The sequence below is a fragment of the Hemicordylus capensis genome, chromosome 2, assembly GCF_027244095.1.
Source record: "Hemicordylus capensis ecotype Gifberg chromosome 2, rHemCap1.1.pri, whole genome shotgun sequence".
In the NCBI taxonomy this organism is placed as follows: Eukaryota; Metazoa; Chordata; class Lepidosauria; order Squamata; family Cordylidae; genus Hemicordylus; species Hemicordylus capensis.
The window spans coordinates 207,727,433-207,866,177 of record NC_069658.1 but is presented as its reverse complement, the minus strand read 5'-3'; the positions used below and the strand labels follow the sequence as shown (position 1 = coordinate 207,866,177).

At 53.5% G+C, this 138,745-nt stretch overlaps 4 protein-coding genes and 1 non-coding gene across 23 annotated transcripts in view; 4 read left to right on the top strand and 1 right to left on the bottom strand.

Moving 5' to 3' along the window:
- The window catches only part of LOC128341892 (39S ribosomal protein L54, mitochondrial-like), a 15,385-nt gene extending 892 nt beyond the window's left edge, over positions 1 to 14,493 (top strand). Inside the window, exons 2-3 of one of the 5 annotated variants that reach the window (XR_008314641.1) lie at positions 470 to 626; positions 4,663 to 4,866. Coding sequence is in view for 4 of the 5 variants with exons in the window: in XM_053288530.1 (XP_053144505.1) it covers positions 470 to 626; positions 4,663 to 4,894 (389 nt within the window). In the remaining variant the exon portion in view is untranslated. Of the gene's footprint in view, positions 1 to 469; positions 627 to 4,662; positions 5,301 to 13,239 lie in introns of those variants that run through there. The other 4 variants (XM_053288531.1, XM_053288533.1, XM_053288532.1 and 1 more) reach the window with 4 other exon arrangements.
- Positions 14,494 to 19,769: 5,276 nt separating this feature from the next.
- On the bottom strand, positions 19,770 to 19,959 carry LOC128348340 (U2 spliceosomal RNA). The gene has a single exon (XR_008318089.1). It is a non-coding gene; the product is annotated as a U2 spliceosomal RNA (small nuclear RNA).
- A 7,876-nt stretch (positions 19,960 to 27,835) lies between these two features.
- C2H19orf25 (chromosome 2 C19orf25 homolog) lies at positions 27,836 to 34,920 on the top strand. 5 transcript variants are annotated; one of them, XM_053302649.1, is made up of 3 exons: positions 27,836 to 27,964; positions 31,330 to 31,492; positions 33,433 to 34,920. In XM_053302649.1, exons 2-3 carry the CDS (start codon positions 31,357 to 31,359, stop codon positions 33,627 to 33,629), a joined length of 333 nt encoding a protein of 110 aa, XP_053158624.1. In that variant the 5' UTR covers positions 27,836 to 27,964; positions 31,330 to 31,356; the 3' UTR covers positions 33,630 to 34,920. The 5 variants fall into 5 exon arrangements, with proteins under 5 accessions (XP_053158624.1, XP_053158620.1, XP_053158621.1 ...); XM_053302645.1 differs by having other exon boundaries at positions 27,846 to 27,980; XM_053302646.1 differs by having other exon boundaries at positions 27,948 to 28,064.
- Positions 34,921 to 45,659: 10,739 nt separating this feature from the next.
- On the top strand, positions 45,660 to 106,560 carry PIP5K1C (phosphatidylinositol-4-phosphate 5-kinase type 1 gamma). 11 transcript variants are annotated; one of them, XM_053292666.1, is made up of 20 exons: positions 45,660 to 45,956; positions 64,120 to 64,151; positions 64,831 to 64,923; positions 66,130 to 66,260; positions 66,517 to 66,634; positions 66,810 to 66,962; positions 67,979 to 68,278; positions 70,178 to 70,383; positions 71,600 to 71,683; positions 71,870 to 71,918; positions 74,459 to 74,543; positions 75,503 to 75,664; positions 75,832 to 75,861; positions 78,112 to 78,250; positions 78,908 to 78,940; positions 79,644 to 79,748; positions 80,878 to 81,013; positions 84,488 to 84,601; positions 103,054 to 103,198; positions 106,427 to 106,560. In XM_053292666.1, exons 1-19 carry the CDS (start codon positions 45,848 to 45,850, stop codon positions 103,180 to 103,182), a joined length of 2,208 nt encoding a protein of 735 aa, XP_053148641.1. In that variant the 5' UTR covers positions 45,660 to 45,847; the 3' UTR covers positions 103,183 to 103,198; positions 106,427 to 106,560. The 11 variants fall into 11 exon arrangements, with proteins under 11 accessions (XP_053148641.1, XP_053148640.1, XP_053148643.1 ...); XM_053292665.1 differs by having other exon boundaries at positions 79,644 to 79,772; XM_053292668.1 differs by lacking the exons at positions 103,054 to 103,198; positions 106,427 to 106,560 and adding exons at positions 87,114 to 87,200; positions 88,072 to 92,283 and having other exon boundaries at positions 79,644 to 79,772.
- A 14,108-nt stretch (positions 106,561 to 120,668) lies between these two features.
- FSTL3 (follistatin like 3) overlaps positions 120,669 to 138,745 on the top strand; it is an 18,620-nt gene continuing 543 nt past the window's right edge. Inside the window, exons 1-5 of the mRNA XM_053287916.1 lie at positions 120,669 to 121,074; positions 129,583 to 129,768; positions 136,381 to 136,596; positions 137,534 to 137,761; positions 138,535 to 138,745. The exon at positions 138,535 to 138,745 is cut by the window's right edge and continues 543 nt beyond it. Coding sequence (XP_053143891.1) covers positions 121,014 to 121,074; positions 129,583 to 129,768; positions 136,381 to 136,596; positions 137,534 to 137,761; positions 138,535 to 138,587 — 744 coding nt within the window. The 5' untranslated portion in view covers positions 120,669 to 121,013 and the 3' untranslated portion in view covers positions 138,588 to 138,745. The remainder of the gene's footprint in view (positions 121,075 to 129,582; positions 129,769 to 136,380; positions 136,597 to 137,533; positions 137,762 to 138,534) is intronic.

Below are 138,745 nucleotides of genomic sequence, written 5' to 3'. Positions count from 1 at the left end.
GGGTGGACTGCTCCTCCATGAATCTGGCAACTCTTCTTTCAAGGGTAGTGCAAAGAGCCCTGCAGATCAGACCACCAGCGTCCAGGTTCCTGCAGCAGCCTTCAACCTCTGGGCAGCCCACAAGCAGGATGTGAAGGCGAGAGGCTTTCCTCCTATGTCCTGCCTGTCAGTGTAGGCAGTCCTGAGCTCCCGGGGCTGAGGGTCTGACTCTGACTCGGTAGGAGACAGCTTTGTGGGTTCATCCAGAGCTCAGTAATGGGGGCCCTGCTTTGCACCCACAAAGCCCCAGGTTGATTCTCTGGATAGAGCTGGGAAAGACCTTGGCTTGAGACCCTGGGCGACTGCTGTCTGTCAGAGTAGACAATCCTGAGCTCAGTGGACCACGGTCTGACTCGGTAGGAAGCAGCTCTGCCTGTTCTCACACCTGAGGCTCCGATACGAGGGCTAACCGAGGGTTCTGTTTTTGCAGTGGGGAAGAGCAAAGCGAAAAGTGTGTGGAAAGAGGACCTCAAGGGCCCTGAAGTGTGCAAAGACCCCGTGTTACTCACCACCCACTCCATGGGGACCAACATCTACAAGGAAGGGCCCGAGGTGGCGCTGAAGCCTGACTGGGAGTATCCCGAATGGTAAGCTGCGTCGCGGCTGCAGGGGAGGTGGAGCCGCTCCGGAGGCTTGTTCACATGGCTGGCTGCCAGCCGGGTAGGGGCAGCGCCCTGCCTGGGTGGGAGAGCTGGGCAAGTTCCCGGTTTTCATTCCTGTGCTTGCAGGAACCTAGGAAGCTGCCTTCTATTGAGTCAGACCATCGGTCTACCTGACTCAATATTGACAGCACAGACTGGCAGCAGCTTCTCCAAGGTTGCAGGCAGGAGCCTCTCCCAGCCCTACCTGGAGATGCTGCCAGGGAGGGAACTGGGAACCTTCTGCTCTTCCCAGAGCGGCCCCATCCCCTCAGGGGAATACTTGACAGTGTTCACACGTGTGGTCTCCCATTCAAATGCAAACCAGGGTGGACCCTGCTTAGCAAAAAGGAAAGTCCACGCTTAGGAACAGAGGAATCTGACCAGACCCCTGGTCCCTCCAGCTCAGTATGGTCTACCCAGACTGGCAGCAGCTTCTCCAAGGCTGCAGGTGGGAATCTCTCTCAGCCCGATCTTGGAGATGCTGCCAGGGAGGGGACTGGGAACCTCCTTCTGCTCTTCCCAGAGCGGCTCCACCCCCTAAGGGGAAAATCTTACAGTGCTCACACATCAAATCTCCCTTTCAAATGCAACCAGGACAGACCCTGCTTACCGAAAGGGAGAAGTTGTAAGGCACCATCACACGTGGGGATGGGATTTTTTAGGGGGAGCTGGATAGGGGTACTGCTTTGCATGGGACCCTGGGACCCATGGAATCTCTGGAACCCTGGCTGCCAGTCAGTGCCAGACAATCCTTGACCGGCCTGGGCCGAGGGCCGGACTCAGCCGGAGGCAGCGTTGTAGGTTTATCAGGAACATCCGCAGCTGAATGGAAGCGCATCTGCTGAGCATGTAGCAGTTCCCAGGTTCACTCCCTGGCAGCATCTCCAGGTAGGGCATCCTACCTGGAGAGCAGACAGTTGGATCAGGCCCAAGGAGGCCCATCTCGTCCAGCAGCCTGTTTCGCACAGGGGCCCACCAGATGCCGCTGGGAGCCACAGGCAGGAGCTGAAAGGGGCCGGCCCTCTCTCCTCCTGCTGTGACTCCCCTGCAACTGGTACCCAGAGGCATCTTGCATCTGGGGCTGGCGGTGGTATTGGCCTCTAGCTTGGAGGGCTTTAAAAGGGGCTTAGACAAGTCCACGGAGGGCAGGGCTATCAGTGGCTCCTAGTCAGGCAGCTTCTGAGGTCCCGGCGTTGCTTATCCTGGTTAGCCAAGCTGCAGTTCTGTGTGTCAGCTGAACCCCTTGGTGGTTTGACTACACACAGCACGCTTCCTCCTGGTCTTGTGGTGGCAAGTCTGACTTGTCCCCTTAGCTAAGCAGGGTCTGCCCAGGTTGCATATGAAGGGGGACTAGAAGTGTGAGCACTGGAAGATACTCCCTTGAGGGGAGGGAGCCGCTCTGGGAAGAGATTCTAGGTTCCAAGTTCCCTGGCAGCATCTCCCAGATAGTGGGGCTGAGAGAGACTCCTGCCTGTAACCTTGGAGAAGCCGCTGCCAGTCTGTGAAGACAATACTGAGCTAGATGGACTAAGGGTCTGACTCAGTCTATGGCAGCTTCCTATGTTCCTATTCACAGCACGAGGAAAAATGAAAAAGAAACCGTGCAAAGTGTGGAGACCAAGGGGCCATGAAAAAGATGCCAATAATTGCAGAAACACAAATTGTGCTGCATGTAAAGATCCAGAGATCTTTGTGGAGGAAATAAACCAGACACATATATCCATTTAACAATCCTAAAGATGCTATATTAATAGTCTAGAATAAATAGATAACAATACCAATTAGTAATCTAGAATAGCTAGATAACAGCAATTATCTTGCAGATAGTATCTGCACATGCATATGACCAAAATATTGCATCTCAATGAATAAATCAAAAGTCATAACAGAGGGTAAATATACATTCAAACCCAAACATACAGATATTGCAAAAAACATGAATGTGTGAAAAATATTGTTCTCGGCTGCCGTGTGAGGACAATTCCCTGGGTTATCATCCCATGCTCGCTCCAGGGCAGGACGTATGCTAATTCTAAAGCTATAAAAGTAGCCGGATGGTAACCCCACCCAGTTCTTTTCGTCCTGCTAACGCTCCAGGAAAGGATACTCAGCCTTGCTTCGTTCCTCAGATAAGTTTCGTTTTTAACTTGCTCCTTCCTCTGCTTAAGCCTCTCCCTTCTCCTTGGCTGCCCCCTCCTCTCTCCCTCGTCTTCAAAAAAAAAAAAAAAAGGCATTTCTTTTAAAAAGGGCTCCCTGCCGAGCCTCACTCTCCGCTTCACCCCGTTCTAGTCCATGTGAAGAATGAATCTGTATCAAAATAAATGGGGAAAAAGAGATTTGCAATAGTGAAAAATTCCTCAAATGAGTAGCAATAACACTGATATTGCAGGTAGTGTCTGCACATGTATGTATGAAAAATATAGCATCTCAATGAAAAGGACAGAAACTTCTTCTAATTGTAGAAATGAAGTCTTGCCAGGATGGAAAGAGTCCTTGAAAAGAGTCCTTATAGGCTAGCCCAGGATTCTTAAGCCCATTTCAGATAGCCCTTCATCAGAGAACAGAGACATTCTGTAACAATAAAACAAGCACTAGCAAATCTCCTGACCAACAACTTACATAGATAACCGTAATGATGTGAATAACATCCTCCCCCTTATGCACAGACCAATAAATACCACTTTTCCTCCTCTCTGAGCTCAAACAACAATAAAGGCTCAAGCAACCAGATCTTTATGGAGGCAACCTTTCCTCCTACACCTTGTTGAGGGGGAAAAGGCTTACTAACTACCAAGCCCCAGGGCTTGAAGATATATAGCCCGGCATCAATTAAGATGCTTCTAATCAGGTGAAGCCACCTACAGTTGGGTCTCCAAAAGAAATAATGTGAACATTTAGGCACCAGCTGTACAATATCACCACATTCATTAAGGATGCAGCTTTACCTTGCTTTTCAAATTATTGACATCATATGCTGCTAACGCTGCCGAAGCAGTAAACTCAAAAGCGCAGCTTATTTTACTTTTCAGATTGTTGATATATCATGCTGCTGAAGCTGCATCAACAGTTAATTGTATGGAATACGGAAACCACTATCTGCAATAACAATTCTAAAATGAATTCTTTCAAATGTTATAAATTACATCGGCACATTTAATATAAACACCTTCTTCCTAATTATAGGTCCGAAAGCTCCCATGTACAGATGGTAAATGTCAACCAAATTCCTATCGATAAAGCTGATGTGTACAACTGACCTTCAACAGTTAGTTATATAAATAATATGACAAGATGAAAGAATTACAAAAACACTGATATATCACGTGCCGAATTAAGCCCATATGGGATAATCGTGTTCAATCTATATATAAAAGTGGATTCCATTCTTAACAGTAATTGTTCAGCATCCTCATGCCCAAATTTCTTTGGTTGGTATTTGTAAATTACGCTGAACCTGATGTCTTCAGGGGAATGTTGGAAACTCCTGAAATGTTCAGTAAGAGGTGCTTCCAAAACCATATGTTTAATTCTAGAACGATGTTCAAGGATTCTAGTCCTCACTGCCGGATAGCTTCCTATGTTCCTATTCACAGCACAGCAGTTTGTTGGGTCATCTAAACCAGGCCTCCAAAGGCTGGGACTGTCCTCTCCGGACGGGCAAAGCCAGAACTGTGCGTATATCCTTCCGTTCTGCCTGGTAGTGGGAGCAGAATCCAACCATTCTCCACTCTCCTTTAAAAAAATTTCTGCATGCAAAGCCTATGGTGCTGCTTCCTCCGGAGTTGTCATCTCCCTAACTTGGGCTTGTCTGCTCTGACTGGCAGCAGCTCCCCAGGAGTTTGCACAGCATGCTTTCCAGGGTTTCCATTGAGGGGTCTTGCCACCTACCTGGCGACTCCAAGGATTGAGCCCTGGGCTTTCTGCATGCAAGGAAGACGTGCTGCCTCTGGTTTATACATCTTCCTGTGGTCTTTTTCTACAGCAAATTCTTTGCTGCCGTCTTGGCTCCTGTCCTATGGAGTGTATTTCCATCTAGGGTTGTCTTGTCTCATCCTGGTTTTGGTGGCTTCTCGACCCCCAGGCTTTTCCAGATGGACCTCGGTCCCCCCAAGAAGCTGGAAGAGCTAGACCCAGACACCCTGGGATACTGGCGGCGTCTCCGGAAGTTGGACACCATACAGTGGAACAAGATACGGAAGGAACGGTCGTTCTGATTTCGAACCGGTTTGCTAAAAGCGACTTTTGTCTCTTCTCCCCCCAATGTAAATATTGACCAATAAATCGCCGTCTGTGCTGTGCGGTGGTTCTTACAACTTTTCCCTCCCTTTATGTCACTTTTACATGTCTACACTACAATTCTGAACCATTTTCACATCAACAAACCATTCGTTCTCCCAGCCAAAGAAATCTCCATAGCTTCACAGCAGCTCGCCTTTTATGCAACCCTGTGCAGATGCAAAAAGAAATCAGGCTAGAGGCCAGATCTGGTGTCTTGATAATTTCAGCTTTAATAAACAGGACAAGTTTCTATCCCTCATGGCCATGAAGACAGGATTGAAAGTGAGTGGGAGGTATTCTTAGTGCTCAGGACAAATTCCTGGAAAGTTGCTTTTGTCAGCAAGATGCTTTTTCGTTAGTCTTGACATATGACAATTTCCATATATACAAACTTGAGACTGAAACATGGGGTATTGAAATTGTTGATATCGTTCCCTGTGTCCTAAAGACAAAGTGTGCCATCGAGTCGGTGTCAACTCCTGGCGCCCACAGAGCCCTGCGGTTGTCTTGGGTAGAATTCAGGAGGGGTTGACCATGGCCTCCTCCCGTGCAGTATGAGAGGATGCCTTTCCGCATCTTCCTATATCACTGCAGCCCGATATAGGTGCCAGCGGGGATTCAAACCGGCAACCTCTGGCTTGCTAGTCAAGTCATTTCCCGCTGTGCCATTGGGTGGCTTATTCCCTGTGTCCTAGAGACCTCAAATTTGGCAAGCGTGTGGCTCAAGACACCCCAATTACTAGTGGTGTTATTCATGTATATAATGCTATTATTATTATTTTATTTTATTTTATATTTTATATCCCGCTCTTCCTGCAAGGAGCCCAGAGTGGTGTACTACTTACTTAGGTTTCTCCTCACAACAACCCTGTGAAGTAGGTTAGGCTGGGAGAGAAGTGACTGGCCCAGAGTCACCCAGCTAGTATCATGGCTGAATGGGGATTTGAACTCGGGTCTCCCCGGTCCTAGTCCAGCACTCTAACCACTACACTACGTGGGCTCTTGGTAATTGGACCTGGCACGTGACAGAGTACAAGAGGAAAGGTCCATGCCCCAAGGAGATTACAATCTATAATTCAACTCACAGAGGCAACAACCAAGGAAGGGGAGGGAGGGTGTGTGTGTGTGTGTGTGTGTGTGTGTGTGTATACACACACATACATACACACACACACAAGCTCATATTGCCAGTCAATTGAACAGCCTTCCAGCAGTCTCACAATGCCGCCCACTGAATACTGCTGGTTATTACAAGTCACCCTACCCTTCTTCCAAGTCACGCGGTTGGGGGAATGTACCCTTATTCTGTCATCACAACAACCCTGTGAGATAGGCTATGCAGAGCGAGAATGACTGGCCCAGCGTCATCCAGTGAGTTTCGTGGCTGAGTGGGGATTTGAACCTGGGTCTCCCCACACTTAGCCTGACATTGTGTGTAAGAGAGAGGTTTACGACAGCCCTGCAAGGTATTCTGCTGTTAGTATTGTGAGTTAAAGATGGGCTGAGGCTGGTCTGGCTTCCCAGATCTTTAAAAAAACAAACAAAGCTTCCATCTAAAACTCTGGCCGGTAGCAGCCTGGAGTGTTTAAAACAGGCAGGACGGCTGCCCGCCAGCAATGCTGCAGCTGATTTCTGCCCTGAGACCTCCAGGGTCTCTTCTCGCTCTTCACATTCTGCATTTCTAGACCTCTCGGACCCCCTCATGGTTTGAATCCAGCGCTTGATTGTGTAGAGAAGCTTCTTGTGCTACCGGCTTGTGGTCAGTAAAACTGCTAGGCCCTGCCTGCGCTTTGATTGATGGGTTAAGTGCTGCCAAGTCGGTGTCGACTCTTAGATAGAGAGATCCTCTCCAGGGTGATCTTCTGCCTTCCACTTGGCCTTTCGGGTCTCGCGGTGGTGCCTTCCTAGCTGTCATGATCGAGTCCATCCACCTGGCTGCTGGCCGTCCTCTTCTTCTCTTTCCTTCCACTTTCCCCAGCATTATGGACTTCTCAAGGGAGCCGGGTCTTCGTATCATGTGTCCGAAGTAGGATAGTTCGAGCCTGGTCATTTGTGCCTCCAGTGAACATTCTGGATTGATTTGTTCGTTTGTTTTCCTGGCTGGCCATGGTCTCCTCCAAAGTCTTCTCCAGCACCCAAGTTCAAAAGCGTCCATGCTTTTTCCGTCTTGCTTCTTCAAGGTCCAGCTTTCACATCCATAGAGTGCCGCAGGGAAAACCATGGTCCGAACAATTCTAATCGTTGTAGGTGTAGGCACGTCACGGCATCTCAATCTCCTTTCCTTGCAAGCCTACCAAGTGCTGGTCTGCGCCGGCGTGTTTCTTGACTGCTGGATCCTTGACTGTTGGTGGTCGGTCCGAAAAGGCAGAAGAAGCTGCCCACCTCTTCAGTGCCTTCATTGTCATTTCTGAGGCGGGTTGCTGTGCCCGTTGTCATCAGTTCAGTCTCCTTGACACCTAGTCGTAGTGCCATTTCCCCACCCTGCTCCTGGACTGTCATTACTACAGCCCAGCCACACCTTCATCCTTTTCTACGGGCTGCTGCGGGAGGCGCAGGAGGAAGAGAACCCAACGACACAGTGACGTTTGATTACAGTTGGACACAGTAATAAATTATTATTATTATTTTGATTTCTAGACCGCCCTTCCAAAAATGGCTCAGGGCGGTTTACACAGAGAAATAACAAACAAATAAGACGGATCCCTGTCCCCAAAGGGCTCACAGTCTAAAAATAAACAAGATATACACCGGCAACAGTCACTGGAGGGATGCTGTGCTGGGGACGGATAGGGCCAGTTACTCTCCCCCTGCAAAATAAAGAGAATCACCACGTTAAAAGATGCCTCTTTGCCCAGTTAGCAGGGGTTAACTGAATGAAGAATAAGAAAAAAATAATGAAGCCAGGGCCCAAATTCAACTCGGAAGTGAAGCCCCGAGCATGAGTCTTGAGTTTCTAAGCCTATGGGCAAGTCCTTGCCCAGAAAGAGGAGAGCACCATAGAGTTGGGACCGGGGAGGGGCTAGAGTGGCTGCCAACCCTGCCCCTCGAGGAGCCCTGCCCGGGGCATCTGAGCATGCTCATAAGCATAAGAGCATGCTCAGTACGGTCAAACGAGGCTCCATTTTTTTCATTTGAAGCCAGTGCCCTTACCCTGAAGGTCAATCTAACACAGGCCTGCTCAACTTCGGCCCTCCTGCAGATGTTGGCCTACAATTCCCATAATCCCTGGCTATTGGCTGCTGTGGCTGAGAATTATGGGAGTTGTAGTCCAAAAACAGCTGGGGGGCCTAAGTTGAGCAGGCCTGATCTAACAGAAACTCCTGCATCTTGAGTGCTGGCAAGACTGCTCACTCTCTCTGAAACCTGTCAGGAGCTCTTACGCTTGTTCCGAACTTCAGAACTAGTAAAGAGAGTTGTGTGCGCCCCAGTGTCGAAGAGGTCACCCAAGGCCCGCCCGGGCTGCATTAGGCTGGAGCTGATGATCTGGCTGTAGGGGGGCCGTTTTTCTCTCTTTCTCTGCATTATTGTCCGTACGTTGTAGTATATTCTGTGTTGTGTTTCTGCGGTTTTCATTCCGTAGCTTGAGCTGTTTTAAGCACTGAGGAGATCCGCCCACATGCGCTGAGTTAAGGATCTTCAAGTATGACGACTTCCTGCCTTTTGGAGCCTGTGGGGGGATGTAATCCCCCCCCCAGCAGAACTTATTGGACACATTTTCAGCTATGGGAGGTTTTGTTGTTAACACTGGTAACATTTAGTAATCTGGACATAATCTGAGAACGTTTCGTACTTCAGGAACATGGGCAAACTTAACCAATTGTGCAGCTTTGCTAATGCCCCAATCAGTTTCCAGGGATCATGCTTCCACTCCTAGGCTGAGACCAGCGTATCCCACTCCCCGCATCCCTTAACGTCTCCAATGGGTGCTATTTTCTGGAGGACTGTCTGTGTTCCACCAACCCCACAGGTTGCACTGCCCCCAACAGCTTTTTTGGACACAGGTTCGGCTATTAGAGGTGTAGTTGCAACTACCCCACAGATCTCCACCAGGCAGGCTTTTCTGATGGGTCTGCATCTCTGATGCAGATGGCTGTCAGTCTTCCCTTTCCCTGTCAGATTGCACCAACCGGGCAGGCTATTCCAATGGGTTCACATTTCTGATGCACTAGGCTGTCAGTTATCGTTGTCCCTGTCAGATTGCACTCCTCACGTCCTTGTACATCTCCGATGGCTGTTCTTTTCTGAAGGACTGTCAGTGTCCAGCACACTCTCATAGTCCACCAATACCCCGGATTTCAACAGATTGCACTGACCCCAACACATTTTTTGGACACAGGTTTAGCTATTGAATGTGTAGTTCCAACTACCCCACAGATTTCAACCAGGTGGGCTTTTCTGATGGGTCTGCATTTCTGACGCACTAGGCTGTCACTTTAACCCTAACCCTAACCCTAGAAGTGTGAGCATTGGAAGATATTCCCCTCAGGGGATGGAGCCATTCTGGGAAAAGCATCAGAAGGTTCCAAGTTCCCTCCCTGGCAGCATCTCCAAGATAGGACAAGATTTTTTTATTGAACCAACAAACTACCAAAGCATACAGTACGTTGCCAAAGCACAATTATATACAAAGTGGTTGTTTGTACATGATATATCTACAAAGATTTACACACAAGGATTTGGAAACCCACAAGGTTATGAAGTATATGCAGGTAGTACTGTAACTCAGGGGTGGGGGATTTCAAGGCACATCAGGTAATCGGGGTAGCAAACACGACTTGTCCCCTTAGCTAAGCAGGGTCTACCCTGGTTGCATATGAAAGGGAGACTAGAAGTGTGAGCACTGTAAGAGATTCCCTTTAAGGGATGGAGCCGCTCTGGGAAGAGCAGAAGGTTCCAAGTTCCCTCCCTGGCAGCATCTCCAGATAAGGCTGAGAGAGATTCCTGCCTGCAACCTTGGAGAAGCCGCGGCCAGTCTGTGAAGACAATACTGAGCTAAATAGACCAAGGGTCGGACTCAGTATATGGCAGCTTCCTAGGTTCCTATGACCCTAGTGTTCTGAACAGCAAAACTATTCTGGAAAGTAACAAGGATCAGGGGTCTGAGGAGCCATTAAACCTGCCTGTCAATTTCACGTTTTTGTTCCATTAAACCTATTTCATATCTTTGTCATCCAACCTAAGCAACAAGTCTGCTCAAAATGCAATACGTCCGGGCAGGGGAGCAAGCAGTAATTTTGAAACTGGAATCCATCTGACCATCCTCCTGATGGGGAAGTGTTTAAATGTTCAAAATGGTACTAATCCGGTCAATCAACATGAAACCTGGGAAGCAAGTGTTGGCTGCAAAGGGCAAGGGCTCTCTCAGCTCAGTCCTATGTGTGTTTACTTAGAAGAAAGCCTCAAGGCTTTCTACAGGGCAATCCTAAGCAGCTGTGCATAGGGATTTAGGGACAGATGCCCTAATCACACAATCCTATCCAGGCTACAGTGGATAAAAAGGCCAATGAGCACTTGACTGTTTTTATTTTGACTCATTTGGCACAAACAGGTTTTAAAAGCCTCAAAACCGAAGGCTCAGTGGGTCAAATCTGAAGTAAATATATGGGACTCCTGTTGTCAAAACATGCTAAGACTTTGTTGCCAGAGAGAGTGCATACGATTGTGGGAATGAGGCAACCCAGTACTGTTAAGGAGTTTGCTCTTTCCTTGACATGGTTGGTTTTTGTAGACAATAGATTCCTGGTTTTAGTCAAATAGCTCAAGTAGCTTGTATGATTTAACTACGCAACCCCACAATCTGTCTTGGACAGAAGAGGCCTGAGATGCTTGGGAAAACTTGAAATCTTTATTAGTTTCTGCACCTGCACTAGCATTTCCAATCTATGAGAAACCCTTTTACTTGTTTGTAAAAGAGGACAAAGGATGTATGGCTGCAGTTGTGACCCAATATTTGGGTCCAGCATCACGACCAGTAGCCTACCTTTCTCGAAAATTGGAAAGAAAAAGGACCACCATGTTTCTTCCTATTGTAGCTAAATATAAAAAGTGTAATTCCTGCATTTTAACCATAGTATGTGGGTCTTGGGGAGAATTGGAGCCTTTTCCTCTCCCCCTGCTTCAGTAAAATCTCTTGGGAACCCAACCCAGCCAAACTTTTAGTTAGATGCCAACCAGTCAGAGGAATAGCTAGTTGAGAACTCCAGTTTGCAACCTATTGGAATTCATTGAACTAGCTGCAGGAAATAGTTTAATACTGTGCCGTGTGTGTTATGTTTGTAACGTCTTTGTAAATTCTCTTATGGGAAGGTTGGGTGAATTTGGTGGATGGAGTTGTTGTTTGGAAACACTTTCATGAGGAAGCAAAAGGGAGCTTTTATGCTCTGAAGATGGGTAACGCCTTGGTCATATACTGAATGATTCTTCTGTGAATGATTGTGCTTCTCTTAAAGTTGAAATAGGGCAAATTAACCCTTGATTCATAGTAATAGTAGAAAATTAGGAAAGGATTCTAAGGTCCCAATGTTGTAATTCAGCTGAACCCCTTTAAATTAATCTCTTGTTTATTTGGGGTTTTTGTATTGTCTTATCAGATGTCATTAGTCTGTTCAGTTATTGATAAAGTAATGAGAAAGAGGGGAACTGTAGCACCTTTCCAGTCTCACACCCACCTTTTGTACAGGAGGGGCTCCTAGATCCCCCCCCCACAGCTAACCTTGCTTAAGATTTTTTTTTTAATGTTATGAAGGGATGTCAGTAAATTGTGGGAGGAAATAAATAAACAAATAAATAAGACAGGTTTTAAGCTGAATGGATAAAAAGAGTTGTAAACACAAGCTGATATAATGTGTTGTAAATACTAGAGGTTTTTATGTCTTTGTAATATTTTTGTTACCATGTACACTGAAAGCCACTATAAAATGGTCTAAGGCTTAAATTTAAAATTTTCCTCACAGCCAGCCTTGCTTTGCCTCCGCAAAGAACTTTTGAAATCTAGATGCCACTCCTGTAGCCAGTTATACCAAGTGGAAGGGAGTTCCCAAGTACAGTTTGCATTCACCTGAAGGTCTTCTCAGCTTAAAAGGATCTAGCTTTCTGTATGCTACTGTTAAACCCATACTGTTTTCACAGCTCCTGATTAGAAACTTGATAATAACTTGTGTTTATCACAGGCTTCACCCCTCTGCAAGATTATGGACAATTTTTCTGATAACATATTTTTGTTTCATGAGACACTAGGCCTCGTGAAAGAGATTTCAATCCTATTTCTACAAGGTATATTAATTTTGCCTGGAGGCAAGGACTGTTTCCTTTTATATAGGTTTTTATAAGGATATTGTTGACGGAGAGTTGGAACGCTACCTAAACGTGGCTTAGATGGGGACAGTGAAGATCCCGAAAGCCAAGTGTCACTGACAAATCACCCTTTTATGGAGAATGAAGTCAGGTACACTGGATGGAGACTGATTGCCCTGACAGAAGTCTGTAAGTATGCTGGCACAGTGTGGTGTAGTGGTTAGAGTGCTGTACTAGGACCGGGAAAACCCGAGTCCAGTTCCTCATTCAACCATGACACTTGCTGGGTGACACTGAGCCAGCCACTTAAACGGCCTGGCCTGCTTTGAAGGGTTGTCGTGAGAGGAAACTTAAGTATGTAGTACATCACTCTGGACATCTTGGAAGAAGAGCTGCATGAGGCTACAGGAGAACAGGACTTTATCAGCAGTTCTACCCAAAAGGCCTTTGCGAGATTCAAGTGCTGAAGTTGATGTTGTGGCCTCTCGAGTGATAAGACTATGTTTGACCTGCCAGGTTTTTAAATGTTTCTTCAAAGTCACAAACCCACGAGGGTGGGGTGAACGTGAACATCATCATCTTCATCATCATCATTTTTTTCTTTTGACTTTTATTACTTTTGCCTCCTGCCCAGGATTGCTGCTTGCAAGCTGACCCATTGGGTTGAAGCCCTTTCTACAGCCCACAAGCCATAGTGGCCATTGCAGGCACCAGTGGAGGACATTATCCCCTGTTTTGAACTTTGGGAAGCAGGGAAGCGAGGGAAAGCATGGAAACAAAAACATTATTGGGGGGAAATTGCCAAAAGACCAATTTGAAGTGGCCTCAGGTTTTACTTATTGTGTTGCTTGCTTTGAGAACTAGACCTAAGAAAGGTTATGACCTCCCTCTTTTGGGAATGTTGGTTGGCCACCCTGATCCCAGGATGCTGTCCCTTCGGGCGGGGGGGGAGGAACTGATGTCTTGTATGCCTATCTTTTTCTCTCAGTAAGCAGGGTCCTCTCCAAGTTCTGTTGGTGACCCAAACAGTGGTCAAGTGTAAGGGAAGAATCCCAAGGGAGTCTCCAGAGGACGTCAGCCCTGACCCAGAAGAAGGACCAGCTGTCCACCATCAGCAACAGCTGCAACAAAGGAGAACCCAGAATGTTGGGAAGTTGAACTCCTTGACGAGTTAAAAACTTTGTTCTAAAGGGTAAAAGGAGATTGAACCATGGGAAAATCTGTTAATCATGACTATGTATGCTTCTAAATCCTGGTAGCTTTGTGCACAGGGTAAAGAGGAAGAGTGAAAACCCCATAGTGGAGCGGAACTCTGGGTTTCATCAAGCCTAGTAACTGAAGGACTCCCGAAAGGTATTTCACGATAGGGAAACAAGAAGCTTGAGATTTGTTGGGGTGGCTGACAAGCTGGCTATCTGATTTTGGATGGCTACGCTCTCTGGTAATGGAACTTTTAGCTTTTGGTGCTCTGATGCTTTTTGGATGTAGTATTAATATGATCCCCTCCTACTCCTCTGTTGTTGTATACAATGGGTCCTATACTGTTTAAACCGGACATTGACATTAAAAGAAAAAAGAAAAAAAAAGAATCTATATCCCGGGTGAGATATCATCGTACCAGAAGGGACTAAGGAATTAGTCCCCACTAAAAGAAAGGGTGGAATTGATATAATTGATTAACTTATAAAACTAATCTAGTCATGCTGAAAGGTTTAAAACACACAATATGATAAAAAGTTAAGAAGGAATTTTCTCCCCAGCTGAAACTGTTACTTAAGTAGGAACAAAGTACAATTAAGTTTACACAGGAAATGAAATGAGAAGATACTGTTATCATGTATTAAAGAGATTACTTGCCTATGTGATCTGTAATGTATAAAAATCTGTTGTAAATGATGATTGGGGTTCTGGAATTTGGGCACTAGCCGGCCAGAACCTTTGCTTCTGCAGAGCAAATAAAGCCTTTTAAAAACTTCTCCGCTGGTGATGTTCTTTGGCTCGCTGACCCAGTAAAAGAACCATTTGGATGGTATAGCACCTTCGGCAGAGTTTTAGTGCAGTGCAAGTTGGAGAGCTGAAAAATCCAAGTGAAGGAGCACAAGTTACTGTCAGAGAGAATCAGAGCTGGGGCTGGAAAGAGGGCTGAGAAATCACTGGGAGAGCTGTGACTTCCCGGAGGACCAAATCACTGTGGAAGTGGAAGAAACGGTTTGAGATTGAACCCCCACATCTGGGAAGGAAGTGCAGGACCAGAGGCTGAGCAAGGGCCAAGCCAGGCTTGCGGCAGCAGCTGAGCAGGAGTGCTGGCAAAAGGACTCTGGGTAAGGACTCTGGGTTGGATGAGTGGGCTCATATTTCCTTCCTTCCTTATGCTCATATGATTGCTCTTTTGTACCAAATTTCCCAAAAGAACTATTGTTTTGAATTGAAATATTGTATATGAATATTATATATATATATACCGCTTTACGACAAATATCTATATACCGCTTTATGTCTACCCAGACTGGCAACGGCTTCTCCAAGGGTGCAGGCAGGAGTCTCTCTCAGCCCTCTCTTGGAGATGCTGCTGCCAGGGAGGGAACTGGGAACCTTCTGATGCTCTTCCCAGAGCGGCTCCATCCCCTGAGGGGAATCTCGGACAGGGCTCACACTTCTAGTCTCCCATTCATATGCAACCAGGGTGGATCCAGCTTAGCTAAGGGGACAAGCCCTGCCTGCTACCACATGACCAGCTCTCCTCTCCCTTTTACTAACTCCATCAGGGTCAAAGCTTTATCACGTAAAGAAGTAATATGCAAACGGGTTGGGGTACCTATAGGGATTTGGTACATTTTCACGAAAAGGATTGTAGGTTAAAAAGTTTAATTGAAATACAAGATATAGTTAGAGATTGGTTTCAGTATCATCAGTTAAATGAGATGTATAAGAAGGACCTTAAAGTCGGATTTGAGGACCAGACTTCAAATTTTGAGAAGGAATTATGTCAAAATGATGAAAATTTAGTTTCTAAAATGTATAAACTGTTGCTTTTGGAGGAGACAAGAGAAGAAGTGGTTAAAATGACTATGATAAAATGGGCTCAAGTTGCGGGGCGTAATATAGAAATGGCAGCCTGGGAAAAGTTATGGAAAAAGGATTTAAAATTTACTGCATGTTATGCTATCAAAGAAAACTATTATAAAATGATGTATAGATGGTATCTGACACCAAAAAAACTGGCTTTAATGCATAAAAATGTTTCAAACAAATATTGGAAGTGTGGACATTCTGAAGGCACATTTTTTCACATGTGGTGGACCTGTGGGAAGGCTAAAGCCTATTGGGATATGATATATAATGAACTAAATAAAATATTTAAAATGACATTTCCTAAGAAGCCAGAATCCTTCCTGCTGGGAATAACACAAGGAGCTATCTCTACAACCAATTTAACATTTTTTATGTATGCCTCTACGGCAGCTAGAATTATATATGCACAGAAATGGAAGTCTAGTGAACTGCCTTCAAAAGAAGACTGGCTGATAAAAATTTTGGAATATGCGGAGATGGCAAAACTTACAGCACTATTAAGAGATCAAAACTTGGAATGTTTTAAAGAAGATTGGAAACCATTTTTGTTGTATTTAAAAAATTACTTCCCTACTATGGACTTGACAGCAGGGTTTGAAATTTAGTATAAATCGCAGGTTGGTTAGTTTAATTATGTTTGTAAGGGCTTGAACTTATGTTTTGAATTATTATTATAGCAAGGGTAAATTTTATAGTTGACGATTCACGAAGAAATGTGAGCGGGAAGTCCATCTTTTATGTGTGTATTTGTAATGAATGACAATATTGCTATTGTTAAAATTAATTTTAAAAATGAACGTAAAAAAAACAAAAACAAAAACTCCATCAGGGTCAGGTAGAGAGGATGGTTTTTACAGTTCGTTCCTCCTTTCAGATAAGAAGGCAGGCAATACCCTTACTGTAGCAAAAAAATAAAAATAAAAATAAATGGTGGCAGAAGTTAAAACCCAACTCATCCCCAAAACTTTGAAGAGTGTCTTCTTTCTCATGCTCTAATGTGCAGTCCTCTGCTTCGGTGGGAGGGAGGGATTCCTTCCTCCCTGTCTTTGTGCCCCTGCGGCTGCTGGTGGAATGGAGGGAGCATCTTGTTTATTTTATAAAGAGGTGTGTGTTCCTTGCTTAGACTCCCCCTTTTGCTAGATTTACCAGGTAGGAGAGAGGATTGTTATACACACACACCACCTCTGTGGCGGAATGGGCCTTTGTTCAGCAGAAAAACGCGTTCATGTCCCATATCAGGACTCCCCTCCTCTCCATCCCAAAAGCCCAGGTTGCTCTTCCTTTGTGGATTCCTTGTCTCTCACTAGCCTGTTGCGAAACCCCCGATTCCAAGTATTCTTAAGTACCAGCACATCATGCCAAGGCTGGCTCCTATTGTTTGGAAATGGCTCTCTTCAGGAAGCATTAGAAACATTCAGCTTGGGATTGTTTGAGCTCCCAGAGGAAGGTTGTCCTCATCTCTCGCTAGCTTTCCTTCTTTCCCTGGGGGGACGCTGCTTAATTGGCAAATCTTTCCCTATAAAGGAAGCGGCCAGCAGCTTTTGTTAGTTAGTTAGGTGGGGTCAGTCCTGGGAGGGAGGGACTCTCTCTCTCTCTCTCTCTCGGTTGCAGCAGTTCCCAACACGCTGCTTTGGTGGCAGTTTAGCTTGGTTAGCTGAGGCCAGGCTGCATGGTTCCTGGGAGCGTGCAGACTTCACCACCATGCCAGCTGCTGTTTTCTGAACTGCAACGTGAGACCGGAGAGCGACTGAGCCTCCACCAGACAGGAAGAAAGGTACCTCGCTTGGGCATTTTCCCCATTTTGCTTGGCTTGCCTGTAAACTGTCCTGCTTTTGAGATCTGCTTAAAAAAACTAGCTTGGGATGGTTTCACACTTGATCTGGCTGGAAACCTCCTCCCTTCTGTCTCCCGACGTGCCTGCTCTGGCACAGAGGCACTGCCTCTCACCCCTGGACTTCGGAGCCAAAGTCCACCCCCCCCCCAAATCCTCCTTGGTCTGTCCCGGGTGATAGGGTAGCTGTGTTGAGTGTGACTGTGGCCTGCACTGGGCACTTCGGAGACAGAGGTGGGAGTGGGGAAAGAAATATGTGGGAGGGGGATTTGTTAAGTTGCGTGTTGAAATATTCCCGTTTCATATTCCTACATTCTTATGAGTCCAGCTGCTGCCTGTGCCCTCAAGAGCCCACGTGTTCAAAATACAGCGTTTGTCGTGTATGTGTGTGTCGGGGGCTGATGCTTAACTTGCACTGGGCGGGCCTCCCAAAGGCCTTGAGGTCCACAGGCCCCTGAATGACCGAGGTGCACTTCTGTGGCCACACGCTGCTCTTTCAAGAGGTTTCAAGGCATGTTGGCTCGATTGGGAGTCCACCCTGGTTCTCGACGGAACAGGGGAAGTTTTAATGTTGGTTCCCTCTCACAGGAGACTGGTGGCCGAGGGAGCTCCACTGGAGGAGGGTTTGCAGACACAACTCGGGGAGGTCCAGGGCTGGAAACCCAATCCCAGTTCGCCACAACCTCCTTTCCGACGTTAACCCCGACACCACTTTCAAGGCAGCAGAATTCTGCCCTGTAGTGTGTGTGACAAGGAAGCAGCAGGTCAACTCCTTCATTAACTGCCTGCAGAAGTTAGAGTGAGGATTTGGGGTTATTATGTAGAATGATCCTCAATCCTTACCCATAAAAGCCTTGGGCGTGCGTCCGTGCCGCCCGTGTCTTTTTCGCCCGATCTGGGCATGCGCGGAGCGCATGCCCAGATCGGGCGAAAAAGATACGGCCGCCCAGAGACGGGCGGCCATGTTGGACCGTTACGGCGAGAGGGCCGGGAGGAGCAGAAGCGGCGGGCCAAGGAGAAGCGGCCGCCGCCAACGGCAGGAGGAGAGTGTGGCCGAGGCGGCGGCGGAGCCGCGGCCTCGGCCAAAGGTAGTTGTGGCCGCGGTGGGGCGACTGGCCCCGTTGGCGGCGGCTGCGACGCCACCGAGAGTGCGGGTGAGGCGGTGGCGGGGCGACTAGCCCCGATGGCGGCCGCGGCCTCAGCAAGAGGTGGCAGTAGCTCCCCTTAAGGCTAGCGCCCGTTATTACAACGGGCTAAAAATTACTAGTAAATAATAATCATTCATAAACTTTGTTAGCCACCCCGTAACAAATTATTCTCTGGGCACTTTACAACACTGGTTGTTAACTGTCTCTTTAATGGGTGTTCTAGGCTATGGATGTTTTATGGTGTATTTGTCACTTGCTTGGCTGCTCAGAGACTGTAATCAACAAATTGACTGATTGATTGAACAAACAACTGGTCGGAGTCCTTAGTTTAGGGTTTGGTCCAAAGCATTCATATGTGTTGATGGGCTGTTATTGACTTAGGTGTTGTTTTGTAACCCTGCTTGAATGTTTAAACTTTGGTTGTAAATAAAGAGATGTCTGTCGTATTCATCTTGTGTTTGGCAGGCGTGTTGCGAAACTTGAGCTCGGCTGGGTAGCCAGGCCTTGGATACTTGGTGGAGAGCCTTCTGCTTCCCTCCCTCCCCACAGAGCCCCATATCTCCTGCCTTTCGAAGGCTGTTGCCGAAAAAGCGATTCACGTGCAGACTCTGCTCCTGTGTTTTAGATGCAAGCACCATTCTTGTTTTTCAAAAGGTCTGCTGTGTATTTCAGGCTGTCTAGGAAGAAAAGACCTCTCGGCATGACTCTGGGGGAGATCCTTTTGCTGCAGAAAGACAGTCTAGAGACAAGCATCCCCTTCAGTGGCTGGTGCTGTGTGGATTAGCAGACCTGGGGGTGGGAGACAGGAAGCAGCCCAACTGAAAGTGAAAAAAGAGAAAGAGCCTATTAGCCCAATGCCTTTCGGCCGAGGCCTTCTTCAGGGGCAACAGGTGTAGTGTTTCCAAGAGACCTCCTTACAAGAAGGCCAGGGTTCACTTCTAAAAAGCCCTCTTGAAAATACTGCAAATCTTGCCCCTGAAGAAGGCCTCGGCCCAAATGACAAGTGACCGTACAGGGTGGAACAGAACCCATACCCCTTTGTCGTGCATTTCGGCTTCACCCAGCAGACAGTATCCACGCCTTTGCGCAGGGATCGTGGGATATTTCCCAGTCCTGCTTTCTGCAGACCTTTTCCCACATCTGGCTGCAGGAAGATTAATCCTCGGACTTCAGAGCCAGCAGGCGAAACTGAGAGGTGGAAGAGAGCAGAACTTGAGCATCAGAACAGTGAAAAAGAAGCCAATCTGTGAAAAAGAAGCCGTTCCAAGAGCAATGCAGCTCTCAAGGGGATTTCAGAGCCCCAGAGGAAGCAGGCAGACCTCTAGGAAGCAGAACAGCAGCAGCAAAGAAAAAAGTTCTGGGGGGGAAAGAAGCCTCTCAGGAGGAGGCCAAAGGAAGCGCCAGAGAAAAAAGGAAGAGGAAAGGAAGATCTTTTCTGTCTTTGAACCCAGCAGATTCTCCCCAGAGGGAAGACGCACCATTCCTGCAGATACTGCAATACCAGGTTGATGCTGGAGTGGATGGAGCAAGCTCCTATTCCATCTCCCACTCCCCAAAATCCATTTAATATATTGCCCCCAAATAGAGGACATACCAGATATTAAACTGATAAGAACAGATACTCCACTTGATCTTAGCCATAAGGCCGAGAAGCGATACTAGGACACTCCAAGAACCGACCTTTCGTACCCAGCCCGGGCCCTTCGAGGGCTCCGAGAGCAACGCGGCACCCCGAGGGGCCCGGCCCCATAGAGGGGGAAGCCCCATCCGCCAGCCCTCCAGAGACGCTCCCAGAACCCGGCTCCTTCCCCATCGAGGGGAAGCCTCCCCTGCCAGGCCCTTTTAATCTCAGAATCGGTGGGGTCTCGGGACCTCCTCAGCTTCACGACTCCCTTAGCCCCGGCTCCAATGCCGATTGGCCTGAAATCTGCATAAACCCGCCCCCTTTCCCAAGTATGCTCTCTTAACCCTTTCAGCACCGGCACCATTTCCTGTTCCAAAGCTGTTGCTTTTCACTCTCCCCTTATGATCGCTCCCCCCCAAAATGGGGCAAAATCAGCCAAGAGTCCTGTGGCACCTGAAAGACTAACACATTTACTGCAGCAGAAGCTTCTGTGGACTGGAGCCCACGGGCTTCCGGTGCCGGCGGAGGAAGGAAAACACCTGAGAGCGTTAGGGAAAGCTAATAAAACTGAAGGGAATCAAATCCGGGGTGTACTTACAGCCCATCTGTCACTTGCATTGTCACCGGCCTCGGCTCACCTCTCTGGCCCCGTCTCACTCCCTCCGTCCAGCACCCAGGACCTCCTCTTCTGAAACAGAGCAGCAGCAGCAGCAGCAGCAGCTGAAGACAAACACAGCAGTTCAAGTCCTTTGGGAAAACAGGATGTGTCTTTGTGTGGAGGGGGAAAAGGGCCTTAAGCCCTCCTTATCTGCACAAGGGCCCAGGCCAGATTGCTCAGATAACATCCTGCATGTTTGTGGGCGGGAGGTGCTGGCAGTCGGAAAAGAGAGGGAATAAAAGGTGAGATCCAGGACACAAAACATCACTCCCCACCCCTTGCATTTGATTAGAGTTGAATGGCTGGATAAGAGCCGTCAATAGCCCTGCAAAGACACCGTCTGCTTGACAGAAGCAAAGTGCTAGTTAGTGCTCAGCAATGCCAGGTGAGAAGGCAGAGGCCACACCCAGAGCACTGCAAGAGGAGGAAGGGCAGACGGTCTCCGGTGAGCTTCCTGAAGCCCCCGCCTGAAGGAGGGCTCTCCTCCTTCAGAAACTAAATCCGGAGGAGGCTTTTGCTTCTGGCACTTCCCTTTGGGTGTCTCCCTGAAGAGCAAGGAAGACAGCTCTCTTCGCCCTGGACAGGCCAGAGGGTTTTCCTCCATCAGCAGGGAGTTGCTTGCTGCGGGGGGGGGGGGAGTTGGATAGAGCCTCTGGATGGCCAGGAGGTGTGAATGGGCCGTGCCAGACCCTCCTCCGCATAAGAATCAGTGGCTTCCAGGCACCTGCCTTCTCCTGCTAGCAAGCAGCAGGCTTTGGCGGGCGGGCTTTTCATCCCTGCACGGAGTCCTCCAAGAGGCTGCAGGGAATCTTTGGGGAAGGGGGGGGCTTTTGCTCGGTGGCAACAGAGCCCCTGTTTTGCATGCAGAAGGCAGGCTGCTCTGACAAACCCGGGCCGGCAGCAGGCAGGAATGTGGCTGCAGCTCAGTGGCAACAGAGCCCCTGTTTTGCACGCAGGAGGTCCCAGAGTCAACCTCTGCAGAGCCACTGCCAGTCCGGGTAGACCCTCCTGAGCTGGGTGGCCCGAGGGTCTGACTCGGGAGGAGGAGAAGGCAGCTCCCCGTGTCCCTCTGCGTGCACGCAGGAGTGTGGCTCACAGACCTGGCCCGGTGTTGCGAAAGGCAACCTGAGAAGGGACTCATCCGGGGGAGAGCAACTGGCCCTCTCCGCCTCCAGCACCGTATTTCCCGTGGCTGCTGCTGGTGTCTGTCTACGCCTCTTTTTAGACTGTGAGCCCTTTGGGGACTGGGAGCCACCTGATTTATTGGTTTGTTATTTCTCTATGTAAACGACTCTGGAAGCTTTTGTTGGAAAGCGGTCCATAAATATTTGTTGTTGTTGTTGTTGTTGAATTAGTCGCGGAGCTGCCAATGTGGGCAAGTCCTCCTTGACTCCCACGTGTGTGTGAATCTGGACAGCGTCCAGGGTGGAGTCCAAGCCAGGAGAGCGGGGGGACATGGTCTCATCTTGAGGGCGGGAGGCAACGTGTGGTCTGGGGGGGTCCTCTGGGGGTATCCCGGTGGTCTGGCCTCCTCCGGCAGGGGGAGAAACCTCACTGGGCTTGTCTGCAGCTCTGGTGGACTTCCGTCCTACCAGGCTAGGGTGGGGCGTGTGGTGGCTCCCCCCCCCGTGGGCGTAGCAGGGCAAGCCGTAGGTGGCTCCCTTCCTCAGGGTTTTAGGAGGGTGAGCGCTTCAATTTGCACATGAGCTTGGCGTGGCGTTTCTCCACGCCCCAAGCTCTCTCAGTCGTGGCTCCGTGCTGGTCTCTGATCAGAATGAACAGCATTGCATTGACTGACTCTTTGCCAGGGTCCCAGCCCCCCAGTAGGACCAGAGGGGCGTGGACAGAGAACTCGCAGCCCCGCTTTTAGATGCATTGATGGAGAGGAGGCCATGGGAGTGACCAATGGGAGCAATCAGAATCGCAGCAAGGAAGCTCTTAACCTGAAATAAGGTTCTCAAGAGTCGATGTGTGGGGTGGATGGAGCACGCTCCTCTTCCATCGGGAGAAGCTTCTTTCATGTTAAGACCTTGCGTGTGGCTGGCGGGGCCGTGCCCGTCTTCTTCCGCCCATTGCAGCTTCAGGGCCTGGGTCCTTGACGGCGGAGGGTCTTCTCCAGGTCCAGGGGGTCCTCCAGGAGTTCCTGGCGTGGTCGGCCGCTGGGCTGGCATGGCTCGTTCAGCATGGAGATATCGGACAGATCGCGTTCCAGAGTGTCTCTGCGCAGGTATCGTGGGACGCTACCCAGTTCTCCTTTCTGCAGATCTTTTCCCACATCTGGCTGCAGGAAGATCCATCCACAGACTTCGGAGCCGGTTTTGAGAGTCCCGAGGCCAGGCGTATCAGATATTAAACTGATAAGAACAGATGACTTTAGTAGAGAATGCTTTCCCAGCCCAAAGGCTGAGAAGCGATACTAGGGCTCTCCAAGAACCCCATCGAGGGGAAGCCTCCCCTGCCAGACCCTTTTAATCTCAGAATCGGTGGGGTCTGCTGAGAGTAAATTAACTTGGAGCCAATTCATAGTTTCAAATCAATATATAAGGCATTTATTAAGGAACTCCATTCTAGATAGGAAAGTGAGGAGTTAGGATCTCTAATCTATCTATCTAGCTGGATGCAGATGGATTCTGCATCCTCTCTGCACATCTGGTGCAGGGAGGGAGCCTTGCCATGTTGCAAGGTAGACGGCCAGGAAGCATAATCCAGTCATCAGGGTGCTTGGTCTGGTTGCTTGCTTCGGTATACGCCCCCTCTGAAGGTGCAGCTCTTTCATTCTCATCAAAACACACCGCTCTGCTTATAGTTATCCTGTTGGTGTCAGGATCCAGAATTCTGTAGGCTTTGGATTGTGCTGCGTAGCCTACAAAAATCCCTTTTGTGGCCCTGTCGTGTGCAGTCTGAGAAACTTTAGGCCATGGGTTTCAAATCTGCATAAAACTGCCCCCTTTCCCAGTATGCTCTCTTAACCCTTTCAGCACCAGTGGTAGAGCCAGACTTTCCCCTTTCCGTAGCTGTTGCTTTCCACTCTCCCCTTAGAATCGCTTCTCGAAAAATGAAGCAAAAGCAACCAAGGATCTCATGGCACCTTGAAGATGAACCAATTTACCGTAGGCCAGGTCTGAACAACTTTGCCCTTCCTGCTGTTTTTGGATTACAACCCCCATCATCCCCACCCGCAGTGGCCCATAGTCAGGAATGATGGGAGTTGTAGTTCCACATCTGCAGGAAGGCCAGAGTTGTGCAGCTGCAGACAAAGCTTGCATGGCCTCCTAGAGCCCATTTCCTCGGATACGGACAGAATCAAACACTTGAGATCACACAGGGGAGGTGAAGGGATATTTAAAAAGTTAGAGAGAAGTCAAGAGCATACTTACGGCTGGAGTGCTGAGAATTATCCTGTCTCTCTCGTGCAGACACCTCTCCTCCAATGCCATCTGTCACTGCTTTCTTGCCTTCGCTCTCCACGACTCTGGTCCTCTCTCTGACTCGGTTTCCCCACCATCAGAGGCTCCGTCTCACTCCCTCAAACCAGCCTCTGTCTATGACCATCCCAAACCCAGAAGCTCTGCTTCTGGAAAGGAGCACCAGGTAGAGAAAAGCCCTTAACATTCCCATTCAGGTCCTTGGGCCAGTCAAGGATGGGGCGGGGTGGTGAGGAAATGGCTTTACGACCCCTTCATATGCAAAAGGTCCCGCTCTTTCAGCCAAATCACCCAGGTGGAAATTTTCAGATAAAACTCTGCATCTTTTTGTGTGGGTGGTTTTCTTCATTAGCACTGATTAGATTGGAATTAAGCTGAGTGGACAGCAGGAATGCATAGGCCTGAAGGCATTCACACGCATGTCAAGGGAAGGGTGCCAGTCCTTAGGAATGCCAGGTGAGAAGGAAGAGGCCACACCCAAGAAACTAAAGAAAAGAAAGCCGTGAATCACCGTATTCCATGAAGCTTCCCAAAAGGACAGGCTTTCTTTCCAGGGATTCTCAAACCTGGGTCCCCAGAGGCTGTTGGATCACAACTCCCATCATCCCCTGCTGCAGTGGCCTGCATTTCTGAGGGTGGGTGCCAGCAGTCTGGAAACACAGGGCATGGCTTAGCAAAGACCCCTCCCACATATTATTCACTCTGCTTTGTGAGATGAACCTATTCGGAGAGCAATCCGTTTTCTGTGGCTTTCTGCTCTAATCGGCTGTGAAGAAAAGGGGTGGCAGCAGGGAGGACCGATTGCCTCTTGGTAGACCTTCTGATTTTGACAAGAGTCCAAGGGCAGTAAATAACACAATTTTCATTTGATAACACAAGGTGTACCTTAAGGTGATAGTACGAAAGGTAAAGTTGTGCCTTTGAATCAGTGCCGACTCCTGGCGACCACAGAGCCCTGTGGTTTTCTTTGGTAGAATCCAGGCAGGGTTGACCACATCGGTATGAAATGACGCCTTTCAGCATCCTTCTATATCGCTGCTGCCTGCCATCTTCTTTATTTATTATTTCTCTGTGTAAACCGCCCTGAGCCATTTTTGGAAGGGCGGTCTAGAAATCGAATTATTAATAATAATAATAATAATAATAATAATAATAATAATAATATAGGTGTTTCCCATAGTCTGGGGAACAGACCAGCGGGGATTTGAACCGGCCACCTCTGGCTTGCTAGTCGAGTCATTTCCTCTCTGCACCATTAGGTGGCTTTAAGGTGATGCTACCATTGATAAAACAGTGTTGTATCAATGAGGGGGGGGGTGGGATTGCTGCCAGCACTGACGTTCTGTTCTGCGGGCTCCCCGAAGCCTCTCTGTTTATGTCTGGGAGGACAGGTTTGTAGCTCCCACTCTTAACATGCTCAGGAGCCTCACGGGATCCTGGGCTCCCCGTTTACTGGCAAGTGGTCACTACTTAGCAGGCAGTGGGGAAGATGGCCCCCAGGTTCACCAGGTACCAAGGGGATTGAAAGAGCATTAGGCTCCTGCCTTTTCCCTCTTTTGGGAATGTCTAAACAGACCAGGAGTTCGCTGCCCTGCTCTTCCAGGTGTCTCTGCCCAGAGACTGGCCCTGGTACCTCCCCTCCTTGCTTGCCTGGGGCAAGCTAAACTAATCATCTCAGCAGGAAAGCAGATAAGGCACTGTGAGCGCAACTCTCCTCCCTAACAAGAGGTTGATGGGCCATAGGAACTCAGGAGATGAGCCCATTAAAAACACTGATTGATTTACTGGGTCCTTGGGGGTCCAGCCCCTCCACTTACATAACAGGTTGTTCTTGACCTTTTCACACCATTGTGCTCTAGCCAGCCTGGAATCCATTTAATGCAGACACCAAGCTAAATCGCCTCTTTGTAAGTTGTCTGGTTAATCAACTACCTCTAATCCCTCAAAAAAACCCCCAACCCCAATTGTATGCGTGAACCTCAACTTACTCTCTCTCACTTCATTTCCCCAGGACCAGAATTTTGCACACATTTATTCTGATGTGGGAATGCTCCACTCTAGCTCGCTAATTCCCCCACACAAGCCCAAACGCATTGAGGGGGGTTCTGCCCATCACCCCGGAACAGTTCCATTAAAGGGGGGCAGGATGGGATTCTTCCAAACAGTTTCCACCCCTTCTCAACCGAATGTGTGGCCTGTTCTGAAGTTCTCAGCTGCCTTTCCTAGTCTAGCAACCTGCACCGGTTCCCATCTGAAATGCTGGCCCTTGCCAATTGCACAGGAGAGCAGAACAGACAAGCCCCATTACCTTGATAATTGTATATGAGAAGCAGAGGACAAGGAAATGTACGAAAATGACACGCAGCCGAAGGAGAAGCCATGCCCAGCGCAGCGCAGCGATGAACAAAGGACTCTTCCACACAGAATTTGAGAGGGGAGGTGATGGAGTGAAGAAGTTCTTCCCACCCAGGCAGTGAGAACAACCAGCGGGATCATAGATTCCGGACCAGACCTTTGGAAGGCAAAAAGGAGGCGTCTTGTAATATATAGGCAGTTGTAATATACCAGCATCCCATTCTGGGTGGCTTAAATAATCATTACCCACACAGCACTGCCAAGAACCGCCCAAGTTTGCAGCCCCTGCTATCCTAAGCCTGGCTGTGTCACACACATGAAGTAGTAAGAGCAGGAAGATTAATAGGACTAGAGGAAGCTGCCTTCTACTGAGTCAGACCCTTGGTCCATCTAGCTCAGTCTTGTCTACCCAGACTGGCAGCGGCTTCTCCAAGGCTGCAGGCAGGAGTCTCTCTTGGACCTGTCTTGGAGATGCTGCTTGGGAGGGAATTATTTATCCATGTATAGTTGTATGTGTTTGTATATTATATTCTTTAATATCAGATTTGTTTTTACATGTTTAGCTATATACTTCTAACTCATTTTTATTATATGTGTGTTAACTTTTGTAAACTGGCTTGGGACTGTTTTTAATGAAAGGCGGTATATAAATCTAAGAATAAAAAACAAAAAACTTGGAACCTTTTGCATGCAAGTGTGCAGGTGCTCTTCCCAAAGCAGCCCCATCCCCGAAGGGGAGTCTCTTACAGTGCTCACATGTAGTCTCCCATTCAAATGCAAACCAGGGCAGACCCTGCTTAGCAAAGGGGACAAGGCAGGCTTGCTACCACCAGAGCAGCTCTCCTCCCATGTATCACTACCCCAGTATTTCAACAGATATGCATGCACACACTAGAAAGCAGCAGTGAGACAATCACATACACACACACACTCACATCCCAATGTAAGTGAGCTGCCCCGAGCTGTAGTGTACTGGAGGGGCGGAGTATAAATATTTTAAATAAAATAAAGTACAATTCTTAACAACAGTAGAACTGTTTTTGCTACATTTAGGTAGTCCACTGGGGTATATTGTACAGCGGTACTAATTGTAGTAGTCAGTATTAGCATTCAATATTCCCCAGTGTCCTACCTAAAATGTAGCAAAAGCATCTCCACTTTTAATTGTTAATAATCCCACTATATTTATTTTGTAGTAGTTGTACTATATGGTACATTAATAACAAAAATCTTTGGTCTCGGTCTCAGCCCCGGGTAGCCTCCAGGGCTCCAGCAGCAACGCGCCACCCAAGAAGTCCTCCAAGCGGCCTAGAGCGGCTGCTCACTTCTATGGTTGCGAGTCTGGACAGACGCGCCCGAGCCCTCCTGTGTAAGGGCACTGGCTTCAACTGAAAAAATAGAGCCTCGTTTGACCGTACTGAGCATGCGCCTATGCTTATGAGCATGCTCAGATGCACCGGGCAGGGCTCCTCGAGGGGCAGGGCTGATCGCTGCTACACCTGACACGCACATGATGGCCAGCCGGAAGTTTGTGGCCTGGGAGCGGAAGAGCTGTCAAGGGGCGTGGCGAGAGGAGGGGCGTGGCCTGGAGGAGGAGGAGGTGGGCGGAAGAGCAAGTAAGGGGGAAAGGGGGGGCTGCTTGCAATTAGGGGGCGGAATTCGGGAGTGGGGGAGCTCCTGTGCAGGGACTATGGAAAAAGGTGAGTTATGGGGGGCCGGTGAGGGGAGTTGGGTGCCCGGGAGAGGCACAATGGGGGTGTCAGGGGGGAGCAGTGGGGTGGGGGGTCAGGAGGGATGTGATGGGGGGCCAGGATTCGAGGAGGGGGGTAATGGGGGGGCAGAGGCCCCGCTAGAGGGGGGGAGGTTCTGGTGAGCAGCGAGGGCTGATGGAGGGCAGGGGGGGCAGCCAGGGGGGAGGGGGTTACAGGGGTGGGGGTCTCTGGATGGTCTGGGAGAGCCCTGGGGGGGAGGGGGAGGGAGGGGAGGGGAAAGTGGGATTAAACCCTGGGGAGGAGGACTGGGCATGAGGAGGGGGGAGGAGGGAGCAGCGAGGGGAGGGAGGGAGGAGGGAGGGGAGGGGTGGTCTTGAAGCACAACCCGCTGCTGGTGATGGAGGAGGAGGAGAGAAGGAGGAGGAGGGGAGGAGGCCGGCCAGAGGAGGACTGAGACCTTCTTGGAATATTAGAGCAATTCTGGGGGTAAGATGGGGGGTGGCTGTGGGGGGGTGCCGAGGAGCCCATGGAGCACCAAGGGGGCAGCCACTGATTTGGGGGGGAGGTGTTTTTCGGGGGGGGGGACAGAAGCCAGGATTGGGTGTGTGTGTGTGTGCAAGGGAGAGAATTAGGGGCAGGGGGGCACGCCTGGATGGGGGGCAGCAGCTAGCCAGCCAGCCAGCCGTGGGGTGGGTGTGGTATCTGCAGAAGCCTCTGCCGAGAAGTGCCTGCTGCTGCTCGTCTGCATGCGTGCTGCATCCCTGTCCTTTCCAGCAGCAGCAGCAGCAGCAGCAGCAGGACTGCAGAGCCGGCGCTGAACATTCGAGAACCCGCTTTGGGCGGAGGGGGGGCTGTCCTGGCCGGCCAGCCTGGGCTTGGGGGCCCTGAAAGGAGAATTTGGAGAGGGGTGGGGTGGGGGGTGGAGGAAAGCTGTGATTTCCCAGCAGGAGCCCCCTTGCAGCCTCCTGCCCACCTCCCCACACAACAGGACGCCACTGTCAAGACACACAACAGAAACAACCCCCCCCCCCGCCCGCGCGTGCAGCCCGCCCAGTTTGCAGAAGCAGGTGGCTGATGGAGGAGACAGAAAGCCCTATGAATCGACTCCAGTCTTGAGGTGGGGGGGGAGTGGAACAATGAATCACAATTAAGTGGCTCCCCCCTCCCCCCCTGCGGTGGTGATTCCGCGCAGGGCTGTGCTTCCTCGCCCCTCTTTCCCTGCCTCCCGCCCCATGGAAGTGGGTTTGGGGGGCTGACCTGGCAGAATCACTGGGGCTGGGGCTAAAGGGAGAGGAGCAGTTTGCACTACCAGGAGAAGCCGGGGAGGGGAGCCGGTTTGCCCTTTGGGCTTGGGTGCGTTTTGTGGGTGCCAGAGGCTGGAGACCTGGCTGGCTTTCCCAGCAGCAAAAGGGCAGCGGACGCAAGCTCTCGATTGCCACGGAAATTATTATTCTCACTACCAAGCGTTTCGTTTTCCTCGGAAAACACGGCACCTCCCGTTAGGCTGGGTTGGTCGGCTGGGCGTGGCACTGGATGGCTGCGTAACTGGGTGTCCAGTTCAGGGAGCTGGTTTAGCTTTAAATCAAGTTTCTAGTCCTTCAGGCTGCAGAGGCAGGTGTGAAACCACGTGGACCACCCTGAGCGCTAGGGTGCGGGTTGGTCTGGTTCCCGTAGCGGCATGCAGGTCTCGGAATCGAGCGTTTCTTGACTCAGGGTTTTTGGTTGTGTGCAGAATATCTTGCTTATTAAGACCGGCGGGGGCAAACACCCCCATATTGCTGTCTTCCCAGCACCGGGCAAAGGCCTTTCCACTCTTCCGGGTTCTCTAGAACGTTCTCGAGGTGACTTGTGGAAGGTGTCTTTCCAGGGGGGTCTTCAGGTTGAAAGTTCTCTATTGGACCCGGCCTGAGGCTCCCCACCTGGGGCCCTCCAGGTGTGGCTGGACTACAACTCCCAGCACCCCAGGCTACAACATACTGTGACTGAGGATGGTGGGAGTTGTAGTTTGGCAGCATCTGGAGGACCCCAGGCAGGGAGCCTATGGGCCAAGGAGATGCTCAGCCTTGGGTCCCCAGATGCTGTTGGACTACAGCTCCCATCATCCCCAGTCCCAATAGCAGGGGGTGCTGGAAATTGTCGTCCAGCAAAATCTGGGGACCCCAAGTTGAGAACCTCTGCCTTAGACGATAATACTAGTGACAGATTTCATACTCGTCTTGTTTTTTAAAATGTGCCTTATGGCGCAATTCAGGGCCCCTGCCACCCTCTTCCGGAGCATTCTGAAAGGGGTTAAGCCCCCCGAACCTCAGTCAGCCTGGGCAGGTTGGAATCCTGTCCATTCTCCCCCAACAGACCTGGCTGATTGCATCCATGTGCCTCACCAGGTAGGCAATGGCCCCAAGAAAGTGTTTTGGGAGGTCTGTGGCCCATAAAGGCCCCGGCAGCCGCTCGTAAGACTGGTGCTTTGGGGGCTGCCAGCACTAGTTCCACCTCTCCAGGTGGCCAGCCCTTTGGGGTCCCAGGCCGTGCGTTTTTCTGGCCATGTGCTGTTCCGGGAGGCATGCCAGAGTCTGAACCGCTGGGTGTCTCCGCGGTGTTGCAAGGCTGTGTCCAGACCGGATCTTGGTGCAGCTTGCCCGGGGGGGGGGGTAGCCAAAGCAGCTCACTGAATTGTGCCATGGAATGGTGCCTCGCTAGGGCTCCTGTTGTTGTTGTTACATTTATATCCTGCTCTTCCTCCAAGGAGCCCAGAGCGGTGTACTACGTCCTTGGGTTTCTCTTTCACAACAACCCTGTGAAGTAGGCGAGGCCGAGAGAGAAGTGACTGGCCCAGAATCACACAGCTAGTATTATGGCTGAATGGGGATTTGAACTCGGGTCTCCCCAGTCCTAGTCCAGCACTCTAACCACTACACCACGCTGGAAACAGCCAAGATTTATATACCACTCTTCAACAAAAGTTCCCAAGGCAGTTTACATATATCTAAGTCAATAAATAAGATGGCTCCCTGTCCCCAAAGGGCTCACAATCTAAAAAAAAGAAACATAAGACAGCCCCTGGAGGGATGCCGTGGAGGGGATGGATAGGGCCGGTTGCTCTCCCTCTGCTAAATGTAAGGGAGTCACATGGGGATGTTGGCTTGGGCAGCCCTTCCGCTTGGGGGGTCAGCCTGCCTCTCTCTCTCTCCAGGCCTGCCAGAGCCCCCTTCTAACGCCATCCCTTTCCCCACTGCCCCCTTCTTTCCTGCTCCAGTGCCCCACCGGCACCGGCTTCTGAACCATGAGCTCCAAGGCCAAGAAGCGAGTGGTGCTTCCCACACGCCCTGAGCCCCCCAACATGGAGCAGATTCTCGAGGACGTCCAGCGCGCCCAGCCCAACGACCCCGTCTTCGTCCTCCTGGCGGAACCCAGTGAAGGTAACCGGAATCCTGGCTTGCTCCCCCCGCCGGCCCCCATTTCTTCTTTTTTTTGTTTTGCATCCAAGCCAAGCTGGGGCAGGGAGGGGTGCGGTTGGTCCCAGATCAGTTACCTGATGTGGATCTGGCCGATTTCCACCCGCAAGGTGTCATCTGGCCCACGGGATTTCCTCTATAGCTGCAGACACCATGCAGAAAGCCGACACGCTGTCATCGTTTCCAACTGTATTGAGGACCACCACACCGTGGTAGAACATATGCTCTGCGTGAGAGAGTTCCAGTTCAGTCTGCTGTGGAAACAGTTTCATTGAGCTGCTGCCAGTCAGGGTAGATGATACTGGGCTGGGTGGACAAGGGACTGACTCAGGAGGCAGCAGCTTCATACGTCTGTGTGCTGTTTATAGAGATCTCCAGTTTTAAAAGGGCTTGGAGAACAGGTGATGCGCAAGGCCCCTGAGACCCAGGGGAAGACCCCCTGCCTATCCAGAACAATGTCAGTCCTGGACTTGGTAAAAGGCAGCTTCATCTGCTCAGGTCTGCCCACCTCTTAGGCCTTTGATCTCCTTGCATCCTGCCTGTTCCATTCTCCTGAACAACAACATCTGTCCTGTCACCCACACTGTTTCCTGAGCCTCGTGGTAGGGCCAGGGAAGCCAGGAGACAAGCAGAGGTCTAACTTGCAGGGGTGGCGTGGGCTAGAGTCCAGGTTGTCCTCGCCAGCTGTTAGAAGTTTGAAGACAGTGCCCATCACCCCTTGCTGTTGAGATGAGGATGTCAGCCCACAAAACAGGTTTGGTGTAAGGGTGGCCAGCCTGAGGCTGGTCATCTGTTGGGACTACAACTCCCATCACCCCCCGCTGAAATAAATTGTAGCAGGGGTGATGGGAGTTGTAGTCTTAGCAGGTGAGCAGGCCCGGGTTGTCCACCTCTGCTGTAGCACTTTGGTTCCTTCCAGAATTCCTTCCCTGGGCACTCCCTTAACCCTGACTCCTTCTGCTGGAACAGGCCCAAGGTGGCCTCTCTTGTCCAGCATCCTGTTTCCCACAGTGGCCCACCAGATGCCCCTGAGAAGCCCACAGGCAAGAGCTGAGAGGGGCAGGCCCCTGTTACTCCAGTGGAAATGGGTTTCGGAGGCATCCTGCCTCTGAGACGGGAGGTGGCCTATAGCCCTCGGACTAGTAGCCATTGATAGACCTGTCCTCCATGAATTTGTACAAGCCCTTCTTAAAGACACCCAGGCAGTTGGCTGTCAACACATCTTGTGGCAGGGAATCCCATAAGTTAATTATGCACGGTGTGAAAAGTGCTTCCTTTTGTTGGCTCTAAATTTCCCCACCTTCAGTTTCATGGGGTGGCCCCTGGTTCTAGTGTGGTGGGAGAGGGAGAAAAAATGATCTCTCCCCTCTCTCTACTCCATGCATCATTTTATACACCTCGATCGTGTTGCCCCTCAGTCGTCTTCCCCCTCCCCACCCCAACGAAAAAGCCCCCGGTGTTTTAGCCTTGCCTTGTAAGGGTGGCGCTCTAGGCCTCTGGTCATTCGGGCCGCCCTCTTCTGCACCTTCCAGAATGTCCTTTCTGAGGTAGGGCGACTAGAACTGTACACAGGACTCCAAATGTGGCCGCACCATAGATTTGGATAAGGGCATGATAATACTGTATTCGCATTTTTATTCTCCGTCCCCTTCCGAATGATCCCTAGCATGGAATTGGCCTTTTCCACAGCTGCCGCGCACTGAGCCGACACCCTCAACGACCTGTCCACCACGACCCCAAGACCTCTCTCCTGGTCAGTCACTTTTCAGCTCCGATCCCATCAGTGTATATGTGAAGTTGGGGTTTTTTGGCCCCAGTCGGCCTGACTTTGCCCTTGCTAATGTTGAACCGCATTTGCCGTGTTGCCCCCTTCCCTCCCCTCCCCTCCCCTCCCCTCCCCTTAGACTTGCCCACTCCGGTCAAAAACGAAGACCCGGAAGCCAAGCGCGAGCGTCTCTACCGGCTGACCCAGTCCTACGTGGAGATGAACCACCGCCTGCAGAAGGCCTGCAGCCTGCTCAAGGAGAAGTGTGAGGAGCTGAAGCTGGCCGGCGCCAGCCTGGAGCAGGGCATCCTGGAGATGAAGCAAAGGGCCTTGTGAGAGCTGCCGGACTCGGAGGGGGCCGGGCCGGGGCAGGGCCCCCGCAGGCCTTGCTGGCGGGCCGAGGACTCGCGGCCGCCCTACGACCCCAGCATGCGCCAGCTACACATCTTCCCCGCCAACATTCCGTGTCTCCGGCTCTGTGGAAGCGTGCCCAAACTCCAGCCCCTGCTGCTACCGGCCTCGCCATGGCCGAGACCTCCTTGCCGCGCTCGCCTCGACGTGCCCGACTGGGGGGCCAGGCCGCCCCGTCCTTCTGACCCCGTCGGACTTGCCTCCACTTCTGGGAGGGTCCTCCTGCTCCTTCGCTGCACAGACCGAAGCCCCCCGGCCTCCCCTGTACAGGATCCATCCCCATGGGCTGTCATTCCAGAGCTCTGCTCTCCGGCCAGGCTGGGACGAGTGGCCCTTGAGGGTGTGGGGCCCTCTCCCTCGCCATGACCGCTCGGCTCTTCCGTTACGACTTCTCCCTCTGGTACTGCCTGGACGACGACCCCTTGGCCAGCGCCATCGGCGAGACCCTGGCGCAGCAGGGCTTCCGGGGCTACCTGGAGCACCAGGACCAGGGGGCGGGGAGATCTGCCCTGGCCTCGGCCGCGGAGATCATCCAGAGCAGCCGGGTGGCCATTGTCCTGCTGACGGTCCGCTCGGTGGCCAACCCCTGGTGCCAGCGGATGGCGGAGTGGAACCTCCTCCACATGGTCGAGAACGAGGGCGTGAAAGTCATTCCGGTCTCCGTGGATCTCTCCCCGGAGAAGCTGCCCTTGCCCTTGCGGCACCTGCACGGACTCCAGTACGGAGACCGCTTCTTCCAGCAGAAGCTGCTGAAGAGTTTGCAGCCCAGCCGGCGGCCGGCCAGGGCCCCACGTCCCTCCTCCAGCATGGCCAGCGCTAGCAGCAGAGTTGGCTTCTCATGAACTCGGGTGGGGGGCGGGGGCGGGGGGGGTTCCATTTCTCACCATTGCGAGGAGTGTCTCGGATCCATTCGGTGTTTTGATGTAGGCCCCATTGTGACGTTGGCCGGTCAGTCTAAACATAGATTTGTCCTTCGAGCTGATCGTGAGAAAGTCTTTGAAACCAAAATACACCCCAGTTGTCAGTGTTTGGGGGAGAGAGGAGGGGGAGGGGTTGACATTCATTAGTGTCCAGTAGTTGGAAGTTTAGAGAGAGATTGGGGGGGTGGGGTGGGGGTGGGGAAATAAAATAAAATAAATAGACCGGTCCCAAGGCTGCTGATCTGCCAATATAATTTAAGGAGCTGTTATTAAAAGGCGCGTTTCGGACAATTCCACATGTGCGGCTGTCTCCTTCTGAGTGTCCAGAATTGCCATTTTAAGGTAGGCCTGGGTTTGCAGTGATCTAACAAGTCGTTCTGGTAAGAATGAATCTTCCCGCCTTTCCTTTCACTATCCCTAAAAAGGTAAAGTATGCCGCCATCAAGTCCATTTTGACTCCTGGTGCCCACAGAGCCCTGTGGTTTCTTTGGTAGAATACAGGAGGGGTTGACCATTGCTGCCTCTCGCACAGTATGAGATGATGCCTTCCAGCATCTTCCTATATCGCTGCTGCCCGATATAGTACCAGTGGGGATTTGAACCAGCAACCTTCTGCTTGTTAGTCAAGCATTTCCCCACTGTGCCACTTAAATCAGTTAAGAAGCCCACAGGTTAGCCCACTTGCGCCTCAAGCGTTCACACGCCCGCCATCTTGAATTGGGGAGGGTGACATCATCACAAACTACCCCATGGAGGTGTCCCTACAACTGTACCCGATTTGATTCATATTGGTCCAGGTGTTGTGAAGTTGAGAGGGGGAGAGTGGGGCAGACAGACCCAAACAGTGCTGGGTGATCTCAGAAACTTACCTACCTTAAGGAAAGCCGGCTAAAAATTAAGGCCCTGGCCAATTTTCTTTGGATCTAGAAGCCAGCCCCAAAATTTAGGAGCCCGAGACGAACAGACCACACTTAGCGACAGACCTTGTGGACGGGAGGGGGCCTCTGGGCTTCGCTTCAGCCCCGTGACATCCTTGGGACAGAAGGGGCTGCTGGACCACGGTTCCCCCTAAGGCACGCGCTCACGAGTTTTCTGATGTCCGCACCGTTCATTTTAGATCCCGCTCAGGCGGAATCAGGAAGGCCCCACTCTGAATGCACATGGTGCGCGCACACTGCCTGGTTCCTGCCGCCCAGAACCAAACTCATTCCGCACAGAGGCGAAAAAGATTACAGGGAGCGCTGCTGCTGCTGCTGCCTGCCTGGGGCAAAGGAAGAAGGTACTCAATACTCTGCCTCTGTATATCCGAGTCAGTGGGGCAGAGCTATGATTGAGGCGGGGGGTGGGGGAGAGACAGATGTCCCTGCGGGACAGCTTGCTCTTCACTCTGCCCCCCCCCCACCCGGCACCTCTCTGAGGGGGAGGCGGGAGAGCAGGGCCCCACCTTCGCTTTCTCTCCCAGGGCCTGCTCCAGCCGTGCTGCCCCACTCCTCCCCCCCCACCAAATCCTCATCTAGGCTGCCTGGCACCTGAGACTGGGCAAGTGCTTAAGAGGTGGGCACTTCCCTTGCACGGTCACCATAAGTGGCATGGCGGGGAAATGGCTTGACTAGCAAGCCAGAGGTTGCCGGGTTGAATCTCCGCTGGAAAGATGCTGGAAGGCATCGTCATCTCAGACTGCGCGGGAGGAGATGGCCATGGGCAACCCCTCCTGGATTCTACCCAAGACAACCGCAGGGCTCTGTGGGCGCCAGGAGTCGGCACCGACTGGGCGGCACGCTTTGCCACTTGCACTAGAGCCATTCAGACCTTGGCTGTGGTCACACGATCAAGACTAGGGAGTTTGGGTGCCTCGGAGAGGGGCTTGAATCCATGGCTCCTGGTCTGGTGGCCATGGGCCACCTCCAGCCTCAGAGGCTCAAGGCCTCTGAATCCCAGTTGCAGGGGAGCCCCCGCAGCAGCAGGAGGGAGGGCAGGCCTGTGGGCTTCACGGAGGCATCTGGGGGGGCCGCTGTGGGAAGAGGAAGCTGGACTAGAGGGGCCTCCTTGGGCCTGATCCAGCAGGGCCGCTCTTATGTAGGGAGGGGGAAGGAGAAGCCGTATTCCCTGGTTTGGAAGCTGTGCACGCTCCTGGCACTTGACCGCCTGTCAGCAGTGGTCCACCTCTGCGGAATGAGTTTGGTTCTGGGCAGCTTCCTCTGTGCGGAAAGAGTTTTGTGTGGACAGCTGCGCTTGTGTTGCTTGTGGAAGGCCACCTGGGCACCGGCCTCCTCGGAGGCAGGGGACCGGTGGGGAGGAGGGGGCTGGCTGCAGGGTGCGCCGATTGCACGCGTGTCAAACATGACGTGCAGATGGGGCTTCTCTCAGCGGTCCTCCCCGAGGTGGTTAACCACCTGCCCAGCGAGTGGAAACAGCCCTGGCCTGCCTTCCCTGCTGGCGGGCTCTTTGCTGCGGGAAGCAGGCCTTGGCATGCGCGCGCGCACACACACACACCCCACCGCCCCCCAGTCAAAGTCCAGGGACCTCCCCACTGCCTGGAGGTAACTTGCTGGACGAGGGATTTCCCTCCCTTCAGCCGGAGAGGTGGGAGCTGAAACGTGGAGGGCAGCGGGGCTTGGGTGAGAGAGCAGGGAAGGACTGGGGGGTTATGGGGAGGGGGCTGTAGGAGCACGAGCTTTGCAGGCAGTTTCAGGCCCTGGCTGGCAGCATCGCTGGGCAAGGCCCCTCTCTGACACCTTGGAGAGATGCTGCCAGTCTGTGCAGACCATGCAGAGCGGGATAGACCCAGGGTTAGATTCAGGAGGAGGCTGTGCGTGGTAGGCCAGGGCGGGCCCATGGCTCGATAGTCGGGACCCTCCTTTGCAAGCAGAGGGCCCCTGGTTCATTCCCGGGAAGCATCTCCAGGCTTCCTGCTGGGAAGTCGGCTGCCTGGGAGATTGGACAGCAGCTGCCAGCCAGAGTAGACCAGAGCTCCACAACTTCGGCCCCTCCTGCAGATGCTGGACTACAACTTCCATCATCCCCAGCTACAGTGGCCAGTAGGGATTATGGGAGTTGCAGTCCAATATCCGCAGGAGGGCAGATCCTAGGCCAAAGGCCAACTAGGCCAAAGCCGCTTCCTTGGCTCAAGGCAGAGCCTCTGCTTGACCGGCGAAAGGTCCCAGGTTCCATCGCAGGCAACATCTTCAGGGAGGCAGAGAAAGATCCCCCTCTGGAGAGCTGCTGCCAGTCAGTGTAGACAATCCTGAGCTAACTAGAACAAGGGTCTAACTCAGGCGGCAGCTTCGCCTGTGGAAAACGTTGGGAGTAGACACCGCCGAGGTTTCTGTGGGAGTAGCGATTGTTCTTGGGAGCTGCCTTGGGGTTAAGCTGGTGGTCCAGATCAGCAATATAGGCCAGGTTAGTGTGCCGCCTGGAAGTGGCTGGCTGCTGAACTAAAATCTGCCAGTAATCTGCCTGGGCCTGTCCTCTAAGACACATCCCAGAAAAGACGGCATCCTTGGCCCAGCCCCGACAAAGAACAGCAGTCCTTGAGGAAAGGAGGGCTGCATGGCTCAGGGGAGGCACTTGAGAACATAGCAAACGCCCTGCTGGATCAGGCCCAAGGGGGCCCATCTAGTCCAGCATCCTGTTTCACACAGTGGCCCACCAGATGCCTCTGGAAGCCACAGGCAGGAGTTGAAAGGGGCCTGTCCTCCCTCCTGCTGTGACTCCCCTGCAACTGGTACTCAGAGGCACCCTGCCCTTGAGGCTGGGGGTGTCCTGTAGCCCTCAGACTAGTAGCCATTGATAGACCTCTCCTCCATGAAGTCATCCAAACCCCTCTTAAAGCCATCCAGGTTGTTGGCTGTCACCACATCTTGTGGCAGAGAATTCCACAAGTTAATGATGCGTTGTGTGAAAAAGTACTTCTGTTTGTTGGTCCTAAATCTCCCGGCAATCAGTTTCATGGAGTGACCCCTGGTTCTAGTGTTATGGGAGAGGGAGAAGAATTCCTCTCTATCCACTTTCTTCTCCACTCCATGCATGATTTTATAGACCTCTATCGTGTCTCCCTGCAGTCATCTTTTTTCTAAACTAAAAAGCCCCAAGTGTTGTAACCCTGCCTCCTAAGGAAGGTGCTCTAGGCCCCTGAGCATCTTGGTTGCCCTCTTCTGCACCTTTCCCAGTTCTACCATGTCCTTTTTTTAGATGTGGTGATCAGAATTGGACACAGTACTCCAGGTGTGGCTGCACCATAGTTTTGTATAAGGGCATGATAATACAGGTTGAGTATCCCTAATCCGGACATCCGAAATCTGGAATGCTCCAAAATCTAGAAACCATCATGGCGTGTGCCCACAGCACCGACAAAACATTCTCACATGAAATCTGAATTTCATCTCCACCTAAAATGCTATGTTTGAATCTAACATGACCAGCAACATTAATTTGAAAATTTTCTCGCAACTAGTTTTCATTAGCTACCTGTAGTTATCATAAATTCAATGCTTATTTCTTGTATACTTTAATAAAACCTTAAAAAAACCCTAAATTCCAGGGTAAAATAACCTTTTGTCTTTTGACTTGGATCTCATGCCCCAGATATCTCATTACAGTATGCAAATATTCCAAATTCTGGGAAAGTCCGAAATCTGGAACACTTCTGGTCACAAGCAGTTCAGATAAGGGATACTCAACCTGTATTGGCAGTTCTGTTTTCCATCCCCTTCCTAATGATCCCTAGCATGGAATTGGCCTTTTTCACAGCTGCCGCACATTGAGTCAACGAGCTGTCCACCACAACCCCAAGATCCCTCTCTTGGTCCGTCACCGACAGCTCGGATCCCATCAGCGTATACTTGAAGTTGGTGTTTTTTGTCCCAATGTGCATCACTTTATACTTTCCAACAATGAACCGCATTTGCCATTTTATCGCCCACTCCCCCAGTTTGGAGAGATCCATTTGGAGCTGCTCACAATCCGTTTTGGATTTCACTACCCGGAAGACTTTGGTATCATCTGCAAATCTGGCCACCTCGATGCTTACCCCTACTTCTAGATCATTTGTGAATAAATTAAAAAGCACCGGTCCCAGTACAGATCCCTGGGGGACCCCACTTCTTACTTCCCTCCATTGTGAAAACTCTCCATTGATACCTACCCTCTGTTTCCTGTCTTTCAATCAGTTAGCAATCCACAAATGGACTTGTCCCCTTATCCCATGACCGCTAAGTTTCCTCAGGAGTCGTTGATGAGGAACTTTGTCAAAATCTTTTTTGGAAGTCCAGGGTATACTATGTCAACTGGATCACCTTGATCCACACACTTGTTGACACTCTCAAAGAACTGGTGAGGCAAGATTTCCCTTTGCGGAAGCCATGCTGGCTCACTCCCAGCAGGGCCTGTTCTTCTAGGTGCTTGACCATTTTATCCTTGAGGATGCTTTCCATCAATTTGCCTGGAACGGACATTAAGCTAACCTTGAAGATTGCCACTGGCCCCGAGCTCTCAAAAGTGAGTTTCACTGCTAGGTGGGTGGATGAATCTGCCACTTGTTTTTGTCAAACACGCAAACTGTAGCTGGGGATAATGGGTGTTGTAGTCCAACTGCTGCTGGGGAGCCTATCCCGGCTGTAACAGGCACTGCTCTTCCCAGTTCAGGGTGACTTCTGAAAGCAGACTTTGCACGTGTTTGAAATGGTTTGCACTTGTAGGAAGACTGCAGCCCAAGCCGGCCTTTCCAGCGGGGCGGACACAGACACACCGTCCCTGCTATTGCTGTTGTGCCAAGAAGCAGAGGCAGAGCCTGGCCACCAGGTGGCTTGCTGGCCAGGAAGAGAGCTGCCTCCTTCAAGCCCACTTCGGCAGAGCGAGCCGGTTCTTACTTTGAATCCCCTGCTGCAAAGCACATGATGGGAAGCCGGAGGCAAGGAAGAGGAGTTGCGGAGTGCCTGTGTGTGTGCTTGGACTGGTGAGAATTTGGGCCCTCTCATCGTAAAGAGGACCTTGCGGAGGCTGGCTGGCTGGATTTAATACATTTCTATACCGCCCAAAGCGCAAGTTCTCTGGGCAGTTTACAAAACGATAAAAACAGCCCATGCAAGATTAAAACATTTCAACAATTAGAAATAAAAGTCAAAACTATTAAAACACGGCCTCTTTCTCCCCGTTGCCTCTGCAGCGGGGTTTTCTTGCCTTTCCATGTCTGTTCCTGGACTACTGTGTGCAGTTCGGGCCTCTCGGATGGGCAGCAGTTCCCAACTTGGGGTCCCCAGATGATGCTGGACTACACAAGGACAGCCCTGCTGCAGGATCAGGCCCAAGGAAGCCCATTCCGTGCAGCATCCGGTCTCGCACAGTGCCCCTGGGAAGCCCACGGGGGGGGGGGGATGCTCCCTCTCCTGCTGCTGCTGCTGCTCCCCTGCAACCGGGACTCAGAAGCATCCTGCCTTGGAGGCTGGAGGTGGCCTGTAGCCCTCCGACTAGTAGCCGATGATAGACCTCTCCTCTATGCAGTGATTCAAACCCCTCTTAAAGCCACCCGGTCTGGTGGCCATCACCACATCAAGTGGCAGGGAATTCCATAGCTTTATTGATTATTTTGTACATTTCTATCCCTCTCCCCACAAAATTCCCTGGGTGGTTAATTCTGTGCTTCCTTTTGCTGGCCCTGCATCTGCTGGCCATCAGTTTCATGGGATGATCACGACCCCCTCCCCACATCCCGTAGCAGGTGACCCCTCCCACCCCCCCAGCCCCAATGGCCTTGCCGAGAGGGGCACCCTACACTGTGGTCCAGTCTTGTGGCCGCGTAAGAAAAGGGAAGTGCAGGTGGGGCAAATGCGACTCGGACTGCAAAACTGGGCTGCAAGGGAAGGACTCGGCCTCCGCCCCGCCCCGTGAACACCTTTGCAGCCCCTTCTCCCCGAATTTGCATTTTGCTCAACACCAAGCAGGGCCCACTCTCCACAGCTGGAGCTTCAGAGCTTAAACCCCTTTGGGGTTCCAAATGCGGTGGTGGAAAGTGGTCCTGCATTGCCCCTGAAATCCACTCACCTTCTGTCCGTGTCTCTCTGCCTGGTGGGGCCGGCTTCCTGAAGGAGGTGGTATGGGGTGGCACCGTTTTACAAGGGTTCCGTTCCTACCTCTCTGGCAGATTCCAGATGGTGTTGCTTGGAGACCTGCTCTGAAGTGTGGGAAGGAGAGCTGGTCTTGTGGCATGACGTGTCCCCTTAGCTAAGCAGTGTCTGCCCTGGTTGTACATGAATGGGAGACTAGAAGTGTGATGTAAGATACTCCCCTCAGGGGATGGAGCCCCTCTGGGTAGAGCAGAAAAAGATTCCAAGTTCCTTCCCTGGCAGCATCTCCAAGATCGGGCTGAGAGATTCCCGCCTGTAACCTTGGAGGAGCCGCTGCCAGTCTGTGAAGACAATACTGAGCTAGATAGACCAAGGGTCTGACTCAGTATATGGCAGCTTCCTATGTGGTGTTACTTTCTCCAATGCTTTTCAACATCTACATGAAACCACCGGGAGAGATCGTTAGGAAGTTTGGTCTGGGATGCTATCAAATGCAGTGATGTTCTAAATGAGTTATTTGTGGACAAAATCTCTCCTATTTGGGCCAACTTGGATTCAAACTCCACAACTGGTTTTTTCGGGTTATTTTGATTTTGCATTTTATTGGATTTCACAATAGCTTTTACATTTAAATTGCTTCATTTTTCTAATTCTACACATAAGTAAATATTGACTTCCCGCTTGCCTATCTGCGCGGTTCACAATCACTGTACATATAAGCCATTGCTATAATAATTCAAAACATACACACTCCACAATACTATTTGATTTCCCCCAACCCAACCTGCTGTTATATTTCAAACCCTACTGAAAAGTCCATATTAGAAAAATAATTCTTTAAGCAAAAATGGTTCCCAGTCTTCTTTAAAACATTCCAAATTTTCGTCTCTTATAAGTGCTGTAAGCTTTGCCATCTTGGCATATTCCAAGATTTTTATCAACCAGTCGTCTTTGGAGGGCATTTTAGTGTCTTTCCATTTTTGCACATATACTATCCATGGTTGCATACATTAAAAATGTCGAATTCTTCTGGAGAACTCTCTTTCAGTTACTCCCAGCAGGAAGGATTCTGGCCTCTTAAGAAATGTCACCAAACTCCACAATTGTTACAGAGTCTGATGCCGAGGTGTCCAGCAGCTCCCGTTATGCAATGACCCTGGATCAGTTCCAGTTTGTGACTCCTGAGGATTGGACAAGTTGCTTGGAATGGTGCAGCAGCTGTGGAAAAGGCCCGTTCCATGCTAAGGACAAGAAACCTGTCCTTAGATGTTTTTACATTTTAAGCCTTGTTCTATGCCCTGAACAGATATGCATAATTGACTTGTGGAATTCTCTGCCACAGGATGTGGTGACAGCCAACCAGCTCGATGGCTTGAAGAGGGGGTTGGATCACTTCATGGAGGAGAGGTTTATCAATGGCTACTAGTCGGAGGGCTACAGGCCACCTCCAGCCTCAGAGGCACAATGCCTCTCAATCCCAGTTGCAGGGGAGCAACAGCAGGAGGGAGGGCAGGCCCCTTTCAACTCCTGCCTGTGGCTTCCAGCAGCATCTGGTGGGCCACTGTGTGAATCAGGATGCTGGACTAGATGGGCTTCCTTGGGCCTGATCCAGCAGGGCTGTTCTGATGTTCTTTTGACCAGGGAGTTATTTACGGAGAGGAGGGAACAGATTATTATTATTATTATTATTACAAGTGTTCTGAAGCCCGTTATAATAACGGGCGCTAGCCTTTTCCTCTCCCCTTTACTGTTTGTTTTTTTTTTAAATGCAGCCTCCGCCGCTGCCTCTGAAGTCCCACCCTCCCTCCCTCCCAGCTTCCGAAACCACCTTACCCTGTCCCGTTACAGTTGAGCAAAGTAAGTCCAAAATTGAGGAGGGAGAAAGCAGCTCGCAAGCAGTGCTCCTCCCTCTGCAAAGGCTCTGCCCGAACTGGCGCTTGGGACTGAAAGGACGCCTCTTGCGTCCTTTCGGCCCCAAGCGCCAGTTCGGGCAGAGCCTTTGAAGAGGGAGGAGCACTGCTTGCGAGCTCCCCTCTCCCTCCTAAATTTAGGACTTTCTTTGTTCAACTGTAATGGGACAGGGTAAGGTGGTTTTGGAAGCTGGGAGGGAGGGTGGGATTTCGGAGGCAGCGGCGGAGGCTGTATTTTTGCTTTTCTGTTTACTTCGGCCTTCGCTCGGCCCCCGGTCCCGGCCTCCGTCTCCCTGCGGCGGTCTGGGCCTCCGCCGCCATTCCCCCTCCCGCCACCCACCGCGGCCCGTGTCTCCGGCCGGGGCGGCCACCCAGGGCTCCAGCGGGCCCGCCACCCGCCGCCGCCCGCAGCTCTGGCCGGGTCCTCCGCTCCCTGGGGCCTCTCCCTTGTCGCCGCGGGTGTCCTCTGGGCAAGGCGGCGGCGGCCAGTGTTCGCCGGCGCCGCTCACCCTGCTTTTTCGGGGCGGCCGCTTCTGGCCGCCCAAGATGGCCACCGGGTGCCGGCCGTCGTGTCTCCCTTGCCCTGTTCTGCGCCTGCGCTTCGCGCAGGCGCAGAACAGGGCAGGGAGGCACGGACACACGCTTGGTGTCCGTCCACGGACGGACACCAAGCGTTTTATTAGAGAGGATTACATTTATCTCCCGCTCTTCCTCCAAGGAGCCCAGAGCGGTGCACTACATACTTGAGTTTCTCTTTCACAACAACCCTGTGAAGTAGGCTAGGCTGAGAGAGGAGTGACTGGCCCAGAGTCACCCAGCTAGTTTCATGGCTGAATGGGGATTTGAACTCGGGTCTCCCCGGTCCTAGTCCAGCACTCTTAACCACTACACCACGCTGGCTCTAATAATAGGGTGGTGGTTTAATTCCATGAATATGGTGACATTGATATTAAAACCACATCAGACAAATCACCTCCCTGGACTGGGGCGGGGGGGGGGGACACACACATCAGGGTGGGTTCCTGACAGTAGTCCTCCCATATTAAATGGGGGCAGGAGGAGAGAGGAAGAGAGCAGGTCTTGTGGTAGAGCAAGCATGACTTGTCCCCTTTGCTAAGCAGGGTCCACCTTGGTCTGCATTTGAACGGGAGGCTACATGGGTGACCACTGTGCCTCATTTGGTTCAAATCCAGTTAGTCCACAAGTTAGCCCACTTGCGCCTCAAAGGTTGACGCGTCCGCCATCTTGGATCAGGCTGGATGACCTCATCGCGAACTCTGCTGTTGAGGTCTCCCTACAGCTGCACCTGATTTGGTTCACGTTGGTCCAGGCGCTGCGAAGTTGACAAGCAGCATCTCTGGACAGGGCTGAGAGAGACTCCTGCCTGCTGCAACCTTGGAGAAGCCGCTGCCAGTCTGGGTAGACAGTCCTGAGCAGGAGGGACCAAGGGTCGGACTCAGTCTGTGGCAGCTTCCTCGGTGGAGAGCAGTTGCCCCCCAGGGGTTGTTTTTGTGTTGTTTTGCGGGAAACCACCCGGAGACTAAAGTCTTGGGCGTTATACGGATGGGTCAAAATAAATCGATACATGGAGGCTGTCCCTGTTGGCTGGCCTCCCGTCCTGGGTCCCTCGGGAAGCCTCTCCCTCTGTCTGTGGGGAGGAATCCCGGGCCCCCGCAAAGGCTACGCGCCCACCCTGCTCCCTCTCCTCCCCCGCTGCTCAAGGGGGCCCCTCTTGACCCCTAACCCACAGCTGGGGCCGAGGATGGGGCTGGATGGCAGGCAGGCCCTCCTCCGCCCTCGCCTGGCCTGCTCCCCCTCTCCATCTTTGAGCCAGACGGGGCGAGGAGGGGATCCTTCTGGATTCTGCGCACAAAGCTCCAACAACAAACACGCACGCGCACGTCATCTCCAACGGCTCCTTCTTCTGGGGGGGAGGAGGCGGGGGGGTCGCGCGCCAAACCGCGCTGCAGGGGGGTGGACTCTATGGAGCGCGAGCGGCCAGAGCGTCCCCCTCGCCACGCAGCGGCTCGCGTCAGGCGGGCCGGGAGGGGGGGGGGCGGCCGAGCTGCCGCGCAGGCGCAGTCCCCCTTTCCCCTCCCCTCGGCCGACGTGCGCGCTCCCTGGCTGCGTCGCGCGGAGCTGCTTCCCCTCAGCGAGCGGAGGAGGCAGCCGCGGAGCGGAGCGGAGGCAAAGCCGGGCCAGGCCGGGCTGGCGGCGGGCGGGCCTCGCTCCCCCCCTCCTTCCCTCCCCCCATGGAGCTGGAGGCGCCGGACGAGGCGGGCAGCGACGGGGCCGAGGCCGGGGCGGGCGCAGGAGCCCCAGAGGCGGCATGGGGGGCGCCTGACCCCGCGGCAGGAGAAGGTGGGGGGACCGGGGGGGGGCCAGCGCGGGGGAGGGGGAGGGGGAGGGGGAGGGAGGATGCAGATGCAGATGCAGCGAGGTTGCTCTGCGCACGCTCTTTTGTTTATGCACACACACTCATGCATGCACGCACGCACAGATGGACTTTATTTTTAATAGCACACGATGGTGATGATTCTTCAGTTGTTCTGAGTAAGCGTGTATTGTGCATATCTAATTAATAGTTATCTTATATTAGATATGCACACGCTTGGTGCAGATGCACACGACATATATATAGACACACTCAGAGAGATGTACGGACTTTGCACACACATGCGTGCACTCTGTATAGAGATCCAATTGTGTGTGCATATTCATGCGTTTTTTATCTGTTGCTATTTGTATGCTCCATTTTTAATCTGTTGCGATCTGTTGCTATCTGTGCTGGCCTTGTGGTAGCGAGCATGACTTGTCCCCTTAGCTAAGCAGGGTCCACCCTGGTTTGCATATGAATGGGAGACTAGAAGTGTGAGCACTGGAAGAGATTCCCCTCAGGGGATGGAGCCGATCTGGGAAGAGCATCTCGGTCCCAAGTTCCCTCCCTGGCAGCATCTCCAAGAGAGGGCTGAGGGAGAGATTCCAGCCTGCAACCTTGGAGAAGCCGCTGCCAGTTTGTGAAGACAATACTGAGCTAGATAGGTCTGATTCAGTAGAAGGCAGCTTCCTAGGTTGCAGGTTGTGGCCATGGTGCTGGAGAGTACCATTCCCAATTTAAATCTAGAGAAATGTAAGTTGTGGCTGTAGTAGTCTTGCTAAGCAGGGTCCACCCTGGTTTGCATTTGAATGGGAGACTGCATGTGAGCACTGTAAGATACTGTATTCCCCTTAGGGGATAACGGGGCTGTTCTTGGAAAAGCAGGCTTGCATGCAGAAGGCTCCAAGTTCCCTCCCTGGCAGCATCTCCAAGATAGGGCCGGCCTGCAACCTTGGAGAAGTCACTGCCAGATTGTGTAGACAATACTGAGCTAGATAGACCAATGGTCTGACTCAGTATATGGCAGGTTCCTATGTACTGCATTTCAATAAGAAAGTTGAAAAACTGTGTGTGTGTGTAGAGAGAGAGAAAGAGACATGCACACACACAGGCATATTAGATACAATGAACACACACACACACATTTGCACAAGGTACAGGCCAGGCAATTGATAAAGGATGAGAGGACAAGTCCTTGCCCTGAGGGGCTTACAATCAAAACATTGGCACGAGATGGAATACAGTACTATAATAATTGTTTTATAGATTATTCTATGTATATACACACACACAAGCACAAGAAGTCCCTCAAGATGCTCCTCTCACGCTTTGACAAGTACCCTGCATGTATCTGCACATAGGTGTGTGTATATGGATGTGTTTGTACACAGGCACGCCCTCAACTCCTGCCTGTGGCTTCCAGCGGCATCTGGTGGGCCACTGTGAAACAGGATGCTGGACTAGATGGGCCTCCTTGGGCCTGATCCTGCAGGGCTGTCCTCGTGTTCTTAGGCATACAGATGTGCACACACCTGGATGAGCCATCCACTTGCAGGGCAGGCAGCTCCTTGCCTGAGGGACTTAGAATGGAGTCACAAGAGAGGTGGGGTAATATTACTGTTTTTGATCTTTGCTAGAGGGAATTGTGGGGTTATTTAGTACATTAATGATGATTGGTACTAAAGATAAAGTGTGCCATCAAGTCAATTTTGACTCCTGGCGCCCACAGAGCCCTGTGGTTTTCTTTGGTAGGATACAGGAGGGGTTTCCCATTGCCTCCTCCCACGCAGGATGAGACTATGCCTTCCAGCATCTTCCTGTATCGTTGCTGCCTGATATAGTACCAGCGGGGATTCAAACCGGCAACCTTCAGCTTGTTAGTCAAGCATTTCCCCCTGCACCACTTAAGGTGACATAGAGGTGATGGTTATTATGTACAGGATATATACATATCAACACATGTATATGCACCATCTATGTGAAGGGTGAGGATGAGAGGAGAGGTCTCTGCCCTGAGTGGCATACAGTATAGAAATCAGCTCAAGGAAAATGACTGTTGTTTTGCTATGGTTCTTTGATGATTGTTGTTCACATTGCTGCTAGACAGAACTGAGGGATTCTTGGTAAATATTAATAGTACTGAGATTTAGTTGTCTCTCTCTCATATGCATGGTATATAACCTAGTGATGTGTGTGGCGCTTTAGAAAGGATGAGGAGGCAAGTCTCTGCCCCAAGGAGCACACAATCTGAACTTGTGGAAGAGGAAAAGAGGCGACTAAGGGGAGACATGATTGAGGTGTATAAAACAATGCATGGAGTGGAGAGCCTTTTTTTCTGTCACACACAACACTAGAACCAGGGGTCATCCCATGAAAGTTGGGAAATTTAGGACTGGCAAAAGGAAGGACTTTACATACAGCGCTTAATTAATCTAAGGAATTCCTTTCCCTGGGATGTGGTGATGGCCGCCAGCTTGGATGACTTTAAAAGGGGCTTAGATTCATGGAGGGACAGGTCTGTCGATGGCTACTAGTCTAGTGGCTGTGGGCCACCTCCAGCCTCAGAGGCAGGATGCCTCTCAATGCCAGTTGCAGGGGAGCAACCGCAGGAGAGGGGGCCTGCCCTCACCTCCTGCGTATCGGAGGCATCTGGTGGGCCACTGTGTGAAACAGGATGCTGGGCTAGAGGGGCCCACGTCCTGATCCAGCTGGGCTCAGTGTTCCCGCTAACAGGGATTCCCAGATGTTGTTGACTACAGCTCCCATAAACCCCAGCCAAAGGCCATTGCAGCTGGGGATGCTGGGAGTTGTAGTCAACAATGTCTGGGAATCCCTGTTAGCGGGAACAGTGGCAGGGCTGTTCTTATGAAGAGTCATGCAGTTTTCATTTGGCTTAGTCATAGGGTACGGGGGGGGGGGGTGCTGTGGCAAGAGCTTTGATGTATGGGGGGGGTTGGAAGGGGGGTTAAAGAAAACAAGGGGTCACATAACAGAGGCTGGCTGCTATTATTTTAATGGGATGTCAGCAGCCAAAGGAGAGGAATCTTGGGGCTGACAGTTGCTGGATAAGGTAATCGGGTGGGACCCACAGGCAGGAGGCCCTGATGGTGTCTGTTGATAACATTGGGTGGGCCGGCACGGAGGCGAAGGGGAAGGACCTTGAATTATTACGGCTTTCATTGTAAGGGCTGTCAGGGTGGAATGGTGACATTAAAATTGTTAGAACTGTTGGAGGAAATTGTGAGGTTGATCATACTGACAGCTGGGCTAAATTACTCATGAGTAGTCCCGTTGAAATTAATGGGCTGAGTTAGTAACTTTGTGTGGAGGTCAGCTGAAATAATCAGGATTTATGCTAGTCATTCCCCCCACCAAATACCCCACACAACTTAAAATAATAATTATGCGCTGTACTAATATTTAGGATATTTGTGGTCTGGTGATGCGGGGGGGGCAACTTTGGGGTATATGTTGTTAATAATGAAATTATCATGGAGTGTCTTGGAATAAAGGTTGGGACGGAGAGCGGAGCAGGTGAGGAATTTGCAAAGGAGGAGTTGTAGTTGTTCGTGGTAATAATGATGAAAATACTAATTTTTTGGTGGGGGGGGATTTGGGATGCAGGTGGGGCGAATGGTGGAAAATCTTGAGGGCATTGGGCAGAAATCAGGGGGCTTAGCAAGAGGTCATTGGATTGGGAGGAGTGCTAAGGTGAGGAAGGGGGCATTAATGGAGGGGGATGGTGAGGGGGGGGACACCAAGCAGAGAGGAATGGTATAGAGGGTAAGGAATATTGGGGGGGGGACCTTGGAGGCATTGGGGAAATGTGGGGGCACGGATGAAATGGGGTGTTGTTGTTGGGGGCCAATACTGGGAGAGGAGGCAGAGGTGGAATTGCAGTGGGAGGTGTGTGTGGGGGGCCTCTGGCAGGGGGCTTGATCCATGGAAGTCGAGGAGAGGAAAGCAGTGCCATGCGGGGCGGGAGGAAGAGAGAGAACAGCTCAGCTGCAGGCAGCATAATTTGGGGGGGGGGGAGGTGGAGAGAACAGGGTGCTTTGGTGGCGGCGGTATGGGTAAGCCCCCTCCTCGTCCAGATGGACTCCCCCCCCATGAATTATACCCTTCTTCCCTGTTTCCCACGCTCGCCCCCCAAGAAAGCCTCTCTCTTCCCTTCCCTCCTGGTTCTGCGAGGACCTTCCCTCGCCACCCAGATGCTTTCTCTTCCGGTTCTTCAGAATTGTTTTTAAAGCTGAGCAACTGGGTTTTTCTCATCCTCCCCCCACTCCACTTTCTCCAGGAAATATCCCCCCCCCCCCCGCGCTCACACACACACACAATTGGGGGAGAAAGCTATAGAAAGGAACAGTTCTGGTTACAAATGAGTGCCTATAAATGTTAAAATTAGGTCCATCACCGATTTGCCGATGATGTTTGGTCAATCTGCCTTTTAACCGATTAACTGGCCAAAACATCAGTGGAGGTTTTGAACTTTTCAAGGAGGTCTGTAGGGGCTTACAATTAAAATGAACTTGTAAAAAGAGCAGCCCCTCACTGCAGACGGAGAAGTCATTTCAGTATCTGCCTGTTATGATTTATCAAGTGTCTGCCTTTTCTCGGCGCTCTCCATCAATTATACAACTAATCTACCTACTTTCCTTTCACTAACCCTACCACTGTGCCTCATTGGGTTCAAAGCGGTTAGGCTGTTCCCAAGTTAGCCCACTTGCGCCTCAAAGGTTGACGCGTCCGCCATCTTGGATCAGGCTGGATGACCTCATCACGAACTTTGCTGCTGAGGTCTCCCTACAGCCTTACCCGATTTGGTTCACGTTGGTCCAGGCGCTGCGAAGTTGATAGCCGGGGGGACTCATGCACGGACACACACACAGAGAGAGAATGCTGGGTGATCTCATAAGCCTACTGGGAAGTAGGCTAAAAAGTCCAGCGGACGCAGTGCAAAAAGGGGAAAGGGTGAGGGAGGGAAGAGAAATCGTTCTATTCTTCTTGCAGCAGCACACCAGGACCAAAATAGTCCCGAATGATGTAAGAATTCACCTCCCTGCCAATTAGAAGTGTCAGCTGCTGATGAAAATTGGACCCCCTCCCTGCTGGTGAGTAATGAGTAACCCCCTTTAACCAGCATGTGGCTGGTTAATTGAGGTGGCTGATCCGCCCCCCCCCCCACTTCAGTGCCTGTGTGTGGGTGAAGGCAGGATTCGGTGGCGTTCGTGACAGATTCCAGGGCTGGCATTTATTTGGGCTAGCAAACGCAGGGCTTCGCGTCTGTATTTGGCTGCCCGAAATGCTTCGGAGCAGCCCCATTCAGGCTCTGCTTCTGGATGCCGCCTCGGACTGCCCCGGGATCGGCCTCGTGTCGTGTGTTGCGGTGGACTGCACTGCAGCGGGGGTTGCAATGGGGTGTACGTCCTTTGCAAAGATTGTGTTGCTCCCTCTGTCTGTGTGTGTGTGTGTGTGAATACCTCCTTAGCAGTGCCGGCCTCCGGTGTCCTTCGGCCCCGCGGAGGGCGAGGAGTCGGGATTCCGCCTTGCTCGGCCAGGCGACAGGCCCCACTCCCTCTGGTCTCTGAAGCCGCCTGGCCTGGCCGTGCTTGCTGGCCCCCAGCACTCCTGGCTCCCGAGCCGTAGGCCGCCATTGCTCAGTGGCCGTGCCGCACGGCCATCGAGAGACTTGCCCAACCCTAATCCTTCTAGGGGAGAGTCCAGCAAAGCTCTCTCTGCATGTGCTGCAGTGGTGTTGGGGACCCCGAGAGCCCTGAAGGGACATCAGGCGTTGCCTCCTGCTGAGTCAGATCCTTGGTCCCTTGAGCTCAGTATTGTCTGCACTGACCGGCAGCGGCTCTCCCAGGTTTCCAGCAGAGCTTGCCAAGGCCAAGGACTGAGCCCCCGAGACCTTCTGCACACTGAGCTTGTTGGCCTTCCTGGTTCACCCAGGAAGCTGCCTCCTCCTGAGTGAGACCGTTGCTCCATCTAGCTCTTCAGTGTCTGCTCTGACTGGCAGCACCTCTCCAGGGACAAGGGTCTTCGCCAGCCTTACCTGGACAGGATAGGGACTGGATCTGGGACTATGTTTGCTCTGCCACTGATCTACTGTCCCTCCCTCCTCTCCCCTGATATCTCCTTTCCTGAGAACCTCAGCTTTCCTTTAAATGCAGACCAGCAAGTTTCTAGCCCCTGGGGTTACAAAGATGAAGCTTGAGCAATGCCTCTTGAAATCGCAGAGAGGCAGCTGATCAAGGCAAGACTGAGCTTGTGGGCCCTACTCAGAGCTGCCCTGTCCTGCCCTGTGACTAACAATGCAAGAGAGAATTAGGCAAACCAGAAACACTAGAAAATAAATGACAGATGAGAGATGATGCACGTTTGCCTAGCTTGTGCCAGCCTCAGAGTTCAGTTTGTGGGCGGGGGTTGGGAGGGAGGTTGGTGCATAATTCTGTATGGTGTACAGCCACAGCTTGTGGCAGTGAGTTCCATAAGCCTCTCTCTTGGTGAGATTTAGTCGTCCCCCTGCAAATAATATTTCTGCAGTATCTGAGCTGTACATAGTCTTCCTTTCTGCTGGGAGACCTACAAGCGAAGGCAGGCAGAGAGATGGCCACAGAGCTGCTGCCTTGAGCCGACTGTTGAGTTGGTCACAGAGCTCAGGGGCGCTAAGTAGCTTAGGAAGACCTGTGGAAGTCTTCCAAGAGTAGATTGCTCTTGAAATGGAGTGCCGCTTGGCTTGGGAACGCTGGGGGAGCCGGGTGGTGACATAGTAAAGGATGCAGTGGTGCTGCTGCTATTATTATTATTTCTTGTTTACACAGTCAGACAGGTGTTATTGACTGGTTTGTTTTATCCAGACATCGAGTACTTCCCAAGGACCTGGGATGGCTGAATTTTATTGTCAGTTGTTATAGATATCATCCTCATCCTCATTATTATTAATAATAATTATTATTATTTTTATTTATTATTATTATTATTATTTATTAATAATAATGATGATAATAAAATGCTTATATACTGCTTTTCGATTTAAAAAAAATTCTCAGAGTGGTTTGCACAGCAAAAGAGAATGAGAAGATGGTTTCCTGTCCTCGTGGAGCTCATAATCTAAAAAAAAAAAAAATTAAAAAATGCCAGGGAGACTCCAGCACTGGCTGACTGGGGACAGGCTAGGCTAGGCAGAATGGAGGGCATCAGAACAGCCCTGCTGGATCAGGCCCCAGGAAGCCTCTCTCGTCCAGCGTCCTGGTTCCCACAGTGGCCCACCACAGGCAAGAGGGGAGGACTCACCCTCTCTCCTGCTGGTGCTCCCCTGCAACGCGGATTCAGGGGCATCTGAAGCGGAGGTGGCCTATAGCCATCAGACTAGTAGCCATTGATGGACCTGTGCTCCATGGATTTGTCTCAACCCTTCTTAAAGCCACCGGGACTGGTGGCTGTCACCACATCTTGTGGCAGAGAATTCCAGGGGTTAATTATGTGCCATGTGAAAAAGTGCTTCCTTTTTGTTGGTCCTAGATTTCCTGGCCTTCAGTTTCATGGTATAACTCCCGGTTCTGGTGTTAAGTGAGAGGGAGAAGAATGTGTGTGTCTCAGCTCTCTCCACACAGTTGCTCTCCCCCCGCTGAATAGAAGAGGGACCCCACTTTGAAAAGTGCCTCTTGGCCCAGGTAGGAATGGTGATTCCTAAACACAGCAGGGCCTGGAGATGGTTCCCTGCCCCAAAGGGCTTGCAGATCTAAAAAGAAGCCCAAGAGGGACACCCGGAACAGCCACTGGAGGGCTGCTGTGCTGGGGTTGGAGGGGGCCAGTTGCTCTCCCCCTGGAAAACAGAAGGGCCCCCACTTGAAAAGGGGACTCCCCAGCACAAGAGGGCCTGCGGATGGTTCCCTGCCCCCAAGGGCTCAGCATCTGAAAAGAGACCCCAGGAAGACCCCCGGCAGGCAGCAGCCAGCCCTGGAAGGCATGCTGTGCTGGACTGGGCCGGGCCGGGCCAGCTGCTCTCCCCCGATAAACAGAAAACAGCCCCCACTTGGAGAGGGACCCTCTTGGCCCCGTTTCCTAGAACGGTCAGCGTGTCCACAGTCAGGGTGATGGGCAGGGGGTGGGGTCCGTCTTCACGCCCACCCGCTCTGTGCAGGCCTGTGGCGACCCTTCTCGGCCAGTCTGGAGGGGTTGGGGGCTGCGTGTGCTGCCGGAGGGAGGGAGGGTGTTGTGCCGGGTGTGATGGCACAAGCCAGGGCTGACCGCACCCCGAGGCATTGGGGGCAGCAGGGGAGGGAGAGGGGCCTCTTCTTGCCTGGGAGCACCCTTTCCCGCTGGCCTCTAGAAACGGAAGAGCTGCTGCCCCAGCCAGGACTGTGTGTAGAGCCGGGGTGGGTGCAGTGGGGAGCGTGTCAGGGCTTGGCTGGGGGCGGGTCGGTGCTGCTCGGACCCTTCCTCCCCAGCTGGCCTCCTGCTCTGGGCCTCGCCTACCTCGCAGGGTGGCTGTGAAGCTCAACGGGCGGGGGGGGGAGAGCAGGCGAGCCAGATAGACAGCCCGCCCCTCGCTCTGTGAGTGGGAGATGCTGAAGCAGCCGCTTGGGTGTTTCCGGTGGGAGGGCCTCCTCTCCAGCAAGTGCCTGTGATCTTGCGGCTCTTGGCTCTTGGGGCGATGCCTGCAGGGGAGGCCCGAGGTCTGCCCTGGCTCCCCACCGCCCGCCTGCAGAGGCCCTGGGGCAGGGGCTGGGGGGCGCCTGCAGCCCTCTCTCCAGTGGGGTCGCGACTTCCCCGGCGGCCGCTTTGGTGCTGCCCTCGCTTGCCTGGCTCCGCCTCTGGCATTCCGGTCCTCTCTTCTGTCTCTTGGCCTTCCAAGAAAGAGGCCCACTAGCCATCTGGGGAAGAAGCCCGGGAGGGGTCGTGACCGTGCTGTGGCAAGGCGAGGGGGGCCGTGGGGGGGGAGGCTTCTGCCGCCCCATCATCCCACGGTATGCCAGCCAGTTCTGGGCTGAAGATTCTCGGCTGCGGCTGCCAGGGAGCAGCGAGGGAGCCCCCTCCTCAGCCCCGGCAGCCCCTTCCTTCCTCGGTGTCTGAGTCTGGCCCCCGTCTGTCTGTCTGTCCGCTGAGCTCGGTCCTGCCAGCTTGACTCTCTGGCAGCGTCTCCAGCGAGGGCTGGGGGAGCTTCCTGCCCGGGACCTTCTTCCCCAGCCCTGCCGGAGGTGCTCCTGGGCACTGAGCCTGGCGCCTTCTGCGGGCCCAGCAGGGGCTCTGCCCCATCCCCAGAGATGGGTCTCCGGAGTGCTTCCTCTCCCAGTGGGCGCCCGGGCCCAGCCGTCCTCTCCTAGGCCCCAGCCCGCCTCCTGCCTTGGCCCTCTCTGCCGCCTCCAGCTGCCGCCTCCTCCCTCTAGGGTGGGGGGGGCACACTTGGCCCTCCACGCCCAGCCTTGCATGGATGATGGGAGCTGTAGTCCAGCAGCTGCCCAGCCCTTGGCGGGCAGAGACGCCTGACCCGCCTCTCTCTGACATCAGGGCAGCTTGGCCAATCACTGCCAGAGACGCCGCTGCCACCGCCAAATCTGCAAGGACATTGCCATGTAGATGGGCGCTGGGGGGGGTGGAATTTGATGGAGGTCTCCAGGTGGATCTCTGTGTGTCCATTTGCAGCAGAGCCACCAGGGTCTCTGGCCCCCAACCCTTTCTCAGGGTCAGGGGAGCCCCTCGGCTGTGTGCTGACCTCTCCTCTCTCAGCCCAAGCGATGATGATGATGATGATGATGACGACCACCCTCCCCACTGGTGGAGCAGGCGCATTGACTGCTTGCCTTTAGCCAGGGTTCTGTGCAGCTCTGCTGGCCCGCCCTCGGGTTCTGCGTTCGAATGTGAGGGGCGCTCACTCCAGCTTGTGTCTGGCAGCTGGCCGCTGGCTTTGCCCCCCCCCCCGCCGGCCGCCTTTTTACCAGCTGCCTTGTGGCTAGGAGAGGTTTTCTTTCTCTTTCTTTCTTTCTTTCTTTCTTTCTTTCTTTCTTTCTTTCTTTGACATGGGGACTCTGCTGTTGAGATGTTTGGGGCTGCCCTCTTGTTTGTGAGTTTCCGCGCACACCCAGACCCATGAAAGGCAAGACAAGCATTTCACAGCACTCAAAATCAGGACATGCTCCTGAGTCCAGAAGCGGCCGGCGTGAAGTGTGGGGTGCGTCACCCTCCCCCTCCCTGTGCGATCTCCAGGGATTCATCCTTCCCTTCAGTAGCGCCTCTGGCAGGAGAGCCCCTGCAAGGCCCGTCCCCCCGCCCTGTTCACAGCACTCCAGGGAGATAATCCCCACGTCACGCCCCATCCTTGACGATTTAGCCAAGTGGCTTTTGCTGCTGCGCTTCTGGAGAGGTGCTCTGCGCCCACCCCCTCAAGAAGCCCCCCAGGGGTGCTGCAGGCAGTGACCTGGGCTGGGGATAGCCCCCCCCCCCGCCACCCCACTGGAGAGGCCAGGGAGCTGTCCAGCCGGGCATGGAGGCCGCGGCAGGAGCTGTCCAGGCTGAAGCCCAACGGCCCGCCAGCAGTGGTCGGCCGATGACTCCCATCATCTCCAGCCACGGCGGCATGGGCTGATGGGAGCTGTAGTCCGGCCACCGCCGGAGGGCCGAAGTTAGGCGGTCCTGATCCTAGAGCAAGAGAGACAAATACTCTGCAGCCAGACACTCCCTTCCACCCCAGCCCTTCCTCCCTCTGACTCCTCTAAGGCCGCAAGGGTTGCTTCAGAGCCGGGTTGCCTTGCGCAACTGAATGCTGTGGGACACTTCCGGGAAACCGAGTCACCGTTCCCGTCTGGCGAGGTCCGAAGCCCGGTGGACCGTTGCCCGCAAAAAGGGAAGAACCCCACGGCCCCTGCCCCGCTGTTCTCTGAGACTGGCGATAGCTCCACCCAGGCCTTCCTCCCGCTGCCCCGCCTGCCTTCTGATGGCCGGCTCTCGAGAGCGGCAGCACCGAACTTGCTAAGGGCCGTCGGGCTCCTCCAGGCTCAGGAGCAGTCTACCTCCGGATACTAGCTGCTGGGCGCCCATGGCAGGAGAGGGCTGTTCATTTCGTGCCCCGCTCGTGGGGTTTGTTGTGGCTGGGGATGATGGGAGTTGTAGTTCAGCATCATCTGGAGGGCCACAGGTTGGGAAGCCCTGTCCGAGAGACCTCTGGCCAGCGGCTGGGGGAGGCAGAGGCAGTCTTCCTTACTCCAGGACCCGCCTTCCTGCGTTCTTCAGAAGCCAGCCCTTGTTATCCTCTCGGTGTGGGTGGAACTGCGTCCGCGTGTCTTGTTTTCCCGTCCCCTCAGCACCTTTCGCTCGTGGGCGGATGTCCTTCTGCCGTCAGTGCCCTGGCTTCCTCGCTGCCTTCCATGTGCCTCGATCCTTCAGCGCACTCCTTGATTTCAGCGCACTTCTCCCCCCCCCCAGTCCTGTCCTTGTCGTTTGTGGCGTGACACGTCGGCCAAGCAGCAACCTGCCATTTTGGGACGGGCTGTTCCAGCCGTTTGTCTTCATGTCCTGGCCGTGCTCTTCACGCCCCGGGTGGTCTAGCCTGAGTCGTGCGAGCCGCTCTTGGCCGTGGTTGGCCATCCCCTGCGGGGAAGATCTTACAATGCTCACACATCAAGTCTCCTATTCATCTGCAACCAGGGTGGACCCTGCTTAGCTAAGGGGACAAGTCATGCTTGCTACCACAAGACCAGCTCTCCTCTCCAGGGATTGGAACCAGGGGGTTGAAATGACAAGGAAGCCGATTCAGGGTAGATGTCAGGAAGAACTCCTTATCCCTAAGAGCTGTTGGGCAGTGGAACAGCCTGCCACATGCAGAGGTCGGCTCACCTTTGCTGGAGGTTTTCAGACAGAGACTGGACAGCTGTCCCTCAGGAATGCTGGAGCAGAATTCTGCATTGATTAGGGAGCTGGACAAAAAGACCTCCAAGGTCCCTCCCAGGCCGAACATCCTGTGACCTCTCAGCCAGCACTGGGAACCGAGGGTTCCAGAGCAACTTGGTGTGAACCTTTTGATCCAGCTGTGGGTATCTGGAACTTCCAGCCACTGGATGAACACTTTGAAATGAATCTGGTGGACACATTTTTATATGAAATGAGTGTACCAGTTGGCTTCCACACAGTATTTTTAGGTGACACTTTAAAAAAACATCTCTGTGAATCATCCTTAAGGGCCCATGAACTTCTGCTCTCAAGTGGTACAGAGCTGAATGGTCTTCCAAATGTATGTATGTATTTATATCATATTGCTATACTGCCTGATATGTGTAGCCCTAGGCAGTGTACATAATTTGAAATGCAAAAAATATAAAAAGAATAAAAAGCAAAAAAGTTTCACACAATAAAAATGGGTTAAACGGTTTAAAATTAGTCTTAATTAAAAGCCTGAGAAAACAGATGTGTCTTGAGGGTCTTTCAAAAAGCAACCAGAGATGGAGAAGCTTATTTTGACAGGGAACATATTCCAAACCCCTGCTAACTGTGCAAAGAGGCACCTTTTTAACATGGTGATGCTCTTTATTTAATGGGGGAGAGTAACTGGCCCTGTCTCCACCCCCAGCACAGTATCTCCAGTGACAGTTGCTGGTGTCTATTTTATGTTTGTTTGTTTGATTGATTTCTGTACCACCCTTTCAAAAATGGCTCACTGCAGTTTACACAGAGAAATGATAAATAAATAAGATGGCTCCCTGCCCCCAAAGGGCTCACAATCTAAAAGGAAATACAGGATAGACACCAGCAACAATCACTGGAGGGATGCTGTGCTGGGGGTGGAGAGGGCCAGTTACTCTCCCCCTGCTAAATAAAGAGAATCGCCACATTAAAAGGTGCCTCTTTGCCAAGTTAGCAGGGGTTAGATTATGAGCCCTTTGGGGGACAGGGATCCATTTTATTTATTTATATATTCATTCATTCTCTATGCAAATCGCTTGGGAAAATTTTGTTGAAAAGCAGTATATAGATATTTGTTGTTTTTTTATAAATGTTTGTTATTTTTTACATGTATTTTCCGCTCTTCCTCCAAGGAGCCCAGAGCAGTGTGTATGGTTATATTTATCTGCATGCCAACCCTGTGAGGTAGTTTAGGCTGATAGCAAAGTGACTGACCCAGAGTCGCCCAATGAGTTTCTCGGCTGAACAGGGATTTGAACTCAGCTCTCCCTTTTTAAAGGGTCTTTACAACTTTGCTCAGTCTCAGACTTCCCGGGTTTTGCACAGTCTCGGGTTCATTCTGCTTCCTCGTTGCTGCTTCCTTGGTGGCCCTTTCCCCCCTTGACTTCATTCCTCTGTGAGCGATCCCAGCTAGTAAGAGATCCTGGGCAGGATGCAATGACATCACAATGCCACAGGGCCAATCAGATTTCACAGTGCACTGATGTCACTAAGGGCAGATGAAGCCCAGTAGAGTGAGGGCAGTGCTTCCTGTCCTGGTCACGTGGGCGGCTCTAGCCAATCAGGAACCTTTCTGATAATTGAACAGAGTTCCAGCCCTTTTGCAAGGATCATAGGCCCTCCCAAGGAGCCCTCCCTTGATTCTGATGAAGAGCCTCCCACTTTGCGACCCAGAAAACACCGGCTTTATCAGAGGAATCTTGAACTGAATCCTGCCAAACACCTTTAGGGGGGTGTGCCACTGCGTGGGGCTGTAGCTCAGTGGGAGGGTGCCTGCTTGGCATGCAGAAGGCCCCAGGTTCCCTGGCTGGGAGAGATTCCTGCCTGCAACCTGGGAGGAGCTGCTGCCTGTCAGTGCAGACAATGCTGAGCTAGACGGACCAAGGGTCTGACCCTGTGGAAGTCAGTCTCTTGCATCTCTGCAATCAAGGAGATGGTCTTCAGCTGGCTCTTGATGGGGTTGCAGCCCCCCCCCCTTTACCCCCAGGGCTCAAATTCATGGTCTGGGGGTGCTCCTTGCTCCAGGACACATCCTGAATCCTCAGGTGAGCTCAGTGACAAGAGGCACCTTCGACCAGCTTCAGCTGGCTCCCTGCTTTATTGGGAAACCTCTCGCTGAGCTGCAGGCCTCCTGCGTGCTCTGGCCCCCTCCGGGCTGAGCTGCTGCAGTGGGCTCCTCATGGGACTGCCCTTGGGAACCCTCCGGCTGATACCAGCCGCGGAGACAGTGTCGCTTTCCCGACTCCTCTCCCAGCTCAAGGCCTTTGAAGCCTTAAGCCGTTGGGCGCCCGCATGGTCCGATCGACGCCCCAGGCCTGGCTCGGAGGTGCCCCTTGCCTTCCGAGACGGGACAGGCAGCTGCTGGGCGTGGGGCCTTTTCGCTGGGTGGTAACCACCTTCCTCCAGGTGGTGTTGTGTGAGCAACTCAGCTTTCCCCTTGTGGTGCTTTTAGGAGAGGCTGGGGCACTGACTGGTGGCCCTTTGCGGCGGTGTGTGTTGGGGACAGGATGCCCGTGTCTTGATTTTTAAAATGTAGCTTGCTTTTTTATTCCGCATTAGTTAATAGTGGTTGGGTTTAATTGCACGTTTTCTGATGGCCAGCGGCCTTGAGTCGCCTTTGGTGGGTCCTAGTTCTGTAAAAGAAAACAACGCAGCCCCTAGCCTTGACCCAGGGCTGGCATCTGGCCGAGTCAGCCAGCCGGGGACTGCGTGCACTGAGACCTCGGGGGACCCTTCAGGCGCAGAGGATGCGCGGGTGCTCCTTCGGCCTCTCTGACTGGCAGCCCGCAGGAAGCCTCTAGATTGGGGTGTATGGGCCAGGGGCCTGAATCGATGGTCCGCCTGCCGCTCCCATCACCCCTGGCTACTGGCCACTGTGGCGGGGTATCATGGTCGCTGTAGGCCCACAGCTGCTGGAGAGCCGCCCTTTTGAGACCCCCACTATAAAGACCCTTCTATAAATCAGTGCCAATCCCCTCTCACAGGGATTCCCAGATGCTGTGGACTACAACTCCCCCAGTCCCCAAGCAAAAGCCGTTGCAGCTGGGGATTCTGGGAGTTGTAGTCAGCCACCTCGGGGGATCCCCGTGAGAGGGGACACTGCTGTAAAGGCCCATCGGGCATTCTGCTTGTGTGTGGTCCGCAGGGTGGGGGAATTCTCTGCCACCAGCTTGAATGGCCTTAAGCAGGGTGTGGCCGCATTCGTGGAGGACGGGTCTGTCGGTGGTGGCTGGCCTTGATGGCTCTAGGCTGCCTCCAGGCCCGGAGGCAGGACGGCCTCTGCCTCCCAGTTGCTGCAGGGGAGGGGGCCAGCCTTCGTCTCCTGCTTGGGGGCTTCCTGGAGGCATCTGGCAGACCCCTGTGGAGAACAGCCCACGGGACGAGCTGGGTCTTGGGCCTGGCATATATGCAAGGTCCTCCTCCTCTTTGAGGGGATGCTTCGGCCTCTGGCTTCTAGATCCTCGGGCCAGGGCTGGAGCGTGCCCACCCGCCTGCACCCAGAGCCCAGCCCTGCTCCTTCACCTGACTCTCGTGCTCACCGGTGGGGGGGGGGGCGTTGGGAGAGCAAACTGGGCTTGACATGGCTGCCGCTGGGAGCCAAGTCCTGCCATAGGGGCTGACCTTTTCCCGGCCTCCCGCTTCCCACACCCTTCCCCGTTCACACGCCTGCTCCCCCTGTGCAAATGAACGGAGCTCTCTGGTCCTGGTCCGTGCGGGGGCTTGCTTTCCCCCCTCCTGTCGAATTGTCCTGAAGCTGGAGTCAAATTAGCGCCCCCCCCCCGCCTTCTCGCCGGCCATCTGTCAGCTTGCTTAAGAGATAAAGGCACCCTTAATACTCCTGCTCAGGAGTCAGCAGAGGCCTCCTTTGCCCATGCCGCTCCCGCAAATCGGATTTGGTCCTTGTGCCTTTTGGAGTGTGAGTATGCTTGGGGGTCCTTCTGCCTTTCTGCCTGCCGCCCCCCCGGGATTGGGGGCTTACTGGTTGGGGGGTGGTCCTCCCCTCCCCTCCCACCTGGGCCGCGCTCAGTTGATTAGGCCCTTAGGAGCTGGCAGGCAGAGCAAAGCGGCTTGTGGCAATTATCGCAGAATTGGAGCTAATCTCCTGCTCTGGAGTGTGGACCGCATGCAGGAATGGGATTAGCCGCTGTGTTCCTCCCCCCGCCGCCCCTGGAATATCTCTAACTGTCCAAACCCCGCCCTGCAAACCCGGTCCGTTTTGGCCAGCCATGGTGGCCACGGCCCTGCGCTCCCTGCTTCAGCGCTGCCCTGCGCATGTTGACTTCCCAGCCGGCCCCCTTGCGCAGCTCCCCGCCAGGGAAGCCTGCCTAGGGTTGCAGCCGCACCTCTGACCTCCTGCGACACCCTGACCTGAGGCAGGGATTGTTCAGCCCCACAGGGGGGCTTCTCAAGCTCGGCATGAGGGTGGGGGCGGATTCCTGCCAAGATCAAAGGAAGATGGGGGGGGCAGAACATCCCCAAAGATGCTGAATAAATCTTAATCAGTTCTTTATTCCAGGGGCCCCCGGCCGGTGGTCCCGCAGATGTTGCTGAACAACTACAACTCCCATCGTCCCCAGGCTGGCGATGATGAGAATGGTCGTTCACCACCAGCTGGGGGGCCCTGCCTGACTCAATCATTGCCTGAGGCGTTTGAGCCTCTTTGGGATCCCGACCCACACACCCAGCTGGGCTTCTTGGTGCGGTGTCGTTTTCCTCCTCCCTCCCTCTTTCCCCAGATGATTCCGGTCTCCACCCGCTCTGCAACTGGAATTGGAGGGGAAGACCTGGGGCCAGAGAGGAGGGTGGAGATCTTGCCCCATAGCTGCGCCACCTGGGGGGCAGTCCCTTCCCCAGTCCCAGCCTGGAGAGGCACGCTGGGCTGCTTCTCCCTCTCGCCATGTGGCAGGGCTGGTGGTCAGAAAGATGGACCCCAGGGCTGGACAGGCTTTGCTCCTCACGTGTGACTGGCGGAGGTCTTGCCGTGGGCATCTTGTCACATCCCTCTTGCACGCAGCCCTTCTGCTCCGCGGCAGAAGAAGTCTGTGTGAGGTCCCCGGGAATCTGCTTCTGCTTCCGTGACGGGTTCCAAGTCTAGGAGATCCAGAGAGGATGCATCGGAAAGCCACTCTGGGTTTCAGAGCGCTCTCTTCATTGCCCCCCCACCAGCCTGGCCTGGCCTGGCTTTGGCTCAGTCTAACTTCTCCCTGTCCCTGCTGCAAATGTGCTAAAGAAAGTGTCCAGGGGGGATGCTGTGGAGTGTTTCTCAAGGTCCTTCTGTCTGTGGCCTGCAGAAGTTTTCCCTTGAATTTCCAATTCGTCAGGTCCACTCAATTATTTTGTTGTTTTATCTCCATTTTTTTATCCCCATAACTGCCCTATACTGAGTCAGACCACTGGTCTATCTAGCTCAATATTGTCTTCACAGACTGGCAGCAGCTTCTCTCAGGTTGCAGGCAGGAGTCTCTCTCAGCCCGCTCTTGGAGATGCTGCCAGGGAGGGAACTGGGAACCTTCTTCTGCTCTTCCCAGAATGGCTCCATGCCCTGGGGTGGGGAATCTCTTGCAGTGCTCACACATCAAGTCTCCCATTCATCTGCAACCAGGGTGGACCCTGCTTAGCTAAGGGGACAAGTCATGCTTGCTCCCACCAGTCCTGCTCTCCACAAGACCATGCTAGATAGAATACTGGCCTGAAAAGGAAGAGGGCGGTTGCGGCCTAGTCCTGACCCTCTGGTCTTCTCTATGTTTTGGGAAGTGTTTTGGCCGGGGGGGCACTACGCCGTGGGAGGCCACCCATCTGTTTGGGGCCTCAGGCACAGTTTGAGTTGAGAATGGACGATTAATTAGATTCTTGAATGATGTGCAGCATGACTCACTCTGCAGAGACTCAGGCTGGAGTCTAGGAGTCTGAAGGCATGACTTCCCAGCACCGGTATTTCTGACATGCAGCAGAGCTCTCTGGCAGAGGGATGGAAGGAAATGCAGCAATAGGGGTCAGCACTGAACCTGCCTGCCCAAGGCCCTTTGCCATGGGGCTGGGGCTGTAGCCAGGTTCGGTTCCTGACAGCATCTCTAAGTAGGGCTAGGAGATACTCTTGCCTGCAACCATGGAGAAGCTGCTGCCAGCCAGTGTAGGCAATAGCAAGCTGGGTGGACCAAGGGTCTGACTCAGTAGAAGGCAGCATTCTGTGTTCCTATATTTCTTGGTTCCATTCAGCCCCTAACCCTCTCGTTCTCCTTCTCTTTCCAGGACTAGCAGTGAAGAAGGCCGTTCTGATGGAGGTGAGTTTGCTTCTGAAAGAAGCATTAGAAGAAGCTCTGCTCGCCTTTCCTTTGGGGAGGGATGCGTGTGGACTTGTGGCAAGGTTGTGAAGATAAGCAGTGCAGTCAAGAGTCCTCCTCCACGCTTCCCGCAGAACCAGGGCGGCCGGAAGGCCTTCACCAGGCCCTGATTCTTGCAGTCATGACACCACACCAAGTTGGAGTCATTGGCACCGCTGCAGCAGCCTTCTCTGAAATCTCATTTCGCTCATTTTTGCTGTGTCTGCCGCCCCGCTCCCAAAGTTTGGAGTAGCTTTGCCACCTAGAAAAATGGGTTTCAAGAGTTCCCTGTTCCCTGAGCTGGCCCCAAATGCTTCCCAGACATCTAGAGAACAGCTGGCAGTGCCGAGAGAGGCTTTTCCTGCTGCTGCCATGGCATTAGAGGATGCTTTCAACAGTGATTAGCTGCCCAAGAGCCCTGGGGGCTTAAGAGTGCAGGAGAAGATGCTCAGAAAGGAATCCTTCCCACCGGCTCTCCTCCTTCGCTCCTTCTCCGGAGGGCTGTTCCTTTAGCATCCCCTGAGTCCTGCATTGTCCTCGCGCATGCCCTTGGCCGAATCTGGTCTGGCTCCTCTCCCTCTCCCCCCAGCATGCCTTCCCTTTCTGCCTTGCACTGACCTTGGCTCCCCTCCTTTCTCAGGTGCCATCAGTGACCGGGCAGCCGGGGGCCGGCCAAGGGAAGAAGCTTGGCCACCGAGGAGTGGATGCCTCAGGGGAGACGACGTACAAGAAGGTACGGCCTCCTGCGGGTGGGCGGTTGAGGGCAGGCCCCCCCCCTCCTCCCCCCCACGCCTGCTCACCCTCTTCTCCCTTGTGCCCAGAAATGGAGCATGACCCCACTGGATGCGGCCTTTGATGGCAAGCCTGAAGCAGCGCTTCCAGCAGGGGGTCAGGAGCGGCTGCCCGCTTCCGCAGCCAAGCCCTCCTCCTCCTCCTCTCTCTGAGCCCTCCGGCTTCTTCAGAGAGCTGGTGTAGCGCCGTAGCTGGGAGACGGAGCTGTGAACCGGGGCTCTGCCGGCCTGGGTCCTGCCTCTGCCCTGGCCCTACTAGATGGCCCCTTCCTCCGTCTCCCCCAGCTTACAGCAGAGGTGCTCAGACCTGGGTCCCCAGTTGGTGTTGAGCGACAACTCCCCTCTTCTCCAGGCCCCACGGACAAAGGCAGCTCCCCTGCTAGCTGGGCCGAGAGAGACCTTTCGGGGTGGGGGGTGGGGTGGGGCTCTCTTCTGGAGAGCAACTGGCCCTGCTCCCGCCCAGGACAGCATCCCGCCCAGGGTCTCTCTTGCTTGTCTTTCTTTTTAGGGGGCGAGATGAGAGGGGGACAGGGGACCATCTGCAGGCTGTTTTGTCTCGGGGGGGGTCACCCTGCTAAAACGGGTCAGGGAGGTCCCTGAAAAGTGGGGGCTCTCTTCTGTTGAGCAGGGGGAGAGCAACTGTCCCTCTTCAGCCCAGCACAGGATCCCTCCCAGGGGGCAGCTACTGGTGTCTCCATTCTGTCTGTCTTTAGATGGTGAGCCCTTTGGGGACAGGGGATCTCCTCCTCCTCCTCCTCCTCCATTCTATGTGAACCGGTTTGAGAATTTTCTTATTGAAAAAGGAGATATATATATACACATATACATATACATATACACATACACATACACATACACATACACATATATATATATATATATATATATATATATATATATATATATATAATAAAAAGAATGACATCATCACCTGGGGACCCATGTTTGAGAGCTGCTTTGCAGGGTGGTTGGAAGGACTCCATCAGAATAATGCCTGTAGAGCTCTTGGTGCCCTCGGAAGCCCTCTGCCCCTGTGAGGAGGTGGCGGCGGCGGCGTTCCTCCCCGTGCTGGGACCAGGCGCCCCTGCTTCAGGGCGGCCCCCTCTAGCCCTTGGCTGACCCCCTCCTCTCTCTCTTGCCGGCCACAGACGACATCGACCACCCTCAAGGGAGCCATCCAGCTGGGCATCGGCTACACAGTGGGGAACCTGAGCTCCAAGCCCGAGAGGGATGTCCTGATGCAGGATTTCTACGTGGTGGAGAGCATTTTCTTTCCCAGGTAGCTGAGGGGCGGAGGAGGTGGGTTTGGGTGGCTTGTTCTCCATGGAAGATCTCTGGGATCCCATAAAGGTGCGTTCAGCGTGCTGGGCCCGCTGGGGGCCGCGCACACCCTGGCAGGCTCCTATGGCTTCCCTGTCTCAGGAGTGGAAGCGGGGTGTCCCGCGAGCTCTGGCTTTGACAGCCGTTGGCCGTTGGCAGGGAGAGTTTGACCCCGTTGTGTCTGTGTGCTCTCCCCCACCCCACCCGCCACGCAGCGAAGGCAGCAACCTCACCCCTGCACACCATTACCCAGACTTCAGATTCAAAACGTATGCGCCCGTCGCTTTCCGCTACTTCCGAGAACTTTTCGGCATCCGCCCGGATGATTATTTGGTAAGAGCGGCTTCTCTTCCCTCCCACCCTCCCCGCCCCTTCCCAAACGAAACTGCACTTGGCAGATGCCTATCGAAGCAGTCGCCGGATTGCATCGGGTGGTCAAACCCCCACCTCCCAACTGGCATGGCTAGCCGCCCCCTGCTGACGCTTCCCGCTCCCTCCCCTTCCTCAGTATTCCTTGTGTAACGAGCCCCTCATTGAGCTGTCCAACCCAGGGGCCAGCGGCTCCCTCTTCTACGTCACCAGCGACGACGAGTTCATCATCAAGACGGTGATGCACAAGGAGGCGGAGTTCCTGCAGAAGCTGCTTCCGGGCTACTACATGGTGCGTGTTTCAGCCGCCGGGCAGGGTCAGAGCTGGAAGCCGGCCTGGGGTGCAAGGAGCAGGGGGGCCACGTTTCCGGGCTTGCTTTATTCCCCTCATGCACTCAGGGGGGGGCGGGCAGGAGCGGGGTGCTCAGCTATCGCCCTGCAAACCCTGAAGAGCCTGAGTTCTGCCCCGGACAGCCTTCCCACTCTCGTAACACGGGGCTGCACAACCTGGGAAGCGGCCTTCTACCGAGTCAGAGCCTCGGTCCATCTAGCTCAGCATTGTCGACCCAGGCTGGCAGCGGCTCCTCCCAGGTTGCAGGCAGGAGTCTCTCTCAGTCAGCCCTGCCTTGGAGGCGCTGCCAGGGAGGGAACTGGGAACCTTCTGCCCTCAAGCAGGTCGGTGCTCTTCTTCTCAGAGTGGCCCCATTATCCCCTAAGAGGAAGATCGGACAGTGCTCACACGCGCCTCCCATTCAAATGCAAACCAGGGCGGGCCCTGATTAGCAAAGGGGACAAGTCATGTTCGCTACTAGCAGACCAGCTCTCCTCCTCTGGCCCTCCTGCAGATGTGGGGTGACAACTCCCACCATCCCTGACTATTAGCCGCCACTGTCACTGGGGAAGGCAGCTGTAGTGTCACGGTTGTGCAGCCCTGCTCTAAGGTGTCCCTAAAATTATGCTTCCAAACCTTCTGATGTGCCCCTTAAATTGTATTAAAATGATAATCCCATCAACCAGTTGCATCAACACGTGAACTGCCTGCACGGTTGATCTTTGTGAGGACAAGGGAGAGCCACTGACCACCCCCCAAAAGGGACTGGAGAAAGTATTGGATCCAGCCTGCATCATGGTGTCTTCTCCCCAAGAATGCCCAGGGACTAGGCACTTGGAGGGGTGGGGTGAAAAGCAGCATATCCCTAGACTAGTAGAGGGGCTTCATTTTTGAGCCACATGCTGAAGATCTGTGAGGCTGGCTGTGGAAGTGCAGGTTGACTTTCCGTCCCCACCCCACTCCTCTCCCTCCGGCAGAACTTGAACCAGAATCCCCGGACGCTGCTGCCCAAGTTCTATGGCCTCTACTGCGTCCAGTCCGGGGGCAAGAACATCCGGGTGGTGGTGATGAACAACATCCTGCCCCGGGTGGTGAAGATGCACCTGAAGTATGACCTGAAGGGCTCCACCTACAAGCGGCGGGCCTCCAAGAAGGAGAAGGAGAAGTCCAGCCCCACCTACAAGGACCTGGACTTCATGCAAGACATGCCCGAGGGCATCCTGCTGGACACGGACACCTTCAGCGCCCTGGTGAAGACCCTGCAGAGGGACTGCCTGGTAAGCCCCGGGCAGAGGCGCCATGGGGCGGTGGGTGCTGCAGTTCCCCCCCTTGCGAGGGGCCGGCTGTCACGCTGATTGGGGGCCTGTCGGAGTTGAGATTCCTCCCTCTTCAATGGACCTACGCATGCATGTCTAAACGTGCATGTGGTTTGAGGCGTTTACCTGCTGTGGAAAAGGGGTTGAGATGATAAGCACAGCCTTGCTGGATCAGGCCCCTGCAACTGGTGCTCTGAGGCATCCTGCCTTGGAGGCTGGAGGTGGCCTGTAGCCCTCCGACTAGTAGCCGTGGATAGACCTCTCTCTCCTCCATGAAGTGATCCAAACCCCTCTTCAAGCCATCCAGGTGGTTGGCTGTCACCACGTCTTGTGGCAGAGCTGTAACCTTCACGGCTCTGTCCCTTCAATGACCAAAGCAAGGATTGTCCTCTTCCATTAACGAAAGAGAGGAAATGGGAGGCATTCCTGAGCTAGGGTGGAGGTCTGTGTTTTGCCACAGAGCCCTCTGCTAGAGGACTGCCCTTTTGGGTTCAGACCATCAGAGCAGCCCTGCTGGACCAGGCCCAAGGCGGCCCATCCAGTCCCACATCCTGTTGCCCACCAGATGTTGCCCCTGGGAAGCCCACAGGCAAGAGCTGAGAGGGGCAAGCCCTCCTCTCTCTGCCACTGGTGTGAGAGGCTTCCTGCGAGATGAGTAGCCATGTCCTCCCTGGGCCCCACTTAAAGCCATCCAAGCTGGTGGCCCTCGCCACATCCCGTGGTGGGGAGTTCCATAGGTCGATGATGCCTTTGTCAGCTGACTGTCCACTGTTGGCTCTAGTGCTTGGCTCAGGTGGGAGAGGCCTCAATGGCATCAGCACAGACTGTAGTAGCAAAGGGGCCAGTCCTCCTCTCTCCTCACGCCTCCATAATCCGCCTCTTCAGTTGACCACTTATTATTTGACTGTGGGGTTGTGACTGGGCAAGTTCGGGGACAAGCAGAGGGGTGTCGGTCGGAGCCCAGAGCAGGCAGGCAGAGTGGTGGGGCTCAGGCACGTTGGTCTGTGTGGCTGCTCAGAGACGCCCGGTTCTTATGTTATGCCGTCTCCCTCTTGGTCCCCCAGGCAAGGGTCTTTCCCAGACTTACCTGGCGATGCTGCCAGGGACGGAACCGAGGGTCTTCTCCATGCAACGCTCCGTCCCTGTATAGCTTCTCCTAAGCCTAGGAAGCTGCCTTCTGCAAAGTCAGACCCCTGGTCCACCTAGCCCAGGGTTGTCAACGCTGATTGGTAGCGTCTCTCCCAAGGTTTCAGGCAGAAGTTTGAAGCTGGGAGCATCTGCTTGCAAAGCAGGAGCTCTACCACTGAGCTGTGGATGCACCTGGTGAACCCCTTCAGCTGCCTTCAGCTTAGTCAAGCCCTTGGCCCACCTAGCTCACAGCTGTCTCCGCTGACTGGCAGCAGCTCTCCAAGGTTTCAGGCAGAGAAGGATCTTTCCCAGCCCCACCTGGAGATGCCGCAAGAGCATCTGGGGCCATCTACTTGCAAAGCGAGGGCTCTACTGCTGAGCTGTGGGTGCTCCTGGGAATATAGGAAGCTGCTGTCTGTTGAGTCAGACCATTGGTCTGCCTAGCCCAGGATTGTCTGTCCTAACCGGCAGCAACTCCAGGGTCTTAACTGGCAGCAACTCTCTAGGCTCTTAGGCGGAGAGAGGCTTTTCAGCCTGCTAACTGAGCTCCTTTTAATGGGCAGTACTGGGGCCCGAACCCAGGCCCTTTGGCGTAGCTCCTTCCTGCCTTCTGCACTTAGCCACTGTGGTACATGGTGCTGCAAAAGTTCACTCGTGAAGCCGAGCTGGAGTGGTTCACCTGGCGAATGCCTCCTTGGCTCCCCCCCACCCGCTCTTCTGGATCCCTTCCAGGTGCTCGAAAGCTTCAAGATCATGGACTACAGCCTGCTGCTGGGGGTGCATAATATTGACCAGCTGGAGCGGGAGCAGCAGACCGGGGGAGCCCAGAGCGCGTCCGACGAGAAGCGCCCCGTGGGCCAGAAGGCCCTGTACTCCACCGCCATGGAGTCGATCCAGGGCGGGGCTGCCCGCGGGGAGTCCATCGACACGGATGACACGTAACTTTTGTTTTATCTGGATCTCTTCGTGTTTATACTCCGCCCTAATCGGCTTCCAAGTTGAGATGTGCATGCATATGCAGTTCGAATGGGGCTGCTTAGGAGGGGCTGTCAAACTTGGGTCCCCAGCGGTGTTTGGACTACAACTCCCATCATCCCCAGCTGCAGTAGTCTTCGGAGGAAGAGATTTGTTCTCTGTTGTTCCTGAGGGCAGGACCGGGGGCAGTGGGTTGAAATTCCAAGGAAGCCGATTTGGGCTGGACAAGACTGAAGAGACGCTTGCTAACTGTAAGAGCTGTTGGCTGGTGGAGCTGCCTGACCCATGCAGTGGGGGGGTGGGGGGCCTCTCCTTGGCTGGAGGCTTCCCAACAGAGGCTGCAGCAGATTCCTGCACTGAGCGGGGGGTTGGACTAGATGATCTCCAGGGTCACTTCTAGCTCTTAAGATGCCATGAAACTGGTTCAGAGGGCCCCACGCTCAGTTGACAGAGGCCTGTGAAAGATTTGGGTGTTGACTTGGACTGGGTGGGTAGAACCACCCACCGTAAGACCCCTGGCTCCCACAGCCTGGATTCATTGATGGGTGTGGGTTGGGGTGTGTGTGTGTGAGTGAGAGAGAGAGAGAGACACCCCAGTGTGGATGTGAGGCAGCCTAGTGCAGGTAGTATCCCTGATCGAAGCCTGGCTTTTAAACGTCAGCCATTCAATCGAACGGTTCCTGGTTGGCTTGAGAGGCAGGGTTTGGTCTTCCTTTGGGTTGGGGAAGATTGCCCTCTCGCTCTCTCCTCTGCCTTCCACCTTGATGTGTTTTTGGCACTCGGGGTGGGGAGAGCAGGAGTGCTTCTGCCACATTCGCTTTCTGGTGTCTTTGGGGCCAGCTGGCACTACTGAAGGGCCTGAAGATTTTGCGAGCCTTGCTCTTTAAGACAGTAGTGGCGAACTGTTGGCTCTGAGTTTGGCTGCTTCATGAGCCAGTCACTATTGCTTTCCCTGCCTAGGAATTTTTTGGGAAACGGGGGGGCTGAACTATAGGGGCTTGATGGTCCTTATTGTCCTGGCATCTCTCTCTAGCCCTTGGACTGAGACACCCATCTGATCCCAAATTAGTTCTGGGGTGGGGGGAAGAGCCAGCCAGAAGCAAGTGGGCAGTTCTGCATCTGGAGTAGCCTTTGGCCTCCACCACTTACCAACCCTGCTCAATTACCTTTCCCCCTCAGGATGGGTGGCATTCCAGCCATAAACGGCAAAGGAGAGCACCTTCTGCTGCACGTGGGCATCATCGACATCCTCCAGTCCTACAGGTAGGCCTGTTCAGGATCTCATTTGCAAAAGGGTTTTCTGATTGGTCCCTAAGGAGCCTTGGAAATCCTGATCCCACCTTTTTTTTAATATGGGGAGGGCAGAAAAGTGATCTGGTTTGGGGTTTATACCATTCTGCATCTTGTTTCTGCTTATCTGTCTTTCCCCTTCTTGTTTTTGTGATTCAGATTCATCAAGAAGCTGGAACATACGTGGAAAGCCCTGGTCCACGACGGGGTACGTTTGGGGAAACTGAGTCGCAGCAAGGTCCCTCTGGATCTGGCCTGCGTGAATCGTGGGGGGTGGGGGGGGCATGCCTGACTCACGGAGTGGTGCTGTTGCCAGAAGCGCAGTTAGCAACTTTGTGAGCTCACCAGAGGCCAAATGAAATGTCTTTCCAGGCCAGATTTGACTCTCTGGCTGCCTGCTGGCCAGCCCTAGTTGTTGACTGCAGGCTGTTTTTGAGCCGTGTCCATTCTCCAGTTGGAGAACTGTCAGTGCTTGAATTACACAACTGGGGTCCCAGAGTGGCGCTTTTTAGTTTGGAAAAGAGGCAACTATGGGGAGACATGGTCGAGCGGTATTATACAAATCATGCATGGAGTGGAGAGAGAGAGGCCAGAGAGGAATTTTCCTCCCTCTCTCACCACACTGGAACCAGGAGTCCCCCCCCCCCATGAAACTGAAGGTGGGGAAATTTAGGACTGACCGAAGGAAGTGCTTTTTTACGCAGCGCATCATTAATCTGTGGAATTCTCTGCCACAGGATGTGGTGAGGGCCACCAGCTTGGATGGCTTGAATGGCTGTTCCTACGACCCGGCCCCCTGAAGGCCGTGTTCTTGGAAGGCTGGGGTGATGGGGTGTGTGCTGATATTGGGATGCCACCATCCCATCGCAGGGCCACCAGGGTTGGCGTTGTTGAGCACTGGCCCAGGGCTCTCAGAAAGTTCCACTTCCCGTCCAGGAGACGACCTCTGGGCCCAGGGCTTTGGTGTGGTGGTGGTGCAGTGACCCTTTTGGCCAGGTAGAAGGGGGCCCATGGAGGTCGGGGGTCAAGCGCCCGCTGAAACCGAGGAGAATCCCAAAGCCTGCCTGATTTGGCTGGAACTGGGTGAGTCAGAGGACGAGGCCCATGGATTTCGTTAACTGCCCCTCCGTGTCCCTCCCACCCCCACCAATAATTCAAGTTTTCACAGAAAGTGTACTTGGAGGGTTAGAAAAAGCCCGAAGTGTTCTATCCAGTCGGGGTGTGTTTGGCATTCCTCAGGAAGGGGGCTTTAGGGTCCGAAAGGCTCATGCTGTTCTCAGGTTCACATCTCTGAGGCAAGTATGGAATTTGGTATCGGGTATAAAACAACATCCTGAGGATTTTAGCCTTTTAAACAAAGCAGCAAACAGAGCCCTTATTGTAAAGGCAGGCTTGATCGTTGACAGTCGGTGCTTGATGAACCTCCGACACGAGAGGTGAGCAGGATTCCCCAGATGGGGTTTCGGTGCTCTGCGCCAGGTCCCACCCTCCCTCCCACCCCCACGGCCAGCCTCAGCCAGCAGATGCTGACTGAATTAGCAAATCAACTGGTCTGCTTACGGTGCACAACTGGGTTGCATAAACCAGTCCCTCTTGGCGGTCGTCGTGGATTGTCTTCGCTCAGTCCCTGATGCCCTTGAAAGGGGCTGTTGGGGAGAGGGAGATGGTTCTGGAGTCAGCCTCACGGCCGCGGAGACATCCCTGCGCAAGCTTCTTGTCTGTGTCTGCCTCCAGCACAGGCGCCTCCCCCTTTCTGCCAACCCCTCCGTGGCCTTCTGAAGCCCCCCGTTCCCTTCCAATGCCTCGCTCTCCCTTGCTGCCCCTGACGCCTGGAACCCCTTCCCAGAACTCCGGCTCCCTTCCATCCCTTTCTCTGCCCTTTCTCTCTTTGCCTGCAACCCCCTCCCAGAGCCTCACTGGTCTCCTCCCTGAGATCGCCCCGCCCATTCTCCCTTGCTGCCCCTTACGCCAGGCCCCTCCCACCAGAGCCTCCTGGATGACCCCTTTCTCCTCTGCTGCCCCTTATGCCTCAGAGCCCCCTTGGAGCTCCTGCTTTTGAAAAATGGCTCTCCGTCCTCTCTCGCCGCCCCCTGTGTCTGCTGGAAGTCCCTCCCATTGCTCACCTGCTCCCTTGGCTTTCTTCTGCCTGTTCTCCCTTGCTGCCCCTTAGGCCAGGAGCCCCCTCCCAGAGACCCCATGGACCCCCAGCTTCCTTCAGTGGCTTTTTACCCATTTCCCCCTGGCTGCCCCATCTGCCAGGAACTTCCTTCCAGAACACCTCTGCAATCGCACTCTCGAACCCCTCCAGACCCCTCCTTGGAACCTCCTTTGGTTCGCCCTTCCTCCCTAAACCTTGGTACCCTGGAGCAGATCGGACTGCAGCGTCCTCCCCTCCCTCTGCTTCACCCGCTGCATGGAGTTCTAGACTGTAAACTCCTCAGGGCAGGGACTGGTCTCTTGGGGAACCAGTCTGCCAACGCTCCACTCTGTATAAGTAATAATGGGTAAAAATAACCAGAAGGAGGGAGCTGAATTGGAGCAGGAAGCCCATCAAAAGCGCAGTCAAGCTGGCGCCCGCTCTCCCCGCTTATTTATAGTCCTGAAAAGGCGCAGCTGAAGCACCGCCGCCTGGTGCTCACTGCTGCTGCGCTTTGCCTCGGAGGCCAGCTGGGGGTGGCGGATACCTCTTCCAAGGCCTCTTGCATGCATGACACACACACACACACACCCCGTCCCCTGTCTTTTTAGGATACGGTCTCTGTGCACAGGCCCAGCTTCTACGCGGAACGCTTCTTCAAGTTCATGACCAACACCGTCTTCCGGAAGAGCTCCTGTAAGTGGGCCCCTGTGGCTACGACGGCCGCCCGCCAGTAATCCCCAAACTGCGCTCTGAGGGGAAGAACTGGAAGGCTCCCAGGGGTCCAAATTAGGCACCCCAGAGGAGGCTGCCTGATCCTCTGTTCTGGCCTGGCCTCTTCCCTGTGGGCCTTCAGAGGAGGGGCCTTGTGGCTGTGGCTCCCGAGGGCAGAATTAGAGCCTGTGGCGGGTTGACATGACAAGGCAGCAGATTTAGGCTAGACCTTAGGAACGCTTTCCTGACTGCAAGAGCTGTTGGGGCAGTGGAACAGCCTGCCTCATGCCGTGGTGGGCTTGCCTTCCCTGGAGGTTTTCCAGCAGAGGCTGGCGGCCACCCATCAGGGATGCTGGAGCAGGTTCCTGGCCATGAGCAGCAGGCTGTCTAGAACAGAGATTCTCAACGTTGGGTCCCCAGATGTTATTGGACTTCAACTCCCATAATCCCCAGCCAAAGGCCACTGGGCCTGGGGATTATGGGAGTTGAAGTCCAATAACATCTGGAGACCCAACGTTGAGAATCCCTGGTCTAGAAGACCTCCCAAGGTCCCAGCCGGCCCTGTGAGTCTATGTTCAGATGGGTATAATCAAGCTTGTATTCAGGTGAATATAACTAAAGGAGCCCAGAGGGCAGCAGAAGCATTATTTGGGCTGGGGGGCGGGGGGCAGTGTTCTTGAAAAGGCCGGATAAGCTTTTCTTGAGATCCCCCCTCCCTCCCCCCCTCTTGGCCCTGGTCTCTGAGGCATCTGGAGCTACGCTGGGCTGGGTGAACAGGGAGGGCTGCCGGGCTGCGTGAACAGGGAGGACCCGGCTCCCTCGCAGGCAGCTGCTCTGAGCCTCTGCTAGAGGGGTGGGGGGGCCGAGAGTGGACCCCCAGCCACGCAGCCGGGCTGCCGTGGGCTGCTGTCTCCCAACCGGGCTCCCTGATTCCTCCGCAGCTCTGAAATCCTCTCCCTCCAAGAAAGGGCGGGGGCCCTTGCTAGCCGCCAAGCTGCCCGGCCCGATGGCCGCCTTCTCCGCCAGCCAGATCCCCTCGGAGAAGGACGAGGCTCCATATGACCTCCGGGGGGCCAGGAGTTACCCCACGCTGGACGACGAAGGTACTGCGAGCAAACCCACCCCCGGCCGCAAGGGCCCCCGCTGCCTGGAGCTGCTCCTTGGCACCCCCCCATCCAGTCCCACCCCCCCAGTTTCCGTGCAAATCGTGCACCTGGCCTTTCCCACCAAACTTCTCTCCCCCCTCAATTTCTTGCTGTGGTTTTTGCAGGTGCTAAAGTTAACCACGACAGGGGGGAAGGTAAGAGCGTTGCTTTCGTAGTCAGTAGTGAGGAGGACTTGGCGCCCTTCTCCCTTCCGGTGCTGGGACCCAGACCCTGCTGACCCCACCCTGCTCAGGGCCTCTGGGGAGCTCGGCGTGGCTTCTCGGGCCTGGGCCCCCATGCTCTGTCTCTGGGCTGCAGCTCTGGCCAAAGGGAGGATCCGACATGGGCCCCAGTGGCTGGACTACAATTCCCATCATGCCCTGGTGCAAGGGTAGGGGGTGATGGGAGTTGTGTTGTGCGGTATACGTACCTAAAAGTCCTGAAACTCCAGAGGAGGAGGGTCTCAAAGGATGCTTCCCGCCGAGTTCCGTTCAGGGAGATGCTTTGCAATGTTCTGACAAAAGCCAGGCGCGTTGGGACTGTGACTGGTCCCCTTCAGTGGCCCTAGTCGGAAACGTTCGTGCTCCTTAGACTCCAACCACCTTCCTTCGTCTGCATTCAGTATCGTAATGCTGTCATGCCCTGCGACACGGTCCGGAGTGCAGACCTCCTCCTCTCCCAGGTTGTGTGAGTTGCCGTCCACCCACACGATCTGGGAGGGTGTCGTGGATGGGAACCCCTGGGCCGCCATCCTCCTTAATCTCCCCAAACAGGCCTGTGGGGAACCCTGCCTGGGCTTCAAGGGGACTTTACCCAAGGCCCATCCCGCGTGTGTTGTCGGGATTTGAACTCGCGCCTTCCCTGTCCAGTGTTCTGTTAAATACACCACATTGGCAACTAGTTTCCACCCACACGATCTGGGAGGGTGTCGTGGATGGGAACCCCTGGGCCGCCATCCTCCTTAATCTCCCCAAACAGGCCTGTGGGGAACCCTGCCTGGGCTTCAAGGGGACTTTACCCAAGGCCCATCCCGCGTGTGTTGTCGGGATTTGAACTCGCGCCTTCCCTGTCCAGTGTTCTGTTAAATACACCACATTGGCAACTAGTTTCCAGGGGCTGAAAAGGGGGAAACCCAGGGAAGATCATTAAGAGGAAATAGCTGTGGCGCTCTTCGAGGGTGGGGTGGGGTGAGATAGGGCTGTAGCTCAGCGGTAGAGCTTCTGCTTAGCATGTGGACACTCCCAGGTTCAGTCCCTGGCAGCATCTCCAGACAGGGCTGAGAGGAACTCCTGCCTGCAACCTTGGAGAAGCCGCTGCCAGTCTGGGTAGACTATCCTGAGCTAGATGGACCACTCGGGATATGGCAGCAGCTTCCTACGTTCCTATGAGACCAAGCCCCTGGAGAATTAAAAAAATAGATTTTCAGTCCCTTTTTAAGGCAAAGGGAGAAATGAGAATCTGAAGAGGCAAGTTCTCCATTTCCGGTGGGGGCCGGTTGGAGACAGAGTCCCATTGGCTGCGTGGAGCAGGGAGATTCTCTGCCTGAGGTCGCTCAGCAAGCTTTGTGGCTGCATGGGGATTTGAATGCAGGTCTCTCCAGCCCTAGTCCGGAGCTCTCGCCAGTGACAGCCTTCCATTGCAACCCATGGCTTCTGGTTTGGCTGCATCAACTGGGGCATTCTTTTAGGGAACTACAGAAATGGGGATGCATTCCTTTTCCCATCAGGGGTTTGAAAGGGGAGGAGGAGTAAGAGGTTATAACACGCCCAACATTGGTTTGGAAATATGGTGATATGTCGGGAGCGTTTTCCATTCCAGAAGGTTTTCGAGACAGTGCGAAAAGCTTTCTTGTCCTCCCGTTTTTCCTTGCCGCGATAGGACTAGAAAATTGATTCCTTGAACAGCCGTGTGGTTTCAGCACGGTCTCAGCCCATCTTCAAACAGTGCCATGGCCAGAAGCCAAAGTTGCCTGGTTTGCTTTCCGCTCTTTTCAGCAGGGCAGTTTTCTGCTTCACCTGGCCCTTGGGGTGTGTGTGTGTGTGTGAGGTTTTGTGGTTGGAGCTGTTGAAAGGCAGCAGAGAGCAGGGTGCCGTGGGCCTTATTTTGGAGACTGGGGTGTGACTTTGACACCGACCCCTGCCCATTCCCCGAGCTCGCTTGTGATGACTGGGTCCCTTTCCGGAGGGTCTCTGCTCGCCACAAGGTCCAGCTTGCCCGCCTGCCCGCCCAAGAGAACGGCCTCCTCTAGGAAGCAGAGTATCTGCTGGGACCGGGCCAGATAGGATCCCTGCTCTTGCACGTCGTCGTAGAGCAGTCCTCTGAGTGGTGGCCCCTGGTTTGCACTGGTGTTCCTGGGGACGCCGCTGTCTGAGTGTTCTCTCCTCTGCCCGCTGTGGGCACAACAGGCCGGCCGGACCTGCTTCCGTGCACCCCTCCGTCTTTCGAAGAAGCAACCACCGCCTCCATCGCTACGACGCTTTCCTCCACGTCTCTCTCCGTCCCCGAGAGGTCCCCTTCCGAGTCCTCGGAGCAGCCCAGATACAGGTGAGAGAGAGGCAGCCTGGCTGCGGGCGCCCTTTCCCCTTCCTTGGCTTCTCTGCTCTTTGCTGGAAATGCACCTGATTGGTGGCATTTTCCTTGAATGGCCTAGAATGCTAATGAGGGCTCTTAATTAATATTCCCTGCCAAGCAAGGGTAAGAGGATTGATGGGATTAATTATCCGCTGTAACTGGAGCACCCCTTTGAGAGGGCGGCCACGATGGGGAGGGGTCTGGAAACCAAATCCCATGGGGAGCAGTTGGAGGAGCTGGGGCTGTTGAGCCTGGAAAAAAAGAGAAGGCTCAGGAGGGGCCTGAGAGCCGCCTTCAAATATCCAAAGGGCTGTCCTGGAGGAGGAGGAGGAGGAGGAGGTGTCCTTGTTCTCTGTTGCTCTGTTGGAGGGCAGGACTAGAACCAGTGGGCTGGAGTTCTAAGGAAGTAGATGTAGGATGGACACAAGTTGGGAAATTGCTCCCTGCTTGGCCAGTGGAACACTCTGCCTCATGATGTGGTGGGCCTCCCTCTGTTGGCAGATTTCTGCACTGAGCAGGAGGTTGGACTAGAAGACCTCCAAGGTCCCCTCCAGCTATTTTCCTCTGCTTCTATGAAAAAGAGTAGTTGCCCTGGGGCTAACCTTACACAGTGCTGCTCTTCCTTTGCAGGCGGCGTACGCATTCCTCAGGGCAGGACGGAAGGTGAGTGGAACAGCCCTTTCCGGACTACACACAGAGGCAGCCCCACACAGAGCGCATTTGCAAGAGTCGAGCCGGGAGGTTACCAGCTGATGCACCGCTGTTTTGAGGCCGTCCTCTCCAAGGAATGGACCAGCTGTCAAATCAGCTTTTCTCTCTTTTTCCTCTCATTTTCCCTCATTCACCCTGGTGTGCCGTCCAGTTCACAGATGGAAAGCACTGGGCCTGTACCCGCTCCCTGCGCAGGCTCCGTGCTGCCTCTGTTTCCTCCGGGGACGCAAGTCCGAGTAGACAGTCGTGGAACAGCTACACCCACGGCTGGCTTCCCTGTAAGGCAGCTGGATCGTAATTCCATTTTTTCCTGGAGCCACGTACTGGTCCATGCCCAGTGTCAGGGATTCTGGTCCCCAGAGGTTAGGAACAGCAGAGCAGCCCTGCTGGATCAGGCCCAAGGAGGCCCATCCAGTCCAGCATCCTGCTCCACATACAGTGGCCCACCAGATGCCACTGGGAAGCCCACAGGCGCAAGAGGTGAAAGGGGCATGCCTTCTCTCCTGCTTTTGGACTAGGGCTCCCAGGGGCCAAGTTCGAGAACCTCTGCCCAGTGTGAATCCTGCCGCCTGCCAGTCATGTTGGCCGGTCGAGAGAGACGGCTGGGATGCTGAACGGAGCCTGCAGACTTCTGTTCTGTCCCCCCAACCCGCAGGTCTCGCGAGCAGGTCCGAGTGGAAGACGACCTCCAGCAGATCACGGTGGAGCTGAAGCCCAAGTGTGACGTCGAGATTGTGGTCCCTGACGTGGCTGATGCAGGGTTAGGGCCTGTGGCTGTTGCAGGGTAGATGTCGCGGATGCATGCGCACCTTCACCCGCCCTTGGGGAGGGGGCAACTTTCTGGGCAGCAAATGGGCTTCTTCTCATAGTGGAGGCTGAGAAGGTCTAGGCTGGGTAGAAGGAAGTATACAGCTTTTGGCTGCAGGCGGAATAGTCCCCTGCAGTTAATTCTAAAAGAAACATTTTTAAAAAATCTCCCTGTAAGTAAAAAAAAATTAGCACTAACATGCTAACTTTCTGCTTGCCAGTCAATTTAAGAAAAGGGGAGGGGAGTGTTTACAAATGCTCATCTTCCACCTGTGTGTGGTACAGTCCATCCTACCACCTGATTGTGATGCCCGTGAAGGCAAAACACAAGAGAGGAGAGCTGGTCTGGTGGTAGCAAGCATGACCTGTCCCCTGAGCTAAGCAGGGTCCACCCTGGTTGCATATGAATGGGAGACTAGAAGTGTGAGCACTGGAAGAGATTCCCCTCAGGGGGATGGAGCCACTCTGGGAAGAGAATCTAGGTTCCAAGTTCCCTCCCTGGCAGCATCTCCAAGATTGGGCTGAGAGAGATTCCTGCCTGCAGCCTTGGAGAAGCCGCTGCCAGTCTGTGAAGACAATACTGAGCTAGATAGACCAAGGGTCTGACTCAGTATAGGGCAGCTTCCCATGTTCCTCATTCAGCAAGCCGGCAAGGGCTCAAGTTAGCCCGGTGCTAAACCACGCAATCAGCCCTGGAACAGGGAACCGAAAAGGCTGTGTAGTGCCTCACACACCTTCCCCGAGGCAAGGCCCTCTGCTCACCTGCACTGCCCTCCTCCCCCAGCCAAGTTGTGCAGTCCAGAGCAGGAAGGTGCCTGCCCCGTCGGGGGTGAGGCTCTGGGAGTCTGTCTGCTCGATTGCCCGCTTGGACAAGCTGCCAGGCTGAGGAGCCACATCTGAAGCAGCTGTTTCTCCCGCTCCTGTGGCCTTTCCCTGGGCAGGGCTGTGGCACCGCGAGGACCAGGCCGAGAGCTGTCCCGTCGGCGCAGGGAGCAAGGCGCCTACGCCCTGCTGCCTCCCTGTGCTGAGGCTGCTCAGTCGGCCCCCGGCCCCTGCTCATCCCGCCCTCTGGTTCTTTCCAGGGAGGCCGCCCCAGTGGCTTGTGCCCGGGTGCTGTCCGCAGCCGCCGCCGCCGAGGTGGAGACAGCCAGCCAGGCCTCTGAGCCAGCCAGCCAGCCCTCGGACGAGGAGGATCTGCCCGTCCCGGATATCTATTTCGTAAGTAACGTTTGAGCTCCTGGGGAGACGCAGAAGCGCCCGGTCAGCGATGCTGGGCCACGTTTCCCAGCCCCCTCCTCTTCCAGCCTCTTTCTTGTCCTTGGGCCTTTCTGAGGCCTGCAGAATTCCTGGACGCCGACAGGGCCGGGTGTTGCTTGAGCGCCAGGTCCAGGTTTGACCTCCCGTGCAAGGAGCCTCTTCCCTGCTCATCACGGGGGGCTCGCAGCTCCCTTTCAGCTCCTTGGATTCGGGGCTGCTGGCCCTGCTGCTCCCAAGGTGCTGCTCCTCAACCTCTTCCGTTTCCCTGCAGGCTGAAGAGGGTGCGGAGGAGGAAGTCTAGAGAGGCGCAGGCGGGGCGTAAGTGAGCGGGGGGGGCGGTGCGGGCCTTCTCGGGCCAGATTCCATCTGCCAGCTCCGAGCCTGGGAGCTAAGCCAGGCCCCCCTCCCCTGCCCCCTCCCAAACCCCAGACACACCATTAGGTCCCTTCCTTGGGGCCCTCCACACGTGCATGGCTCTCTGGACAGTTCTGGGGCCCCCACCTCCAAGCGGGTCTTGCCAAGGGGCTCCCATAACCACGTGGGGTGGGGGGAGCTTCCCCACGAGGAAAGGCGACAACGTTCAGAGCTTGGGGGGATCAGAGTGGGACGGGGCCGGGGGGAAGTATCCCAAACGTGGGTGATGTGATAGAGGTTTATAGGGATGGTGTGCGGTGTGGAGAAGAAGGTGGACCGGGAGAGGTTTCCTCCCTCCCTTTAACAGGAGAAGTTGGGGGCCTCCAGTGATAGGGATTGGCAGGCAATCCAGGACCAGCAGGGGAAGGTGGTACTCCATGCAAGGCATAATTAATCTATGGGATTCACTGCCACCAGCTTAGAAGGTGTCCAAAGGGGATTGGACACATTCTTGGAGGGGGAGGAGGAGAAGAAGTCTGGCTTATTTGCCTTGATAGCTGCCCAGCACCTCCGGGTTCTGTGGCAGTCTAGAGCAGGGATTCTCCACGCTGGGTCCCCAGATGTTATTGGACCTCAACTCCCATCATCCCCAAGCAAAGGGCCCTGGGGCTGAGGATTATGGGAGCTGAAGTCCAACAACAGCTGGGGACCCAGCGTGGAGAATCCCTGCTCTGGAATGCCAGTTTCTGGGGGGAGGCTATAGCAGGGAGGGCTCCTGCCCTGGAATCACCCTCGTGGCAGCGGCAGCCCTCGCTGTGCTCTAAGGCAGAAAGGTCTCCTCTGAAGGGCCCCGAGCCAGAATCCCTTGCTGTGAGGCCGAGAGAGAGAAGGCCGCTCGCCGGGCCCATCGGAAGTTCAGCCGTGGCAGGGCTGGGCGTCCCTCTTGGGGCTCCCCAGTGGGGGCTTGCCGGCCTGCCAGGTCCCCCGGGGCGGGAAAGCCAAGAGGCCTCCCTTGGGGGATGGATTTCTGCAGGCGAAGGCAGTCCTGGAAGCCAGTGGGCCGGCAGGGGCATTGCCGGAGGATCGGCCTCCTGGCCTCCACGTGGAGCCAGGGCCAAACACTCCTCGTGGGTGGGCCTCTTCTTCTGACCCCACGTTGCCCTCTTCACTGAGAGCTGAGGGGAGTCGGAGGCCTCCTGCTGCCCCACGGCCCCGGGGGTCAGCATTCCCGTTCCTTGCACCCACCTCTCCCCCCCGCCCCCCTCCCTGATTTGGTCCACTCCCCCATCATGTGTTCACTCCCTTCCCCTCCTCCTCCTCCTCCTCCTCCTCCTCCTCCTCCCAACCGGCTGCAGAAGGAATCGGCTCTGGTTGAACTGCATGCAGCCTGGGGGCATGCCACCTGCCTGTCGCTTCCCCTCTTCTCATGTGTGCTCTTTGGCATGGGCTGTTTGCTGTGGTTCTGGGTCTGGGCGTGTGGGTTTTCTCTCCTGCCCTGGTCACCCACGTGCTCTGCCAGCCTCACCACCCCCTCTTCACCACCGTAGACAGCAGGAGGGCACATTTCAGGCTTGTTCCGCACTAGGACCCTGAATTCTGTTAGGTGAAGCTCAGGGGGTCCTACGAGCTCCGTCTGCCTCTGAGCTAACTGCGGGATTTGAGCGGAAAGAACAGAAGCCACCAAAACGGGCCCCTGAGCTGCTCCAAGGTTCCTATTTCACAGGGGAGGGATGGTGAGGCTGAGAGAGGGGAGGTTTCAGCCCAGGCCAGGCCCAGCCGCACTTTGCGCTTGGGACTGCCAGGAGCCGGAAGCCCTTGCTTCTCTGCTGCAGCTCAGCCCGCAGAGCCTGCCTTCCCTTCGGCCCACCCCACCCTAGCCCTCGGTATGGGGACACCCCAGAGACATGCTCTGACTCGGAGGGGGACAGTACAGGGCTGGAGGGACGGCCATATTGATTGACTTGAAATCTTCCCAGTGCGACACCACTTGGCGCACCCCTCAGCCCCCAATCCAAGCTGGGTTTTGTCTAAGCAGGCCGTATGCCGTTCTGTGCCAAGGCAACCCGGCCCGTCGCTCCCCAGTAGGGGCCCTGCTTGGCCTGCGGAAGGTCCCAGGTTCAGTCCCTGGCAGCATCTCCAAGGAGGACTGGGAGGGACTCCTGCCTGAAGACCTGGAGAAATGCTGCCAGTTTGAGTAGACAGTCCTGAGCTTGATGGCCCAAGGGTCAGACTCTGGAGAGGGCAGCTCCCAGTGTGCAAATCCTGCCTCTCACTTTCACTTCTGGTATCGGTTCCTGTGGAAGACGGGGCTGCTGAAGGATTGCATTCCCATCTCGTTCTTCTCCCAAGAGACCCAGGTAGCATAGGGGGTCCGTTTTCTCTCCCCACGCAGGCCCAGTGTTGCAACAACACAAAGGGGGTGGTCGGCTAGGCTGAGCGGGAGCTTCCTGGCCAGGGGGGTGTTTGAACTCGGCTCTCCCCAGTCCAGGCTTCCCTGCCTCAAAGAGAAGCCCAGCAGATTCCGTTCAGGCTGGGACGGTCCAGCTCCCCAGGCCCTGGGTGGCACGTCAGCATGCCGTGTGTGTGTGTGTGTGTGTGCCTGCCCTGGTGAACTGGCCGCGCAGCTCCACCACATCGCCCCTCGAAGACAGCCTGGCTTGCAGGCCCGGCCAGAGAGCTCTCCGCACGCTCCAGACGCGGCTTCCTGGCAAGCCCTTGCACTAAGCCGTCCAGGTCCCCGGTCTGGGTGTGGACCCCGGTTGCCTCCATGGTGCACCTCCCTCCGGAGGAGGCCGGGGGAAATCTAGAGGCAGCAAAGCGCCAGGGAGGTCCTTCCCTTCCCATGCACTGCCTCCACACACACACACACACACACACACACACACACACACACACACACACACACACCCGCTTGTGCTGCTTCGTCTCTGGTGCTGGTACACACCCTAACCCTTGTTCAAAACTTCATCTTCATTATCATCATCATCTCTCTTATTTTCCCTGTTCATCTTTTTTTTGTCTTTTCTTTCCTCCTCCCCACCTTTCTCTCCTTCCTCCCACTCACCCTGCTGTGCCATCCAGTTCACGGATGGAAGGTACTGGATTTACTCTCCCCGCCTGCGCAGGCTCCGGGCCGCCTCCGTGACCTCCGGGGACGAAACCAACTTGCTAGCGAGCGGAGAAGGCAGCACCACGGTAGCCCCGGAGCCCCACTTGGGGTGGGGGAGGGAGGTGTGCCTCGGAGGCCCGGCTTGGCTGACCCGTCTGGGGGCTGCTGGGCCCAAGGAGAGTCCGCAGTGAGGCTGGCGGGCAGGTGTGGAAGGAGGCTGGGGGGGGCGGCCACGCTCGGGGTACTGTCTGCCGCTCTGTCAGCGTACCCCAGGGAGGGTCTTTTAGAACGGGAGACGGCGGAGAGGAGGCCTGGAGCACCTTCCTTAGGAAGCCAGGCTACAGACGTCTGGGCCTTCTTTGAGTTTAGAAAAAAGACCAGCAAGGGGAGATGTGAACGAGGTCTGTAAGATTATGCGTGGGGTGTCCCTCTCTCACAACTCCAGAGCCAGGAGTCACCCCATGAAACTGAAGGCCTGGACATTTAGGACCAACAAAAGGAAGGACTTTTTTTTTTTCACACAGTGCACAATTAATCTGTGGAATTCTCTGCCACAAGATGTGACAGCCGCCAGCCTAGATGGCATCAAGAAAGGCCTAGATAAATTCAAGGAAGACAGGCACATCCATGGCTACTAGTCTTGGTGGTTATCGGCCACCTCCAGCCTCAGAGGCAGGATTCCTCTCATTACCAGTGGCAGGGGAGCAGCAGCAGGAGAGAGGGCAGGCCCCTCTCACCGCTTGCCTGTGGGCTCCCCAGAGCCATCGGGGGGAAACAGGGTGCTGGGCTAGTGAGGCCTTGGGCCTGATCCATCAGCGGGGTCCTTATGAAACCATCTTACTCTGAGGGAAAATGGATAGGACACACCTTGGGCAGGTTTAATACTAGGAGTAAACGAAACTCAGTTCACGCTTAAGCCAGAATGCTGCAAACTTATCCCAGTCAAACAGAACTGAAAGCACACACTCCCGTAATAGATGCAGGAGGAGGAGCACAGAGTTCAAGATGATCTAAATATGCAGGTGGCCACTCTGTTAATTTCTCCTGCCTGCAATTGCCGGAGATGAACTGGGGCTTTTTGCCAGTCCACTCTGGCCAGTTTTATTCAGTCCTCTGGTTCCTCTCCAGTGTGTTCATTTTAAGAGCTGCTCTCCCACCCGGAAGGGCTCCAAGGGGGGGCACCAGCCAGTGCTGGGTTGGTGAGTTACGGACGCACGTTTTGAAAAGATTAAGTCTTGGGACGGAGGGGGAATAGACCAGCAGGGGACCAATGCGCCTTTTAAAAAGACGTTCAAAGCTTCTGAGGAACAGAGGTATTTGGAACCTTCTTCAGCAAAGGCACAAGGGAGTGGTTTCTGGGGGAGGCCCAAAGAGGAAGGAGGAGTAAATTGTGCAAAACGTAGCGCCAGTGCTGAACGGCCGGGGGGGGGGGGCGGGGACTGGAAGTGCTCATGCTGGCTTCAGTATTGCGGGGGGGGGGGGGTTCTTATTTTTGGCCCTTGCTGAGCTCTGAAGAGAGAGCACGTTTGCAGATGTTCAGCACTGCTCCGTTTGAACCGGGGGCGGGATGCCGATACCTGTTGGCTGTGACGTGTCTGTGTCGTCCTTTCCCACTCGCTTTCCTGCTGCTGTTGGTGGGAGGATGCAGGGCCCCTTTGTGGCAGTTCAGAGCTCGGTGGCCTCGCTAGCAGTCCCCGTAGTAGAAGACCCTCCCAGGACTAGCCTAGGCTGCCAGCTTCCCCGCCTACCCCACCTTTCCTGTGGATGTCTGGAGGCAGGATAGCTCCCGAGTCGTCGCCCCTCTGAGCGCTCCCTCTGCTGCTGCTGCTGCTTCAGGTTTCCTCTTGCTGCTTTCTTACTCCCCTGCTGCTGTGCTTCTTGGTGAACCTGTAGTCTTGATGGACCCCACATTCCCAAACTCTTAAGACAAGCCTGCGAGAAATAAATGTCACAAAGGCTCTTGTGGGTCCCAGTTAGCTGCTGCCCGAGGAGGTTCTGTCCTGGCCTTGGGGCTTTCCCGTGAGCCTTTGCTGGGGCTGGGTAATCCTCTTGGGTCTCTCCGTGGGATCGCCCATTTGCTCCCAGTCTTTCCGTTCTTTCCCAAAGTGGGTGAGGTGAAGCTGGCCACCCGGGTAACGAATCCATTGGTACGGGCTTTGTTCCAAGTCTCCCTCGAGCCAGCTGTGCGCTCCTAACACACTGTACTTTTAACGGGACACGTGCACCCGCCGAGTAAATGGTTCCTCTGGGTGCATGCAGAATGCCCTTTCCATACCACTGACTTGTCAAACCGAACCGTCTGGCATTTGTGACCGCGGGGGGTGGGGGGCAGGCCCCTTCCAACCCAGAGCGAGGGGGGCAGGGGTGGTGTGTGCCGTGTGCTCGTGCCTTCTGGCCGCGCGGATTCCGAGACACGTCGGCTTCCAGGCTCTGGGTCCAGGTGTGAGCCGAGGTGCCTCCTCACTCTTTCTCTTTCTCTCTCGGCTCCTCTCCAGTGGTCAAGCGGTTCTCATTGGTGTCCTTCCATCTCTCCTTTTTCTTCCCTCTCTCTTTCCTCTTTCCTCTGCTGCTCCTCTCGCTTCCTGCTTTGCTGTCCAGCACCCGACAGACGAGAGGAGTTGGGTGTACTCCCCTCTCCACTATAACACTCAGATCCATTCAGTCTCCGATGAGGAGAGTGATACAGTAAGTTCCTGGTTTGTTTTTGTCTCCCTCCCACCCCGCAAAAAAAAAAACACAACCACCACCACCCACCAGTCTTGGTTTTGGACTACAACTCCCATCATCCTCTGCCACAATGGCCACGTGCCGGTGGGAGTTGTAGCCCAAAAACACTTAAGTAACCCAGGGCTGCCAAATGCCTGTTTTTGAAACAAAATATGAAGGAAGAATTGGGGGGAGTTGGAGTTGGAGAATGCAGTCCTACCTCACAACAGTACGTGGCGCGGCACACCAAGCCACGGTGGGTTCTGGGAGATTTCCCTTTGTGGGCATGCATTTGCATAGGCTATGGAGACTGGGTCTTCATTTGAGCGAATATGGCTAATACAGAACTTGAGCATGTACAGAGTGCCCTCCACACATCAGTTGAGAGCAGGGGGCACTTTGCTTGGCTGAAGCCAAGTCCCGAATGCCCTGGAAGACCTTGGTCTTGCCAAACGGGGGGCCAGTATTGGACCTTGCTTTAGAAAAAGTGCACCCTGCGTCTGGCACCCCCCGGGCCCTCTGAGCGCCTTCCCACACTGCCAGCAACAATGAAGCAATTCTGAAAGCGGAATGTCCCTCTGCGGGTGCAGAAATCGGAGCCCTGGTGGGTTGCTTTACGCACTTAGATGCTGCATGTCCATTTCTGCGGTCAGGGAGGCTCTCCTTGAATTGCACAGACAAGTCTGCGAAAGCAGCCCCCGATGATCCCAGCACGGCAGGCTCCCGGAGCCGCTGGCTCGACTGCATCCTGCCTGCCCCTCTTGCGTGGGGGTGGCAGGAGAGTCGCCCAGGGCCTTCCAGCTCTGCTGTCCCGGTAACTTCTCTCTCTCTCTCTCCTTTCCTCCTGCAGTAACTTCTATGCAAGCCCCTGGGAGACTCAGCGCTCCCGCCGCTGGCGGCTGACACGTTCCTTTTGGCCAGTCCTGCAGCCAGGCTGACGGAGTGGCGGAGAAATCGCTGCTGCGGCCTCCCAGGCCCCCCTCCGTTGGCCAGAGAACGGAAGCAAAACTTCCCCTCCCCTCATCTCATTGCCTCCCTCCGTTCTCCAAAAGAATGAAGACAAAACTGGTGTATTTCCACCCAACCGAGTCGTGGTCCACAAGCCGCTCCCTGCCCCGGGGGCATCCAAAGCCAGGAGGGGCCCTGAATTCCGGGTAGTGACCAATTTCTCTCTGTTTTTCTCTCATCTTTCTCCCCCGCCCCCTCTCCAAAGTGCACTACTGTAGGCTACCTATCTGTATGTGATACTGTGAACTTCCTTCATGTTGTTGTTTTTTTAAATCATGTATTTATTTCGTTTATTTTTGCACAGACCAAGCACACTCGTGCTTTGAAAGAAACATTTCGTTTACTGCACTTTTGGGTTAGGGTGGCTGGCTCGTTGTATCCCCGCGTTTGGGCAAATGTCGGTTGGCTTTGCGTTGTGTGGGGCAGTGCGGCAGGCATCCCCCGGAGTGGGAGGCCAGGAGCATCGGCAGCAACTGAGAAGCGAGGGCAGTACGCTTCGGATGCTGATTCGGCCCGCTTCGGATGCTGGTTCAAGAACTGGCCGACTGTTCAGGGCACCTCTACCCACACCGGGCGAAGCCTGGGGCGAGCCACTTTGCTGCCACATCCCTTGGTTTGCCATCGTGGGAGAGGGGACCACCAACATCTGGACTGAAAGGCGCTGTCTATCTTCCTGGTGAGTCTTTGGACATTCTCCCCCAAGCAAGCAGGCCCTTGACCCGAGTTCATTGAACAAAACACTGATGCCCCTGGCTGGGGAAATGTGGGGATTTCTGCTGGTGTGATAACGTCACGGCATCCTGGGACGAGAGGCCCTTTTGCCCCCAGGCAAGTCTCTCGGCAGTCTCTCGTCATGGCTGGAAGCAGCTCAACTTCACCAAAACCTCCAAATGGACGTTTCCAGAGTGTTGCTTGTCGTGGAGTCAGGCCATGCGGCTGAGGCAGCAGTCCCAGGGAGCACCGCTTGACTGGCCCCCAGTTTCCTCTTGGTCAGTGTTTCTGCGCATCACTCTTGAGCTGTAGAACGGGAGGCGCAAGAGGAATTGTGCGGCCCCCGGGTCCTGAGGCGGACAGCTGCTTTGCGAGAGGCGGGAGTGACCCATTGGGGGCCCCTGGCAGCTTTTTGGAAACCCTGGACTTTGACCCAGCTGTCTCGGGGCAGCCTGGGGCAAGACAGTGAATACAGAGGCTTTCTGTCCCAGTCACTAAGAGAGACTAAGAGTCCTTTTTGGTAAGAGAGAATCGGGGGTCTCTCTCTCTCTCTCACTCACCCCTAAAAAGCTAGACATCTCCACAGCCCTGAGGCCATGCCTCTCAGGTGGCTAATTTTGTGCAGCTTCCCAGCGGCTGTGGCATTGTGTGTGCTCTCTCCTCTCTCTCCTTTGTCCAGAATAGGAGTCGCCCTCTAAATTGCCGTTCTCGGGGAGAACAAAGCACTCGGACCCCACTCGTCAGTGCAGCATTCCTGACAAGACCAGATCCTGGCGCTCCACTCCCCAAAGCTGTTCTCCATCGTCTTTCTCGTCTTTGCCAGGACGAGAAACTGGGTTCTCGGCTTCTGGCAATGTCCTGCCCTTCCCAAATGGAGTCGAGGTTGGTGACCTCAAGTTTGACTCTTGTAGGGGATTCACATCCTGAGAGAGAGATTTCTGAGTTTGGTGGTTGCTTACACTGTTAGACATGCTTGCATCTGGCGCAGCCAGAGAAAAAGCAAAGCACCTCCTTGGAACGCTGCTTCTCCTTCCCTGGTACCTCCTTTGCTAGACCATTAGGGAAGAACTAGGGGGAATGTTCCCTGTATGAGGCACGAGCCTCTGCATGTGGGGGTGGTTTTTCACTTCGGGGTTTAGTCGCCAGCGCTTGGAGCCCGCAGGCCTCTTTCTGTGACCAGCTCCTTCCCCACGAGGCCTTGTGAGGAGGCAGCGGCTTGGACACCCGCTGGAGCGAAAGGAGCAGAGTCCCCTGGAGCAGGCCGGGGGGGCATTGGGGGGCTCTCCAGCTGTGGCTGCACTACAACTCCCATCATCCCCAGCTGTAATGGATTGTGGCTGAGGGGGATGGGAGGCATCTGGACAGCCCCCCTTGCTCTGAAGTCTTCTGCTCTTGGAGAGCTTGGGAAGGGAGATGCCGGCCTCCACCATGACGCTCCCGTGGGGCAGGGCAGGGAGGCTCCGACTCCGCCTGCCTCCCCTCTCCTCTCCAGCTTGGCAGCTTTTCCTTCAGACCCGCCACTTGAGCGCCCAGCTCTCTCAGCCCTCCTTGAGCATCCCTTGGTCTGGCCGGTGAGCTGGGCTCCAAGATGCTGCAGAGCCAGCGGGGCATTGCTGGGCAGAAAGGCTGCAGGGCTGAGGGGATGGCCCCCCTCTGCCTCAGCAGCCCTGCCCCGGCCATGCCCCGGGCTCCGAGAGAGAAGCCTCCACTCCCCACCTGGCAGGGCTGAGAGGGACTGGGCTCCTTCCGCGGGGGCGCCTGGCTTGAATGTGCCACGCAGCCTGCCGGTTGTCGGCATGGTCCCGCTCCTCTCTCTTTCACCCCACCCCGCCAAGTGGCGGCACCTTGCGTGTACCCTTCCTTCGGAGGAGGCAGGCAGCAGCACAGGCAGGCTCTTCTCCCCTCACTGGTACCGGGCACATGGCCACGAGGTGCCTCCCGCTAGATTGAGGGAACACCCGCACTCCACCCCCAGCCCGCTGCCTCTTGGCCACACGCCGCTTGACACGGCCCAAGTCTTGCTGAGCATCACCTGCGATGCTCCCGGCGTGGCCTCCGCTGCCGAGACCGCCCTGAGCTGCAGGAGGGGTGGGATGCCCGTTGTTGGAGCGCCGCAGTCCTGAGGCCCAGCGCAGGACTCCTCGCCCTCTCCTCCTCCGGCCTCTGCGGATCTCGCCCCGTCCGAAACGCTTCCCGCCGCCCTGCAAGCTGCGGGCCCCACCCCCGGGCATCTCCCCACTCCATCCGAAAGGCGCTCAGGCCAACGAGACTGTGTCTGGCTCTTTTTGAAGTCTGCACCCGGCCCGAGTGTGCTTCTATCTATATTTTCCGGTCGTTTTGGTTTTTTGAAGGGATGAACAGAAGTCAGTTTGAAAAAGAAATCTGTGTTTTGTGTTGTGTGCTTTGTACAGAGAATGTCTAGGATTGGGGGGTTGCGGCAAAGAGAGCGAAGGGGACTCTGTCGTGAAGAGTCACGTGTTTCTTTTGGTTCAGTCATCAGTTGCTTTTTGAAAGACTTTGTTCTTCCCGAGAAGTGTGAATCGGTGTGTCGTTATCGAGCTCTGTGACTCCCATGTTGTCTTTGATGTCAAGCCCGAGGCGGCAAATCTCTTTTTTTTTCTAGAAATCAATCTCCACACTCCGATTCATGCACACCCCTCCGTGAGAATCCTCTTCTCCCCTCCTTTTTGTAAATAACTTTGGCAGTGTCTGGCCATTGCACCCCGGTTCTGTCTCCTCTGGCTTCTCAGTTCCTAGCCGAAAGAGCCCAGCTTTCTGCTCCCGTGCCTGGAGCCATCTGCTCCCTTCCCCTCGGGAGTGGAACTTGCGTAGGATCCCTTCCCCTCTCTTTCCCCATCACCCCTCTGGCGATTTCCCCTTGTGGCTTTCTGGACTCCTTGGAGGTAGCCACACCATCAGTTCCACCGTTCAAGAATGAGCAATCCTGGCCGCCTGCGCATCCCTTCAGCGTCCCGGCGGAGCCACCTCGGAGCAGACGAGTCAGAAACCCTGGGTGAGCGTCCCTTGTTTCAGCTGCGTTGAGTGTTCTCGCCTTCATGCCGTTTATTTATTGAAACCGTTATTTAAGAGCAATCCAGCGTTTTTAAGTTCTCTTGCCTGATAGTTAAATGGACAATCTCTTGAACTTGAGTTTTTGGGTGTCCCCCTCCCCGGCCTTCTGAAAAGGGGGGTGGGGGTGTACTTCAGAGCTGTGTGATTTCTGTATTGCAATATGGAACCATGCAGGTTAAAAAATGTACATTCTCATATGCAACTTCCCTCTCTTTTGGCATCCCCTCTCCTTTATTTTTGGAAATATCTAATAAAATAGAATGATAAATCACTCTGGGGGTTTCCTGTACGGTTCTTGTTGGGGGAAAGACTAAAATGTTTGCAGGGTTTGGATTCATTTGTTTTAGTTTAGGATAAAGACAATTAAGGTGTATGTGATAGAGGTATAGAAAACGATGCTTTGGTTCTCAATCACCCAGTGAAATTGAATGAAAGATCTAAGACAAAATATTTATTGGCCTGATGCGTCGTCATCCTGATGAGCCACCAGCTTAGATGGCTTCAGAGGGGGATTTGAGGAGGGAAGGTCCATCCATGGTTGAGAGCCACAGCTCTTTGGAATCTCCATGTTCAAGGGCAGTCTACCACTCAACACCCATTGCCAAGGAGTGAGAGCGGAAGGAAGGCGTTACCTTCATGTTCTGCCTGGATGGGTTTTCTGGAGTCATCCGGTGGGCTACTGTGAGAAGCAGGATGTGGGCCTAGATGGCCCTTGGGTCTGCTCCAGCAAGGCTCTTTATTCTGCTCTTGATCATCAGTGCACATTTATGCCGGTTCGAATCCCTGCTGGTATGTTACCCAGACTATGGGAAACTCCTATATTGGGCAGCAGCGATCTAGGAAGATGCCGAAAGGCATCATCTCATGATTGTCAACCCCTCCTGTATTCTACCAAAGGCAACCACGGGCTCAAAAGCACAACTTTACTTTAAACTCCTTGGAGCCTGTGCATGGAAATGTCAGCAGTGGTGGGAACAACTGAGAATCTCGGGGGTGATTTTGCGTGTGGCCACTTCCAAACTCCAACTCTAGTCTGCAGAGCTGTGGATCCTCCTTCCCCAAGTGGTAGTTACTGACCTGTAACTCCGAGGTTCTGGTACTGAATCTGTTCATTCACATGTATTAACTGGATGGGAAGTAATGGGCAGGGATAAGCCAGGCCCCTGTACTATGAGGGCACCCTTGGCACCCCCTCTCAAATTTGTGCTGCACAATCCAGGCAGCAGTATGTCTGGTGCAGCATGTAAAAGTGCCTACAGGCAACTCATGATTCTCGATTAAAGTCAGGGTCGGCCAGGAATCTGCACATCCACCTTTAGGCAACCCAGGATATTTTAATAGCTTTATTCCCCCCCCTCAAATTTGTATACCACCCCAAACTTCCATCTCGCGAAGGGATTTTTGGCGGGGGGGGAGAGTTCATGTGATAATTTCAGTATGTAATTAGATTCCTTTACACATGTACAAATGATTTATTTATTATTATTATTTTCTGTGTAAACCTCCCAGAGCCATTTTTGGAAGGGCAGTATAGAAATTGAATAAATAAATGATAATAATTATTATTATCCAAACTAAATTTAATTTAATTTAAAATACAACAAATATAAAACAGTAGAACAATTAAAACAGTTTTACGCTTTAAAACCAGCAATTTAAAATTAATTAATTAAAAGCCTGAAAAAACAAGTGTCCTAAGGGTCTTTTTTAGAACGCTAGGGTTTAAACTGTGCGTCGGTCACCACCATGTGATTAGATGATTGTCGAGATACGAGTCTGAACTGTAAACACAACTGAGCCCAGAATAGCAGCATTCCCTCTATCCACACTGGCCTATTTGTCTGAATTTGTTTTCCAATGGGGTATAATAAACCCCAGACATACGATCTGCACATTTAAAAGTACCGTCTGAACTGACCCTTTATGAAATTTAATTTGGAGACCAACATCTCCAGGAATCGCTTCTGTCCAAGTGGGCAGCCCCGTTGGCCTCAGTACTTGGCAGGGACCTCACCGGGCCCAGCGGCTGGGAGGCTGAGGCTGGGAACCCTGGTGAGCATCATCTTGCAGTCGGACGCCTCCCCTGCCTTCTCCAGCCACAGGCGGTACTGACTTCTCAGCCTCCCACCATGCCCAGGCAGGTGCGTCAGGATTTGGGGCCATTTCTGTGCCAAAATAGCAAGAGCGGCACGCCTCCCTGCAATCAGCTGGATACCCGCGTGGTGGTTTCCTCTGAAGAGTCAGCTTAGAAAAGGAGAGAGAGAAGTAAAGCCGAGCAGTCTTGAGCAGCCGCCAGTTGGGATGCAAGCAAGAGGAGCGTGGAGCTGGGACCCAGAAATGCAGATGCCATCCTCTCCTCGCCATACAGACAGACCCCTCTTGACTGATCCTGCCGGCTTTGAAGGATGGGCCTTGCAAGTTGCTTTGGGGGGAGCCAATTTCTGCTGGAAAGCAGGGCCTGGACAGAACAACTAAGACACAGGTTCTCTGGCCACAGCACTGCAACATGGTGCTGGTGGTGGTGATTCTCTGTCTTGGGCAGGGGGCTTCTGAGGAAATCAATTCAGACATCATTTGTATGAAAGTTTCTGACATAATTCGTAAAGTGCAAGTAAGTAAGTAATTCAACACAGATCAACGATTCGCAATTCTCAACCCGAGAGACGTTGTAGGGTTGATCGCATGACCATTGATGGGGCGCGACCAGCATTCTGCCCACCTTCAGGAACTGTGTGCGCCCTCCCAATTTCCTATCGTGTGTGATCAAACGGCGGGGCGGGGGAGTGATCGGCTGTGAGACGGGAGCTGAGCAGGATGGGTTTTAACAACCCTACCTTGTTAAAATGCTGGGTTTGAGAGCTGGGTAAGGTGGGGCCATGAGAACTCCTCTCGCACCCACAATCACTTCTAGCTAGGTTTTTGCTAACAAACAACTGGAAATTGGCAGCGAGCACTGGCTGGGATGCTTGTTCTTCTACCCTCTTCACGGGTCGGTCGTGTGAATAGCCCTCGCATCCAGACAAAAGCACATTGATGTCAAATTCCCAGCCAGATATACTTTGCCTGGAACCAAAAGTAGATCGAGGGAAAGTATATGGACAGGTTCCCTGTTGAAGTTCCTTCCTTCCTTCCTTCCTTCCTTCCTTCCTTCCTTCCTTCCTTCCTTCCTTTATCTATCAAAACATTTTTATACCTCCCAAAACTTACGTCTCTGGGCGGTTTACAACCCAGTTTATCTCAGCAATTGCCAACCTGTTGAGTCCCAAAACATTGGAGTATCATCAGCCCTGCGACAGGGGATGATGGGAGTTGTGGTCCATCAAGACCTGGTCCCCCAAGGCTGGGAAGCCTGCTTTATGCTGAACCAAAGGTCAGTGGATGGAAAGCATATGGGTGTCAAATTTCCAGCCCTGGACACTTGGTATAAAGCCAAATCTATATCATGATGATAAGGCAACTGAGAATCAACGCCCCTGTCTTTATAATAATCTCTGAGATATGTAGAATGTGTATTATGGTGGATTGTTTTGGGGGTGGGGTTGGCAGGGACAGGGTGGGAGAAACGTCTACCAGGGCGTTATTCGCACTTGGCTTCATGCTGCGGGGTAAATGTTGAGCGAAGCTCTTCGAACCACACTCGCGGCATTGGGGGAAGCAGCCCTTCCCCTCTGCTCTCAGCTTTTGTTTTGATGCAGGTTCACATGGCATGCTCTGTATTTTCCTTCTAGCCAATGGCGGGGGGGTGGGGGGAGAGAGCTTCCTCAAGACTGATATCTGCATTCCTAAAAAGCGCATCCCTCTTATCATGCCAATGATTCTATGTCAGTGCTTCTCTCTATTTGCTCCAGTGTTTTCAGAAAAGGTAGCTTAAAACCAGCATTTTAAACACCCGGAGGTACACTGAGATAAGCTAGAATTTGCAAGACAAAGCCCAACTTGTGTGTGGAGTGGATCCAAGGCTCTCAAAAGAACTTCAAAAGTAAGTTTGGCTGGTGTGTGAATGCACACACTCTCTTCTGGAGGAGATTTGGGGTAACAGCCCTCCAGGAAACAAAATGTGAGGTCCTGAATTCCCTCCCCCTCCCCTTGGCCTTTGAGTGGCCCCACCCATTGTATCCTGGCTTGCAGTGCTAGGAACATGGGAGCCTGCCTTGTGGAGATGCTGCCAGTGGTAAACCTGGGACCTCCTGCTTGCAAAGGACCGGCTGATGGCCCCCTCCCCAAATGCTGTACAGTTTCACCTGTTTTCCTCTGGCCTGTGCACATCAACTCCTTAGGCCCTGTTTATGGGTTAGTACGGTGGAGGTTAGGACTGCTAACTTCTGACTGAGGCTATTGCTGGGGATACTTTTCCCCCAATACCAAGCCATGAAAATCTCCAGGCTGGTTTTCAAGATGCACCCAGAAATGGACACCAATCCCCGGAGACTGGACCAGCCCTGGAGGGTTGAGAAAGCAGGAGTTGCTCAACCCAGCCGCTCAGTCAGTGCGGTTTTCCTGGCTGGCCTGCCGTGAGCAACTCATTCTCCAAGGCTTCTCGACTCGAAAGGAAGACCCGGCCGGCCGTTGGGTTGCAGCCTCTGTATGGGACAGGGCTAGGGTGGGCAGCGGCAGCTGTTTCTGCATGTCAGACTGATGCTTTTTAATTTATCCATAAATGATCTAGAAGTTGGGGTAAGCAGCGAGGTGGTCGAATTTGCAGATGATACCAAGCTATTGAGGGTAGTGAAATCCAAAACATTGTGAGGAGCTCCAAAAGGATCTCTCCAAACTGGGGGAGTGGATGACAGAATGGCTAATGCAGTTTAATGTAAACAAGTGTAAAGTGATGCATATTGGGGCAACCCCCCCCCCCAACTTCAAGTATACGCTGATGGGATCTGAGCTGTCGGTGATTGACCAGGAGAGCGATCTTGGGGTCGTGGCAGTTGTGAAAAAAGGCCAATTCCATGCTAGGGATCTTTAGGAAGGGGATTGAAAATAAAACTGCTAATATTATAATGCCCTTATACAAAACTATGGTGCAGCCACACTTGGAGTACTGCGTACAATTCTGGTCACCACATCTCAAAAAGGACATTGTAGAACTGGGAAAGGTGCAGAAGAGGGCAACCAAGATGACCAGGGGCCTAGAGCACCTTTCTTATGAGACAAGGCTACAATACTTGGGCCTATTTAGTTTAGAAAAAAGATGACTGCGGAGAGACATGATAGAGGTCTATAAAATCATGCATGGTGTGGAGAAAGTGGAGAGAGAGAGAAGTTCTTCCCCCTCTCACACAACACTAGACCAGGGGTCATCCCATGAAATTGATTGCCAGGAAATCTAGGACCAACCAACAGAAGTATTTTTTCACATATCGCATAATCAACTTGTGGAATTCTCTGCCACAAGATGTGGTGACAGCCAACAACCTGGATGGCTTTAAGAGGGGTTCGGATATAACTTCATAGAGGAGAGATCTATCAAGGGCTACTAGTCGGAGGGCTACAGGCCACCTCCAGCCTCCAAGGCAGGATGCCTCTGAGTCCCAGTTGCAGGGGAGCAACTGCAGGAGGGAGGGCAGGCTCCTTTCAACTCCTGCCTGTGGCTTCTGGTGGGCCACTGTGGGAAACAGGATGCTGGACTACATGGGCCTCCTTGGGCCTGATCCAGCAGGGCTGTTCTTAGGTTCTGACCTGCATTCAGCTCACAAGAGCCACGGACCAGAGCGTGCGAGATGGTAAGCCTGTAGCTAGAAGCCCCGTCACTGACGCTCCTACCATGTCTTACAGCCACATCCCAGTCTCCATCCACACCCAGAGGATCCTATTCTGCAGACCCCCAGGAGGGTTACCCACCCTCCAGGACTGGCTCAGGGTCTCCAGGGAGTGGGGTCCACTTCTGGGTGAATCTCAAAACCCCGCCTGGAGATGTTCATGGCTGCTCTTGTGCCGCTCAGATATGCAGAGGCCGCCTCCGCCCACCTTAGCCGTGGCCCCAACAGAGGCTGCCACCCAACGGCCGGCCGGGTCTTCCTCTTGAATCGAGAGGCCTTGGAGAAGGAGTTGCTCAAGGCACGCCAGCCGGGAAAACCACACCGACTGAGCGGCTGGTTTGAGCAACTTCTCCTTCCTCAAGGCCTCGTGGCTGGAAGAGGAAGGACACGCAGGACTCCTGGGCTTCTGCTCTGCAGAGCGGCTTCTGGGTCCAGAGCTTGGCACCAGTGTCCGTCCCACCCGAGGCAACCTTCCGGGACTGGCTGCTTCTTTAAGGCCAAAGGTGTCAAACCTAGCAACGGGTCTGGCGAGATGGCAGAGGCCTCTTGGATGCCGCCGGTCACAGGGGGACTGATGCTCCTTCATGTCCTACTCCAGGCAGGTAAAACAAACTCGCTTGAAGCATTTTGGAGTGTGTGTCGAGTGTCAACCTGGCCTTTTCCTCTGGAGGCCTCGCTGGACGGGGGCGGCCACCTCTTCTTTCCTCTCCCCACCTCTGCCCATCACTCTTGCTTTTTCTTTGCTTTTTGCTTTTTCTCCCATGATCTGTCACTCTTTCTCCCTTTTCTGTCTGTCTTTCTCTCTCACGCCATTTCTTTTCTGTCTTTCTGTTGCTTTTGTTTTTCTTTCTCCCACCATCTGTCACCTGCGTGTGCTCTCCCTGCCCCCCCACCTCTCTCTCTCCCTCACACCCCATATCTGTTCTTCTCTACCTGGCACCAGATCCAGAGAGAGAGAGAGAGAGGTGTGTCCTCAATCCTTCCAGGTGCCTTTGTTCTCCCCACAACTGCAAAAATGCTGTTTCTCCACACTCAACAGACAACATCCAGACTGTTGCTCATTACTAAGTTCCATAATATTGGACTGCAATTATTCATGATTAGCTGCTTTCTTTGACTTCAGTTAACTTAGTCGGGATCCCTGGCACTCCGACAACACCCCTGCAGGTGAGCTGCCAGTTGATTGATTGATTGATTAAGTGCCGTCCAGTCGGTGTTGACTCTTAGCGACCACATGGATAGATTCCAGGATGATGATCTGCCTTCCACTTGGCCTTGAAGAAGGTCTCTCAGTGGTGCATTCATGGCTGTCGTAATTGAGTCCATCCACCTTGCTGCTGGTCATCCTCTTCTTCTCTTTCCTTCAACTTTCCCCAGACTTCTCAGGGGAGCTGGGTCTTCACATAATGTGTCCAAAGTATGAGAGTTTGAGCCTGGTTATCTGTGCCTTGAGTGAAAGTGCTGGATTCATTTGTTCTAGGATCCATTGGTTTGTTTTCCTGGCTGGCCGCCATGGTCTCCTCAAAAGTCTTCTCCAGCACCAAAGTTCAAAAGCGTCCATGCTTTTTCTATCTTGCTTCTTCAAAGTCCAGCTTTTGCATCCATAGAGTGTTACGGAGAAAACCATGGTCCAGACAATTCTAATCTTTGTAGGTGTAGACACGTCATGGCATCTCAATATCCTTTCCAAGGCCTTCATTGCAACGCTACCAAGTGCTACTCTTTGGCGTATTTCTTGACTGCTGGATCTTTTATTGTTGACGGTCGATCCTAAAAGGCAGAAGCTACCCACCACTTCAATGTCTTCATGATCAATCCTGAGGCTGGTTGCTGTGCCCGTTGTCATTAGTTTAGTCTTCTTGACATTTAATTCTAGTCCCATTTTTTCGCTGTGCTCCTTGACTTTCATTACTAGAGCTTGCAGATCATCCACGTTCTCAGCTCTCAGAGTGGTGTCATCAGCGTAGCGCAGGTTTTTGATGTTTCTTCCTCCAACTTTTGAAAGCCACACTCTAGTTACAGGCAGGAGTCTCTCTCAGCCCTATCTTGGAGATGCCAGAGAAGGAACCTGGAATCTAGATGCTCTTCCCAGAACAGCAGCATCCTCTAAGGCAGGCCTGCTGAACTTCAGCCCTCCTGCAGATGTTGGCCTACAACTCCCATAATCCCTGGCTATTGGCCACTGTTGCTGGGGGTTATGGGAGTTGTAGTCCAAAAACAGCTGGGGGGGCAAAGATGAGCAGGTCTCCCCTAAGGGGAATATCTTAGTGTGCGCACATGTAGTCTCCCATTCAAATGCAACCAGGGTGGACCCTGCTTAGCGAAGGGGACAAGTCATGCTTGTGACCACAAGGCCAGCTCTCCTCTTGGAGAGGACCTCTCCTCCTCCTTTGTGAGCCCTTATGAATATTTCTGTGCCCTAGCTAGATCTGGCGTAACAATTCACTTATATCTCTGAGTACCACCATTTCTCAAGGTTAATCCTGTTCAGGTCTCTTCCCCTTCTTCCTTGCTTGTAGAACCATTCCAGCCCACCCCTGTAAAAGGTTTCTTCACACGGCTTTACAACATCCTACAACCGTTGACTCCATTCTGAGGCAATCTCTTGGTTTTCCTTTGCAACTATAAGGAGATCTCTCTCTCTCTCTCTCTCTCTCTCTCTCTCTCTCTCTCTCTCTCTGGATCTGCACCTCTAAACTGCAATTCCTCCACATAGTATAAAAGAGCCACAATATTTATGTATGTATTAAAGTGAAATAATAATCCCACCTATAATTCCAGTGGGACAGTTTTAGCTAAACTCCAGCTAAACTCCACACTCTCTGTCTAAATCAGGGCTGCAGAACTTCAGTCCTCCAGCTGTTGTTGGACTACAACTCCCATCATCCCTAACCACAGTGGTCAAATGTCAGGCATGATGGAAATTGTAGTCCAGCAGCTGGAGAACTGAAGTTGTGCAGCCCCTGGTCTAAATTCAAACTGCAGAACAGTCTCCATACTGCTTCTGTGCCCTTCCTTTCAGCTTGGAGGTGTTGCTTTCCCAAAACTTTGATAGACATTGCATTCCAATGGCTGGAGGCGGGAGAGATTTCCAGCTGTCAAGGGACGTTGCTGTTCAGCCCATGTGTTTCTTTTCTCTCACAGGTCTTTGGTTCCCCACTGGCACTTTGGGGAGCTGGGTTATTGGGGGCAAGGAAGTGATGCCCCATTCTCGGCCCTTTATGGCTTCTATCCAAGTAAATAAGGAGCACATCTGTGGCGGGTTCCTGATTCGGCGCAAATGGGTGATGACTGCAGCCCATTGTCTTATTTCTCGGTAAATGACTCTCTGTTGCTCCTGACTAGAACCCGTGGCTTGAAATTACAAGGATGCAGATTCTGGCTGGACATTAGGAGGAACTGCTTAACTGTAAGAGCTGTTGGACAGTGGAACAGTCTGCCCCATGCAATGGAGGGATCTCGTTCTCTGGAGGTTTTCAAACAGAGGCTGGGCGGCCACCTGTCAGGGCTGCTGCAGCAGTTTCCTGCCCTGAGCAGGGGGTTAGACTAGAGGGTCTCCAAGGACCCTTCAAACGCTAAAATCCTATTATTAGGAATATAGGAAGCTGCCATGTACTGAGTCAGACCATTGGTCCATCTAGCTCAGCATTGTCTTCACAGACTGGCAGCGGCTTCTCCAAGGTGGCAGACAGGAGTCTCTCTCCCAGCCCGATCTTGGAGATGCTGCCAGGAAGGGAACTTGGAACCTTCTGCTCTTCCCAGAGCGGCTCCATCCCCTAAGAGGGGAATCTCTTGCGGTGCTCACACTTCTAGTCTCCCTTTCATCTGCAACCAGGGCAGAGCCTGCTTAGCTAAGGGGACCAGTCATGCTTGCTCCCACCAGGCCAGCTTCTCTGAGTTAGTGTGGTGCCGTAGTATAGGGCAAAGGGTGTGGGAGAGAGGGGTCCACACAGAGGAAATACGGAGGTGGGGTGTGTGAACTGCTCGTCTGTATTTCCTGCACATGTGCACCCCTGGACGCTGCTCCTATTGGCCAACCCACCAGTCGGAGCGCTCTTTCTCAGCTGGGAGGCATCCGCCATGAACCATCTGTCCTACTGGTAATCTGTCCTTCCTCCAGTAAGTTCAGGGCATTAAAAAAATTAGGAAGATAAGAACATCAAAAGAGGCCTGCTGGATCAGGCCCAAGGCCCTCCTCCTCCTCCGTCTACGATGACAACAACGAATATTTACATACTGCTCTTCAACCAAAGTTCTCAAAGAACACAGAAAATAATGTAATACATAAATAAGATGGCCTCCTCTCTCTCGCCAAAGGGCTCACAACCTAAAAAGAAACCGAAGGCAGATACCAGCAGATACCGGTATTGAGAGGCCTCTGAGGCTGGAGGTGGCCTGTAGCCACCAGACTAGTAGCCCTTGAGAGACCTCTCCTCCGTGAATTTATTTATTTATCCTACGTATCTGCCATTCGTATATACCACCCTATATACAATCTCAGGGTGGCTTACAATGTAACCCGACGGAAATGGAAACCTAAAAACAATATAAAACAGCTGCTTGAAATGACCCTAAATAAAACTTAAAAGCAGCAAAACATCATGCACAAAAAGCTAGCTAAAACAGGTGTGTTTTCAAAAGCCGTTTAAAAACAACCAGAGATGAGGAGATTCTGGTTTTGTGGTGGGGAGTGTTCCAGAGCCGAGGGGCAGCCTTAGAGAGAGATGGTCTGGTTTGGGGTCACCACTAGGCAGGACCCGGCTCCCCCAATGATCTTAAGAGGCGGTGGGTTCATGAAGAAGAAGGCGCTCCCTTCAATAACCTGGGCCCAAAGCTTGAGCTGTTCTTTGTCTTTCTCGACTCCCCGCTCAGAGTTATCCAAGCTGGTGGCCATCACCCCATCTTGTGGCAGGGAGTGCCACGGTTTAATCATGCACTTTGTGGGAAAGGACTTCCTTTTGTTGGCCCTCAGTTTCCTGGCACTCCGTTTCATGGGGTGGCCCCTGCTTCTAGTGTTCTGCAAAAGGGAGAAAGGTTGGTCTGTCCATTCTCTCCACACCACGCATGATTTTATAGACCTCTATCGTCATGTCAACCTCCCTCTCCACCCCAGCTCCCTCCCTCTCCACTCCTGCTGCACCAGTTGAATTTCTGCCTGCCAGGCTACTGGCCTAATTATGTAATAATGATTCCCAAAGGGACCTCCTCTAGCCGGAGTCCCCAAATGTTTACTCCCCCGTACATAAAGGGGCTGTTTTCACCTCTTGCTCCTTGTAACGCAGGCGGTCCTCCTCCACTCGCGTGGTGCTTGGTGCCCACTCCATCAAAACTCAAGAGCCCTCACAGCAGATCTTTGGGGTCTGGGAATCCATTGCACACCCGCTGTACAATGCTCAGACCGTGAAGAATGACATCCGCTTGCTCAAGGTGAGGGGAAGGAGGAGGGGTGTTCCTGGGGGGCGGGGGGTTTGAGTCAGGCAAAGTCTACCGGCTATGGGTGGGCATGAACCTTTTAAAAAAAAACACCTTCCCCTGTTGTTTTTAATTCACTTCCCTGCAAGCAGAAAGGTAGTGCAACAGGAACTGAGCTGGGTCCTCTCCCTCATGTGCTGGTTTTTCTTCCTGCAGTGAGGTTCTTTGACCTGTAATAATTTTATCCTAGCCTTTGCGTTAAAATCTAACTGCTTTTAAAAACCCTCCTAAGATGCACTTACGCACCCAAGCTTTTTAGCTAGAATTGTGGTTCTGAACTGTTTTAATCTTTTAATTTCTGTTTTTTAATTGGTCTTATATTTGTTGTACACCACCCAGAGATGGGTTTGAATGAATGAATGACTTTCCCCCCAGCTGGGTGTGTTGCTAGAAGGAAGGGCTGGCCACCAGTGTAGCCACCTGGAGGGGGCTAGCCTTGGGTGGGGGGGTGGGACTGAGGTCTAGGGCAAGCCAACCTGTTGAGGTCTAGGGCAAGCCAAGCCAAGGAGAGATGCAACAGCTCTCTCCTTATTAACTAGAATCTCTCTCCTTATTAACTCGGCCAATGATGCAGGTACCTGTTTCGGTATATCTGAAGGTGGGGAGGCGTTCACTGGGGCCGTTCCAGTGGTGGTGGGGAACAGAGGAAGAGCTGGTGTCAGCAGGGCAGCAGGCTGTTACAGGGGGAGGGAGAGGAGCAATGTCATCGCTTTCCCCCCTTCCAGCCCCACTGCCAGCTCTTTGGCTTTGGGGAGCAGCAGTACCACCAACCTCCCCCGGAACCGAACCTGGCTTCTGTGCAATGCCAGATCAGTTCAAAATAAAACTGAAATCATCTATGATATGATTGTGGACCATGGAGCTGACCTGGTACGTATTACAGAGACCTGGAGGGGGGAGGCTGGTGGTCCAGTTTGGGGGGGCTCAGCTTCTCCAGGCGGGATACTTTCTGTCCTGGAGCTGGTGAGAGGAGTGGCCGTGGTCTACAAGGAGAACACCTCCCTGACCAGGGCTCCTGTCAGGGAATTGGCCTATTTGGAACGTGTGCCCCTACGTCGGGAGACCAAAGGCTCGACTGGGATTGTGGTTGTGGATCGTTCACCCTGCTGCCCATCGCAGAATTGCAAAGCTGCCATTGGAGTCTGCCAGACTGATAGTTCTGGGGGACTTTAATGTTCACTTTGGAACCCATTTGTCAGGATCAGCTCCAGAGTTCATAGCAGCCACGCCAACTATGGACCTATCCCAAGGGGTCTCAGGAGCAACACATGTTGCTGGTCACACTCTCAATTTGGTTTTTTGCTCGGATCAAGATGGTGTCCTGTGGGTGGGGACCCCTGTGATTTGCTGTGGACGGGCCACCATCTGTTTAGGGTTGGACTCACAGCCTCTACCCTCCTCCGCAGGAGTGAAGGACCTATTAGGATGGTCCACCCAAGAAGGCTATTGGATCCCGTAGGATTCCAAGAAGCCTTAGAATGCTTTAAGGTTGGTTCTGCCAGCGATTCTCTTGATGCCCTGGCTCAGACTTGGAATAATGTACTTACTAGGGTGGTAGACACGATTGCCCCTAAGTCTGCTCTCTGACCTGCTTCTAAATTAGCCCCTTGGTAGACGGAAGAACTACGGGGCCTGAAGCAGCAAGGTAGACAGCTGGTCTTCAATTCTACAGATTACAATCAGAGCACATTTGAAGATCTATGCTCTGGCAATGCACACAGCAAAAAAGCAGTTCTTTTCTGCCCTCATTGCTTCGGCCAGCTCACGTCCGGCAGAGTTGCCTCACCACCTGTTCTCTCAACCGTTGCCTAACATGGCTTGTACGATCTAGCAGTGAAGTCATTGGAAAAGGGCCTTGTTAAGGTCATTCATGGTTCCCTGGGGGGGCAGAAGGGCTCCTTGTCTCGGGGAGTTGATAATTAGACCACTCTCGAAGAGGCCTGCATTGGATCCCTCAGAATTGGGCAATCATAGGCCTATCTCCAACCTCCCATGGTTGGGCAAGGTGATCGAGAGGGTGGTGGTGACTCAGCTCCAGGCAGCCTTGGAAGAAGCGGATTATCTGGACCCATTTTCAAGCTGGCTTTCGGGCAGGCTGTGGGGTTGAGACGGCCTTGGTCGGCCTGCTGGACGATCTCCAATTAGGAACCGACAGGGGCAGTGTGACTCTGTTGATCCTTCTAGATCTCTCAGAGGCTTTCAATACCATCGACTATGGTTTCCTTCTGGGGCGCCTGAAGGGGTTGGGAGCAGGAGGCACGGCTTTGCAGGGGTTCTGCTCCCACCTCTCGGGTAGGTTTTAGATGGTGTCGCCAGGAGATTGTTGCTATTGGACTGGAAGACCTCCGCAGTCCCTTCTCCAACTGGGAGATCCCTTTGTGGGTTTTCCTTGGGAAACTGCACAATCAACCACTGGGCGGCAGTACAAGCCTTTGCAAACTATTTCTAGGCAAACGTGTATGCTCTATGAGACTTGGAGGGAGGGAGGGAGGGAGGGTGTGTGTGTGTGTGTGTGTGTGTGTGAGAACTGCCAGCAATTTTAAGCACCAACCAGTGGCAATATCTGAACTCAGGTCAAACTCCAGCACTGGAGACAAAGTGCTTGCCTGGCTGCTCAGGGCCTCCCTCCTGATGGGCCTACTCAGGAGGAGGGCATCAAGATCAGCCTGAGCTCCAGGAAGATGCTGCCAGCCTTTGCTGGTTCAGCAGCGTCCCCCTCTTTGAGTTCTGCCTCCACCTGCTAGATCTGCGTACAGACACCTCCCAGGTCCCAATTCTGTGATAGATGGACAGGGCCAGGCTGAGCCCTGTTCTTAGAGCTCTGGGCCATTTCCTGCAGGACATGGAGCATCTGTGGCCTGGATTGCATTGGATGGAGGGGCTGTTATATAAGAGGGTGTTTTATTCTCATACTAAAGCCATAGATTTTATTTCTGTGTATTTATTTTTACACCCTTCCTCCAAGGATCCCAGAGCAGCATGCGTGATTATGTTTATTGTCACAACAGCCCTGTAAGGTAGGTTAGGTTGAGAGATAAGTGACCTAGAGTCACCCAGTGCATTTCACGGCTGAGCAATTCCGGAGTTGTTGTTGTTGTTGTTGTTAATACACAATTCTGCCACTAGAGGGAGATGCAGCTTAGATGACATTAAGGCCACTCTCATTTTGGACTCTGTTCCCAGCTGAATGGCTCAGCCATCTTCAACCAGTTCGTCCAGCGCATCCATCTACCTCGGCCTGATGTCGACCTCTGCCCTGGAGTCCGGTGCCGAGTAAGCGGCTGGGGAGACATCTCCAATTTTGCAACCATCCCCACCAAGTTGATGGAAGCCAACACGACCATTATTGACAGGAGAGCATGCAATGCATCGTGGGCCGGGAAGGTGTTTGACGGTATGATCTGTGCAGCCAGTGCCAAAGGCAAGCTGCGTGGGTTCTGCTCGGTGAGTGAGCGAGACATTCCCGTAATTATAGAAGTAGGAAATTGTGAACTTCTCCCTAGATTTGAAGTTCCATTCGTACAAAAGGAGGCAATTCCAGAAAAACCCTTTTGAGGCAGACCCCTGCTCTCTCTAGTTCAGTATGGCCTAGTGGACTACATTCTCTTCTCCTAGTGGAGCAGAGCTGGTCTTGTGGTAGCAAGCATGAAAGGACCCCTTTGCTAAGCATTTGACTGGGAGACTTCATGTGTGAGATTGCAGAGAAGCTGATTGAGTTCTTTGCATCTGTCTTCACGGCAGAGGATACTGACCATATACCCTCATATACCCTATGCTTCTCAAGCTCAGAGGCTGAAGAACCGGGCCAATTTGAGGTGACAAGGGAAGATATTCTAAACTGTCTTGAAAAACTAAAAATTAACAGATCGCCAGGGCCAGATGGCATCCACCCAAGAGTTCTGAAATTGCTGGTCTCCTACCACAAATATGTAACTTGTCCCTACCATCAGGCTCTATACCAGGGACTGGAAAATAGCCAATGTAACACTCATTTTCAAGAAGGGATCCAGGAAATCACAGGCCAGTTAGCTTAACTTCTGTGTTGGGCAAATTGATGGAAAGCATATTTAAGGACAAAATTGTTAAACACATAGAAGAACAGGCCTTGCTGAAGGAGAACCAGCATGGCTTCTGCAAGGGCAAGTCTGGTCTCACTAACCTCTTGGAGTTCTTTGAGAGTGTCAACAGGCATGTGGATAAGGTGATCTGGTTGACACCGTATACTTGGAACTCCCAAAAAGCTTTTGACAAAGTTCCCCACCAAAAGATTAAATTTAGTAGTCTTGGGGATAAGGGGACAGGTTCCTATGTGGATTGGTAACTGGTTAAAGGACAGGAAACAGAGGGTAGGTATAAATTGAGAGTGTTCACAGTGGAGGGAAGTAAGAAGTGGGGTCCCCCAGGGATCTGTATTGGGACTGGTGCTTTTTAATTTATTCATAAATGATCTAGAAGCAGGGGTAAGCAGCAAGGTGGCCAGATTTGCAGATGACACTAAACTATTCAGGGTAGTGAAGTCCAAAACCAATTGTGAAGTGCTCCAAAAAGATCTCTCCAAACTGGGTGAGTGGGCGACAACATGGCAAACATGGTTCAGTGTAAGCAAATGTAAAGTGATGCATATTGGGGCAAAAAACCCCAACTTCAAGTATACGCTGATGGGATCTGAGCTGTGACCAGGGACTTGTACACACAGCAGGTTTTACTGCGAGTTTACGCAGAGGCTTTACTGCGAACTTGAAGCTGTCCCCAAAAAATGATACAACAGTGGATTTTTTTAAAACCTTGGATATAAATCGGGTTACAATCTAATGCACAGTGAAAAACCCAAATTGTGTGTGAACTGCTCCCCGATAACTCACAGGGACTTCGGGGTAAATCTAGCCGATTTGTGGATGTACCCACTCCATTCCGGAGGAGATGAAAGTTAAAGGGCTTTGAAAGGCCCCTGTGAAAAGGTTCCAGGAGAGAGATTTTGGGGTTGAGGTGGACAGCTCGTTGAAAATGTCGATTCTGCACCTTTTCCAGTTCTTCAATGTCCTCCTTAAGATATGGCGACCAGAACTGTACACAGTACTCCCGGTATGGCTGCACCATAGTTTTGTATAAGGGCATGATGATATTAGCCGTGTTATTTCCAGTCCCCTTCCTAATGATCCCTAGCGTAGCATTTGCCTTTTCCACCGCTGCTGTGCACTGTCCCCCACAACCCCAAGGGACCAAGGGTTCTAGGCTGCAGGGGTCAGCTTGCTTCCGCACTGCAGCAGCGCCACTGCTAATGGCTGAAGGTGGCACTGCAGCTGCCCGCTCAGTAGGGGTCAGCTGAGAGCCAGCTGGGACCTTTCTGGTCCTTTAGGGCAGCTGAGCTGCCTCTAGCCTGCCTTGTTGGTCTGAGCTGGGCAGGGACTGAGTTGTTCTGGGATCGCCCATCTCTGCTCCACTTGCAATGCCCCCGATGTGATCTCTTTTCCAGGGTGACTCAGGGGGGCCCCTGGTGTGTGGCCGCCGTCGTGTGCAGGGGATTGTTTCCTTCAACGGAAAGCGATGTGGGGATTGGAATGTCCCCGACGTCTACACCCGGATCTCCAGATACATCCCTTGGATCTGCTACGTGCTGCAAACATTTTGACTGGAGATTGTGTGGGGTATGCAGCAGAGGTGTGCTCATTCTTTGGAATGGAAGACAAGAAACGGAGACCTGGATATCGAATCCCTGCTAACTGTGCCGAGACATACATTGACTTACCCCCTCCTTCTATTTAGTAAAGTAAAGTGTGCCGTCGAGTCGATTTTGACTCCTGGTGACCGCAGGGCCCTGTGGTTGTCTTTGGTAGAATACAGGAGGGGTTGACCATGGCCATCTCCCGCGCAGTGTGAGATGAGGCCTTTCAGCACCTTCCTATATCGCTGCTGCCCGATATAGTACCAGGGGGAATTTGAACTGGCAACCTTCTGCTTGTTAGCCAAGCGTTTCCCCGCTAAGCCACTTAAGGTGAGCAACTGTCCCGGTTCAGCCCAGCCCAGCATCCCCCCAGTGGCTGTTGCTTGAGTTGCTTCTGCATCTTTTTAGATTGTGAGCCCTTTGGGGCAGGGAACCATCTTCTCACTGAACCTTTTTCTAAAGTGGCATATAAATACCCTAAACGTTTAATGTGGTTGGAGATGCAGCTCCTGATGGCTTCGATTAGCACCAGCAACCCTTTTGACCACGAGGGGCGTTCAGGGTAGAGACAGACGGTAAGGGCATTTCCCCGCTGAGCATACTTTCTCCCCTCTGATTCGACGGATAGTCTCCAGTTTCTCCAAGTGAGAGAATGAAATTGAGAGAGACCTTCTTTCTCCCATCTCCTCTTCTGGGAGATGGCAACCAGGCAGGCGTGTAAGGCTTCATCGGCCTCCTTGATGGAGAACTTCAACCCCATGTCTCCAGACCATCTGAACGAGCTGTGCTCTCTTACCTGTCCACATCTGCTGCAGCTGCTGGGGTCAAGAAAGAAACCTCCTCTCCAGGCTCTCTAACAAATATCACAATGGTTTAGAACTGGTAAGCGTGCCCTTCCGTTTTCCCTGTTCAGTGGATCTGGACCATGCCTTAATGGAACAACACAGTGGTTTTCTAAATTGGTGATTAAATATTCAGCTCTCCCAACCTTTACTTGCTTTCCAACGACCTGGTGAACTTCCTTTGGGCCTGTATTTGGCTTTCCCCCCGGTTCACGTTGTTCTCCCATTTGGTATTTCCTGTGTGGGTTTCTGACAGTAGGCAGGTGGCTGTTTCTTTATTCCCCCCTCTCACCCTCGTCTACTTCACAGGGTTGTTGTGAAGGTGTGATATGATGAGGGCATAGGTACATAGGAAGCTGCCATATCCTGAGTCAGACCATTGGTCTATCTAGCTCAGTATTGTCTGCACAGACTGGCAGCAGCTTCTCCAAGGTTGCAGGTAGGAATCTCTCTCAGCCCGATTTTGGAGATGCTGCCAGGGAGGGAACTTGGAACCTTCTTCTGCTCTTCTCAGAGCAGCTCCATCCCCTGAGGGGAATCTCTTCCAGTGCTCACACTTCTTGTCTCCCATTCCTATGCAACCAGGGTGGGCCCTGCTTAGCTAAGGGGACAAGTCATGCTTGCTACCACAAGACCAGCTCTCCTCTCCTAAATGAATCTCATTCTAAGTGTGAAGCCTAGTGTTGGGAAAACTAGTTCAAGAGGAGGCAGGAACAAAGGAAGCTGCCATATACTGAGTCAGACCCTTGGTCCCTCTAGCTCAGTATTGTCTTCACAGACTGGCAGCGGCTTCTCCAAGGTTGCAGGCAGGAATCTCTCCCACCTCTATCTTGGAGAAGCCAGGGAGGGAACTTGAAACCTTCTGCTCTTCCCAGAGCGGCTCCATCCCCTGAGGGGAATATCGTCCAGTGCTCACACCTCTAGTCTCCCTTTCATAGGCAGCCAGGGTGGACCCTGCTTAACTAAGGGGATAACTCATGCTTGCGACCACCAGACCAGTTCTCTTCTCCCATGCTGCTCCATTTGATGGCCTCCATTTCTTGAGCTCCTGTCATGGGACAGAGAAGGAAGAGAACAAGATTCAGAGAGATTAAATGTTTTTAAACATGGGAAACGGTTCATTTTTTGAAGGCAGGACCTGTGCATGTGTTTTGAGTCTGAAGGAGACGCTCGGAAAATTCTCCCCCGAATTTCTCCTGCGATTTTTGGAGTTCCAAATTCTTGGTCTGTGTCTCTGAAGAGAGGCGGATAGTCACATATCTGGGGACTCGAGTTTGGAACCCTTTTCTTCATGTATGTTTCTTTCCCGAATGTTCAGTTTATTTGTGTCATTTTCCCTTTGGAAAGAGCAGGTGTGCTGCTGTGCTAAAACGCTGCCCACCCCCCAAATTGTGCTGTGATCACACATACAGTTACATCAGTATTTATGTGTGTGGTGTGTGTGTGTGTCTTACAGAAGCCCAAGCGCTCCTCTGCCCAGTGAAACGGCACAGAAAGAGCCTGGCTCACATTGTAGACACATTGTGCTGTGCTCATCTGGGTGGGATCTGATGTGCCATTGCATCAGAATTATTTGAGTCCGCTGTTGATGCACTCTACTCTTGCCAGCCCAACTCTATGGGCCATGCCACTAGCCCAACGCTGTGGGTGGAAACCCTTCCTCCGCATCCAAGAGCATTCTTGCTGTCCACCAAGCCATCAGTAAAGAGCTGAGATGGCACAGAAGGAACAGCCAGGAGCAAAAAAGGTTCATCCGGTAACAGCATAGCCACTCCAAATGCCTGCCTACAGGCGTTAATGGGCTGGATGAAGCATAATAAACTGCAGCAGAAGCCAGACAAGACAAATGTAGTCATTGTGAGGGGGGAGTTCTCACACTCAAGGAATGCAACAGAACTTCCTGTTCTGGGTGGGTTTGCACTCCCCCACAAAAAAACAAGCACACAGCTGAGCAATGGTGAACCACCCCTGACTCAATCCAGACAATTCCTTTTTTGCGATGTATTTCCTTGTGCATGTGTTTTCAAGTTAAAAACCCAGGGAAACAATTGGATGGTGGGAAATTCCAGAGTGTCCCTTTTATAAATCCTCCCACTTGATTCTTGCAAATCTGGAGCTGTCAGCACTCTCTCAGACTGGAGCCAAGCCTGATCCATTTCCCCAGTGGTGGCCCAAGGGATGGCGGCGTCTGAGGCGAGGCCCCAAGCGCTGCCTTGTCCCATACCCCTGGTGGGAGCCAGCCCCCTTGCCAATGTGGGAAGTGGGGTTGGGAGCGTGCTGGGAAGGTTGCCCACAGCCCCCTCCTCCTGCCTCCCCATCTGCTTCTTGCCAGGCTCAGGACGGCCCCAGAGACCGGCTCTGACGGCAGAGGCAGGCGTCTTCGCGCCCTGCGGGCCTCCCGCTCACCCAGCACCAGCAGCCACCATCTTGCCTTCCCTCGTGAAAGGACCATCCCTGCATTCCCCTATTCAACGACTCCCCTGCTTTTCCTCTGGGCCAGCTCAGCAACATCTTTCTGCCCTACGTCTTCTGAGTGGAATGCTGCACCCCACCCGGCACTTTCTCTGTACTGGAAATCTGGGTGAACAACTGGGAGGTCTGGACTCTGGACCCCTTTTAATGATGCCTCCCCAGCGAGTGTTTTTTAAGAAGGCTACAGTGGAGCATAGGAAGCTGCCATCTACTGAGTCAGACCCTTGGTCTCAGAATTGTCTTCACACAGACTGGCAGCGGCTTCTCCGAGGTTGCAGGCAGGAATCTCTCTCTCAGCCCGATCTTGGAGATGCTGCCAGGGAGGAAACTTGGAACCTTTTTCTGCTCTCCCCAGAGCGGCTCCATCCCTTGAGGGAAATACCTACAGTGCTCATTTGTAGTTGCCTATTTAAATGCAAACCAGAGCGGACCCTGCTTAGCTCCGGGGACAAGCCATGCTTGCTGCCACAAGACCAACTGAATTGAAACTGGGTTGGATTTGTGGCTGTCGCTGCGGGCCCTCTGTCTCCCCACACCAGGGGCGTAGCTATAATGCAGCCTGCTTTCCTTCCCGGACGCTCCACACTCCCAGGGAAGAGCGCCATTCACACACAGCCCTGGCTGCACCCCTGCAGAAGCGTTCCAGCCACTGGACGGAGAAGAGAGAGAATGCCTCCATCTGTTTGAACTTGGTAATGGGGTTTTTCTGTCCCGGCCAAGTACAGCTGGGAAAGGGGGCTGGTGGGGCGGGGGTGGGAGAGAGCCCAACGCAGCCTGAATAGTGCCATGTAGACATATACGTGTCTCTATGCGAAAACAGCTCCGGCTCCTGATATCCAGCCCAACTCACCCTTGGCAAGGCAGAAGGAGGCCCCATCCACCCCTGACCAGCAGGACCAGTGCTTAGAGCTTTTAGGCCCAGTGGGGCAAGCTGGCCACCTTCTCTCCCCACCCCCCCATGCCAAACGACTTGTTTTCTTCCTGGTGAAAATCTCATTGCGTTTGGGAAACTGCTGACTCTTGCAGGAGCGGATGGATCTGGCCTACGCAGACGCTTGCTTCCTGAGAACAAGGTGAGGTGCAAGCCGTGACGTAAGAACAGAAGAGCAGCCCTGCTGGATCAGGCCCAAGGAGGCCCAGCTAGTCCAGCATCCTGTTTCACACAGTGGCCCACCCGATGTCCATTGCTAATGGCTACTAGTCAGAGGGCTACAGGCCACCTCCAGCCTCAGAGGTAGGATGCTGCTGAGTCCCAGTTGCAGGGCAGTCACAGCAGGAGAGAGGGCAGGCCCCTTTCAACTCCTGCCTGTGGCTTCCAGCGGCATCTGGTGGGCCACTGTGTGAAACAGGATGCTGGACTAGATGGGCCTCCTTGGGCCTGATCCAGCAGGGCTGTTCTGATGTTCTTATGCCCCTGGGAAGCCCACAGGCAAGAGGTATGTGCATGCCCTCTATCCTGCTGTTGCTCCCCTGCAACTGGGATTGAGGGGCATCTTGCCTCTGAGGCTGGAGGTGGCCTGTAGCTATCAGTCCAGTAGCCATGGATAGACCTCTTCTCCATGTATTTATCATTTATTTAGTACATATATATACCACCCCATACAAAAAAAAAGTCCCTGGGCAGTTCACAATATAAAAACCATTGCAACATTCACATAATTAAAATAATGTCTTGGGCGTAAGAGCTGTTGGGCGGTGGAACAGCCTGCCTCATGCAGTGGTGGGCTCTCCTTTGCTGGATGTTTTGAGACAGAGGCTGGGTGGCCACCTCTCGGGGAGGTTGTAGGAGATTCCAGCACTAAGCATTGGGGTGGACTAGATGACCTCTAAGGTGCCTTCCAACTCTAAGATGCTATGAAAGGCAGGGCATCAACATGCCTCTTTACTGTTTTAATTTACTGCTTTAAATGGTTTTAATGTTTTAATTCCTGTTCCGTGTTATGTTCATTGTAAGCTGTCCAGAGACGTGAGTTTGGGGCAGCAGATAAAAATACTAAATAAACCAAAAATAGGTAGCAGGCAAACGCATTTGCAGCACCTCGACTTCTGAATGCTGCGCAGACTGGCCATGCGCTGGAGCGTGGCGTGTCTGATTTGCCCCATAGCAGCCAAGTGGACCGACCCTTAAGAGGAGGCATCATCTTTTGAAACCACAAGTAAAAGGTACCTGCATTGAGTGTGTTAATTCTTGCATTGAAGGACTGCATCAGTCTCCCGCCACAGCAAAGAGGGCGGGAAGACATCCCTGGCCATGGACCCCTGCCTTAGGAACAGAGGAACCTGCCTCCTGCGGAGTCAGACCTCTTGGTCCATCGAGCTCAGGACTGTCTACCCAGACTGGCAGCGGCTTCTCCAAGGTTGCAGGCAGGAGTCTCTCTCAGCTGTAACTTGGAGATGCTGCCAGGGAGGGAACTTGGAACCTCCTTCTGCTCTTCCCAGAGCAGCTCCATCCCCTGAGGGAAAGATCTTCCACTGCTGGAAGACATGGAGTCTCCCATCCAAATGCAAACAAGGGTGGACCCTGCTTAGACAAGGGAAACATAGGAACATAGTCTTTCTAACTCAATATTCTCTTCACAGACTGGCAGTGGATTCTCCCAGGTTGCAGGCAGGAGTCTCTCTCAGCCCTGTCTTGGAGATGCTGCCAGGAAGGGGACTTGGAACCTCAAAGATGCTCTTCCCAGAGTGGCCCCATCCCCTGAGGGGAATCTCTTGCAGTGCTCATGCATGTAGTCTCCCATCCAAATGCAAACCAGGGTGGACCCTGCTTAGCCAAGGGGGCCATCCATGCCCGCTGCCACCAGACCAGCTCTCCTCCTAGGCCTTGCCTCCCTCACGGTGTCCAGAACTGGCGGCTGCTGAGAGACCAAATGAAGTCCTCATAAAAATCTACGCAAGCCCTTGAGGAATGTGGCCGGCTGTGTCCTTTCCCCCTTGTATAGGCTGCAGGATTCCAGCTTCTGCTGGTTCTCTCCCTGTCTGGCTTTCCAAGATTGCTGATGCTGCTTAGGCGTGGGGGGTGTTTACGGAGAGGAGATGCGTCAGACCAACTCCCGGTTTCCAGCATCAGCTGCCCTCACCCTAACCCTAACCCTAAAAACCCTCCTAGTGAATGCCCACGGCTGTGACTTGATTTTCCTGATGGATGCTGCAAATATCTGGACTTTTTTTTGTTTGTTCCCAACATGAAACGGGCATCTTGTGGTGAAGTGTTCTGAATCGGACAGAAGTTTGCAAATAGGGGTGCTGCCGAATTTAAGTCCATCCCTAAATGCTGAATTTCTGGTCTTTGTTTCCAAGGCAAAACTGACTCACCGATTCCATGTTTTGCATTTCAAAACGGTGAATAGGCAAGGCCCATCCACAGATTGCTGGAAATTCCAGGTCCTTCCTCTCTCCCCCCTCCACCCCCACGCCCTGTGTTCTGATTATAGTGTGCATCTACAGCACACTACCAAGAAAGCAGTCAATGTCCTACAGGTGGCTGCATCCAGACTCTGTTCACTTGTGCGCTCATGCGCATTGCTTCAACTCTGCAACGCAGCACTCGGGATGCCATGGGGTATATGACTGCACGGAGATTCTCCTCTGTGCAATGCTTTAACAATATATGCATGCACTTCAGCATCTTGTGTTTGCGCAAGGCTCCACATGTGCTGGAGCGCATGTGTGCAGTGTTCAAGCACCACACAAGGAGAGCTGTGCCACTGTTGCACACCCAATCGCATCCAAGAGCTTTTTGCTTGTTTCAGTCATGCATGTGCCTCAGTATCCCAGAAAGAGAGAACAGATGGCGAACCAAAGGTCTTGGGCACAAAGTCAGCTGCACTGCACTCATTCCAGGAGGAGCATGAGAAATTCTATGGAAAAACTGGAATTCTGGAGAAGTGTGACCCAGGGCAGAGTGCATCCCTGGAACAGAGCAGGGGAAATCTGCCTGTCTCCCAGCCCCACAAAAATGTCTGCCAATTTATTGCACAAGCTGCGGAGCAATTAACATGCAGCTGTTATTCATTAATTTATATTACCATCTGTGCTTTTGAACGAGCATTTTAATCCCCATGTGCAATTAATCCAATGGGGCACGCAGTGTGAGACGATTTATATATCTGAGCAGATCTCTCTGTTATGGAACAGGGAATATGATACACAATTATGGATACTTGTGACACATGGACTGCACAATTAATTTTAATCCACTTGGGGGTGGGGGTGGGGACAAAACTCCACGTATCTGCTTTTTGTGGCTAAATCCCTAGCGTACATGACCAGCAGGTGAGAAGGCAATTAGCTGCAAAGAGCAAGGGGCTGACATTAATAATGATTTATTATTATTTTATAAAATGTGTACACTGCCCCAAACTTTTGTCTTGGGGCAGTTAACAATAGCATAAAGCAAGTTAAAAACATATCCAAAAACTACAAGCAATTTAACGATTCATGGACATCGCACTCCATGAATTCCTGTGCAAACACAACTGCAAGCATTGCAGAAGCGGAGTATGCTGTATCAAAGTGGAAGCTCTTTGCCACTCAGCTCAGCTCTTTTGCAAGGGGCCGGGCACTTTGCTGGACAGCTCAGCTCTTTTGTTAGTAAGTGGAGCTGCCTCCAAAGCAGGGCCGCCCTCTTCTTCTCTCAGTCTTTGAACAACGTGCGCTAGGAAGCAATAGCTCTGTGGCTTTGCTTGCAAGGTCCCAGGTTCAACCCCTGGCAACTCCAGACCAAGTCTGCAGAAGCAAGCGCCAAGCCAGATGCATGTTGCAGCCTCTTTTTGGTGTGCAGTTGCGAAATCTCTTTGGAAGGCGGGTGCTCAGGTTCTGGCACAGCAATGGATCCAGGTTCTGACGGGAGCCACAGAGAAACCTCTTTAATCCCGTTAATGAGACCCAATGGTTTGCTTTTGCCTCCGGAGAGGTGAGAGGAGACCCCAAGATGCAGCTGTGGCTCAGTTCTGGGGAGCAAGGGGTGGGAGGCCACTGGGAGTAATCGGTGGGTGTGCTGGTGTTGGGGGCTGGGGGTAATTAGGAACAAATTAGGAACCCTTGGGGGAGCATTTGGAGATCAGCCCTGCTGGTATCCCCAATAGGTGTTTTCTTAAAAACAACTCCCAACTAAGTCCGTGGAGCTAAAGTCTGGCTTGAAGTGATTGGCTCTAACTAGCATTCTAAGAATTGCCTCCTCTCCTCTCCTGCTGTGCCTTTGATGTCTGGTGGGACGGTGAGGCCCCCACCAGCCCATTCCCTTTCCTTGATTTGGAACCGAGGGCCTTCCTGTGAGGGGCTATGAACCAAGGAGTTGAAATGACAAGGAAGCAGATTCAGGCTAGACATTCGGAGGAATTTCCTGACCCTATGCGCTGCTGGACAGTGGAACTTCCTGCCTCATGCAGTGGTGGGTTCTCCTTTGCTGGGGATTTTCAGACAGAGGCTGTAGTAAATTCCTGCATGGACAGCTATACTGGAGTCGTGTACCATAAGATGCCAGTTGCTGCGTAGGGTTGTTGCTGTCACGTCCTGCTTGTGAGCTTCCCGGAGGCATCTGGTTGGCCACTGAATAGGGTTCCCTGCCCCAAGGGGCTTACAGTCTAACCAGGGAAACTCCTGCAACACTTACTGGGGGGGACACTGTGCTGGGGTTGAATAGCACCCCCCCCCCGCTCCGCTAAACAGAAGAGAGCCCCCTCCACTTGAAAAGATGTCTCTTGGCCCAGTTAGTAGGGGTGATTCCCAAACACAAGAGGGCCTGAAGATGGTTCCCTGCCCCAGAGAGTTTACAGTCTAAAAAGAGAGACCAAAAAGGAGACACCACCAAGAGTGCCTGAGAGGGATGCTGGGCTGAAGATGGCCAGTTGCTCTCTGCCCACTATGTAGAAGTAACACTCCATTTTAGGAACCTAGGAAGTGGCCACATACTGAGTCAGACCCTTGGTCCGTCTAGCTCAGGATCGTCTTCACAGACTGGCAGCGGCTTCTCCAAGGCTGCAGGCAAGAGTCTCTCTCTCTCAGCCCAATCTTGGAGATGCTGCCAGGGAGGGAACTGGGAACTTGGGACCTTCTGCATGCAAGCATTCAGGTGCTCTTCCCAGAGTGGCCCCATCATCCCCTAAGGGGAATCGCTTCCAGTGCTCACCCATGTCGTCTCCCATCCAAATGCAACCAGGGCAGACCCTGCTTAGCAAATGGGACAATGCATGCTTGCTTCCACAAGACCAGCGCTCCTCCAGTGTCTCTTCCTCCCCCAGGCAGCAGGAGTAGCTGCTGGTCTGATCCAGCAGAGCTTTGAACCTCCAGGGGGGCGGGGGGAAGAGAGCGGGCACCACCCCCACCAGCAGCCATTCCTATTTAATTCAACGAGGCTTTCTCCCAGATAAGTGGGCATAGGACTGCAGGCTTTGCCTCCTGCTGGGAACAGTCCTGTAGATGGCCTGGGGAACCCCCCATGTCCCAAGGCAGTCTACCTCTCTGTATCAGATATGGGAGAGCAGCAACAGGAGGGGAGTCTGTTGCCTTGATGCTGGGCTTGGAAGTGTTCCCTAAAGGGCGTCCCAGCTGTCCACTGTTGGCCACGGGAGGGTCAGCCTCGCGGCGGGACTCTTTTTGGTTCCTGGGACTTGAGGCACCCTGACCCTTGGCGGTCTGAGGCGCCCAGTTGGCAGCCAAGGCCACCAAGCCCACCGTGTTGACTGCACAAGGAGGTCTGGTGACCCCACGGGGGGGGGGCGCGCCCTGGGCCTGTATCTTGTGTTGTGTCTTTAAGCTCGGGATCATCACGGCTCCCATCTGGCGGCATGCAGGGTCTCCTCCGCCCGCGAAAATACAGGCACGGCGAGGTCCTGCAAGGACGCCTTCCGTCTGCTGCAGCGTCAGCATCAAGGCTGCAAGGCAACCCGCCTTCTCTGTTCAAGGCACCAAGAAGGACCAGCCCTTCCCAGAAAGGCCACTGATGTGCAGGGCCGAGAGCGGATCCCACCCCCGTCCCCTGCTCCCTGCTCCCTGCTCTTGGGATTTCTTCACTCCATGAAGGAGTGAAGATCCACTTCTTCCACATTCCAGCTCTGCTCTGATCATTTCTGACCTCCCTTCTGGATTGGTAGCAGGGCTCCTTTGTGACCTTTGGCTCCGTCGGCGGCCCCTTGGCATTTGCCCCCTCCGGGGCCTGGCTGATGCCCTTGCGCGCGCATGGATCACACACTGCCCCATTGCCATCGCTGGGCTCTTTACCTGAGCAGGTGAGTGGGTATCCCCAGTCTTCCTTTCCCAGCCAGTCCTGCCTCACTTTTTCTGCTTCCTCCTGCTCTCCGTGTCGTGGCCATTTTGTCTTTCCCACAAGGCCACTGCAGTAATGTCATCTGGAGCCATGCTGGGAAATAAAACATGGCGGCTACCATGGGCAGCCATCATTTTTTGGATGGAGGAGCATTCTGCTGCCGCCATTTTATTAACCATCATGCCCTGCCACATTACATTGAGGGTATTATGGGAAAAACAAAATGGCAGACAGACCCAATCCCTGTTGGTGGTACCCAAGGCCACCAGTGGTCAGTGGGTGACTGTGGTCCCTGTTGGGGTCCTGGGGGGAGGGCAGAACTTGCCCAAGGATGCAATTGTGCTGTGGTTAAAGCCTCAGACTGGGATGAAGGAGACCCCATTTCAGGTCCCTTCTCAACCACTAAGCTCCACTGGGGGGCCAGAGCAAGCCACTCTCTCTCAGCCTACCTCACAGGATTGTTGTGAGGATAACATGGGCGGAGAGGGGGCATTTATTGAGAAGTGTGGCATAAAACATAAAATGTGGCGGTGTGTCAGGCCAGCTTTTTAAGCACAGCCATCTTGAAAGGTGTCGGTTTCTGTCTGTGCAAATCGGTCTGAGGTGAAGGTAAAGACTGCAGGAACGGCTGCCTGCAGGGGAAAGTGGTGTGTGTGTTCTATGCAACTCCTTGGGTCCAAGGGCATCCGGGGGGACCCTCTCTCTCTCTCTCTCTCTCCAGAGAGGAACTTCTTGGTTACCCTGACACGGCCTATCCCCTTCCACTCCCTCACGGAAAGCAGCTCAGTGAAGAAGGCCAGACAGGCAGACTCTCTCCGAAATCCGAGACGTGCTTATAGAAGCGGTTTAAAACATTCGCAGCAGGCCGTCGCCTCCAGGGGGAATTTCTCCCCCGCCCAGAACTGAGCGTTTTGCCTTTGGGAAACCTGTTGAGGAAGATGGCACGGCGGCGTGCCGGAGATTCGAACTCACTCCCTATGTTTGGGGGCGGCAGGAAAAGGACGAGAAACCCAAAGGCCGCGCGCCCAGAAGAGGGGCTGCCCAGAGCCAACCTGCTGCCCTCTGGCTTGCCCCGGGCTGAAAGCACCGCGCCACCCCCGTGCGTGCGTGTGTGTGTGTGATGGGTGCGCGCAGGCAGGAGAGGACGCCGCCCGCCGCCTGCCGTGGTGGGCCCCGAGGGCGGTCTGTGCGCGCCCTCCCCAGATGCATAACTGGCTGCGGCAGACACCGCCTACCCCGGAGTTACGATTCAGGCGGAGCGGAGCCACACGCCCAGGAGGAGTCTTGCGAGCGAGAGGGTGAAGCGCAGGCGGCGGCGGGCCGGGGAGGCGACCTTCCCTCGCAGATCCGGCTGCCCGGACAAGCAGCCCGGCGGTGGGGGAGTCTTCGCCAGCCACAACTCTCCCCCGGCCTTGCCTGAGAAGTTGGAGGGAAGAGGCGCGCTCAGCCAGAGCCCTGTCCTGGGGACGCGGCGGCGGTGCTGTCTTCTGTTCTGATCCCTTGGGGCGGCCTCTGCCTCCGCTCACCATGAAACTCGGCCTCCTCCTGCTCAGCGTGCTTTGCTCTGCCGGGGCAGAGTCTCTGGAAGGTAAGTGTGTGCAGCTGGCCTCTGGTTTTTCAGAAGAACCCAGGAAAATCTAGGAGGCGCGTCCCAAGCCTGGTGGGTTCTGGTGCGGTCTCCCAAGAAACAGTTTCCACTGCTGCAGCTCTGCTCTGGGATGCGTGAGGAGGAAAGACTGGCAAGAGTGCATCGGAGAATGTGCAGAGTGCAGAATGTAATCGGAACCTGGGCTCACCTGCTTGGCTTCCTTTGCTGAGAGCTGGTGCAGTGGCAAACTTTACAGCCCAGGAGTGAGAAGGAAATGCTACCCAAGTTCAGGACACAATCGAATCACCAGTTTAACTGGTTGTTAATCAAGGGATGTTTCAGCAGTTAAGTTAATAGTGCCAGGGTTGCGATGACTCGAGTTATTCCTAGAGATACTTCCCCCCCACACCAATATCTTCCACAACAAGCCATCCCAACGTTTTGTTGTGAGCTGCCCACCAGAGAACAATCTGTTACGGGGCAGCTAACAAAGTTTATTTATGATTTAATGGACTAATTAATTAACTTAATTAATAATATCCAGGGTGGCTTCCAAGAATCACCTGGAGATGGACTGGCAACCGGACAGGTTGGCAACCCTTGTGGGCAAGAGTAATCTGTGGTTTTAATTGGGAAGGCAGTAAAACAAAGGACACTCTTTGGTTAGCTGGTTGGCTTTGGGTGTGTTACGGTTAACAGGTACTGAGGAAGAAAATGTGGGTTTCTCTTCTGACACCTCCTACCCTCACAGCTTAAGCTATTGTAGGTAAAGTTGTGCCCCCGAGTTGGTGTCAACTGCTGGCGACATGAGATGACGATGCCTTTCAGCACCTTCCTATATTGCTGCTGCCCAATATAGGGGATTCCCATCATCTGGGAACACCAGCGGGGATTTGAACCGGCAACCTCGGGCTTGCTAGTCAAGTCCTTTCCCCGCTGCGCCACTAGGTGGCTCTAAGTTACTTGACACTTCCTTCATATACACCTTTCAGCTCTTCACAAATGGGGAAAAGGGACATGGTCACACTTCTTTTTAAAAGGATTCCCCTTGGGAGGGTCCCACCACTCCCCAAGATATTCCCTACTGCTGCAGTTCCACTGCCCCCCCCCACCGCCCCCACATTTGCTCTGCAAAAATCTGCCCACCGCTGTTTTTTTAAAGCCGTCTGTTGGGGTTCCCCAAGCCTGGCCCCCCAGATGTTGCTGGACCTCAACTCCCATCATCCCCATTCACCATTGTGGGTGTCCCCATTGTATGGCTGGGGGTTAGCAAGGCTGAAGCCCCACGACATCTGGGAGTGGGCTTGAGGACCCTTGAATTGAAGATCAGGAATCCGCCCCCCCACCCCGTTCTCCCATATGATGTTGGTTCAAAACAGGCCTCTGCGGCCAGGCTGTGTGTGGTGGAAACGGCTGGTGGGCGGGGGCCAAAGTGTCAATGTGCGTGCATTGGTGTGCCTATGCGCTCTAGACATGCCTGGGTTCCCCCCTCCAGCATTACACTTCTAAGCGCAGATGAGCAGAGCCCAAAAACCCGGCAGGGCTGGCAGCTGGAGCAGATAAAACTGCAAACTCCTCCCCCCCAAAAAGGAGCAAAATCAATGTTAGAACCAGGGTGGGAAAGAGCGGCCATCCCATCCCTCAAAAGTCTCCAGCGTCCTCAGAGAACACCTACGCGGAGTTTGGGAAAGGCCTGGATGCATTTATTTCGAACTGGGTTCCATCATTCGAAAGGAAGCCGGGGGGTCCGGATGGCCTGTCTTGGCCGGCCGGCAGCCCCGTTGAGAAGGCGTCTCTTTCGGACCTTCTCTTCCCCCCGGGAAGGCGCACCTCTGAGTGGAGGCATTTCGTTCCTAACTGGCGCGTGGAAATCAAGGCGTGCCTCTTGGTTATGATTCCAAGGGAGAGGATGGATGTCTTGCTTTTCGGTGCAACATTCTCAAAGTGGTCTGTGTAGCAACCCACCCCACCCCACCCCGATGAACGTAAAAAATGCCACCACGTGGGGCTCCCTCTGAGGTCTTTTGGGAACTGAGCAGATTCTGGGACAGGGCTCTTCCTTTGAGCACACCTGCCATGCAAATGAACCATCTCCCCCTTGGTTTTGGAACAGGGCGAGCGGCTGAGAATCGGCTGGGGGCTGTGTGAGGGTGGAAATAGCCACCCGTTGGTGGTGGCAGCCAGTGGGCATGGAAAGCAGGGGGCCCTGGCTGCACACCTGCCCCATTCAGCCCTCCTTGATGCCCCACCCATCCTCTGTGCTGCTTGATCTTGGTGGGTGTTCTGGTGACTAATGGCTTCCAAGAGTGGCAGGGAGGGTTGCATTCCTTTTCGAACAGGGATTCCCAACCTTGAGCCACCAGCTGTCGGACTGCAAAGCCCATCATCCCCAGCCTACCTTTGCATACTCCTCCCCAACCCAATGCGGCCTTTGCACAGGGGTTCCCAAACTTGGTGGTGGTCATGTGGGGCTAAAGCCCCATCATCTCCAGTAACATGTGGGGTGAAACCCCCACCCCCACCGTTCTTTAGAGAGCATCAAAAGGTTTGATTGTCAAATTGGGACCCACATCCTAGATCTCAGATCGTCAGGACTTGGGATTGGGCCTGCAGTCTTTAGGCTTCTACATCCATCTCCAGGCGACTGCAACCTGGGGAGGAGAGCTGGTCTTGTGTTGCAAGCGTGGATTGTCCCCTTTGCTAAGCAGGGTCTGTCCTGGTTGGCATTTGAGAGGGAGTCTCCCACTCAAATTGAGTGGGGGCCTCAGAGGCAGGAGAGAGGGCAGGCACACACCTCTTGCCTGTGGGCTCCCCGGAGGCATCTCTATGGTGGGCCATTGTGGGGGAAAGGATGCTGGACTAGGTGGGCCTCCTTGGGCCTGATCCAGCAGGGCTGTTCTTATGACTACCTGTGTGAGCACTGTAAGAGATTCCCCTTAGGAGATGGGGCCGCCCTGGGAAGAGCACCTGCCCGCTTGCATGTAAAAGATTCCAGGTTCCCTCCCTGGCGGCAGCATCTCCAAGACAGGGCGGAGGGAGCCTGCAGCCTTGGGGAAGCCGCTGCCAGTCTGGGAAGACAATCCTGAGCTAGATAGACCAAGGGTCTGACTCCGTATATGGCAGCTTCCTAGGTTCCTATGAGATTTTAATGGCTTGAGATTCTGCAAAATATTGGAAAAACAATATTGCAGAAGAGACCCAGGAATGCCTTCAGCTCCAGTTGGCAACCACCCTGACCCCCACCCCGAAGCTGGCCCTAAGGGCGTCAACTGAGAGGGAGCCTTGGTAGCCGGAAGTCCGCCCTTTGGAGCAGGCCCTGCAGACTTCCAGGCGAGCGAGCGCTTGCAGCTTTAGGAGGCCAGGGGGAACTTGCCTCACCCCGCCCGCCCTCGAACTCTGGCAGGGCTGGCTCCGAAACCAGGTGCAGCCTTCAAAGGAGAGGCCCTGCTTTGATGTGGGGCTTGATCGCTCCCTCTGTCTGGGGTGGTTGCACAAGAGGCTTCCCCTTGGAGGGCCCGAGGGAGCCAGGCCTGGCCGCCAGATGCCGGGCTGTGTGCTGTGTGTGCGGCTGGTGGGCAACCAGACGGGCGTTGACTGCGCCCGAGGGGGCTTCCTTCTCCCGAGCAGTGTGTGGCGGCTGCCGCTGCCAGGGGTTCCTTTGGGGGCTCCGGAGTCCGGAAGGCCAGGAACGGCCGAGGCGAGTTTTCAAGAGAGGCATCGGAGTGATGTTTGGCCGGACCCATGGCATGCACGCCGAGCTGAGTGCATGAAAACGGCATTTTGTACGGCACCGCGTATAATGCCACTCTGGGTGAAAGGCCATGGTGGCAGCTCGGCTTGGCAGAGATGCCCTTTGGTGAGGCACTAGGAACATATAGGAACATAGGAAGCTGCCATATACTGAGTCAGACCTTTGGTCTCTCTAGCTCAGTATTGTCAACCCAGACTGGCAGCAGCTTCTCCAAGAGTCTCTCTCAGCCTGATCTTGGAGATGCTGCCAGGGAGGGAACGTGGAACCTAGATGCTCTTCCCAGAGCGGCTCCATCCCTTAAGGGGAATCTCTTACAGTGCTCGCATGTAGTCTCCCATCCAAATTCAAACCAAGGTGAACCCTGCTTAGCAAAGAGGACAGTTCATGCTTGCTACCACCAGACCAGCTCTCCTCCTTGAACTGAAGCACTTGACACTGAAGCACGATTCTGTGAACAATGAAGAAGAAGAAGAAGAAGAAGAAGAAGAAGAAGAAGAAGATGATGATGATGATGAAGGCGGCCTTATACCCATACAAATAATACAACCCCTTTTATATACCACTTTTCAAGCAAAGTTCCCAAAGTGGTTTACAGAGCTATAAATAATTAAAAAAAGGGCTCCCTGTCCCCAAAGGGCTCGAAGATCGACAACAGCAACATAAGATAGGCACCACTGCAGGGATGCTGTGCTGGGGATAAGCCCAGTTGCTCTCCCCCTGCTCAATAAAAGAATTGCCACTTTTAAAAGATGCCTCTTTGCTCAGTTTTCAGGGGATAACGGCCGGGTCCGAGTCCCCCTTCAGCTGTGAAGCTCACAGGATGAGCTTGGGGCAGGAGAAACCATGGAGTGTTGGGGGGGGGGCTTTAAAGTGTCTGGTGGGGGGGCTTCAAAATTGTGGCAAAAGTATCAGTGTGGATTAGGCTCCACAGAATCTTCCATCGCAATGAATCTGCTAGCCTTTACATTGCCCCTGGACCTTTTGTTGTATGTTGCAGCAACTGACTAGCGTGGCTTGCCCCTCTGGAAATGGCTACCTCGCAGGGTTGTTGTGAAAATGAACTGGGATAAGGTGATGTTGCCGGGGTGTGTGTTTGGGGAAGCTTCCTCTTGAGCTCCTTGGAAGAAAAGTGAGATGAAAATAAGTCAAAGAAGAACAAGCAGATAGGAACACAGGAGACTGCCTTGTACTGAGTCAGACGACCTTTGGTCCATCTAGCTCAGTTTTGTCTACACTAACTGGCAGCAGCTCTTCAGGGTTTGGGGCAGGAGTCTTTCCCAGCCCTACCTGGAGATGCTGCCAGGGAGGGACCCTGGGACCTTCAAAGCAGATGCTCACTGCTGAAGGGCAGCCCTATCCCCCCAGGGGAATATCTGACAGCGCTTACATCTAGTAGTGACCTATTCAAATGCAAACCAAGGCACACCTTTCTTAACAAAGAGGACAATTCATGCAGGCTACCATAAGACCAGCTTTTCTGCTGGGTTTGGACAAGCTGTGGCCAGCATAGGGTAGTCCAGCAGGGCCTTGATAACCCCTTTTTTGCTCTCTGCCCCGGACTGTATCGGTTTTGTTCAGAGCAGAAATGGTGTGCATTCCAAGTTTCTAGTCCCTATGAGGCTGGGGATAAAACCAGGTTGTTGAGGCAGACGGTGAGGGGCTGGGAGGCGAAGGGCTTGCTCAGCCCTTGGCCGGTGGCCACGTTGGGCTGGCAGGCACGATCGGCTTGGCGTGTCCTGAGCTGCGCAGGCCTGCGCTGACGGAATCGGTTCCAGGAGGAGGGCGAGGAAACCCGTCCCCCTCCTCCTGCTGAACTGCACTCCCGAGCTGCTTGGGGGGAAGTCGACAATGTGGGTGCGTCTGGTGTGTGCCCAGACAGAAATTGCAGAGGACTCACTCACCAGAAATGAGCGATTAGTTCACGAGATTAAGGAACAAACGGTCTTTTGAGCTGGGTGCCAGTTGGCTGGCCCCTCTGCTGGCGGGCGGGCGGGCGGCCGTCTCGGGTAGCCCTGGTGGGGAGAGAATCCTGCCTCTCTGGACTGGAGGGAGCGGAAGGGATCCAAGGTCCCAGACAGACCTCACACAGTCCCCTCGGCAGCCCCTTCCCTCCCCTGGTCGGAGTCTCCGCTTGCTACTCTCGGCGGCTCGGGGAGTGAGTGGAGGAGCCAGACCCGCCACAAAACGCCGCGCCTGCTGAAGTGGGCCGCCAGGGATTTCTCCATGTGAAGTGTCTCCCTTCGCTGACTTGGATCTGGGTTCACTCCGGTTCAAGGCTGAAACCTTGTGTGGCAGGTTCGGCCCAGCAGGACTCAGAATCTGAGACGTGTGGCTGTGGCCTCCAGCCAGGAGGCATTTGGGGAGAGGAGGGCAGAGTTCTCCCCCAAGGTGGCTGCAGGAGTTGGAACTGGCCCTCAGAGGCTGCCGCATGAGGAATAGCCAGATGCTGTCTGTGGGGCACCCCCATGTCCATGCATGTGCATTGATGTGCATGCAAAATGCGTCCACCTACACTGCTGGATGCATAAGAACATCAGAACAGCCCTGCTGGATCAGGCCCAAGGAGGCTCATCTCGTCCAGCATCCTGTTTCGCACAGTGCCCCACCAGATGCCTCTGGGGAGCCCACAGGCAGGAGTTGAAAGGGGCAGGCCCTCTCCCCTCCTGTTACTCACCTGCAATTGGTACTCATAGCCATCCTGCCTTGGAGGCTGGAGGTGGCCTATAGCCCTCTGACTAGTAGCCGATGATAGACCTCTCCTCCATGAAGTTATATCGAAGCCCCTCTTCAAGCCATCCAGATTGTTGGCTACCACCACATCTTGTGGCAGAGAATTCCACAAGTGGATGATGCGTCGTGTGAAAAAGTACCTTAGTTTGTTGGTCCTAGATTTCCCGGCAATCAATTTCATGGGATGACCCCTGGTTCTGGTGTTACGTGAGAGGGAGAAGAATTCCTCTCTCCCCACTTTCTCCACACCATGCATGATTTTATAGACCTCCATCATGTCTTCCCGCAGTCGTCTTTTTTCCTTAATTAAAAAGCCCCGGGTGTTGTAGTCTTGCCTCATAAGAAAGGTGCTCTAGGCCCCTGATCATCTTGGTTGCCTTGTTCTGCACCTTCTCCAGTTCAACAATGTCCTTTTTTTTAAGATGTGGTGGTGACCAGAACTGAACGCAGGACTCCAGGTGTAGCTGCAGCATTGTTTTCTTTTCCGTCGCCTTCCTAATGATCCCTACCATGGAATTGGCCTTTTTCACAGCTGCCGCACATTGAGGCGATGCATTTGAATTAAACACAGTTTGCATTAAATACAAAATGGATGGGTGGGCGGATAGATGTATTTGTTTGTTTATTTGTTTATTTAGCATATTCATGTCTCTGGGCGGTTTTACAATAAAGCAACGCAGATTAAAAAACAAAGTTAAAACATGAAAACAGTTTGAAGCAGTGATAGATTCTAGAAGTCTAATTAAAAGCCTGGGTGAATAAGTGTGTCTTGACAGCCCTTTCAAAAGCTGCCAGAGATGGGGAGGCTCTTCTTTCGGTAGGTAGGGAGCACATTCCAAAGCCTCGGGGCAGCAACGGAGAAGACCCATCCCCAAGTAGCCACCAGACGAGCTGCAAACAGACCTCCCGGGATGATCTCAAGGCGGGGGGGGGGGGGCTTCTAAGGGAGGCTCTCCCATTCTGTATCCACCTGCCCTGGGCTGCAGGCTTTGGCTTGGCCTAGTATATGCTCTAGTCAGTGTCTCCGTCTTCTGCTCCTGGGAAATCACTGTCCCAGTCTGAGCGCTGATTTGGCTTTTGGAGACATGAACGTTTGATCAGTGTAAATTGCTAGCACTGGCGGTTTTTGGGATTCCACTCCCTCCACAGGGGTCTCTAGTGCTTAAACCCCCGAGTGGTGGACAGATGCATCCGGTCTTGAAAGCACATGTGCATTATTTCCTGACTGCATGAGCTGTTGGACCGTGGAACTGCCTGCCTCATGCAGTGGTGGGCTCGCCTTTGCTGGAGGTTTCCAAACAGAGGCTGGGCAGCCATCTGTCCGAGAAGCTGTAGCAGTTTCCTGTTCTGCACTGGGGACCAAACTAGAAGACCGCCAAAGTTTCTTCCAACTCTCCCAGTTCTGTGGTTCTGAGACCTCCGAGGTTCCTTCCCCAATTCTATGATTCTGTTATGTCAGGGATGCTGCAGCCAATGGCAGAGAGCTGGTCTGGTGGCAGCAAGCATGGATCGTCTCCCTCTGCTAAGCAGGGTTCACCCTGGTTTGCATTTGAAGGGGAGACAACATGTGTCAGCACTGTAAGAAATCCCCCTTAGGGGATGGGGCTGCTCTGGGAAGAGCTCCTGCCTGCTTGCATGCAGAAGGTCCTAGGTTCCCCCCCTGGCAGCATCTGCAGACAGAGCTGGGAGAGACTCCTGCCTGCAGATCTGGAGAAGCTGCTGCTGGTCTGTGTAGACAATACTGAGCTGGACAGAGCAATGGTCTGACTCAGTATATGGCAGCTTCTTGTGTTCCAGATCCCTGCAGTGAACAGAGGGGCGGTCTAGAAGACCTCCAGGGTCCCTTCCAACCCTACAGTTCTATAATTCTACAGGTATTCCAGTTCCTGCCCGACCCAAACCTTCATAGTTTTTAAAAAAGGTGTATTATGTCTCTTGAATGTCGGCACAAACGAAATGTTGAAAGGAAGAAATTGTGCCTCCTGGTGATTCTGACGGTGGTCATGGACGTGTCTTTGGCCCTGCAGGTGGGATCTGCTGGCTGCAGCAAGGGCGAGACCCCAAGTGTGCCATGATCCTCCGGACGGGCGTGACCTGGGAAGAGTGCTGTGCCAACGGGAACGCAGACATGGCCTGGTCCAACTCCACCCACCCGGACAACAAGATCAGCCTCCTCCGGATCCTGGGGCTGGTGATGTGTCATCCTTGCAAAGGTAAAGGGCTTGTGGCGTGACGCACCGGGGGCATTGCGTGCCACTTGCTCCCCGCCCCGGGGAGTGGGAGCTGGGCTCAGAGCTGACCTTGCTCGTGAGCCGCTTGCCCGGACCCCAGGAGGAGAGGATGCGTCCGAGGGCTGGGGGGGGGTGTTTTGTCAGTGGGTGGCCGCTGGCGCTTAGTGAAGGGGGCCTGCTTCTTTCATCAGCTGGCGTTAAGAAACGGACCGTCTGACTTCTGCATGGCAGACATTCCTTGATTTCACTGGGCATTCGCTGGGCATTTTTAGGTGTTAGCTGGTGAGAAGACCAATGCTGCCCCCACCCCAAGGTCCAGGGAGAAAGTTCACACACACACACACACACACACACACACACACACACACACACACACAGAGCCCTCTCTGTGTGTCTCTCTTCCTTCGTTCTCTCCTTCCCTACATATCTAGCTTTCTGTGGGGAGCTCCAGGCATAAGGAGATCTATGGGGCTTTGCAAGAGGGGGGCTCCGGGCAGAAGGGGCAGCAAGGGAGAAAGGGCAGAGGCATTGGAGGGAAGAGGCAGTCTGTGGGGCTCTGGCGGAGGGGGTTCCAGGCATAAGGAGCAGCCAAGGGAAATGGATGGGGCCACATGAGGGAGGGAGAGACCGATGGGGCTCTGGGAGGGGGCTCTAGGCAGAAAGGGGGTAGGAAGGGAGAAGGAGAAGAGGCATGGGGGAGAGGGTGGTCGGAGCGGAGGAGTGGGGGTCAAGGGCAGGGGCAGGGTGGGAAGGAAGGGCAGAACGATGCGGTCGGTTCGGCTGTGTGCAGGCCTTGCGAGACACCGTCACATGCCTGGCCTGCGGCAGAACCAGAAAGCACCGATGTGGTGGAGGAGAATCCCAACCACTTCCCATCCGGGAGCCTGTCCAAGTGGAGAGGAGCCCAGGCCGTGGGTTAGCGAGAGTCAATTGGGGGCACGAGGGGTGGGGGGTGGAGGGAGGTTGAGAAATGTGTGCGGCTGCTAAGGACTCCCACTGCTGTCCCGAAACGATTGGCTTGGCTTACGATGCCAAGGACTGTATTAAACACCCATCTGTTCCGACTGGTGCTAACAGGGTTACGGGGAGGGAGGGAGGGAGAAGGACCCGCCGTTGGCTTAAGGAGAGGATTGCTGGCTTTGGAAACATCTGGGCAGATGGGGAGAGGAGATCCAAGGCCCTTCCGTTTCCCGAACGGCAGTTAGGCACGACAGGTCCCTCTGCACAGGTTCATGGTGGTGTTGTTGATTTGACTTGAACTTTATTGAGCAAGTTTTCTTTTTCCAAGTACAAGACTGTAGGCAAACAGAAAGCGGAGCATTCAAAAACACACACGGAGAGAAAAAGCAATACATCTACAGAAATGATGGGCGTGTTTTTGCATTTAAAATGTTGTCCAACTAACAAAGGCTTCAGGTTTGGGGAACAGAGAAGTGTAGGGAAAATATATAGACTATAGCGGGATGGGCCAACAAGGCTCTCTAGGTATCGTGAGACTACAACTCCCATCATCCACAGCCATTGTGGCTGGGGACGATGGGAGTCGTAGTCTAGCAGCTGGAGAGCTTCGAACTGGCTATCCCTGAACTAGAGCAAATTAGAAATACACACAATTCTGTCTCGGGTTCGTATCTATCTAGATGTGTTATAATTTAAGGGGGATGATTGAAGGTCACTGAAAGAAAGATGGATGAGGGAACCCAAGAAGGATTGGAGCAACTTAAGAAAGGCGAGTTTGGGAGTTTTTGTAGTCTAAGGGGGTGGGGGAAACCGAGGCAGGGGATGACAGAAGTTTAGGAAATTTAAAACAATGTGGAGAGAAGGACCTTTCTTCCTCCTCCTTCCATCATATTTAAACTCATGAGTCACCCAATGAAATGGAGGGCTTCAGGATTGAGAAAAGGACGTGTTCCTGAAAAATGACACTTAATTATCCTCTGGAACTCCCTGCCTCATGATGCAGCTCTGGATGCTACTGTAGGACCAAGCCACACGTGATGATAATTGTGTTATGAAGGTGCTTAAAACCAGAAATGTCTCTTCTTTAACAGAAGGGTGGAGGAGAAGATCCAGATGGGGAGGCATGTGGGATGGCGTGGGGTTGCCCCCTCCCGCTGCTATCTTTCTGCCAAAAATTCACCACAAGCTGCCCCGTATCCTTGACACGAGTATTTGCAGCAAAGAGCCACTCGGGGGGGGGGCAACATCAGATTGCATAGAGGAGGGGTTATTTTTGATGGGGGGGAGGAAAGGATGTGGAAGATGTCCCCCCCCCCACATGTTCTGTGGTCCTGACTTGGACGGGCCCATTTTACTGCTGCTTTTTGTTAGACATTTCTGGTCTTAAGCAGGCCTCTTAATAACACAATGATCTCGCTGCCTAGTTGGCCTTGAGGCGGCTGGACAAAAGAGGTGTGCCAGAAGTGCAGAGGAGAGGGCCATGGCATCTCCATGTCTTGAGGCAGTCTACCTGTGCCTACCAGACACCCCAGGAACCAAGCCCAGGGGAGGGCGGCTGCCTCCACGCCCCCTTGCGAGCCGTTGGAAACCCAACGCTCAAGCCAACGGATGACCAAAGCCCCAATAAACCGACAGCGGCCCTCGGTTTCAGGCCTCACAATACAGGCAGGCCTCAGCTGCAGACACTCTGCATGAAGACAGATGGCATAAGAACATCAGAGCAGCCCTGCTGGATCAGGCCCAAGGAGGCCCATCTAGTCCAGCATCCTCATTCACACAGTGGCCCACCAGATACCGCTGGAAGCCACAGGTAGGATTTGAAAGGGGCCTGCCCTCCCTCCTGCTGTGACTCCCCTGCAACTGGGACTCAGAGGCACCCTGCCCTTGAGGCTGGAGGTGGCCCACAGCCCTCCGACTAGTAGCCGATGATAGACCTCTCCTCCATGGCACTTGAGGCCTTTCTAAATGGCCACCTTGTTTCACCTTGACCACACTGGCCATGGGGGTGGAGGCCCCGCTGGGTGACCGCTGGCACCTGGGCTAGAGGTGGAGGCGGCAGTGCTGGTGGTGGCTCAGGCAGGCTCATGGAGCCATGGGCACTGGCAGTCCTGGCAGGAAGAGGGGTTGGCGGGCTGGCCTGTCCGCGGTGCTCCGCTGCTGCGAGGGCCAAAGAGCCCAGCCTGCTCCCAGCCCACACGCCACTTTCTGCCCAGCCTCCTTCCTCCCTCCTTCCTCCCTTCCCCGGTTGCCTCCCTTCCTGCCACAGAAGAGTGGAGAAAGAGCCAGGAACGGAGCAACTCATGGGGACACAGGAAGCTGCCTTTCCCCAAGTCAGACCCCTGGTCCATCCAGCTGAGTATTGCCGACACTGGCTGGCAGCAGCCCTCCCCAGGTTTCAGGCAGGACTCTCTCCCAGCCCTGCCGGGAGATGCTGCCAAGAGAGAGAACCTGGGAATTCCCGCATGCAGGCAGATGTTCCCCCAGTACTGAGCTGTGCCGGACAGCAGACAGCCCATCCAAATGCAAATCAGGGCAGACTCTGCTTGGCAAAGGGGACCATTCCTGCTTGCTGTCGTGAGGCCAGCTTTCCTCCCCAATCCCCTCCTCTCTTCTCCGCCATCCACTTCTCTGCTGTGACTGACGTACCACCAACTTTGGCCGCAGCAAAGCAGGGGGGGTGGTGGTGGTGGTGGTGGTGGTGGGGAGGTAATCTGGCCTTGGTGGCTTCCCGTGGGAAAATGGGTGCCGGGTTGCACCTTCCAACACAGTGTCCAGGGAGCACGGGTGGGTGTCGTAAGTCTGAGGATTCCCTGTGCGGTCTCCCTCCCGCTCCCCTCCCGCCCGCAGCCTTGTTGGAGGGTGCCCATCGTCTTCCGACAGCCAGAAGGGGCCCACCCAGGCCTGCCTGCCTCGCTTGGCTTCGGGGAAACACGCTGCTGCCCCCCCTGGCCCCGCCCCCCCCGACGGTTTTTGCTCCAGGGTCAGCCACTGACACAATGCAGCTGTCTGTTCCCTTCCCTCCCTCCCTCCCTCCCTCCCCGCCGGCCCCAAGAGGCTGGTGTTCCTTTCCCCAGACAGCTAACTTGTTGCCTGTTCTTGTTCTCGAGTCACGGAAGCTTGACGCAGAACAGGGGCATCGATTGTCTGATAAGGGCCTTTTGGTGGAATCAAAAACATGTCGTGCTTCCCTCCCACTTCCTTTCTGCAAAGCCCCTTCCCCCCCCCCAATGCCCATTCCAGCGGCATGCAGAGCCTGGGCTGCCCCCCCCCCCCCGTAACTTTTGTGTTCCTACTGAGCCGTGGGGAGGTTTGTTGTGGTGGTTTCTTAGTGTGCATCATCCTTTCCAAGAACTTCTCCGAGTGAGAGAGAGAGACTGGTCAAGTGGGGGAGAGGGGGCGGGATTGGTTAGGAACACGGGAAGCTGCCTCCTACTGAGTCAGACCCTTGGTCCACCTGGCTCAGCCCTGCCGGCTTTGACTGGCAGCAGCTCTCTCCAGCGTTCGGGGCAGGGGTTTTCCCCAGCCGCCCTGCCGCCGGTGAAGCCGTGACTGTCCTGAATCAATGCCTGGATGCAGTGAGGGACTGGACGAGGGGGAACAATCCAGACCCAATCCAGACAAAGGGGAAGGAAGGTCAGGGGTGCCCCTGCCCGGGTGAATGATGTCCACCTGTCCGAGATGGGGGTGCACATCTCCCCCCGAAGGAGCAGCTTCGAAGTCTGGGGGTGCTCATTGACCCAGCGCTGTCAAGAAGCCCCTGTGGCTCAGAGCGCCTTTTCCGGCTGATACACCAACTGCGCCCTTCCCTGGACAGAGAGAGTTTGGCCACCGCGACTCAGGCTCTGGAGGTTTTGCACACAGGGCTCGGGGCCTCGGGGTATCTGAAGAGCCAACCTGCTTCGCAGCAGATTCCAGGCATGCGAGGGACCATTCGCATAACCGTCCGCACCTCCAGCAACACCCAAGGGCGGAGGATTACCGCATAGGCAATACAGGCAGCTGCCTATGGCAGCAAATCTTGGGGGAGGCTGAATTCTTTTTCCCCTGCCTTTAAAAAGGCGGAGGCTCCACCTGCACACACAGAGGCCCCCAATTGCCTGCTCCGTGTCATTTGCGAGTAAGCCAGGCTTGAGGGAGGACCTCTTTCGCTGCCATCCTCCAGGGCCCGACTCCATCTCCTGTGATGGTTTAGGAGGCGGGCAGAGCGGTGTCTTTCAAGGTAAAAAAACAGAGTTCAGTGTCCCTCCCCCCCCCAGCCCCCTTACTCTTGTCCCTGGGGCGGCAAATGTTTGGCTGGCTATGGGCAGCCCAAAGATTAATCCGCCCCATCAACACCTTTGGAGAAAGCAGAAGCCCTGGAGGTTTTTTCCCCCAAAAGCTGCTGGAAATAGAGGCTTTCTTAACCCTGGACATAACTCGGGCTAAGCCAGAATTCGCAGCCTCCATTTGGGGAGAATTTAAGTCCTGTCTGTCCTGGTCCCTGATAGCCCGCAGGGAGGTTGGGTTGGATCCAGCGAATATGTGGACACTCCGATCAGGAGTGGATTCAGGGGGAAGCCCGGTCTGTAAAACCTCCTGGTAACCTCTCGCTTAGATTACTGCAATGTGTTGTGCGTGGGGCTGCCTTTGAAAATGGTCTGGAAACTGCAGCTGCTGCAGAATAGAGCCGCAAGATGATTCACTGGGACTGGACATTTTGATCACTTTTTGGTTTGGAAAAAAGGTGACTGCGGGGAGACATGATGGAGGTGTATATAATCATGCGTGGAGAGGAGAAGGTGGACAGAGGTGAAATTTTCTCCCTCTCTTATAATACTAGAACCAGGGGTCACCCCATGAAACGGAAGGCTGGGGATTTCAGGACCAACAAAAGGAAGTGCTTTTTCACGCAGAATCTATGGAATTCCTTGCCACTGGATGTGTGATGGCCACCAGCTTGGATGCCTTTAAAAGGGGCCTAGGCAAATTCATGAAAGACTGGTCTGTCAATGGCTACTAGTCTGGTGGCTAGAGGCCAACTCCTGCCTTGGAGGCAAGATGCCTCTAAATCCCAGGGAGCCACAGCAGGAGAGAGGGCATGCCCACACCTCTTGCCTGTGGGCTCCCCAGAGGCATCTGGTGGGCCACTGTGGGAAACAGGGTGTTGGACTAGATGGGCCTCTTTGGGCCTGATCCACCAGGGCTCTTCTAACCTTAAAAAGCCCCAAGTGCCTCAGGTTACCTGGCTACCAGGGAGAGGGCCTTTTTGGTGGTTGCACCTCATTTATGGAACAGCCTCCCCAGTGAGGTTCGCCGGGCACCGTCACTTTGTTCTTTTGGGTGCCAGGTGAAGACCTTTCTGTTCACTCTGGCTTTTTGAAACTGATTTTTTAAAAAAGTTTGTCTCTGTGTGTGTGTTTTGTTTGTGTTCTGATTTGACATGGTTTTTGTGTTTTTATTTTTGCATGTGTTATGAGCCACCCAGAGAACAATTTGTTATGGGGCGGCTAACAAATAAAGTGGCTTGTTGTTACTGGTTCCCAGCTTAGAAACACAAGCAGGTCATTACAGGTCTCCGAAACCCGCAGATGATTTTGAAAAGTGTGTCCCCGGTGCCGACCCAGGTCACAGCCAGCCTCCTCCTTTCCTCCTCAGAGTCCTGCGAAGGAGTGGACTGCGGGCCGGGCAAAGTCTGCAAGATGAAACAGGGGCGCCCTCACTGCACCTGCGCCCCGGACTGTTCCAACCTCCCCCGGAAACTGCAGGTGTGCGGCTCAGACGGCTTCACCTACCGGGACGAGTGTGAGCTTCTGACGGCCAAGTGCAGAGGCCACCCAGACCTGGAAGTGATGTACCAAGGCCGCTGCAAGAGTAAGCGGGTCCCTGGACACCCCCCTTGAGCCTTCAAAGAGGCAGCTCCTGACCTGGACCATTTTCTTTTCTGTAGCAAGGGGAGAGCGGCTGGCCCTCTCCAGCCCCAGCACAGCTACCCTCCAGCGGCTGTTGCTGGGGTCTCCCTTCTCTTTCTCTTTAGATGGTGCGCCCTTTGGGGACAGGGAGCCATCTTCTATATAATTATGTATTTTTCTGTGTAACGGTCTGTTCCACTTTGAGAACTTCGGTGGAAAAGTGGTATACAAGTGAGAGTAGTAATAGCAGTGGTAGTAGAAGAGACAGGATAGAGGAAGACCAGAGGGGCTCTGTTAGGGTGGACCAAAGGTCCATTTCATCCTCCTTCGCCCTGTTGCTTCATCCCTGCCTTTGGTAATCAGAGGTAGACTGCCCCTGTGCATGGAGGAACCGTCTCGCTTAGGCCTCCATGAAGACCTCCATCCAAAGCATCAGACTGGCTACGGTGGGAGACGCGATGCTGGCCTTCCTGGACCTTGGGTCTGATCCAGCTCTTATATTTTCAGATGGACAATGGGTTTATCCACAGTTGTGATGCAGGGTACCCAGAGGCAGCCGCTGGGGACAGGAGTCCTCTACCTTAGAGGACTGGATGCTGGAGTCATACAAGGAAGGGCTTTCAGGCAGGCAAGGGGGTCTTTCCCAGCCTTACATGGCGATGCTCCCAGCAGGGATTGGACCTGGGACCTTCTGCATGCAAAGCAGATACTTCACAGCTGAGCTGTGGCCTATTGGGGGGCTTCCTGGAAGCCTCTGGATGTCCTCTGTTGGAAACAGAAGACTGGGCCAGATGGCCCCTTGGCCTGGATTTCCCTCTTTGGGTGTCCTTTCTTTCTCCTACCCTGCTCAGACTTTGTTTGATCTTGTTTTTCTCCCACTTTGTGCCTCCCACCCGCAGAAACGTGCTCGAGTGTTGTGTGCCCTGGAACCCACACGTGTGTCGTGGACCAGACGGGCAGTGCCCACTGTGTCATGTGCAGAGCTGCCCCGTGCCCTGAGCCCACCAGCATCGACCACGCCATCTGCGGGAACAACAATGTCACCTATCCCTCCACCTGCCACCTACGGCGAGCCACCTGCTTCTTGGGGCGGTCCATTGGAGTCCGGTATTACGGAAGCTGTGCAGGTACCGTCTCCTCTTTGGGGAGAAGCTGAGGTCAGGGAGTAAGCTCGTGTCCTGTGGGGCCAACAAACCCATCTGGGATTCAAGACAGAACTGGGAGAGATGCTGAGACTTTGGCCCTGTATCAATTCATCCAGTCTACCGCGCCACCTGTAAAGTGTGAAGGCAGGTCTCTGCTCCTAGGAGCCTGCAATTCAAGCACAACACAAGGTGTGGTTGGGGGACAGAGGAAGCGGAGGAGGGAAGTGTTGTGTAGCAGCTGAGCACATGGGACCAACCAGGAGTCCATAATAACAATGATACTAGTAATTAATGATGATGATGATGATTAATAATAAATAATAATTAATAAACAACTTTATTGGTTAGCCGCCCCATAACAAATTGTTCTCTGGGCAGCTTTCAACACAGCCCTGACTCAACCCACCCAGGAATTTTCTGGGTTGGTAAGGCTTAAGTCTCTCCTGTGCCTTTTCCGGACTGTTTCCGAATTTTGCTCTCTGCTGCTCCTCCTGAATTCTTTCCTAAACTAGGAGCATTTCTCACATTAATTCAAGAACTGGAGCAGCTGGTCGGAATGTGCTTTCCCCTTGAATGAGGAGACGCAGTCGTTTCACATGGCTAGTTGTACTATTTTATCAAGGATTGCAGCCTTGGACTGTAAGCTTCTTGGGGCAGAGGCTTCTCACCTTTGCTTATGCTGAGTACACCGTTGGTGCCTTTAGGTATAAACGAATATGAGTATTTATCTGCTGTCTTTTGCTTTCCCCCACCAGCTCTGAACAAGTATCCCTTGGACACAGATGACGCTGAGGAAAACTACATATAAACACCTCCTTGCGATCTGTCCGACTTCCAAAATGCAGGGGCATTATCTGCGATATTGTACAGTCCGTATATATCTGATATTTATTAAGACCAAAAGAAAACCCTTATTTATATAAATAGAGATAGATGTTGGCTGATGTAACCTAGACATATCTGTCC

Excerpts from the sequence above, each read along its gene's own strand:
- C2H19orf25 (XM_053302649.1), top strand. The coding sequence starts at position 31,357 with ATGAGCTCCAAGGCCAAGAAGCGAGTGGTGCTTCCCACACGCCCTGAG. Across the intron at positions 31,493-33,432 it reads CCTGGCGGAACCCAGTGAAG|ACTTGCCCACTCCGGTCAAA; the intron begins GTAACCGGAATC and ends CCCTCCCCTTAG.
- PIP5K1C (XM_053292665.1), top strand. The coding sequence starts at position 45,848 with ATGGAGCTGGAGGCGCCGGACGAGGCGGGCAGCGACGGGGCCGAGGCC. Across the intron at positions 66,635-66,809 it reads TCCGCCCGGATGATTATTTG|TATTCCTTGTGTAACGAGCC; the intron begins GTAAGAGCGGCT and ends CCCCTTCCTCAG. Across the intron at positions 71,919-74,458 it reads AAGCCCTGGTCCACGACGGG|GATACGGTCTCTGTGCACAG; the intron begins GTACGTTTGGGG and ends CTGTCTTTTTAG.